The 144,179-nt window shown below is 44.3% G+C and overlaps 1 long non-coding RNA gene across 1 annotated transcript; it reads right to left on the minus strand.

Annotated features, from left to right (window-relative positions):
- Window positions 1-13,888: 13,888 nt before the first annotated feature.
- On the minus strand, window positions 13,889-90,177 carry LOC146866704 (uncharacterized). The gene is made up of 3 exons (XR_014960482.1): window positions 90,050-90,177; window positions 49,240-49,301; window positions 13,889-14,051 (listed from the first exon to the last, which is right to left on the minus strand). It is a non-coding gene; the product is annotated as an uncharacterized LOC146866704 (long non-coding RNA).
- Between the last annotated feature and the right edge of the window lie 54,002 nt (window positions 90,178-144,179).

A 144,179-nucleotide genomic window follows, 5' to 3' on the forward strand; every position in this document is an offset into this window, starting at 1 on the left:
TAATAGAGATATCTCTATCTCTATTCGCGATATCTCTATCTCTATCTCTATTAGAGATATCTCTATCTATATCTCTATTAGAGATGTCTCTATCTCTAATAGAGATAGAGATAGAGATATCTCTAATAGAGATAGACATCTCTAATAGAGATAGAGATAGACATCTCTAATAGAGATAGCTCCAATGGAGATATCTCTAATAGAGATATCTCTAATAGAGATATCTCTAATAGAGATAGACATCTCTATTAGAGATAGACATCTCTAATAGAGACAGAGACATCTCTAATAGAGATAGAGACAGAGACATCTCTAATAGAGATAGAGACATCTCATAGAGATAGAGACATCTCTAATAGAGATAGAGACATCTCTAATAGAGATAGACATCTCTAATAGAGATAGAGAGACATCTCTAATAAAGATAGAGAGACATCTCTAATAGAGATAGAGAGACATCTCTAATAGAGATAGAGAGACACCTCTAATAGAGATAGAGAGACACCTCTAATAGAGATAGAGACACCTCTAATAGAGATAGAGACACCTCTAATAGAGATAGAGACACCTCTAATAGAGATAGAGACATCTCTAATAGAGAGAGATAGAGATAGATCTATCTATATTTAATCGAGATAGAGATAGATCTATCTATATTTATCGAGATGGAGATAGAGATAGATCTATCTATATTTATCGAGATAGAGATAGAGATATCTCTAATAGAGATAGAGATATCTCTAATAGAGATAGAGATATCTCTAATAGAGATATCTCTAATAGAGATAGATCTATCTATATTTATCGAGATAGAGATAGAGATCTCTAATAGAGATAGAGATATCCCCTATAGAGATATCTCTAATAGAGATAGAGATAGAGATATCTCTAATAGAGATAGAGATATCTCTAATAGAGATAGATCTATCTATATTTATCGAGATAGAGATAGAGATATCTCTAATAGAGATAGAGATATCTCTAATAGAGATAGAGATATCTCTAATAGAGATAGAGATATCTCTAATGGAGATAGAGATATCTCTAATAGAGATAGAGACAGAGGTATCTCTAATAGAGATAGAGATATCTCTAATAGAGATAGAGACAGAGGTATCTCTAATAGAGATAGAGATATCTCTAATAGAGATAGAGATAGAGATATCTCTAATAGAGATAGAGACATCTCTAATAGAGATAGAGATAGATAGAGATAGACATCACTAATAGAGATAGAGATAGAGATCTCTAATAGAGATAGAGATATCTCTAATAGAGATAGAGATATCTCTAATAGAGATAGAGATATCTCTAATAGAGATAGAGACATCTCTAATAGAGATATAGATAGAGATATCTCTAATAGAGATAGAGATCTCTAATAGAGATAGAGATCTCTAATAGAGATAGAGATCTCTAATAGAGATAGAGATCTCTAATAGAGATAGAGATCTCTAATAGAGATAGAGACATCTCTAATAGAGATAGAGATAGATAGAGATAGACATCACTAATAGAGATAGAGATATCTCCCATAGAGATAGAGATATCTCTAATAGAGATAGAGCTAGAGACATCTCTAATAGAGATAGAGACATCTCTAATAGAGATAGAGACATCCCTAATAGAGATAGAGATCGAGATATCTCTAATAGAGATAGAGATCTCTAATAGAGATAGATAGAGATAGACATCACTAATAGAGATAGAGATATCTCCAATAGAGATAGAGATATCTCTAATAGAGATTGAGATAGAGAGACATCACTAATAGAGATAGAGATATCTCCAATAGAGATAGAGATATCTCTAATAGAGATAGAGACATCTCTAATAGAGATTGAGATAGAGAGACATCACTAATAGAGATAGAGATATCTCCAATAGAGAGAGATATCTCTAATAGAGATAGAGACATCTCTAATAGAGATTGAGATAGAGATATCTCTAATAGAGAGAGAGATCTCTAATAGAGATAGAGATATCTCTAATAGAGATAGAGATATCTCTAATAGAGATGGAGATAGAGACATCTCTAATAGAGATAGAGACATCTCTAATAGAGATAGAGATAGAGATCTCTAATAGAGATAGAGATAGAGATCTCTAATAGAGATAGAGATATCTCTAATGGAGATATCTCTAATAGAGATAGAGACATCTCTAATAGAGAGAGATATCTCTAATAGAGATAGAGACAGAGATCTCTAATAGAGATAGAGACATCTCTAATAGAGATAGATAGAGATAGACATCACTAATAGAGATAGAGATATCTCTAATAGAGATAGAGATATCTCTAATAGAGATAGAGATATCTCTAATAGAGATAGAGATAGATAGAGATAGACATCACTAATAGAGATAGAGATATCTCCCATAGAGATAGAGATATCTCTAATAGAGATAGAGATATTTCTAATAGAGATAGAGATAGAGCTAGAGACATCTCTAATAGAGATAGAGATCTCTAATATAGATAGAGACATCTCTAATAGAGATATTTCTAATAGAGATAGAGATCTCTAATAGAGATATCTCTAACAGAGATCTCTAATAGAGATAGAGATATCTCTAATAGAGATAGAGACATCTCTAATAGAGATAGAGATAGATAGAGATAGACATCACTAATAAAGATAGAGACATCTCTAATAGAGATAGATATATCTCTAATAGAGATAGATATATCTCTAATAGAGATAGATATATCTCTAATAGAGATAGATATATCTCTAATAGAGATAGATATATCTCTAATAGAGATAGATATATCTCTAATAGAGATAGATATATCTCTAATAAAGATGGAGATATCTCTAATAGAGATAGAGATATCTCTAATAGAGATAGAGATATCTCTAATAGAGATAGAGATATTTCTAATAGAGATAGAGATAGAGCTAGAGACATCTCTAATAGAGATAGAGATCTCTAATAGCGCTAGAGACATCTCTAATAGAGATAGAGATATCTCTAATAGAGATAGAGATCTCTAATAGAGATAGAGATCTCTCTAATAGAGATAGAGATATCTCTAATAGAGACAGAGATATCTCTAATAGAGACAGAGATATCTCTAATAGAGATAGAGATCGAGATCTCTAATAGAGATAGAGACATCTCTAATAGAGATAGAGATATCTCTGATAGAGATATCTCTAATAGAGATATCTCTAATAGAGATAGAGATATCTCTAATAGAGATAGAGATCTCTCTAATAGAGATAGAGATCTCTAATAGAGCTAGAGCTCTCTAATAGAGAGAGTTAACTCTAATGGAGATAGAGACATCTCTAATAGAGATAGAGATAGAGACATCTCTAATAGAGATAGAGAGATCTCTAATAGAGATAGAGATCTCTAATAGAGAGAGATATCTCTAATAGAGATAGAGATATCTACAATAGAGATATAGATAGAGATAGAGATCTCTAATAGAGATAGAGATAGAGATATCTCTAATAGAGATAGATATCTCTAATAGAGATAGAGATAGAGATCTCTCTAATAGAGATAGAGAGATATCTTTAATAGAGATAGAGATAGAGACATCTCTAATAGAGATACAGACATCTCTAATAGAGATAGAGATCTCTAATAGAGATAGAGATCTCTAATAGAGATAGAGATATCTCTAATAGAGATAGATCTATCTATATTTATCGAGATAGAGATAGAGATAGATCTATCTATATTTATCGAGATAGAGATAGAGATCTCTAATAGAGATAGAGATAACTAATGGAGATAGAGATAGAGATAGCTCTAATAGAGATAGAGACATCTCTAATAGAGATAGAGATCTCTAATAGAGATAGAGATAACTCTAATGGAGATAGAGATAGACATCTCTAATAGAGATAGAGACATCTCTAATAGAGATAGAGACATCTCTAATAGAGATAGAGACATCTCTAATAGAGATAGACATCTCTAATAGAGATAGAGATAGAGACATCTCTAATAGAGATAGACATCTCTAATAGAGATAGAGATAGAGACATCTCTAATAGAGATAGACATCTCTAATAGAGAGAGATAGAGACATCTCTAATAGAGATAGAGACATCTCTAATAGAGATAGAGACATCTCTAATAGAGATATCTCTAATGGAGATAGAGATAGAGACATCTCTAATAGAGATATAGATAGAGATAGAGATATCTCTAATAGAGATAGAGAGATATCTTTAATGGAGATAGAGACATCTCTAATAGAGATAGACATCTAATAGAGATAGAGATCTCTAATAGAGATAGAGATATCTCTAATAGAGATAGAGATCTCTAATAGAGATAGATAGAGATAGACATCACTAATAGAGATAGAGATATCTCCAATAGAGATATAGACATCTCTAATAGAGATAGATCTATCTATATTTATCGAGCTAGAGATAGAGATAGATCTATCTATATTTATCGAGATAAAGATAGAGATCTCTAATAGAGATAGAGATATCTCTAATAGAGATAGAGATAGAGATATCTCTAATAGAGATGAAGATAGAGACATCTCTAATAGAGATAGAGACATCTCTAATAGAGATAGAGACATCTCTAATAGAGACATCTCTAATAGAGATAGAGACATCTCTAATAGAGATAGAGACATCTCTAATAGAGAGATATCTCTAATAGAGATAGAGACAGAGATATCTCTAATAGAGATAGAGATAGAGATATCTCTAATAGAGATAGAGATAGAGATATCTCTAATAGAGATAGAGACATCTCTAATCGAGATAGAGATCTCTAATCGAGAGAGATCTCTAATAGAGATAGAGATAGAGATCTCTAACAGAGATAGAGATATCTCCAATAGAGATAGAGATATCTCTAATAGAGATTGAGATAGAGAGACATCACTAATAGAGATAGAGATATCTCCAATAGAGATAGAGATATCTCTAATAGAGATAGAGACATCTCTAATAGAGATTGAGATAGAGAGACATCACTAATAGAGATAGAGATATCTCCAATAGAGAGAGATATCTCTAATAGAGATAGAGACATCTCTAATAGAGATTGAGATAGAGATATCTCTAATAGAGATAGAGAGATCTCTAATAGAGATAGAGATATCTCTAATAGAGATAGAGATAGAGATATCTCTAATAGAGATAGAGATATCTCTAATAGAGATGGAGATAGAGACAACTCTAATAGAGATAGAGACATCTCTAATAGAGATAGAGATAGAGATCTCTAATAGAGATAGAGATATCTCTAATGGAGATAGAGATATCTCTAATAGAGATAGAGACAGAGATATCTCTAATAGAGATAGAGACATCTCTAATAGAGATAGATATATCTCTAATAAAGATGGAGATATCTCTAATAGAGATAGAGATATCTCTAATAGAGATAGATATATCTCTAATAGAGATAGAGATATTTCTAATAGAGATAGAGATAGAGCTAGAGACATCTCTAATAGAGATAGAGATCTCTAATAGCGATAGAGACATCTCTAATAGAGATAGAGATCTCTAATAGAGATAGAGATCTCTCTAATAGAGATATCTCTAATAGAGACAGAGATATCTCTAATAGAGATAGAGATCGAGATCTCTAATAGAGATAGAGACATCTCTAATAGAGATAGAGATATCTCTGATAGAGATATCTCTAATAGAGATATCTCTAATAGAGATATCTCTAATAGAGATAGAGATATCTCTAATAGAGATAGAGATCTCTCTAATAGAGATAGAGATCTCTAATAGAGCTAGAGCTCTCTAATAGAGATAGAGTTAACTCTAATGGAGATAGAGACATCTCTAATAGAGATAGAGATAGAGACATCTCTAATAGAGATAGAGAGATCTCTAATAGAGATAGAGAGATCTCTAATAGAGATAGAGATCTCTAATAGAGAGAGATATCTCTAATAGAGATAGAGATATCTACAATAGAGATATAGATAGAGATAGAGATCTCTAATAGAGATAGAGATAGAGATATCTCTAATAGAGATAGATATCTCTAATAGAGATAGAGATAGAGATCTCTCTAATAGAGATAGAGAGATATCTTTAATAGAGATAGAGATAGAGACATCTCTAATAGAGATACAGACATCTCTAATAGAGATAGAGATCTCTAATAGAGATAGAGATCTCTAATAGAGATAGAGATATCTCTAATAGAGATAGACATCTCTAATAGAGATAGAGATAGAGACATCTCTAATAGAGATAGACATCTCTAATAGAGATAGAGATAACTCTAATGGAGATAGAGATAGAGACATCTCTAATAGAGATAGAGACATCTCTAATAGAGATAGAGACATATCTAATAGAGATAGAGACATCTCTAATAGAGATAGAGACATCTCTAATAGAGATAGAGACATCTCTAATAGAGATAGAGACATCTCTAATAGAGATAGAGATAGAGACATCTCTAATAGAGATAGACATCTCTAATAGAGATAGAGATAGAGACATCTCTAATAGAGATAGACATCTCTAATAGAGATAGAGATAGAGACATCTCTAATAGAGATAGAGACATCTCTAATAGAGATAGACATTTCTAATAGAGATAGAGACATCTCTAATAGAGATAGAGACATCTCTAATAGAGATAGAGACATCTCTAATAGAGATATCTCTAATGGAGATAGAGATAGAGACATCTCTAATAGAGATAGAGAGATCTCTAATAGAGATAGAGACATCTCTAATAGAGATAGAGACATCTCTAATAGAAATAGAGACATCTCTAATAGAGAGAGATATCTCTAATAGAGATAGAGATCTCTAATGGAGATAGAGATAGAGACATCTCTAATAGAGATAGACATCTCTAATAGAGAGAGATATCTCTAATAGAGATAGAGACAGAGATATCTCTAATAGAGATAGAGATAGAGATATCTCTAATAGAGATAGAGATCGAGATCTCTAACAGAGATAGAGATATCTTTAATAGAGATAGAGATATCTCTAATAGAGATAGAGATATCTCTAATAGAGATAGAGATCTCTCTAATAGAGATAGAGATCTCTAATAGAGCTAGAGCTCTCTAATAGAGATAGAGATAACTCTAATGGAGATAGAGACCTCTCTAATAGAGATAGAGATAGAGACATCTCTAATAGAGATAGATAGATCTCTAATAGAGATAGATAGATAGAGATAGACATCACTAATAGAGATAGAGATATCTCCAATAGTGATAGAGATATCTCTAATAGAGATAGAGACATCTCTAATAGAGATAGACATCTCTAATAGAGATAGAGATATCTCTAATAGAGATAGAGAGACATCTCTAATAGAGATAGAGAGACATCTCTAATAGAGATAGAGAGACATTTCTAATAGAGATAGAGATAGAGATATCTCAAATAGAGATAGAGATATCTCTAATAGAGATAGAGATCGAGATATCTCTAATAGAGATAGACATCTCTAATAGAGATAGAGACATCTCTAATAGAGATAGAGATATCTCTGATAGAAATAGAGATAGACACATCTCTAATAGATAGAGATATCTCTAATAGAGATAGAGACATCTCTAATAGAGATAGAGACATCTCTAATAGAGATAGAGACAGCTCTAATAGAGATAGAGACATCTCTAATAGAGATAGAGATATCTCTAATAGAGATGGAGATAGAGACAATAGAGATAGAGATAGAGACAATAGAGATAGAGATATCTCTAATGGAGATAGGGATAGAGATATCTCTAATGGAGATAGGGATAGAGATATCTCTAATAGAGATAGAGACATCTCTAATAGAGATAGAGACATCTCTAATAGAGATAGAGACATCTCTAATAGAGATAGAGACATCTCTAATAGAGATAGAGACATCTCTAATAGAGATAGAGAAATCTCTAATAGAGATAGACATCTCTAATAGAGATCTCCAATGGAGATATCTCTAATAGAGATAGAGACATCTCTAATAGAGATAAAGATATCTCTGATAGAGATAGACATCTCTAATAGAGATAGAGATAGATAGAGATAGACATCTCTAATAGAGATAGCTCCAATGGAGATATCTCTAATAGAGATATCTCTAATAGAGATATCTCTAATAGAGATAGACATCTCTATTAGAGATAGAGATATCTCTAATAGAGACAGACATCTCTAATAGAGATAGAGACAGAGACATCTCTAATAGAGATAGAGACATCTCATAGAGATAGAGACATCTCTAATAGAGATAGAGACATCTCTAATAGAGATAGAGAGACATCTCTAATAGAGATAGAGAGACATCTCTAATAGAGATAGAGAGACACCTCTAATAGAGATAGAGACACCTCTAATAGAGATAGAGACACCTCTAATAGAGATAGAGACATCTCTAATAGAGAGAGATAGAGATAGATCTATCTATATTTAATCGAGATAGAGATAGATCTATCTATATTTATCGAGATGGAGATAGAGATAGATCTATCTATATTTATCGAGATAGAGATAGATCTATCTATATTTATCGAGATAGAGATAGAGATATCTCTAATAGAGATAGAGATATCTCTAATAGAGATAGAGATATCTCTAATAGAGATAGATCTATCTATATTTATCGAGATAGAGATAGAGATCTCTAATAGAGATAGAGATATCCCCTATAGAGATAGAGATATCTCTAATAGAGATAGAGATATCTCTAATAGAGATAGATCTATCTATATTTATCGAGATAGAGATAGAGATATCTCTAATAGAGATAGAGATATCTCTAATAGAGATAGAGATCTCTAATAGAGATAGAGATCTCTAACAGAGATATCTCTAACAGAGATCTCTAATAGAGATAGAGATATCTCTAATGGAGATAGAGATATCTCTAATGGAGATAGAGACAGAGGTATCTCTAATAGAGATAGAGATATCTCTAATAGAGATAGAGACAGAGGTATCTCTAATAGAGATAGAGATATCTCTAATAGAGATAGAGATAGAGATATCTCTGATAGAGATAGAGACATCTCTAATAGAGATAGAGATAGATAGAGATAGACATCACTAATAGAGATAGAGATAGAGATCTCTAATAGAGATAGAGATATCTCTAATAGAGATAGAGATAGATATATCTCTAATAGAGATGGATATATCTCTAATAGAGATGGATATATCTCTAATAGAGATGGATATATCTCTAATAGAGATAGAGATATCTCTAATAGAGATAGAGATATCTCTAATAGAGATAGAGATATCTCTAATAGAGATAGAGATATCTCTAATAGAGATAGAGATCTCTAATAGAGATAGAGATAGATAGAGATAGACATCACTAATAGAGATAGAGATATCTCCCATAGAGATAGAGATATCTCTAATAGAGATAGAGATAGAGCTAGAGACATCTCTAATAGAGATAGAGATCTCTAATAGAGATAGAGATATCTCTAATAGAGATAGAGATCTCTAATAGAGATAGATCTATCTATATTTATCGAGCTAGAGATAGAGATAGATCTATCTATATTTATCGAGATAGAGATAGAGATCTCTAATAGAGATAGAGACATCTCTAATAGAGATAGATAGAGATAGACATCACTAATAGAGATAGAGATATCTCTAATAGAGATAGAGATATCTCTAATAGAGATAGAGATAGATAGAGATAGACATCACTAATAGAGATAGAGATATCTCCAATAGAGAGAGGTATCTCTAATAGAGATAGAGACATCTCTAATAGATTGAGATAGAGATATCTCTAATAGAGATAGAGAGATCTCTAATAGAGATAGAGATATCTCTAATAGAGATAGAGATAGAGATATCTCTAATAGAGATAGAGATATCTCTAATAGAGATGGAGATAGAGACATCTCTAATAGAGATAGAGACATCTCTAATAGAGATAGAGATAGAGATCTCTAATAGAGATAGAGATATCTCTAATGGAGATAGAGATATCTCTAATAGAGATAGAGATATCTCTAATAGAGATAGAGACATCTCTAATAGAGAGAGATATCTCTAATAGAGATAGAGACAGAGATATCTCTAATAGAGATAGAGACATCTCTAATAGAGATAGATAGAGATAGACATCACTAATAGAGATAGAGATATCTCTAATAGAGATAGAGATATCTCTAATAGAGATAGAGATAGATAGAGATAGACATCACTAATAGAGATAGAGATATCTCTAATAGAGATAGAGATATCTCTAATAGAGATAGAGATATCTCTAATAGAGATAGAGACATCTCTAATAGAGATAGAGATCTCTAATAGAGATAGAGATATTTCTAATAGAGATAGAGATAGAGCTAGAGACATCTCTAATAGAGATAGAGATCTCTAATATAGATAGAGACATCTCTAATAGAGATATCTCTAATAGAGATAGAGATCTCTAATAGAGATATCTCTAACAGAGATCTCTAATAGAGATAGAGATATCTCTAATAGAGATAGATAGAGATCTCTAATAGAGATAGAGATATCTCTAATAGAGATAGAGACATCTCTAATAGAGATAGAGATAGATAGAGATAGACATCACTAATAGAGATAGAGATATCTCCAATAGAGATAGAGACATCTCTAATAGAGATAGAGACATCTCTAATAGAGATATAGACATCTCTAATAGAGATAGAGATATCTCTAATAGAGATAGAGACATCTCTAATAGAGATAGAGATATCTCTAATAGAGATAGAGATCTCTAATAGAGATAGAGATCTCTAATAGAGATAGAGATATCTCTAATAGAGATAGAGATATCTCTAATAGAGATAGAGACATCTCTAATAGAGATAGAGATCTCTAATAGAGATAGAGATAACTCTAATAGAGATAGAGATAACTCTAATGGAGATAGAGATAGAGACATCTCTAATAGAGATAGAGACATCTCTAATAGAGATAGAGACATCTCTAATAGAGATAGAGACATCTCTAATAGAGATAGAGACATCTCTAATAGAGATAGAGACATCTCTAATAGAGATAGAGACATCTCTAATAGAGATAGACATCTCTAATAGAGATAGAGATAGAGACATCTCTAATAGAGATAGACATCTCGAATAGAGATAGAGATAGAGACATCTCTAATAGAGATAGAGATCTAATAGAGATAGAGATATCTCTAATAGAGATAGAGATATCTCTAATAGAGATAGAGATCTCTAATAGCGATAGAGACATCTCTAATAGAGATAGAGATATCTCTAATAGAGATAGAGATATCTCTAATAGAGATAGAGATCTCTCTAATAGAGATAGAGATCTCTCTAATAGAGACAGAGATATCTCTAATAGAGATAGAGATCGAGATCTCTAATAGAGATAGAGACATCTCTAATAGAGATAGAGATATCTCTGATAGAGATATCTCTAATAGAGATATCTCTAATAGAGATAGAGATATCTCTAATAGAGATAGAGATCTCTCTAATAGAGATAGAGATCTCTAATAGAGCTAGAGCTCTCTAATAGAGATAGAGATAACTCTAATGGAGATAGAGACATCTCTAATAGAGATAGAGATAGAGACATCTCTAATAGAGATAGAGATCTCTATCTCTATTAGAGATCTCTCTAATAGAGAGAGATATCTCTAATAGAGATAGAGATATCTACAATAGAGATATAGATAGAGATATCTCTAATAGAGATAGAGATAGAGATATCTCTAATAGAGATAGAGATAGAGATCTCTCTAATAGAGATAGAGAGATATCTTTAATAGAGATAGAGATAGAGACATCTCTAATAGAGATAGAGATCTCTAATAGAGATAGAGATATCTATATTTATCGAGATAGAGATAGAGATCTCTAATAGAGATAGAGATAACTAATGGAGATAGAGATAGAGATAGCTCTAATAGAGATAGAGACATCTCTAATAGAGATAGAGATCTCTAATAGAGATAGAGATAACTCTAATGGAGATAGAGATAGAGACATCTCTAATAGAGATAGAGACATCTCTAATAGAGATAGAGACATCTCTAATAGAGATAGACATCTCTAATAGAGATAGAGACATCTCTAATAGAGATAGACATCTCTAATAGAGATAGAGATAGAGACATCTCTAATAGAGATAGACATCTCTAATAGAGATAGAGATAGAGACATCTCTAATAGAGATAGAGACATCTCTAATAGAGATAGACATTTCTAATAGAGATAGAGACATCTCTAATAGAGATAGAGACATCTCTAATAGAGATAGAGATATCTCTAATGGAGATAGAGATAGAGACATCTCTAATAGAGATAGAGAGATCTCTAATAGAGATAGAGACATCTCTAATAGAGATAGAGACATCTCTAATAGAAATAGAGACATCTCTAATAGAGAGAGATATCTCTAATAGAGATAGAGATCTCTAATGGAGATAGAGATAGAGACATCTCTAATAGAGATAGACATCTCTAATAGAGAGAGATATCTCTAATAGAGATAGAGACAGAGATATCTCTAATAGAGATAGAGATAGAGATATCTCTAATAGAGATAGAGATCGAGATCTCTAACAGAGATAGAGATATCTTTAATAGAGATAGAGATAGAGATATCTCTAATAGAGATAGAGATATCTCTAATAGAGCTAGAGCTCTCTAATAGAGATAGAGATAACTCTAATGGAGATAGAGACCTCTCTAATAGAGATAGAGATAGAGACATCTCTAATAGAGATAGATAGATCTCTAATAGAGATAGATAGATAGAGATAGACATCACTAATAGAGATAGAGATATCTCCAATAGTGATAGAGATATCTCTAATAGAGATAGAGATAGAGATATTTCTAATAGAGATAGAGATATCTCTAATAGAGATAGAGATAGAGAGACATCACTAATAGAGATAGAGATAGATATATCTCTAATAGAGATAGAGATAGATAGAGATAGACATCACTAACAGAGATAGAGATATCTCTAATAGAGATAGACATCTCTAATAGAGATAGAGATATCTCTAATAGAGATAGACATCTCTAATAGAGATAGAGATATCTCTAATAGAGATATCTCTAATAGAGATAGAGATATCTCTAATAGAGATAGAGATATCTCTAATAGAGATAGAGATATATCTAATAGAGATAGAGACATCTCTAATAGAGATAGAGAGACATCTCTAATAGAGATAGAGAGACATCTCTAATAGAGATAGAGAGACATCTCTAATAGAGATAGAGAGACATCTCTAATAGAGATAGAGAGACATCTCTAATAGAGATAGAGAGACATTTCTAATAGAGATAGAGATAGAGATATCTCAAATAGAGATAGAGATATCTCTAATAGAGATAGAGATATCTCTAATAGAGATAGAGATCGAGATATCTCTAATAGAGATAGACATCTCTAATAGAGATAGAGACATCTTTAATAGAGATAGAGATATCTCTAATAGAGATAGAGATAGAGACATCTCTAATAGAGATATCTCTAATAGAGAGAGATATCTCTAATAGAGATAGAGATATATCTAATAGAGATAGAGATATCTCTAATAGAGATAGAGACATCTCTAATAGAGATAGAGAGACATCTCTAATAGAGATAGAGAGACATCTCTAATAGAGATAGAGAGACATCTCTAATAGAGATAGAGAGACATCTCTAATAGAGATAGAGAGACATCTCTAATAGAGATAGAGAGACATTTCTAATAGAGATAGAGATAGAGATAGAGATATCTCAAATAGAGATAGAGATATCTCTAATAGAGATAGAGAGAGTTTTTGCCAGTAAGTGCTTGCTTCCATCTACTGTGCCAGGGCTACAATATATGGCTGGCTCAATAAGGCCACCCCCCCCCCTCCGTTCATCCATTGCTTTATAGAAGCCTGTACAGCTAGGTCTTAGGCACTCATGGGACTCACCAGTCAAAACCCTCATGGCTCCATGCACTGCATTCAGATCTCCACTGACGAGCAAGTTGAAAAGCTGAGGCCAGGCCTCAGGCCAGTCCCAGTGCAAGGTGCTGGAGCGCACCTTGCTGATTGACTCCCTCAGCCCGTTGGGAAGCAGCTGCCTGATGACCATTTTCGCCTGCAAAATCAAAAGCAGTACAGTTTGAGGCATACCTAAAAAAATAGGATGAACTAGGGCACATGGAATAAAGTAATCGCTGCAGGAAAAACTAATTTAAAAAAGCTACAAGAGACCTTTTCCTGCAGACACCGACCTGACCAGTGGCAAGCCGACCAGGACTGGGCCCTCCTGTTGGCCTACTCTGTGAATTTTTAAGTGCCTCCCCTGAGGTCCTGTGGGCCTTTAGAAGTGTACTTCTGTGGTGGACTGGGACTTAAAGGATTAGAGTAAGAGGGTAAAATGTTTGACCAGCATGACCTAATCACTTCAACGCGGTCAGTGTCAAACTGCGCCCATGTCCTGTTCTACTGCAACCATTGATTACTACTACCACTGTGTGGTATCTGGGTTACCCTAATAGGATTTTTGACAATTTGGTGCCATTCTGTTGATGACATTTTACTCTGTTTTTCCAATTCATATTGGGATTTTCATTGATTTGCATTTCCACTGCAAATTATTACTTTAGTACTGAATAAATACACATTTTCTCAAACTGCTCTGCATCATAGCTACCTGGGGGTTGAGCTCAGGTAAATGTAGGGACTTTAAGGGATCACCCTTCCAAACATTGTGATTATTGATCCCAAGTGGTGCCAACCCAGTCCTGGGCCCTTGGAAGTAGGTATAAACTGCTGCTCCAGCAAAACAGCATGCATCGAAGATGTGTGCGGTTCGGAACCGGTGCATCTCCCTCGACGATGACGCATCCCCACTACTGCAAGGATTGACCGCAACGCATCACCACCACTGTGAGGTCCCACTGCAACGCAGCCCCAACTGCGCAGTGCATCGACCCTAGTTCTGACGCATCACCCGCCTTTATCTTAAGTATCACACTGCGTACTCTGGTCCTCATGGTGGACGCAAACATGGTACATTACAGCGGGCCAAGGCTGGTCCCTGTATCTGACCAGCACTCCATCGTGGTTGGCCTGAACTTTTGGATTTGACTCAGTGTAGCGCAACCAGATAGCCCTTTTTCATGATTTATGTTGTTAATCACTGCAATTCAGTTTATTCTTTAAAAATTCATAACTGCGGTTATACTTACTGGACCTTTGTCCTTTTGGTCTTGTTTTGTTCTTTAGATTAAGCTATAGTTTTCTAACCAGGTGTGGTATCTTTTTGTGATGTGTTTCCACTGTTTGAATGGTTTCTCAAATACTTTACACTCTGCCTCTGAAGAGAAGCCTGACAGCTCTGTGCCAAGCTACCAGAGGGTGAGCACAGGTTAATTTAGGGTGTGTATCTGACTTAACCTGTTTAGGATTGTGGTACCTGCTTGCACAGGATGCATACCTCTGCCAAACAAAAACCCAATTTTTAACAGTAAACATAACTGAGAATCTGTACACCTCATACCTTTATTAAGACCTACATAGTTCGTTACTGTGTCACTTAAATTTAGATCATCCCCTGAGACACTCTTCGACTACAACACTTAAGGTCATACTCTACTCGCACAAACTTACAAATATGCTTGCAAACCCCGGGCTGTGATCATTCTCAGACAAGGCAGTAATTCCCTGCATGCAAGTAATTAAAAACAGCATGCTCACTGCAACTAATTATTTTTGGATGCTTTGTTGGTGGCAGAGAGTTTGGTTCAAGAAGCAGGATGCAGGGCACACAAGCAGTTTCACAATATACCATTTTGTCCACCCAGAGTTAGGAAAATAGGAGAACCAGAAATATACAATTACCTTTATCATAGGTCAGTCATGGCACACAGGTTAGATACTCATTATCAGAAAACCCTAACATTTAAGCTAGTGGGAAACCTTAAGGTCTAACCTAGTACACCAAGAAGTGTGTAATGGTTAATGGCAATCCAAATACATATCCTTTCAGTGGTCTCCGGTGATCTAAATTTTTCCGACTGGGAGCACCAGTGAGTTTCCACATACTGTTTCAGAACAACCGATGCAAGCTAGAAAGACAATCATCAGATTTAAGCTTCAAACATGCAGCATTTCGTTTTTCTTTAATTTGGTAATGTAAAAGTTTGTTACATAGAGCCCTGAAAATTTACCACAGTCCTTAACGAGAAGGCAATGATACAAGCAGCTGAGAAATCCAACCAGCAATGGGCCCTCAAACGGATAAGTTCAGTTTACATTCATGACGATATGTAGTACCCACACCAGATATCTGGCAGAGGGAAAAGTGCATTGTTTTAATAAAGACAGGAAAATAAACCATGTGTGTAAAGTCTAATAACCTCAACGTTACAGGAATGGTTACTAACATCACACACATTTGTAGAAGCAGATTGCACATAAGCCCTCCTGCCCCCACACATCCTTCTCTCTGCCCCCCACCCCCCTTAACGGAGTTCCACAGATCCTATTGATTTCAGTAGTATGAACCACTTTAGGGTTCCCCAAAATTTGCAATGGAAGACTTGCTTTAAAGCGCATGCCAGAATGCCACCTCAAAAACAGTGCATGCTACAAATGTGGAACTGGCAATACCCGGTCACTAGCAAACTCTCATATCCTTGGGCAAGGTTGGTCCTATGCAAAACTATCAAAAATAAAATGTGGATTCCGCAGATCACGCACACTCTACTCAAATCCTCCAAGAATTAAGGATAAAGCATTAATCTCTGATCCCAGAAAAAGATTGTCTATCTAGACAGAATTGCACAGTGTGAAACTGGAGAATTTGGAATGAATCCCAGTTTCCCTGCTTGACCAAACTGCGTGATCATAGACAATTTATTTCACTAAGCCTCCATTTTGTTTCTTATCACATATGAGAGAACCTTCAAATACAAGAACTCACAACGTATGATGGAGAAAAACCTCTTTTGCTTGCATTAATAGACTAGAATATTGCTCCATGTACAAAAAGAATTCAGCCCACGTATAGGGTACACATCCCCTCTAACTTGCACCTTAGTTCACTAAAAGCACCGTCATCCAAAAGGATCAGGAATGTTTGTTAATCCATGTTTAAAAACTCTTGCTTGGCTTCAAATACAAAACTTTATACAAAAATATTTGACTTAAACTTCACTATTGATGTCACTACAGTAATACTAGGCATCTTTGCTGCGGAGACTATTCTGCCCCTTATACAAACCAGATCTTCTCTTGATCAGCCTTCTACTGATCTGTGAACTAAACTCATTCTATCAGTATGAAAATGCTTGACAAATAAAAGTGGAGTGCTCTTTAAAATAGCAGCAGCAAGACGGCGTCTGAGTAGAAGCCACCTTACCTCTCTCCCCCTTGGCGGTGTAAATATCCCGGCTGGTGGCTACGAGTATGCGCTGGAGCTGCAGTGAAGTCCACGACTGTCACGGTGTTCTTCGGTGGATTTCTTCGACATTCCATCAAGTCTGACAGCGAGGACATGCCTGCGAGGCTCAAGGGAACTTCTGCGGGGGGCACTGGGAGGCCCTAACGCGGCTTCTGCTAACAGCGTTAGCAGGTTCCGGGCACGCCTACGGTGGCTGCCAGGAAACTAACACGCTATCGGCTGGAGCACTGCTAGAAACAGGGCACGAGCCCAACACCAAGACCGTTGCAATGGCTGCTCAAGGAAGGGTAAAAGCAGCGAACGACCACTACTGCCGTACAGTTGCGGCGTGAGGGCTCTGATTTGAAAATAGATCTCAAAAAGGGGGAGCTACGGCTAAATAAACGCGACAAACAGGGAAAAATCGAACATCACAAAATTGAACTTCCAGGAAAAAGAAATCTACGGCGAGCTAAACCACCTACGGATGTAGGGAACTCGCAACCATCCGTCTTAAACATCTTCTCACCCAAAGCTTTGGGTGGGGAATGGGTCACCCAAATTGAGATGCAAAAGGATTCCAGCATTAACAATGGCAATGAGGATATGGACAGGGCTTTAAGCGACCATATATCAGAAACTGACCAAGCAATAACATCTGCAGTGCAAACAGCCACTGGACAAAGTAAAAGGTCAGACGTCCCGGACGGGGGAAACATGACTCCCTGGCAGGAAAATTGTGAGAACACCATCATAGAGGCACATGTACATGCCGTACATATTAGTCCGAGGGAAGACGTCTTTGTGGAGGGCACTCGACCCCGGATGATGGATGCGGGTATGTCTGGCATAACTAATAGCGAACAGGAAAGCAGAGTAACAGCTGTGGCTAGCAAGACTGGGCTACACTCTCTTGGAGGAAGTGAGGGCCAAATATGGAAGTTGGCTGTTTGACCCCAGATGTACCGGGGAAAAATTAATCTCACTGACAGAAGAGTCAGAGGTTTCAGACATTAGCCTATCTATCAGTAGTGAGGAGGATGGTGTGGGGCTCCTCCTCAGATAATACCAGCCCTTCAGAGATAGCCACAACCACAAAGAAAAAAAAACAAACGGAAGATCCCAGGGGAGCACAAGATGGTGGAGGAAGTAGGGTGGGACTATTTAGCAACACAAATGCTCCCCCCACCCCCCGAGGGGATAGATGAAGGTGAGATGCAAACGGCGGTGAATTCCAATGGGATCTCAGATCATATGAAGCGAATAAACCCCGCCGAGTCCTCACTGGCTCTGATCTTGCAGTCCCTGCGAGCCTTTCAGGATGCTGTTAAAACCGACAATCGACAGGCACGGTGTGGTAAATAAAAATTCCTTTACCGGGACTGAATTTGATACAGGAACATAGTAAAATAGCTCAATAAAATGAGAGGCAGAATCCGTGGTATTAGAGGTTCGGGCTTTATTCCAATAGTCGATTATAATCGGTTGCTCCCAATGTTCCGTCACCACGAAGGTTCAGGAAGTGAAGCACACCCTTTATTGACAAGAAGTAACTTTTATAGTACATACATTATAATGAAGTGAATACAGTAGGCGTAACAATTGATAAGGAAATTGACGTTTGGTCTGCGTAACCGAAAATGGGTGTAATAATGGGTAAAAAGGAACATGATTGGTTACGATGTCATACATAGGTGGATCTATAAGATAATACTTGGCCTACATGCGCGCGCAGCAGTATGACGTGTAATTGACGTGTAACTAGGGGGTGAAGGGGACTTGACATTTAGCTCTACATGTGGAGACAAGAAGTCTGGGGGGTCAAGTCAACCTAATCCCAAATCATATCTAGCATCCTATGTTTAAAGAACTATGTTATCCATAAAAGAGGGACTCTCGGACAGAATCTATTCTATACTGACTGTGTGTGCGTGTACAAGCGTCTAGGTGTCTACACTAAACACGAGGGGGTAGGAACATTCCATGGTAACAGGGCTATGAATCACTTGCATGAAGACAGAGAAGTTGGGCCTTTTTGCTTGGTGACTGGAAGAATGTTTACCTAAACTACTAGGCAGGAATGCATCGGCTGAGGAGGAAGCAGATAATTCGAAGGTGAAATACAGTTCTTGGCAGAGAATAGGCTGATGTCAGGCTTCGTGAGCTGCGCAGAGAATGAGACAAAGTTCATGGTCACAGATGCAGGCTCAGACTGGAGCTTTCAGAGGCAGAAGGCAAGAAGAGTTTGATGACAGAATCAGGGCCTACTTGCCTGGACTGTAAAATGGCATAAGTGAACCATATAAGGCCGGTGGCTTTTCATACTTAGGAATGGAATATCCGGCCTATTCATGGCGGATCTGACAAAAGACATGTTGACGGTGGACGCACATGTATTTGCGTCTTCATAACTGGAACTGGAGGGAACATACATGTACTTGTAACATGCACATAGAACCGTTGGGGTCCAAGATAGGGGACATAACTGACCAGAAAAATCCATATTTCCACATTCCCTCCTTGTCCCCTACTTGCCCTTCAAGAGATATCAATCTTCATCAATCCATTGATCTGTTCATATAGCATCATTTGTTCTTCCTTCTTCTTCCGGGATCTTGAATGAAAATCTTGATGTGGAATGCACGATGTGGCACACAGACCACAAATCGCTGGTCCACATTGTAGACATAGACAGCAACTGAATAGTATGAGAAGGCCAATACCTAGGAAGGATAAAACTCTCCATCCCCAGGCTGATACCGCATTCCAAAACCAACTGGACCAAGTCCAAGTGCCTGGTTTCTGGTGTATCTGGCTTACAATCTTATGAAGGCGAGTGATGGCTTTATATACAGATGGCGAATTTTCTGGTATGAATACGCAGCAGCTTGATCCGATGACCCTACAGGCTCCGCCCCTATCAGCCAGGATGACGTCAAGGACAAGACGATTTTGAAGCACAACAATCCGCATAGCAGACTGCTCTTCTGTTAAATTGCCTAAGGCGGAAATGGTTTCATTCACTACTGCTTCAAGGGTTCTAGTTAATCTACGTATCAGCTTACTATTGGTAACTGTACCTATATAGGGAAAGATGCCTTTATTGAAATCTACATACTTGTCCCATGCCGTCTCAGTATAATCGACAATTGGGAGATCTCTCCGCTCTCTATTGTGTACTAAATGAATATTCCTATAATAATCAGGAGGAGCTAGGAAAACAGGTGGCAAAAGGAATGCAATGTAGCAGGTACCATCCCAATCTAGGGGTAGACGCATATATGTCGTCTGACCACATATAAAGTAGGAGTGGCGGGAAGCTCTAAATGAAGATTTTCCTTGATCACTGAATTCTACTATAGTAGTGCATTTACTATGGCCCATATGTATGGAACCAACCTTTCTTACACATAATTCACCCTTCGCTGGGAATACTGACATGGTGGGTAAGACTAGCTCAACTTCGGATACGACATTTAGAATCATGAGATTAGGTGTAAAATTACCTAATCCATACACTTCATTTTCTAGATCAGTTCCTGTTCTTTTGGGGCGACCCTCTTTGTCAGGGTAGCAGACTTTGAGTAAAACTAGGTTCAGGTTTCCCCATATCCAATGATCTTGGTAAACTGCTGTGTCTGAGTCTATTGAATTTATTAAACTGAACCATGCTCCACAGGAGCCATTGTGTGTAAATGGGTGTGGAAAGAATGGCAGGACTCCTTCATAATTCTGATAGGGAGGGAGTCGGCCACACACCCAACAATTAGTAGCATTACTAGTCTGATGGGAATGATGTAACATACTGATGAAAGTGTTATTGCGCAGCGCAAGTCTATAGGACAATTCATGCGGGGGTAAGTCACTAAAAGAGTGTTCTGCAATAACATTGTGAACATTTCTGGCAATAGGGTAATATATGTGCAACAACATACTGGTAATAATTATTAAAAGACTTAAGGAAAACAAAATTAATAATGTCACTATGCAGTGGCTACGCAGTGATTTACAATACGCCTGTCGTTTCAACATTTTTCGGGTATTTTCTCTACTCAGGTCCAAGGGATACATGTCAGAGACAATTCAACCGCTTCACCTTGGAGAGGACTTAAACAATCAAATTGCTCGACTTGTTGGGCCTAAGCTTTAGTTTGTAAAGTTCAGTTTCAGTTTTTTCAACCAAAGGAAGTTTTGTATCAGTCTGTGAGGGAGTGCAGGGCACAATGTCTATATCCGAGGATAGTCCATGAAATTTCTTGATGTGGCTTGAATGAATCCAGCCCTTGCGGCCCTCGATCTTCACGGCTGTTCTTGTGGTCAGCAGAACCAACTTGGGTGTCTTCCACCTGGGCTCCAGCTGAGTCTTTCGGTCGAAATTCCTCACAAAGACAAGATTACCCGGAACAACGTCATGGGGTTTCACCTCAGTGTTGTCGGGAAAGGCTGCAGCTACCTGTGAACGAGAAGATTGTAGTGCAGACATCAAGGAAGCCAAGTAATCTGTCAGCATATTACAGTCAATATCCGTTATTTCGCGTGGTATAGGCGTCCCCCACATATTCGGTGGTCTACCGAAGATCACCTCATATGGGGATAGCCCTGTTCGAGAGTGTGCTACCATTCTCATGTAAAAAAGTGCAACTGGTAATGCTACTATCCAGTCGACACCTTTCTCTCTGCATATTTTGGACAGTCTGATTTTCAGTATCTGGTTATGTCTTTCTACGAGACCTGCTGCTTCGGGGTGTCGGACACAGTGGAATTTCCACTGATAACCTAACAGAAGTGAAACGTGTTTCATTAATTCGGATGAGAACGGCTGGCCGTTATCTGAGTAAACAGCACGTGGTAAACCGTATCGTGGGAAGAATTCTCGAACCAACTGTTTGGCAGTAGTCGGGGCAGTGTAATCTGAAACCGGGTATGCCTCCGTCCAACGGGACAGAGCACAAACGACTACGAGAACATATTTGAATCCTCGACATCGTTCCATCTGGATATAATCCATCTGGAGTACTTCAAAAGGATGATTAGGGGTATGAAATCCACCCTGTTCTACGGGAATGCTTTTACCTGGGTTAAACTGACAACAGATCATACAGGTACGGACCTTTTGTTTTGCTGCTGCTCGTAAATGTTTATTGAACCAAATGTGTTGAATGCTGTCCAGCATAGCTTTTTCTCCTAGATGTGCTGGACTATGTATAGTGTTAATTATAACTTGGACCATTGAATCAGGAAGGAACCATACAGACTTTTCCTTCATCATCCATCCTTGGTCCGTTTGGATCCCTCCTAATTCAGTCCATTTCTTTATTTCGTCTGGTGTAGCATGTGTCTGTATGTCAATTACGTCAAGAGTAGGATCTTTAACTGTCATACAATGTGTCGGCATCGGAACTATTGTCTTTGTCATGTCGGGAGTTTGAGTTTGAGCAGTCTGTTTAGCCGTTCTGTCGGCTAGATCATTGCCTTGGGAAATGATATCAGTAACCTTCGTATGAGCTTTACATTTCATAATCGATATTGCAGTAGGTAGATGTATTGCATCTAATAAGGCATGAATGAGGGGTCCGTGCTGAATGTGGGCACCGTGGGAAGTTAAATAACCTCTCTCTCGCCACAGCACGCCGAAGTCATGTACAACTCCGAATGCATAACGTGAATCAGTGTATATGTTGACTTTTTTATTCGTGGCTTGAATACAGGCTTGTGTCAGAGCGATGAGCTCTGCGGCTTGAGCTGACAAAGTATTTATACGATTAGTTTCAATGACTTCAGTATCTGTTGTGACTGCATAAGCGGCCACTAATTCTCCTGTACTTGTTCTCATACATGAACCATCGACATAAAATGTCAAGTCTGGATCTGACAATGGAACATCGGTCAAGTCTTGTCTGGGTTTTGTCGTTACAGTAATAACTTCAATACAGTCATGGGCTAGTGGGTCTGTTCCGGTTACTGGCAAAAGTGTGGCAGGATTCAATGTGTTACAGCGTCTGATTTCTATATGTGGCTGAAACAATGTAAGTTCGTACCCTGTAAGTCGTGCTATGGTCAAGTGTTGTGTTTGCGTTCTATTTACAAGAACCTCTACTGCGTGCGGTACTTGAACTGTCAATTGATGTCCTAACACTATGGCATCGCTTTGTCTGATTGCTAAAGCTGTCGCTGCCACTGATTTCAGGCATGCAGGCAAAGCCTGAGCTACGGGATCTAATGTACTAGAGAAATAGGCACATGGTTTGTGTGCTCCTGCTTGATCCTGTGTGAGTACTGACAAAGCAGTACCTTCGCGTTCTGTAACAAAGAGTGTAAACTGTTTTCTGTAACATGGCGTTGCTAAAACAGGTGCTTGACATAAAGCTTTCTTTAGGCTTTCAAAAGCTTGTGTATGTCCTTGAGTCCAAGGGAGAACAGTCGGTGTGGCTGCCTCCTGTGTTGTCAATTGAATGAGTGGTTTTGCTAGAAATGCATACTGAGGGATCCACTGTCTACAATATGAAGTGAGGCCTATGAAAGCCCGCACCTCCTTCTGTGTCTTGGGTATTGACATGTTAGCTATCAACTGAATGCGGTCGGGTGTAAGCTGCCTTCCCTCCTTGTCCAGCGAGTGTCCAAGATAAACAACTCGCTGGACACAGAATTGCAGCTTAGAAGGGGACACCTTGTGCCCTTTTTCGGCTAGAAATTTTAAAACTGTCAGTGATGCTTTTTCACATTCAGGTTCGCTTCGGGCGGTGATCAGCAGGTCATCGACGTATTGAAGCAGAGCAGTGTTAACTGGCATGTGGATACTGTCTAGTTCTCGTTTCAGTGCTTGGCTATAGATGCTGGGGCTTTCTGTAAATCCTTGAGGTGCGCGTGAGAATTTAAAGCTACGTCCATTTAAACTAAATCCGAACAAATATTGACTTTCCGGATCTATCGGGACGCTGAAAAAGGCATTTTTGAGATCAATTACAGTAAAGAATGTTGCTTCGGAATCAATAGCTGTCAGTAATGACGAGATATCTGGGACCACAGGGAATTGTGGCACAATGCATTTGTTTAACTCGCGCAGATCAATAACCAATCGATATACTGGCGGCGCTGTAGGATCTGTTCGTTTAAGAATCGGTATTATCGGTGAATTACATATATTGGAGTCTGTTTCCACAACTACTCCTTGGGCAATGAGCTCGTCAATGATTTGTAGTAAAGCCACTACAGCATCTGGTGGTAACTTGTATTGTCGCATTCGTGGTAGCACCACTCCTGCCTTTAATGTGACTCGATATGGTGAAATATTCATGCATCCAACATCAGTAGGGCCTTGTGCCCATAGATGTGTAGGTAAAGTCTGCAGCCGGGGATCCATGTCTCTAGATACATAGTGACCTTTAAAATCACGTAAAAACAACCTTACTCCTTCCGGAGAACAACATATTATGGCTCCTAGGGCTTTCAACGTTTTTATTCCTAACAAGTTTTCTGGACATGATTTAGTAAGCAATAGATCTGTAGTTCGGGTCAGAGGTCCTATCGTAAGTGGAAGAGGCTGTGATACTTCATTAACAATAGGTTTTCCTGAAAAACCAAGGGAAATATTCTGAGAGCCTGAGAGGGGTGCCCCTGGAACTTCACTACGTTTTATAGTTGTTCGACTTGCCCCTGTATCGAGTAAAAATTTTCTATCTTGACCTAATAATTCACTATGTACATAAGGTCCTTCTTGATCTACAGGAATCTCGATAAGGGGTAAGTCGACTTCCCTCTCTAGGCTAGTTCATGCGTAACGCTGATACTCGGGATATTCATACTGTGCGGTCTGATACATTTGTCGTGTTGTTGTCTGTGTGGCAGCAACAGGCAACGGCGGTGCAGCTGGCACAAACTGTATTGGCTGTTGTGCGGCTGGCATGGCCTGGGCATGCTGCGTAGCTCCTTGTTCGTTCTGATCTTGTCTTAGTGGCCGTGATCTTTCCTGTGTTTTACCTATGGCGATATTATGTTTTAGCACTGGACAATCGTGTACGTAATGACCTGGCTTTTTACAATAGTTGCATGTCCCTTTTACAGGTCCTGCTGAATCGGAATGTGTCATACCCTTTTTATGTCCTTCAGCTGGAACTGTCTGGGAGACTAGCATTTTCATTTTTGTGTCTTTCATGCGTCTGTGTTCATGTTCTTGTTCCTCTCTAATTCTATTGTGGTGGTACTGTAACATTTGTAACATTTGTGTTGGAGTGTTACCTTGCCAGGTACTCTCGAATTTTAATACTCTATTCTTTACTGGGGGCAGGGCATTTTCCACTAATTTTGTTACAAACAGATGTGGGTATGATTCGCTACTTGCTTTTATGCCACTATTTATACCAAAACATTTCTCGAATCGGGCATAGTAATCGCTAGTGTCTTCATCTTGCTTCTGTTTACAGGCTGAAATTGTACCCCAATCTTCCTTTTTCGTAGTTAATAAACGTGGCAGTACCTGTACTAGTAGACCGGGTAGTGCTTTAGTTTTGTCCCCAAGCCCCGAACCTGGACCTCGGGCCCTTTCTTCTGCTTCTAATGCTGACCATTCTATCTTTTGGTCACCTACCTCCCACTCCTTTTCCTTGAGTTTCTCATAAATGCCAGCAGGCATCAACACCTTTAATATTGTCATAATGTCGGGGTAGGTATATTCTCCCATGAGTAACATGTCCTTAATTTCTCGGTGAAAACCCGCTGGGTCTTTGTCATGACTGGGTACCACTTTCTTCATTTCTAACAATTCTATTTTCGATATGGGCGTATATACAAATACGCGTTTAAACTGATTGTCCTCACCTTTTATTGGGTGCACTTCTCGTAAGGGATTCTGTCTATCCAGGTGATACGTAGTTCTTTCCTTGACAGGCAATGAGACATGCTCTGAGCATACAAAAAGAATATACTGCTTTCTTGATACTAGAATTTCTTTAATTAATTTAGTACCTGGACCTCTCCATTTATTCATAAGCAATTCAGTCAGTATGTCAGGTAAGGGACCAGGGTCCGAATGCTGACTCCGATATAGTACAATGAGTTGTTGAATCATATAAATCCCAGCTAACCTTTGTTCATCTGGGGTAAGATTCAAAAATGTGCGTACTACTGTCTCATCACTATATTTTCCGGGACTGTCCACCCAATGGACAGCTGCCCTTGCTAAATCTTGTTCATCCATAGAATCGAGAAAATGATAACCCCTTCGTTCTCGGAGTAGTTTGTCGGCGGTTTGGAACGAATGCTCGTTAGACCTTATGTTAATTATAGGTATTTGGAAATTCCTGTCATTATCTGGACATATTGGACGTATTGCGTCAGTATGACATCTAGTCTGATCCCTATTACAAGATCTTCCTCTACCTACATAGGCTATGGTGTCCGACTGTCCTGCAGGCAGTCCTGACCCTTCTTCCTCGCTTTGTTCGAACTCGTCTGTCTCTAGTCTCTCCTCGTGTAGGCGTTCTATTTCTTTACGGATCTTTCGGCACATAGCTATTATACAATTTTGCTTATCGTGTCTCCCTTCTGATATATTCTGGCTCCATTTTGTAAGGATTTTTATTGCTTCCGGATCTACCCCCGGTCGGTCTTGATTTCTGATCACACAGTTTATGAGGAAACGTAACAGTTCCCCCTGTATCTCTACTTTCTGGTATTCCATAGCTCTGTTAATACATTCTGGATCTCGCCCTGTTTGAACAAAATGATATATTTTATCTAGATGCGCAGTCATTCCTGGTAGCTTCGCTAAATACCCTGCGGCTCGTCTGATACGTAATGATGCCAGGATCATTTCGTCCTCCTTACCGAGCACCGGGTCATATCTACAATCTATAAGAAGTTCCTTAAGCGTACGATCACTTACGAATTTGGGTGTACGTGAATGCGCTGACTCTTGAAAAATAAGTTTATTTATTCTAGGTGGCGTAGAAAAAATATTGGTAGCACCTCCCGTGGCCCCGTCTGGGGCGTCGGGTGTGAAAGGATTCGTCGAACGTGACACAGCAACTATAGGTGTGGATTCAGCTATAGAAGTACCTGTAGGAACAGATGCAGAAACAGATGTGCTTGCCGGAACTTGTGACTCGATTTGTTGCTGTAGGGATACGGGCACTGGATCTTGGCGTTGACCCTCCCTGGTATGCGGTCTATGTGGGGCGGAATTAGCATACTCGGGAGCTGCGTCATCTAAATATGAGGAAAGAAAAACATCTTCTGCGGTTCTAGGATGCCCCTTAGAATGTATCTTTATTGGGAACAATGGGGTTGGCAAGTCTTTTGGTGTTTCTGGAGTAGCCTTAGGTAATCCTTCGGCCAGAAGGGGATACATACCATTCATAAGGGCATTTCTTTGTCTGTCAACTTGTTCTGATTTCGCTCGGATACCTTCCTCAATTAATAGATTCTCCCGAACTTTATTGGAATTTTCTTTACTCTTCTCTTCCTGTCTACGTGCCTTTTCTGTTCGTCTATGTGATTCTTTACGCCATAATTCAACGGCGTCTTTCTGTGACTGTCTGATTTTCCTTTTCCATAACTCTTCCTCGACTTTCATGATGCACTCTGCATCCCAGGTCCCCGCTGTGGGCCACCTCTGACTTTCTGGTAATCCCTTGGTATAGTCTACCCATAAGTCAAGAAATAATATAGCGTCTAAGCCATGTTTGTGATACATAAAGTGCCCTGGAGTGTCCCTAGGAGGAATAGGGACGGCTTCTTCGAGAACCCCTTTTCTGGTAGTGATCTGTCTTAATTTCGAAAAGAGCGGCATCTTGAGAACTGACCTTATACTTGATTTTGACCTGATACTTGAATTTGAACAGACTTAATACAATAAACACGATAATTACAGTCATTCATACCACGATATTCAGAACATACTTAAACACTTTAAACATTAAACATTAAACCCTTAACTGAAAACAACAATGATGATCGTCTGCATAACTAATCACCAAGCTTAAATCTCGACAATAACTAGACAAGAACTAGACACTTCGGAATACTTCGGAATACTTGATATACTGCTAAACAGTACAGATACACTGCTAAAACAGTGCAGACCGGATTTGTGTACCCAAACCCGTCTTGACCGGCACAACCTATGTGCACGTCAGAAATGCCTCCCCAGCAATGGTACTCACCGGGTAGCTTCGGAAACGGAAGGCCTCAGTAACTTGAATTTGGACCGGACTGGACTCGACTCGACTCGACTCGTCGGACACTGGGCTTGACTTCGGACTGGTGGGTCTCTGTATACCTCGGATCTTGCTCTCTCAGCTAGGCTCTGGTCGGGATACTTCGCACTTCTCACCGCCTCGTCTGGGTGTTGATCGCAGTCTCAGTCGCCCCCGCTTGACCGGAGGGAGATACAGGAAATCCTGCTGGTACGCGTTATTGTCCGTCCAGCTGTGGCAGGAGACCGGGCCTGCAACACACCGCCGGCGCGTGAGATGAGAAAGTGTCCCTGTTCGGGCGCCATCATGTGGTAAATAAAAATTCCTTTACCGGGACTGAATTTGATACAGGAACATAGTAAAATAGCTCAATAAAATGAGAGGCAGAATCCGTGGTATTAGAGGTTCGGGCTTTATTCCAATAGTCGATTATAATCGGTTGCTCCCAATGTTCCGTCACCACGAAGGTTCAGGAAGTGAAGCACACCCTTTATTGACAAGAAGTAACTTTTATAGTACATACATTATAATGAAGTGAATACAGTAGGCGTAACAATTGATAAGGAAATTGACGTTTGGTCTGCGTAACCGAAAATGGGTGTAATAATGGGTAAAAAGGAACATGATTGGTTACGATGTCATACATAGGTGGATCTATAAGATAATACTTGGCCTACATGCGCGCGCAGCAGTATGACGTGTAATTGACGTGTAACTAGGGGGTGAAGGGGACTTGACATTTAGCTCTACATGTGGAGACAAGAAGTCTGGGGGGTCAAGTCAACCTAATCCCAAATCATATCTAGCATCCTATGTTTAAAGAACTATGTTATCCATAAAAGAGGGACTCTCGGACAGAATCTATTCTATACTGACTGTGTGTGCGTGTACAAGCGTCTAGGTGTCTACACTAAACACGAGGGGGTAGGAACATTCCATGGTAACAGGGCTATGAATCACTTGCATGAAGACAGAGAAGTTGGGCCTTTTTGCTTGGTGACTGGAAGAATGTTTACCTAAACTACTAGGCAGGAATGCATCGGCTGAGGGGGAAGCAGATAATTCGAAGGTGAAATACAGTTCTTGGCAGAGAATAGGCTGATGTCAGGCTTCGTGAGCTGCGCAGAGAATGAGACAAAGTTCATGGTCACAGATGCAGGCTCAGACTGGAGCTTTCAGAGGCAGAAGGCAAGAAGAGTTTGATGACAGAATCAGGGCCTACTTGCCTGGACTGTAAAATGGCATAAGTGAACCATATAAGGCCGGTGGCTTTTCATACTTAGGAATGGAATATCCGGCCTATTCATGGCGGATCTGACAAAAGACATGTTGACGGTGGACGCACATGTATTTGCGTCTTCATAACTGGAACTGGAGGGAACATACATGTACTTGTAACATGCACATAGAACCGTTGGGGTCCAAGATAGGGGACATAACTGACCAGAAAAATCCATATTTCCACAACGGCTAGCCACTAAAACTCCAAGGCTCCGTACAGAAAGTTTGAAAGATCTGCTCGGACATTGCTGAGCGACTGAATATGGTGGAGTCACGTATTGGAAATGCTGGAAAGCACAGTGGTAATGTTGAAGGCGCCGGCCTCATTGCAGGACAGTACTATAAAAGGATGTGATGTGGAAGCTCGAGGACTATGAGAACCAGCAGCGGCGCAATACTCTGAGGCTTTTAGGGGGCCCGGAGAACTGTGAGGGCAACAATGTAAGAAAGTTCGTAGTAAATATGCTGAGAGGCCCCCTACCAGAGCTTTCTACAGGAGATTGGGACAAGGAAGTTCAATGTGCTCACAGATTCCCTATTTCACCATCAGGGCATTCCTCCGGAGAAAATCTCTACCAAGTGCCAAATTGATTTATTTTGCCGACTTTTTGCTTCGTCAAGCCGTGTATGATCTAGCTGGACCCAATGTCAAAAGGAGGTTTGAAGGTTTTTCCTTTTTACTAAGCCTGACTTTGCACATGCTACAGTCGAAAGGAGATTACGGCTCAGGCAATTAATGACCCCATTTCAATCTGCAGGGGCCTTGGTTTTCTTACAAAATCCAGCCAGGTTGAAGGAGATATACAAATGCCAGAATTTCAGTTCCACTTCTGAAGTTCAATGACAGAAACTTTTGGACGATATTGCAACAGGGACTATTGGGGGTAAATAGTAAAAATATCTATTGTAAGCAAGGATTTCAGGCTTATGAACAGTGGTTCCTCGGGATACGGGTATCTGGCAAGCCACATTCAAAGGGGGAGGAGGTAAAGGGAGAGGATGGGTGGCACAGACGTGCTCACACGGGCTCATGTTTAAGCCTGGTTGCCTGATTTTTGGTGTGGGGGGGTAGAGGGGGCGATACTTAGGGGACGAGAGGAACATAGTTAAGTTTGCATTGTTTCTTAGATGTCAGACATTTGTGCAGTACTTTGTAGTAAAAGGATAGAGATTTTTGGAAGTGTGGCAAGGTTTAATGGGGATAGGGTATCAGTCATAGGCCAGCACCATAAAAGTGTATGGGGGTATTGAGAGTGGCATCCATCAATATATGTGGCCTAAATGATGTGAAGAAAAGACATAATGTTGCGGTTGGGTTACAGTCGCTGGGTGCTAATATCATTTGCATCCAGGAAACACATATAGATGGGTCACAACTACAGATTTTAAATACACTGAGACTTAGGGTGGTAAGTGAGATGACACAGGGGGCCAAGGTACGGGGTGTGGTGATCCTGGCCTAAGGAGGCGGGCTGCAGTTTAAGCGATCATGTTCAGATAAATGTTGTCATTGCGCAATCACTGAATGCCAATATGGGGCGGGGAAGAAACTAACGAGTTAAATATTTGGATGCAATGGTGATGATCCTACAGTATTGAATACTATCTCGAGCGAACTTGCTCACTAGCCACTCGCACTTATTGTATGTAGAGACTACAATATTAATCTACCAAGCGATTGTTCTCTTGAGGGAGGAGATATGTGGGACAGACGCAAAAGTTTTTTTTTTTTAACCAAACCTTCTGAGTGCCTACCTCCCCTCGCCTTCGCATATTGAAGTTGGTTTTAGTCGGAAGGAAAATATAGAGTCAATCGGATGTTTAAAAGCTGTGGGGAGACTGGAGATTGGAACAAACAAAGGATTGTTGTGGACACTACCGGAGCGATGAGCGGGGCGTTGAGTCCGGAGGAGAGGGGCACCCGTAGGAGAGGGGCACCTGACCCAGCGGAGCACCCCAGAGCGGTCTACGGAGCTTTTTCTTGCTACAAAGAGGTCTGCCCTGCGGGGACTTTGCCACTTATTTACTTACTTTTGTGGCCAGTGTCAGAGGCCTCTCTTCGCTCTGCTTTGCCGCATTGGGGGATTGACCGGCGGGAGCTTGCTTTTGGGGGGTGCTGTCGCTTGGTTGCCAGGTCCCTCCCGCCACCGCGTTTCGAGCCGCAGCCGCAGTGCGGGGGGACTACAGCCCCCACAATCCTCCGCAAGTCCCGCCCACCGTCGACATCACCGGAGACACAGAAAGGCACCGGCGTTTCTCCTGCGACGCGTGCGGGACCAGCCTGGCTAAGCTCGGGCACCCCTCTAAGCTGCTGTTAAGGTGAGCCCAAAAAAGCATTATGGGGAAACGAAACACCAGTGCCATCACACAGGCCTCTGAGGGCCCTTCTGTCCTCCCACCCTCCTTTGAGAGTATGCTGGAAAATGCTTTCAATTTCGTTAGCACTGAAATTGCCAATACCGAGAGGAGGATGTCATTGGGTCTTATGACTTCACATTTAGAGCTCCAGCAAGACTGCCCAAATAATGCTGTGCCGCTTTACCCTGCGGTCACAGTCACGAAATCTACCTTGTCGGTTAACCCACCGGCTAACCCCATGGTAGCTCAATTTGGGGGTAGCAGTTCAACTATTATCATTGAATCACAACAAGATCCTGTCATTCTAACCGTTAACCCTCCCCCGACCTCGAGTAATAAGACTGTCGGAGATAAGAGGAAAAGGAGTCCCTCGAAACAAACAATAAATAAAAGGAAACAACCCCTACGCAACAAGAATCAACCCACACCCCAGAGTATGTGGACCAGAGGGAAACAATTATCAGGGGCGGCATGGATGGAATGGATAGTAATGAGTCTTTGCAACTGGTTGAGGGGGATACAGTTATAATCCCCCATAAAGAAGGACATAACTCTGCCTGTACACAGACTGAGCCCATAATTGAAAGCGTTACTCAAAAAAAGTTAAACGGAAATTTTATTGAGACTATAGTCGACACAATTTTTAAACAAATGGAAAGTCAAATGATCAAACAGTTTAATACAATTTTTAAAAGACTTGATAGATTGGAAAACCTGGTAAAAAAGGAAGATGTAAAAAGGAAAGGGGTGATTAGCCTAGATCTGCTGAGGGGAGAACGACTACTGAAAGATATGGAGGCCGCTAGTAAGGTCATCTTGGGAGACGGGCCAATCATTAACAGTAGTACACTGGTAAATAACACTGCACCTAGGGATGCCTTAGCAGGAAAAAGCCGACCTGCAACACCATCGCAGCATACTCCAGCTGTAGAAGCTGGACCGCCGTGCCCAGCTAGTGCGGCTGCCGGTACATCAAAGGGGGGACCTAGTTCAGCCACCATAAAGTCGGGGAAACAAACTAATATGGGTTCAGACAAGGGTAAATCCGTTGATACTAGGTCTACAAAACAACCAGGACCAGCCCTTCACTTGCCCCCTGATGCCTGCCCTTATGTCTTGATCTTAGCAGGTGTACCATTGCTTAAGGGGGGACAAGGTGAGTCCTGGGTCCAGTTGAACAACAAGTGTATCGACTGGTTGACTAAACAAAGGGGTTGGGACAAATATTTCGAGGGAAATCTTGTCAGTCCGTCGAGTGAGTTGGGTTGGTCCCTTATTTAAGAATATTAATGGAGACTGCATTGTAATTAATTTCAGGCACCCCTCAACAGCAAATGTTATACTCAATAGCAATAATATCTACCCCAGTCCCTCTACTGTTGTAACTCTACTACCGTTGAGTTACTTCTATAGGCCCCCTCAGAGATTATTTAGCCCAGCTCTACCATCTTTCCACTGTATAATAGATACAGTGTATTATCTGAGCTTGAGACCCAGGACTGACCATCAGCTATCCCTCCAGCTACAGCAGACAGTGATTACTTGAATGTAACTGACTCCGTGGAAGAATTGATAACTGGCCTCCCTATAGAGGTGTCTAACGGTGAAATTGAGGTAATTCTGTCACTTGATCCTAAAATAACTGCTCATGCCACCGCCACCCCTATATCGTCTGACAAATTAACAATTTTGAGTTGGAACATTGCCGGTTTAAATGCGAAAATGAAATTTAGGGACTGGATAGATTGGGTTACTAACTTTGATATTTTAATGTTCCAAGGAACTTGGTGTACTAGTTCTATGCTTCATGAGGGGTATAGCTGTTACAATCAAATTGTACCCGTTCTGGCTATGGGACGACCTAGTGGGGGTTTATCTATCTGGGTTAAGATTACTGCAGGAGCTAAAATTGAACCCTTGAAGACCAATGATATGAATTTTCAGGCCTTAATTTACACTAACGGGTTTAAATTATGCTTGATTAATTTTTATAATAATGACTTCACAACACATCCAAACACAAATTTTATAAGATTGTTTGATTTTATTGATGGAATTGTCGATGGACAAAAGCATGATAAACTTGATGGCATCTGTGTAGGAGGTGGTTTTAACGCACACATTTATCCCCGAACCCCTCCCTGTAAAAGAGGGGAAGAATTGCTTAATCATTTAGCCACACAAGACTTCGTTAATATCATGTAGAAGGTAAATATTACCGCAAATAAAGGACCTGTGGCCACTTATGTTGGGCGTGGGAGTTCAACTACAATAGATTTTGTATTTATATCTTCCCTGCTTGGGGATTGTCTATTAGAGGCTGAGGTTGTTAGCACTATATATAGTGACCACAACCCTATTCTGTGCAGTTTTAAATCCATCAAAGACCGGGGAAACAGAGAAATTGGGGCAAAAAACTTGGTGGCGTCAACGGACAAACTTAGGGTAGTTTGGAAGGGGATAGACAACAAGGGGGTCTTAGCCCGCACAATTAAAATTCACCCTTCGTTAGTGTCTGTCTGTTTATCTAGTGATAATTCTGGACATGACATTATCGAGGCTTTTACAGAGTTGTGTATGGCCATCAAAAAGGAGATTTCCAAACCTTCTGCCAATAATAATAATAAAAACCCCAGGTGGTTCGACACTTTGTGCTCTAAAGCAAACCGTGAATTACGGGCGGCCCTTAAAGCTGAACCACGGGACCAGTTCTTGGTGAGGAGACTGAGGTCAAGCTATAAGCACACTGTAAAAATAAGAACAGAAGTGATATTAAAGGATCATTGGTAATCTCTTGTACGCACGGCGGCACTGATGTTGCCGGTTTCTGGGGCGAGGTTAAGAATTTAAGTTCAATTGGATCCAACATTACCCCCATAAACTGCAATATATCAGGGGATTTGTGGGTGAAGCATTTTTCAAGCATTTATGCTGCACCGCACCTATTAACGGAAACCTCCTACCCCTCTATGGCCTTTAATATCTCAATAACGGAGGTGGAAGATACTATCTCTCACAGCGCGAGCAATAAAGCACCTGGTCCCGATGGATTATCCATCGACCAAATTAAATCAGAGCCTGACTTTTGGTCACCTTTATTGTGCAATATTTTTAATAACTTATCTAACACCCCAGCCCCAGCAACCTGGTCAAATAGCATTATCGTGCCAATTTTTAAGAAAGGCGACAGACTAGATCCTGGCTGTTATAGGCCCATATCTTTAATAGATAATACCTTGAAGATCTTAGGAAGGGTCATTTTCAATAAGATCAGGACCTGGGCAGAGGAAAATATGATTTTACACCCGTGCCAGCTAGGCTTTAGAAGCAACGTGGGGACTATTGAGCAATGTTTAAACCTGAATTTAATATTGGCTAAATACACCACTGCCAAAAAATCCCCATTGTATTTGGGGTTTATGGACTTAAGTTCCGCTTTTGGTTTTGTTAACCGCTCCCGCTTATGGTCAGTTTTGTTAAATTATGGGTTAGATGAGTCACTTGTTTATTTTTTGGCCCACCTACATAGTGACTTGAAAGCCCGTGTTCGAATAAATAATGATGGTGAAGTCTCAGGGGACATTATAATTGGCAGAGGGGTCAGACAAGGCTGTGTCTTGGCCCCCCTGTCTGTCTTTCTGGCAAGGCCTCCCTTGTCTGAATTAATTTCGCGTGTAACTTATCTCGGGAACAATCGAGGTTCCGCGCGGCGGGACGGATCCGGAGGAGGTATTTCTTGTTTTGATTTTATGACCCGAGTGGAAACGCGAACTACGGTTTGGCTGCGGCTGGGTGTGCCAGCGGGGGCCTCAATGTGCCGCGGACCCGGAGGACGCCCTTGCTGCGCCCTGTGAAGAGCTCCGACGGCGGGATGGATCAGACACAAGTGCCCCCCCCAGGAGGGAACATCCTCAGAGGTGCGGAGACACGGCCGCGATTCCCCGGGCCTCGTGGGGGTCTCTCGTCCCCCGATGCCGTGCACTGGTGGTTGACATGAAGCGGACTGACAGGTCTTACGGCTGCCAGAGGTGCGTCACTTTTGAAGCAGTTCTCCGGAAAGCTAACTAGGGAAACTCTCTCAAACTTTGCCAAGCCTGGCTCCGAAATGTTTATGGGCTGTTTTAGAATAATAACGAAAAAAACAGTGGGACTGGTAATGATAAAGGCAAAGTTCCGACATTGCGATCCAAGATTTTTTCTATGTTAAAGTTGATGGGAGGGCACAGCATTCCTAAACAGAAAACTGAAAGAGTGCAAGTACCAGAGCGCACTGTGACCTCAGTAGAACCAACATTTCACAGACAAGCACACCACTGCCTTTCTCCGAGGCGAAGCAGAAATGCCTCGGAGAAACGCAGTGGCGGTTTCGAATTCGGGGGCGTGTTTTCCTTTTCTCTCCTCTTGCCATTGGCTGGAGGAGATAATTAGAAAAGTTGGAAAAAACACGCCCCCGAATCCGAAAAGGACGGGGCCTGTTCGGAGTGACGGACCTCTTCTCCAATGGCTGGCCAGCATTCAAGAGGCCAGCCAATGGAGAACAGGGGAGAAGAGGGGCGGGTTCAAGCCCCTCTTCTCCAAGTCATTAAATCTCGGACCGAGACTGCGCAAGCGCAGCCTTCGAGCCGAGACCTAAAAAGGGCTTTGTATGATCTTTACCGAAAAGAGAGGGAAAGGACCGAGCTTGTAAAATCTGCTATTAAAAGGTACATTCCCGTTTTGGAAACAAGTGACAGGTCTAATAATTTGCCCCAGGGTTACTTGCGAAAGAAACTAGGCAGATGGAATAGGAGTTTGCTGTTTCGTTTCAGGGACGGGAGCATTAAAAACCTACTTTGCTTCCCATTAGTCTTCCACAAAAATTCTGAAAATTTAAGCTGTCCCTGTAATTTAGGTGGAAAACAAAGCCTTTTACATTTTATGTTTTTCTGTGGTTTTTATGTAAAATATACTAAACATTACCTAATCCCGTATTTTAGAGAGAATGTACTGATGGATTTTAACCTGGCATTTAGAGATTTAGTGATGCTAGGCTCGGACGAAGTAATCTTCAGAGTTAGTTGTTTTCTTCAATCTGCTATACGTTCTCGAGCATCAATGATCATGGTCTGATTACTCAGTTTGCATATTGCATATTTGTATTAGTGGTAGCTCTTTTGCACATGTTATAGCTAATCAGTTGTGGATTGTCTCAACTGTAGCATATGCCAGGCTGAAATATAATGCACGTAGTACTGTAAAATAATGTTATTGTTAAGATACCTGTATTTGAAAGGAAGTTTACTTTATAAAATTAACTGTGATAGTTTCTTACATTTTTTTTAAATGATTGTTTTAATTTGGATGAATTGCTGTGATGTACATGTACTTTTATGGATGTTTTTAATATCCGAATAAAGATCTTTGATGATGATGAAAAGTATTTCACGCCTTAAGGAATATGTGTCAGACTCATGGCTTAGTTGACAGCTGGCAGTTGTTAAAATCAAACGATCCAGGGTACACTTATTTTTCTAATCCACAAATGCCCCATGCTAGATTAGATTACATGTTTATTTCTAACTCATGTAATTCAATTTGCCATATAGAGAAACTACCACAAGTACTATTGGACCATAATCCGTTAGTACTAGAGCTGGAAATAGAGGTAGCCAATTTTAACTCTAGGTCCTGGACATTTGACAGAGCTTAACTCCCGGATACTGAATATTGCACCCATATAAAAAGCTGGATCCCAATATTTTTGGAAGAGAATATAGGGAGTACCACAACTGAGGTGGTATGGGATGCCATGAAAGCAGGAATTTGGGGGGAAACATTGCGATATTCCCTGAAACTTAACAAGCAGTCGCTAAAGACATTACAGGATAACCTGGTGGTAGCAGAAGAGAATTTGTTCAGGGCGGTTAAGGAAGGTCAGGATCTTGGGTCAACACAACGGCGGATAGCAATTGCAAAGGCAGCCATTATCAATGTATTTACGGACAAAGCTGTAAGCAAAGTTGTAGCACGGAAGGAAATCGTTTATGAACTAAATGAACAGGTTGGCTACCAACTAGCAGTTTGCACCAGGCAGCAAACGAAACCCAATATAATTCGAGGAATTATCGATCCGGAGATAGGGCAGACCACCATTCCAGATTCCATAGGGATGCATTTGGGAGGTTTTATTGCTCTCTTTATACGGCTGATGACAAGAGGGATCAGGGGGATATTAAAGGGTACCTAAATCCCGTACCATATGAGAAATATGAAAAAGAAGAACAGGAAAGCTTAGATAGCCCACCATGCTGATCAGAATTATGGGTGACCTTGAATAGCTTAGCAAAGGGGAAGTGGCTGGGACCGAAAGCATACCAACCAAGTTTTACGTCATCTTCGCGAGCCAGTTAAAAAAAAAAAATCCTTAATGAACTATTCGTATATATTTAACGGAGGGCAACCCCCGGATCATGGTCACGAGCAAAAATTGTGGAGTCCTTAAAATAATTTTTTTTTTAAAACCCTGGCACAATTGGGTTCATACCGCCCCATTACATTAATAAACTGCAAATCAAAAATGTACTCAAAATTACTAGCGAGCAGATTAAAACGCATAATATACAAGGTTATTTCAGAGCGTCTGACAAAGGTTTGTCCCTGGGAGGTCCACAATAAACCACACCTTGAGAGTTATCACACTGTTTGATATCACTACTGTTGCAGGAGACCCTATGGCATTGGTTTTATTAGATGCAGAAAAAGCCTTCCATAGGGTCTCCTGGCAATATCTGTGGATTGCCGTGTCTAGGATCGGGATAGGGGAGGGATTTATTCAAGCAATTAAACAACTATATGTCGAATCATCAGCCGCAGTGATGGTGAACGGTATACTCTCGAAAGAGTTTCCAATCTCTCGGGGTACCAGGCAGGGCTGCCAATGCTCCCCTCTTTTGTTTGCGATCTATATTGATACATTTATTCGTAGATTAGAGAACAATGGCCAAATACCAGCAATATGGTCTCAGAATTGGGCTGCCAAGACCCTCGCCTACGCAGACTATATTGCTTTCGTGATGGCAGACTTGCACTCTGCATTAACGGTAATTGAAGAGGCAGAATGCTTCAGACCCAGGTTGTCCTCAATGATGAGATCAAGATGACGGGCTAACGGGTGGTAGAAAAGGCTATATACCTAGGCATCAGTGTTACCTCCAGGTTAGACAATATGGTTAAGGAGAAATCTGGAACCCGTGGTGCGCAGTATGAAAAAGGACCTCCAAAAGCTTAACAACCTTTATTTATCCATGGGAGGAAGATGCAACGTCATAAAAGTGCTCTTCCTTCCTTCCATAAATCTTATATCGTTTTAGAGCAATATGTTTGGAATTCACACCACAGTGCTTCAAGTTAATAGAGCATACATTCTCTCGATTTATCTGAGCATATGCACAGCAGGCATTTAGGTTTCCCACTCTGCCTAGGGATAGAGGGGGGCTGGCTCTCCCGAATTAGAAATATTATTGGGCCACTACACTAATACATAGCCAAGAGTTATTACAGACCCAATCGGACAATGGACAGATAAAATCCCCTCCGCCTTTGAACGTATATTAGGGAAAGAAACCAGTGGGTGTCTGTGGCACCAGCTGCAGGACAGCTACTAAAAAAAAGTCTGGTTCAAGACCCTCTTTAGTGTTTTTAAAGTATGGAGTGCCATACGGAGAGTATGTGGAATTGGTAGATTACCATTCTATACACCCTTAGATAATAATTTTGCACTCGCTGAAGTTTTTAGAGATGCTTGCGTGGGAAAATGGAAGAGGGCGGAAATTAATTGGATTGTTAGTGCTTTTTCCCCCACTGGTCTTTGATCCTTCAAAGAACCGAAAGAAGATTTTACTTTGGATTGGCGCCATTTTTTAAAATGTATCCATATTAGATATTTTCTTGTACAGAAAGGAGGGGGCAGGCAAAATTTGAGAAAGTTGAAATTATTGAAAGAATAAACAAAGATAAAGTAAGATCTATTGGGGGGATACACACACTTATAAACGCAGCCCTCCCAAATGTCTGGACAAGTACTCCAGAAAATGGCAGGTGAAAGTAGGAGTGTCAGACGAGACATTTTTGTATGCCCACAAGTTATCGAAGTGGGTTTTAATGTCTACCAGGCTACAGGCACAGTTTTATAAAACTTGCTTTTTGTGTTATACACCTGACAAAATCGCAAAATGGGGTGGAGGGAAGGGAACATGTCCTCACTGTGAATTTTATAATACAGATAGTGTTCATATTTTTGCATCATGTCATGTTCTGCAAAAATGTATTAAAGACATTATGAATTTTCTATCGGAAGTTTTAAAAACGGAAATAACTGTCTGAGAATGTAATCCTGCTAGGGACTTTTGAGACTAATCGGCTAAGGGCAGGGCATGAATTGATTTTTATTTCTATGGCGGTTTTACAAATGTTTATTTGAGGCTCCCTGGTTGGATTCCAATGCCCCAGCTTTTCAACAATGGCTTGCCAGGTTGCTAACAATGTATAGTCTAGAAATAGCCATATAGGCGAAATGGGAGTAATCAGCGTAGAAAAGGTATGAAAATGTTTAACCCTCTACGTGTCTGGATCTAAACTCAAAGCAAGGAATGAAGATGAAGTAAGAATATGTACTTTATCGTATTTGCACTAGTCACTTTAGGACAATATCTTTTCTGGGGTTATTTTTGTTATTTGTAATTAATGAAGTAAATTGTATTGTAATTAGAAATAGGAGATGGAAGTAGTTTACCACGTTACATGAAATAATGTAATGAATTTTGGAATGTATATGGCGTATTAAACTTTTCTCCTGTCTGAGCAGGGGGTGGCGGAGTGGGTGGGATATGTGTGGGGTGAAAAATGCAAAATGAATAAAGATGGTTACAAAATAAAAAAATAAAAAATGCTTGACAAATTTAACATTCCATACTTGGTGGACATGGCTTTGCATCATTCAAAGTGTAGATTACACAACCTACCACAAAACACACTCTGCATTCTTCTAGGAAACTACACCCTTGATGTCTACCTACAGAAAAATAAACTGCCAAAATTGATCCATGTCAAACACTTAAAGAATTTTACAGATATCACAAGGATCTCCCATGTCACTTTTAAGAGGGGTACTATTCAAACAATAACCAGATCTAGAAGAGACCGCCCCCTTTAACTCTTAACTTCCATTCTCTGTGTATCCCCTTTATATGCCACTTCCCAGTAAGAATGATTGCCTCCCTCTAGGTACGCCGATCCACATTCCATATTATACCAAAAAGTAAATTCATTTACCAAGCCAAAGGTGTTTCACTATATTAGACTTTGACAGGCCAATTGGGTCCAACATTTTGTGTATTCAAATGCTTCTAATTTCATTAAAAAAAAATTGTAGCTTCTACACCACCTGTGTCTTATCAGACGCTGGGATCCTCATTCAACTCTTCTATTCACAATGGTGTATTTAATGTAATGCTTATCTGACCGCTCTCTGAGATTTATAACGTACCAATGTTATTTTTCAAAAAATGTAATAAAAAAATACTCCATTTTAATAATTACTTCTCTATGCAGTCGTATAACCTGATGTACTTGGGTGAAACGCTTCCATGTGAAATACTTTTTCTCCCAACTGTCGCAGGTACCCACCAGGGAAGCCAACTTTCCCCACTTCTCTTTCTGCTGGTTACTGAGCCATTGCTAGCGACACTTGGGTATAATCCCGATATTAACAGTATTAACTTCAGCTCTTGCAGGCAATTGGTAGCTGCATAGGCTGAGGGCGTTCTGTTATTTACCGAGGAGGCTGATTGGGTCATTCCCCGCATTATGCAGGAGCTAGAGAGGCACTCCGTGTCAGGCTGCTCCCTTAACAGGGACAAAACCGAGGTCTTACCACTAAATATCCACTGTACTTCCTCAGTGATAGACTATTTGAGTTTGAAATGGCAGCCAGAAGCCCTTAACTATGTAGGTATTTGGTTTGGTAGAGACTTGAAAAACTCAATCACCATTTATGACAATAAAACACTGACCAAAATAAAAAAATAAAGTTGAACGCTTGGTCTCCCAAACTTGTTACCTGGTGGGGTTGGGCCGAAACTGTCAAAATGACAACAGCTCCACTGGTTAATTTATTTTCCAGTATGCTCCCAGACGTTCCTTCCCCCCTCCTTTTTTAAAACCGTGGACAAACACATCTCTGAATTCCTACGCAATGACAAGAAAGCGAGGATCTCCATGAATACTTCGAAAATGAATAAGACCAAAGAGAGCCTTAACCTTCCCGACTGTCCAAGATATCAACAGGCTTTCAAGGCCTCTGATGGTTTAGGACGCAGGATGACCACTTCATCATATTCTGGAAAGCTTTGTTACATGCCAAATAGTTTTAAGGCTGATCTCATGCACAGGCTCATAGAGCCAGAAGTTACCCTTTGCTCGGCTCTGGTGGGCTCTCTCCGAGTATTTGTTGGCTTGCGCAGCCTTCAGAATGACAGGTTAACTCTCATAGGATCGGGGGGGCGCTAGGTGGCGCGCGACCAAGATGGCCGCACACCAGTGAGGCTCCTGCCCTGCCGAGCGGAACAATATCCTTAAGCCCCATCCTTGGCTAAAACTAAGCTCTGTTTTCTACACCACAGAAGACTGGAATCGCCACTGATCACGGCGGTGCTGTTTTTGGACGAAGGAGACCGATCGCGACGAAATGGCAGATTGATGACGGTCCCTACGGACGGCTGCCCCTCCGGCCTCGTGTGGGAAGACGGCTGTGACGGCTAGGCGAGCCCAGGGTCGCGTGGGCCCTGCGGGCGGGTGTGGCTTGCCGGCCTGTCATACTACTGTATGCCGTAATAGCACTGTGCTCCTCCGAGGCGGGTGCCTCTGCCGGATCCCCTGCCTAAGGACACTGCGCAGTATAGCGCCTGGCCCGGGAGACCTTCACCGTCCCCTGATCAGGTGTAGCTGCCATAGCCCGGGGGGAAGGTGGTGAGGCAGCCGCCATTTTGACTGACGGGCGCCACGGGAACCAGCACAAGATACTGCAATAGTAGACACTGGCGGGTGACCTACCCAAGCATAACTGTGTGCGGCGGGGACCCAGCGGAGCCTCTCCCTTCTGTGATCGTGTGCAGCATCGCCACCAGAGTTGTCATCCTGCAAATACCCATAAAGAATACGCTGCGTGACGGCCATTTTGAGTGAGGTGCGGAGTCCCTCTGGCACCGTTGGCGGCTGACTGCGGGGGGCGGTGCGGCACTCCTGACAGCCACGGATTAAGGCTGCGAGTCCCGACTATCTCCAGCGCATCTAGTGGTGGCTCCCTGCATTGCCAACGATTCGCACTGTGACATACCGCCTCATAGCACCACCAGCACACGCGAGGAGCGGGCACAAAGAGAAGGTTGGGCCGATGCCCGGAATAGTAAGGGGGACGGACAGCTCAGCAATACAGTTGTGGGGGTTGGAGGGAACAGTGGGCCCAACACGCCGAACACCTGTGCCGCTCTGACAGGCTTACGCCCTGGGCGCTCTTGGGAAGGACTTACTGGGGCAGCCTCCAGATACATCTCGACGTCTAGGGAGTGACGGTATATACCGACACTACGCCCGAGGGCGCCCCGTTAGGTCTCAGCATGGGGCGTACCAATACCAAGCAGACAAAATTGCCATTTGAAACACGCAAAACACCCAGGTCCAGCTCGGCGGATCACGCAGACTCGGATAGCATGGACACTCAGGAGGAAGATTGGAAGGCGCTCCTACTTGGTATGAAACAAAGCCTCACAACCATCGCTGAGAAAATAGATACCATGAATACACGTATGGACTCAGTTGTTAATAAACTAGACCACCATGAACAACGTCTCAAAGAAGCAGATAGAGTGTCTGACCTGGAGGATGGCGCCACGGCAAACAAAGAACATGTTTCGCAGATGGATAAATTGCTCAAAATAATTGCAGATAAGAACGAGGATTTAGAAGCCCGATCCAGAAGAAACAATGTGCGCATCCTGGGCTTGGCGGAATCGACCAATACGGGTCGCATGGAAGACTTCATTGTAAAATTGAGCTGTTCGGTCGAGACTCCTTCTCTGCCCACCTCACGGTGGAGAGAGCGCACAGATCCCTGGCTGTCCGCCCACCCCCTGGAGTACCACCTCACCCAGTGATAGCACGTTTTTTAAACTACAGTGACAGACACGGTGTTTCGCCTTGCTCAAGAGAAGAAACAAGTCCACTATGAAAACACCATACTATCGTTCTTTCCAGACTTCACGCAAACCGTGCAAGATGCAAGGCGCAAATTCACTGCTGTGAAGAATAAACTACAGGCGCAATTGATTCCCTACGCTGTGATGTACCCAGCGAAACTAAAGATAACACTCCAGGGGAGGCAACATTTCTTCCAAAACCCACAACAAGCAGAGGACTACCTCAAACGGAATCGTCGAGCTGCATCTGCCGGAACGGGCAGGCAAGAACACTCCAGATCCCAGTCCCCCCTATCAAATCCAGACTAAGACTAGCAACTGCTACCGAAACACGCGTGATCAGCATTGGTGATCTGAATCCGAGAAACTGGCCTACATTGGTGATGTATTGAAGTTTATATATCATTATTATCTGTTCCGCCCGGACTCTCACCTCCCTCGTGCCATGGCTGCCCGCTGATGCAGCGGTGTAGCGGGTAGGTGCAACAGTGGAGGAGAGTGGGTATGGCGTGAGCCCCTAGTGACTCTCCCACGAGGGGGTTCCCCCAAATCTCCTACAAGGAGGGACAGTATTGGTTGGACTGAAGGTTCTTAACAGTAGGGGGGGTACGTATGCCCGGCGAGTTGGGGATGCCGGAGTGGGTGGGGGGAGGGTGTTTTATGTTTGATGCAATGTTGTTATCTACCCAGTTGGTTAGCAGGGGCAATATAGTATTCAGTAGCAGTCACGATAGACGAAGGCATGACAGACATCACACGGGATCTGAACAATCTAAATGTATTATCATGGAATATACGGGGTCTGAATAACCCTAGGAAAAAGAGGCAGGTACGAGGCTACTTAGACATTGCATCGCAGTCGCACTGCTGCAAGAAGCACACTTGAATGCGGAACTCGTACCTCAATTCGCTGCGAAATGGGCCTCATATCGTTATTTTGCATTGTACTCTGGTTACTCTCGGGGAGTGGCCATTTTCAAACGAGGAGTGAGGTTCATGCCCAGTGGGTCAGAAGCTGATACTAACGGGAGGTACTGCCTGGTATGGGGGAGGCTCAACTCATATGACGTGACAATCGCGAATTATTACGGACCCAATACGGACGATCCACATACTTTGCTTTTACTATGGAGCAAAATCCAAACGATAGGTACCACTTATGTTATCAGTCAGGATGGCGCATTGGCTAGTACACGTAACCCATGTGGCTCACACATTCAGATAATTCCCCCGTGGTGATGGAGCTGCAGCCCCCGATAAGCCACACCCCGTATAACAGTTAGCATCTCAATCCCCTGCATCTCCAAGACACAGTTTTTAGGACGGAAATTGAGCGGGAAATTAAGGAATTTTTTTAACGGAATGTGCAGTCTGTTTCCAGCCTCACTGCTGTCTGGGAGGCATTTAAGGTCACGGCCAGGGGATGGTGTATCTCAAAGGGTGGGGGCATACTCAAAACTCTACGCAGGGACCTGCATAGCCTGGAAGGGGAACTTAAAGCGCTAGAAACAGAGCTTCAGGCACACCCGAATGATGGGGCACATAGAGCTAAAATACGGGAAACACTCACAGAATACGAGGAAACCACGAGTAGGGAAAGTAACTTCTGAGGGAAACCATACCTGGCCAGGGTTTATGGTGAAGGTGATCGTCCAGGGAAGGTTTTAGCACGCATGATTAGACCCCCGACTCCCCCCCCACCCCAAGTTCTCAAACTCTGTCGCGGAGATACAAGATGCACAGGGGACCATATATAGAAACCTCTCTGATCAACTCAATACGTTCAGGGAGTACTATAAAACACTGGCACCCCGCTCGATTTGCCACAATACTTAGAGGACACAGCATTGGCATGGTTAGGACCTAATCAACAAAAATTTCTGAATTTGGAATTGGAGGTGGACGAGATTACTGAGGCAATAATGCATATGAAATCAGGGCGAGCCCCGGGCTCAGACGGCCTGCCAATAGAATTTTATAAAGCCTACGCACCAATTTTAGCACCCATCTTGAAAGAAGTGTTCTATGCGGCGTTAGAGGAGGGCAGCCTACCGAGAACCATGCGGGAGGCTCAAATAACCGCGCTACTAAAACACGGCAAATCCCCGCTACACTGTGAATCATACCGACCCCTATCTTTACTGAATTGTGATACTAAAATCCTAGCAAAGGTTTTAGCGATCCGCCTCAGTTTTTCGATGGAAAGATTGGTGTTGCCGGATCAGGCGGGATTCATCCCAAATCATGCCACATCCCACAACCTTAGAACACTTTTAGCAGTACTGCAAGACATAGATCCCAATTGCTCAGCGGTGGCGGTTTTTGACGCCACCAAGCCGTTTCATTCAGTGGAGTGGGATTACCTGATGGGAAATCTGAGTTACATGGGGATGCCCTTTACCCTCTTGAACTCGGTTAAACTGCTGTACACGCGGCCGATAGCCACAGTCCTGCTGAATGGTGCACGTTCTTCTCACTTTACCGTTTCCAGAGGCACGAAGCAGGGATGTCCGCTATCCCCAATTTTATTTGCTTTGGCCATCGAGCCCTTGGCAGCAAAGCTACGACAGCATCACAATGAGAGATCCCTGATTTATCCTGCTAGACAATTGCTTATCTCCCTCTATGCGGACGATATGACCCTGTATATCAAAAAGCCTCAAGAGAATCTTAATCCTGTGTTGAGGGAGATAACCAAATTCAGCGCCATTTCTGGAATACAAATAAATTGGACTAAATCTGCAGTATTCCCCCTCACGCACAAAACCCTACCACACAATTGAACTATCCCCTGGTTTGGGAGAGTGACAAGTTAAAATACCTAGGGGTACATAAAACCAGGGATGCGTGCGAATTATGGCGTAGATATTGACAAGACAACATCACCAAATGGATACGACTACCACTGTCAATGGCAGGGAGGATATCCCTTATTAAGATTATTCTACCACCAAAATGCCTAAATGCCTGCATCTCTTAATCAACATCCCATACCATCCCAGGAGGTCCTTCTTTAACACACTTAAGACACAACTTATAAGACTTATATGGGCGGGAAACAGGCGCGGCTCAGCCTAACCACATTGATGTTGCCGTACCAACAGGGGGGATACGATGTTCCCAATTTTGAGTACTATTACTATTGTGCGCAGGCACATTTCGTAGTTTACTGGGTTCACCCGCCTCCCTTCATGCCTCATCTGGTGGTGGAAGACGGCTATATGTCGCCGATGCCTCCAGAGGGCTACCTCTTTACTAGGGCGAAGGAGCGAGAGCGAGACCCCTCCACGGTGGACTGTACTCTCGCTGCGTGGAGACAGATTGCGCGCAGGTTAGGAGCCCCCATGATGTATTCCCCTAGGATGCTCCTGCTACGTAATCCCTTATTGCAAGTCACAAATGAGGGGATATGCCGCAAACTGCTTGATGGGCTGCATTACACCACCTGGGGGGGGGATCTATATATCGGGGGACAATTTCGCTCTAGGGCACAATTCTTTGGCACACGTGCCCACAACCATGGACACCTTTATGTATATTCGACTTAGGCAAAGCGTAAAAGCGGTGACCCCTGCATTTCCCTAAGAGCCAGATATATTTGCACCCCTACATGACTTATTACAGGCGGAAGCCCCACGACAGGTCACATCACTCTTGTATAAACACATACAGAAAGCGCCACCTCCCCAAACTCCACGGGCCAGACGGGAATGGGACAACGACCTAGATATACCACTCACAGACGAGCTATGGGAATTTAGTTGCAAGCAGACGGAGGAGGTCACAGGCAATAGTAGGCTACGCCTCATACACTTAAAATTTCTGCATAGATTATACCACACTCCGGTCAAACTGCACAAACTGCTACTGCGGGAACATGACAACTGTGCAAGATGTGGAAGGGAAGGAGCAGATTTAATAAATTTAGTGTGGAGCTGCCCTCAGGTGGCTGCCTACTGGACACAGGTTTTTGACGGGATGTCCAAAATGATAGGTGCTCAAATATCCCCGAACCCGCTCATGGCTCTTCTAGGGCTCACTCAGGACATAAAAACAGTGCATAGGAAATATTTGGCAATGGGTTTGCTCCTAGCGAAACGTAAGGTAGCATGCAAATGGGGACGGGGGAGCGCTCCTAAGTTCAAGGAATGGATAAATACGATGTCCACGTGGCAAGATCATATGTATTATTATGCCGAAATATTACCCATAAAATCGCGGCCGAAAGACATCTGGGGACCCCGGACTGTCTTTCTCCTGGGGAACGAGACAGTTCAGGGAGAGGGCCAGGGAGGGGGTGGGGAACCAGGAAGGAGGACAGTCCTAGAGCCCGCTCGTGGTCCTCACAGGCAGAATCTGAGGCATTGTCGAATTGCAGTGAACTTGTGGCAAATGAGTAGTGATGCTGGATAGTGGGATGGGAGAGTTTTTGGGTACCTGCCATAGTGGTAGGAGGCTAAACTACCCTCCTAGTTTAAGCAGTAATTGTGATGTCTGCATATCGCATACCCTAATGACCCCGTATACTACGAAATGTAATGCTATTTGTATACTATAATCATGTGCTGCCCTATGATCGCTGGATGGGGGTTTTGCAAATGTTAGATAAGGGGGCGGGGGGGTAGTTGATGCTATGCAACAAATTTGTACGGGAAGGTGTAAGATTAGCGCATCATTAATGCACCTGAATTGTTGATTGACATTACACTGATGTACTGTAAAAGCTTGGGTCGTGAGCACATTAGCTCTCCACGAGTAATTTGTATTTAGAGATGTGATGAACACACACAGATGGAGGTGAAGTAAATATATACATGTAATAATACTCGGACTCACTTTTCGAATGGCAAGTGCTCCCTGTGGGTCGACAGTCAACTCCGCCAAATGAACTCCGAACTCTGCAAACAGGAGTAGAAAGAAAAGCCAAAGTGAATAGAGTTTTGTACAAATGGTGAAAGTGATTTGCGAATCAGACATTCCCTACTGTATGCAGCGCGCACAGACTTCAAAGCTGCTACTGGTTATGTGCAAAATGAAGTTCACAATGTAGTTTTCTAGGATTGTCAGATTACTAAAGTACTGCTCCCTTCTGAGAATTCATGATCTCATGATCAATACTGTAATTTTCCATTCTAACTGCTTTTTTTTAAAACCCACCCGAAAACAAAATTAAATATTCTTTAAAAAAAAAAAAAAAAAAGACGATGGAGGCAACAAAAGCAACAGTGTGAAGATTTCAAAACCAAAGTGTCTCTATACACATTGTGTTGTGCTTAACATGACAAAGTTTCATAAAACTAAAACAATGGCTGTGAATGGGTCTACCGAATCCTGTTCAGAACGGGAGAAATATATATATTTTTTGAAGTCTGGACGTGTGAGTTGGAGAAAACTATATGTGAACAGTGGAGACAGACAAAGAAAGCTGAGGCAACGTGGCTTGCTCTGAGGTACAGGGTTCATGCCGATTGGCGATGCATTATTGTTTGCCTCACAGATTTGAAACATGATGGAAAACAGCTAGTCGGAACTTGCACCTAAGAAGAACAAGGCCTTTGCAAGACCTAATGAAGAGCTGAGGCCAAGGAAGTCATGCAAATATGGCGAGCCGAATCATGAGAGGGGGGCCTGCCTCAGTGCTTTGAAAGCCAGCTGTCCCTGACCTCGTACTAGCGAATGATCTACCCTATGTGCTGTGAATGGATGAAAGTGTGGACAGAAATGCTCAAGTTCTCATTGGTGTGTAATGCCAATAATCCATGCATTCATTACTTCAGCAAGGTTTGTCTGACTTGTATTACCATCTGTGTTATTGCATGTAGGACTGCCCCTTCCTATTCCGCATCTGAAGATGGGGCTGCAGAGCACCTATCAGACAAATTTGATAGGTGGTGCCATGTGAAGTGTACTAACCGCAACCAGTCCTTTAGCCAAATTCGCATTTTGAGACTTGGGTGTATACTTTTTCAATTGAAAAAATACAAGCTGCAGAAGGTACGGCGTTGCTAGCTAAAAATACCAGACTGACAATGTCTCCTGACAATTGGCAAACACTGCAGTCACAGGTAAGTATCACTTAAGAGAGAGAGGTACAGTGGGAGCAGGGGTGGCAGGCAGGGTTGAGGAAACATTGGTCACATGTTGGCATCGCCTGTAAAAGACCGGTAGTATTAGGTAAGGCTCAGTCACATGCCTCTGAAAGGCGGCTAGGACTCGTTCAGATTCTGTCACAAGTCAAAGGAGTGACAAAGACTGTAGGGCTTGGCAGTCAGTCACTTGGCAGGATCACATCGCAAGGTTGTGTGGGCTGGGAATAAATCAGTTGTATGACAGTTTTGCATGTGAAAGAGTAGAGTGGGGACAGCGTTACTCCACTCACAAGGACCCCTCTACACATTCAAGGCCTCGTCCACCCCATCACTGCTGCATCACAGGACGGAAAAGAAGAATGCAATAATTTTGACCTGGTAGCAGGTCTTCTAAATTCAAACATCCCTCTGGACGGCCTTCCAGTGCATCTGCGAATGCAGTCCAATCACCTGAGGTTTTGGCGTATCATCAAGATCGACTATACCCACACTAAAAGTGGGTGCCCTTCACTACCCACACATTTGGCGCATTCCATTTACCCTTATCAAATGTTTCCATGAAGCTTGAAAATAAACTTTCAATAAATTGGTATTGGCTACATGAGCCATGTGTCGAAGATGCACCTCAATGGTCATATAGAGCAACACATTGAGTACAGGGATAAAATCTTAAAATGCACAAAATGCTGGCTTCCCTCGCCTCCTTTGATTTTTCCATTGCCACAACAACTGACCAAACTGTTCTGAAAGAGTCACGGTTTAGAGTAAAACTCTTCTGCTCCCTTGAAAGACTGGAAAATATATGGAAATGAAGATTGTAAGCTGTGCATGTGAGTGGCTAGCCTGGTATATGATACACTTATGTAAGTTAACAGACTGCATATGTCCAGAAAACCCTTATGGTGAATTAGGAGGTCTAAGACAACCTTAAAAAGCTCTCTAAGTGGTAGCTGTGGAGAGCAGCCTTCAGGCTTAGTCCAGAAGAAGTGTAAAGCAGCTTGTTTTACCAGAATGCAATCTTCTAGCTATCGATTAAATGAAAAAGAACCACACAAGGTATTTATAAAAATATATATTTATTATACAATACTCACTAACATGTTTAGATATCTCCTACACGGAGATATGCACAATGCACACAATACTTTGCATAAAAATCACATAAATAGCACAGAATACACAGTGAACCCCAGGGAGAGACCAAACCATATATTAAGAAAGTGGTGTAAGAACCACGACTTGTGTCAAGACAATGTCTAGAGGATGTAGAAGTGCCAGGCCCCCAAGGAACCACCAAAAGGTGAGTGACTAGGAACCCCACAGAGATAGTGTGCAGTGTGGGAACAGGACTGCATTCTCTGTACAAATCAACGTGCAAGTTGTGGTTGCAATTTTAAAGAAAAAGGACCTTTCCCAGTTGTCCCTGAAGAAATCCAGTGGAAGACAGAAGGTTGGAGCGACACCCCACCTGTGGATACCCTAGCACCCACGTTACCCACACCAGGGAAGCTGGGTGCACAGGTGTTAAGTAGTGTCAGAAACCACCGTCGAAACCAATGGAGAACATCAGGAAAATGTCACTGCTGGAGAAGGAGAAAGTGTCCTGTGGAATCCGAAGGTGAATTCTAGCTGTTAGGTACCTGCAAGCAGAGGGGACGGTGTCTATGTCACACAAGATTGATCTGGAGACCTGAAGACGAATGCCCACCAATGTTGAGTGTTGCAGGAGAGTCGACAGTGACCTTGATTCTGCAGCTGTGAGGACCAGGCGACACAGATGAAGACTAGGAGCTGTGCACGAGCTGTCCCACGTCGGATGTCGAGAGCTGATGGGTCGGTGTCCATCTGAAGCACCAACAAGCCTTGGCAACTGCAAACAACATGGATGTCGAAGAAGGTGCAATGTCAGGATCAGCAAGGCTCAGTGGACTCACCACAAGCATGGGAGTCAGGGCAGGCCCCAAGCAATCATGAGCCCAAAAGAAACAAAGATGACCCTCAAATGGACCCACAGGACGGAGGCACTGGTGTCCAGAGAGGACCTTAAGCGTCCCACCAAAAGATGCAGGCCACGATACAAACAATGCAGACGAAGATTCTCGTCACTGGAGATGCTCGAGGCTGGGGCTACTTGGAGCCCGAAGATCTTGGTGGAAGGTAGCCAACGAGTCTTTGCAACGGCAAGTCGACGCAGTGCACAGGGGTTCGGTTACTGCAGCTCCTATGGGGGATACTGGCCTCAAACTTGGTGGTGAGAGGGCCAAGCAGGCCTCGAGAGATGTGGAGAACCCCCACCTGTGTTGCCGAGCCTTTCTGAGTCCCTGGGAGTTCAGGATCAGCAGACCGGTCAGCTTCGTTGCGTTACAAGCAGATGCAGGGAAGTGACTCCTCCTCTCCAAGGGAGATTTCTTCAGGTGTCTTTGGTGCCCACAGGCCTTGGAAAGTTCCTGTATGGTACACAGGCGATGCAGCAGACTGAAAGGGGGACAAAGTCGAGCCCAAACGTAGTCCAGCGAAGTCCAGAGTGCCCAGATGGTAGAAGTTGAAGTGGTGTCTGAATTGAATCGTGTTCCATGACGAATCTCGTGACCTACCCAAAGTTATGCCCTTAAGTACACTAGGGAAAGGGTTTGGACGATTTAAGGTTCCCTCCCAAGGGAGGAAGTGTACAGGGGGGAGGATACTCCCATATCCTTTGTCCGATTTCGCGCCAGAGCAAGAGCCAGCGGCTCCCAGAGCTGGTTTTAACTGGACTATGCAAGGAGGCACCAAATGTGCCCGTCATGCAGACTGAGTGGCGCTGGCAAGGACACCCACCGGGCCCCAATACACTAAATCCTGTCTGGGAAGTGGTCACAACTCCCTGTGACAGGATACCTATTGTTCTGCCTTTCGCCTGCTCGAGCCTGGCTCAGCAGCAGGAGGGCAGAATCGTGTCTCTGGTCGGAAGCAACCATGTTGTGCTGTCCGGGTTTAGAAGACTGGTGCCGGGAGCACTGAGAGCCTAACAGAGGTGTTCTGGTGCTTGGAATCATACCTCACACCGTTTACGGTGTGGGTGTATGATTCCAACATGTTTGATACCAAACATGATAGGAATCGTTGCAGCCAGTTTCAAGAGGGTTGTTGCGTAATTACGCGGTGCCCCCTTGTATGGTATATGGCTGTTTCACTTACAACCCAGGAGAATGGACTCCGTAGGCTGTAGGGGTATCCTGCTCATGCAGGGGCACCCTCACACTTCGAACCAAGCACCCTGCCTTTAGGATTGCAAAGGCCTGCTATAGGAGTGACTTATAGGTTTTAAGCGCAGTGACCCTAGATATAGGAAACCTATATCTTTCGTAAGTGGTGCTAGCATCAGCTTACACAGGCTGCAATGGCAGGCCTATAGTTACAGTTTGAATGGTCTCCCATGGGTGGCATAATACATGCTTCAGCCCATGGGGGACCTCTGGGGTACCTATGCCATGGGTACCTTGGTACCATATACTAGGGACTAATAAGAGTACCTCAGTAACCAAACTGGGATGTACCCAAGTACTGAACAGAACAATTTAAGGGAGAAAGCAGAGAGACTGGGGTCCTGATTAGCAGGATCCCAGTCAGACTAGCCAAAACAGCTTAGCACCAGGCAAAACGTGGGGGTATCCATAAAAGCAGCTCCTACTTTCCTACAGTACAGCTTTAAGAGGAGTGAATTTGATGCACATTAATCCAAAAAGCATATTAAATGTGTTAGCGCACTCAGACCCACAGGTGGTGGGGGTGGTATAAAGGGATGTACAGAGAAGCACCACTAAGAAAACGCATGTGAATGCTTAAAGGCTCGATATTAAAATCCGGCAACCAAAGGCATTAATGATGAAACATAACATGGTAAGGGTTCTTTATCTGTTTTCCAACTAGTTGGGTTACTCTTTCTCTTCCTGAGGCAGCCGCGGCCCTCCCTACAAAGCTTCATTCTTATGTGCACGACTTAAGGGTGTGACGTTATTTGCAAAGGCAATGACAAACATGGGAACCTCCTTTTACATGCAACAAAAAATACATTATAAGTGCAGGACCAGTTTATCAGTACTCAACTCTTTGGGATGCCAGACAGGATGCATGGCCAGGGCTACAAGTGACGATTGGGTGGCTGCCAACGTCGAAGAGGAATTTAGTCCACGTGCCCATCTCCCCAACACCTCGACATTGCGGAAAGGTACTGTAAGAAATTGTATTTGGGGTAGTTGACTGTCCACCTCAAGGAATAATCACTAAATTAACCCTAGCTCAATTACTCGGTAGCTATTTCACAGAGCAGACCAGCCTAACTTAGGGCAATGTGAAAAGTATTCCTGCAGCAGCAAATAGTAACAAAGTCAAAATGCCGAATAAAAATCCCTAACCGAATTAGAAATAGAGTAAAGTGTAATAAACAAAATGACACCAAAATAACAAAAACCCAATAAAGAGAACCGGAGATATGAATTTTTAAAGATTTCAAGGACAATAACACCAAAAAGCACAGAGCGATAATATTATAGGCCGGTAGACAGTTACCTAGGCACAATTTCAGGCTGGCTGTGATGGAAAGTGGGTCAGATACATCAACCAAGTTGGTCCCGGTTGCTGACGAGAAGTTACTTATTTGTAAAATGCTTTATTAAAATATAATGTGCAGAGTTTTATCTTTAAAAATGAAGTGTTAAGTGCAAAAATTGTAGTAGTCATTAATACTTCAAAACTATTGGCATGTTGCATAGAAATGAAGTATAGTTTCTTAATTTGACGTAACCACAGACCCTGTGAATGAAATAAGACATGAAGACCGAAAAGCTTGTTTTTTCAGACTTCACAACCGTTGTGCAAGATGTTTTTCTTCTCTTTGCTGCAGACGCTGTAATTTTGAAAGCTACTGTTTATAAACTAATTATCAGACATTTGTTGTAGTAGACGACTGATAGTACAGTTCTCTTTACAAATGATGTAGACGACAGGGAGGATGATTCACATACACATGCTTAAAAGACAATTGAACTCTGGTGAGAATATGAGGGTAAGCCTGTTTCCAGGAGTGTGCTGAAATCCAATTAGTCAACAAGAAGAAGAAAGAAAATATTTGTTGCAACAAAGTAAATGTGCATTTAATTAGTGTGTGATTTTAGACTAGAGAGAAGTTAGGTGTGTCCCCTGTCCCAGACTCTTCAAGAGGATACTCTTTACTGGGTTGTCTTGGACATCTCCTTACGAGAAGTCTCACTTCCTGATTTGCTATTAGAGCTGAGGATACTATCCAGCGTATTATGCTAAAGCTTTATGCTTGATTCTCCATCGGGAACATCATGGGTATCTGAGCTGACACCTTTAATCCTTCTTGCATTAATACCGATTTATTTAGAATACGGAAGTTAATTTATGGAACACACTTGTTGCATTTTTATTGTATCAATTCCTTATTGATTTGCTATATTGATTTACGTTATTACCAAATAATTGATTGATATTAATCTTTGATAATGAGATTTAGAAAATAAAATCTTAAAGAATGAGAAACTAAAATATTTGAAAATGAAACCCTTTAGCTCAACGTAACTCTTTTGACTGAACTAAAAGAAATAACTGATATTGTTTTATACTGACTTCCCCTCCTCACATTTCTGTCGACATCAAAGATCCATCAACCTGTACGCAGGGTTCATGACTGGTAAGTGACAGTGAAACCATGTGCTCCAACAGTGGTAGCAGAGTATAGTTTATGTTACGAGAGAGGATCTGAAATAATTAGTCCTAGTTGAGAAATGCCCCCTGTCCTTAAGACCAAAGCCGAAGCTTTAAGATTGACGGCGTTGCGGTTTCGAAGGTGGTTGCAGTAGTGGGAGTATCAATAAGCTTATGTGTCGCTATGGTCTTTGTTGAGATTTGGTCGTGTTGTTTTGTTGTGCTTGGGAATAGTAGTGTGTAAGCGTAAATTGTTCAGCAGTTGAAGTAGTTAGTTATCGGACTCGAAGTAGTACAAGATCCCAGAATAGATAATCAGTTCAAACTGTGGTGTTATTTGTGGTGCACAATTGTAAGATATCTTCGAATTGCACAATTGATATAGGGACTATAACAATGATGTGATTGTACTAATATTGATTGGGGTTAGTGGAGCCTATTGCCAAAAGGAGAAGCTACATAGTTGGAGTAATTTCCCGCTGGTCAAGATTTCATTCGCGTATGTGTAAGATTAGGGAAGTCGGAGGGTGTTAAAACCTTACTTCCGATAATTTTTGTATAAATGAATGATTTGGAATTTCTTAAGTGGAGCAGACAAAAGTTAGTTGTTTATTATGCTTAGAGTTGTAGAATTTGTGTACGAGAAAGTTGAAAAGGAAGGTGAACCGATGAAAGGAGTCAGGAGTACGTCATAGGGTGCCATGCTGAGATTGGTCAGCTGGCATTAGAGTCAAGCTGTTATTGGTTAATGACGACAGAGTGCCATGCTGGGATAAAACAGCTGTTGTGAAGTGCCTTGGTGAGACTGGTTGATGAGAACTCAAGTATTAAGCTGTGACATGATTGGAGAAAGATTGAAGTATACAGAATTAGAACCAGAATCAAAACCCCGAAATTTGAACTTAATCATTGCACATCATTTGTTGAATTATTGCAAAAATGAAATGTTTCATAACCCTTGGAGATTGGATTAGAGGTGATATAGTTCAAGAAAGTGAATATTCGTCACCAGAAGGTAGGCCAGTTTGTTACATGACGACAAATGTACGGTTTCATGCAGGTTTGTGGCTTTGTCAATGGTGCAAGATTACTGAAAATTAGAGTTCATTTATATTTCCACAAAATGGTACATTTGATTTAGAGGTTATTGAACATTTAAAGGAGAAATTATACAATATGAAACCACCTCCTAGACCCTCACATTAAGAAGCATGTAATGCTTGGGAGACAGCAGCACGTGATAAAGAGAAATATCAGAACAGGACAAAGACGTAAGCGAAATTATGCAGATGCTCAATAGGACACAGAATAGCAAAGGTGGAGAAAATGTATAATCGAGGAAGCTAGAATGTACCCTGTCGTGACCACAGAAAAGACTAAAAGAAATTGGAAACAAATGATGAAGAACTGCAAAGAAAACGGACACTGACAGCGATTCATGGATGATGTTCTGGATGCTTTATTGGCTTCAGTTCCACCACATGTGGCACCTACAACAAATACTGATAGTGATATAGCTTCTAGTGCTACAGGGGCTTCAGGCCCTGTTGACCCGAATGTAATTCAGAACAAGTGATCATTTCCAGCACTTCAAATTGCAAATATACCTGCTGAAGTGGCTCATGCTGTAATAATTCCAGGTTTTACTTTCTCAATTTTGACTTTTCCTGCGCCAGTGTCACAAGTGGTGTCAACATGGACATTGGTAGTGGCAGTTGCGACGGCACCGATCCATATTGTCCCAAATAACGTAGCTCAAGGTGCTGTAGGAGGCGAAGCTGCGACAGGGTTCATGCAGACATCGCAGAATTCACATACTGTTGCGTAGACACCACTGCAAAACGTTCAAACATTGAGAGAAGGAAGGAAGGATTGTTTTTACGACACCAGTTGCCAAAAGTGAGACCTCACCATTTGAGGGTGGAATTTTTCCATCAGGGTTTGAAGAAACCACAGACAATAAAAAGACTGAGGTGCCGAGAGATCCTATACTAGCAAAGAAAAGAGCAAGACCATTAGGTGTTTCAAAATTAAAGGTGGAATTAGAAGAAAGGATTAGGAGATGTTTAGATATTCCCCATGTGGAAAATTATTAGGAAAATGAACTGATATATTTGAGTAAAGAAATAATGAGACGTGCAGCTATTTCACATGATAAATTAACGGAATTAGCATGAAAATATGAAGTGGAGTGTTCCATTACAAAGATGAAGCTAATGTGACAATGTGATCTTCAAGAATGAAGTTATGTATTGGGGAATTGGTAAAATGCATCCGCAAATAGAATGATTTTGACAGATTAGAAAGCAAGTGTACAAAGAAACAAGAAATGAAACCATCAGATGCAGCAGAAGCAAATATTAAACCACCACCAGCACCCCCAGATGAAGAGAAAGCATTTACTTTTCCTGTTAGGGAGATGCCAGGTGGAGAATATGTGCATGTACCACGGATTGCAGGTGATATTGCAACACTTAAGAACAATTTTCAGAAATTGAGAGAGAATCATGCACAGTGGCCTGTACAAGCTGGCAGGTTCTGAGAACAGATCTGAATATTTTGACATTGTAGTACAGAGTGATTTGTGGGCCAAGTACAAAATAGCTGTACAGTGGCCATATTCTGAACCTCCAAGATATGCGCAAACTCCTGCACTTTTACCAGTGATAAGTATGATGAGGCGATTACGTTTTTGAAAGGAAAAGTTCCCATGTTGGAAAACGAGATTTTTGACTGACAATTCACATTTAAGGTGGCTGAAAGGGTGGGGGGGGGGGGGGAAGGTTGCCAACTTTGCGCTGTTCTAGAGGTAGATCAAAGTGGCCCATCTGTAGAAGGAAACGATAATGGCCACCAAGAGTAATTTCTTATTGACACCGGAGCGATCCAATCCACTGTTTGAACAGCGGAAGTCCTAGACCTACCCCTCTCGGGAATGACGATCCAAGTTGTAGGTGTTACGAACAAACAAATAACCAATCCTGATTCAGAGAATGTGCATTTAAAAATAGGTTCATTTGAAGAGAATCATCAATTTGCACTCATTCAAATTGTGTAAATCTGTTAGGGAGGGATCTTTTGTACAAGTTAAATTGCATTAGTTACTGCACACCGGACTGTGATGAAAATGTTGAATTTGAAACGGCTCGACAAAGAACAGCTGTAGGATTATATCCAGTGAGGACAGTGGAGGATTTACATCCCGATGTGCAAGATACCTCTGGATTTACTGTATGGGACTTTTCAGGAAAAGACATTGGACTAATCAAAGGTGCAGAACCGGTCAAAATTACAGTAAAGCCGAATGCAATTTTCCCCAAGAACCCCACCTTATAATATAATGCCAGAGACAGTAGCAGTAATAACACCAGCGATTGAGAACATGCTAAAACAGGGAATTTTAAAAGCGACTCTGAAAGGATGCAACTGGTAAAGTTGTTTGGGCAAAATTGGTTCAATCGCCGATTCAGAGTCCTAGCAGAGGAGTTGTGCCACACATGTGTAAAATGTCAACAGATGCATCCAGGAAGAACACCAGTAGCTATGAGTCACAAAGGAAGGTCATGTGGACCCTTAAATAGAATGCAGTTGGACTTTATCAAGATGCCTGTATGTACCGTGCTGAGCTATGTCCTGGTTATAGTGTGCATTTTCTCTCGATAGGTGGAAGCCTACCCAACACGGAAAAATGACAGCTAAACTGCTGTTGCGTGAACTTATACAAAGGTATGGATTTCTGGTTTCTTTGGAGACAGACAGAGGCACTCATTTTAATACTGAATTCCTTAGAATGCTGTGTGTGCCTTTCCAAGTGGAACACTGTAGTGATCATCCCAAGGCTTCAGAAACAGTGGAGCAATTAAATGGAGCCCTGAAGTCATAATTGGTCATACTTTGTGCCTCTACTTCTACTAGTCATTACCATTGGTTCTGATGAGTCTTTGAAGTATTCCTGACAGGAGAACAGGATGATCACCTAATAAAATCCTCATGGGACGTGCAATAAGAGTGCCTGCTGTACCTGCAAATGCACTTGTGAAGATCACAGATGACATGATACTCGATTACTGGAAAGGACTGGCTGATGTGGTACGTTCTGTTTCTCACCAGGTTGGAGTGGTCACTGCCTATTCACATCAGGAGCAGTACCATGACCTTAGTCCTGGTGATTGGGCTTTGGTGAAGAGGCATTTGTGGAAGTCCTATTTGGAACCAAGGTGGAAAGGCCCCTACCAAGTCATCTTAAATCACAAACACTGCTGTCAAATGTGCTGGGATACCTAACTGGGTGCATGCACCACAAACTCAGAGTAAAGCGACCGCATGAAGATACAGTGTTCTTTGAGCAAAGTCAAAGAGCTCCTCTGACAGTACATCGGGAAGAACAAGAGAGGGGAGAAAAACAGCAAGAACTCACCAGTACAAGTTTGTGAAATATCGCAAAGTTGTGTGGAAATACCCACTGAAGAAACCATTAGAGTATCACAAGAGCAACTGAATAACCCAAATGAAGGAACAAGTGAGAAAAAGATAAATATGAGGATTTGAATGGCCAAATGGTAAGAGGCGATTAAGATCAAGTGCGTCTATCGAACGTATACCGCCAACAATAATCGAAAAAACAGTATCCAGTGATACAAGTGACACAGAGGAGGATCTGCACACACTAAGGAGATCCAAGAGAGCAAGAGTACCTTGTTGAAGATACTCATTACCTAAATTGACTTACAATGCCAGAAATGTGGGATGTGGTTAAAAGTCAAGATAAATTGAGCTCAGAGTTGTTTGAACCTCCATGATATGCTACACTGTCAAACAGGGTGGATTAAAACAAAATATTTTAAATAAATATGCAATTGAGAACTTAAACATTATTCAAATTTAAGACTGAAAGCATCTTCAACGACAAGTGAATAACGGTGTTAAACTGAAGAAGTAAAAGAGACTGAAGTAAGAAAAGAGTTAATAAAATAAAAATAATTAAGAAAAATTCCCTAAGGCAAAGGCTGCAGTAGAACAGTAGGCATAACACACTTAGAAGTAGACAGAGTAGGACTAGGAATGCCTAGTATTGGAGTTTGTACAAACAAAATGGGAAAGCTATCAAAGCATTAAAAACAAACCTAATGATGTTTTGCCATCACAAAGGGCTTCAAAAACTACTTTACACTTGAAACACCCCTCACAGAGCAGGTGAGAGAATGTACCTTCCCGGGAATTGACATAACAGAAAACAAAATGGCACAAAGGACATACACAGAAGTAGCACTCTCCGAATACAACTTGCGGGACAAATCTTGCGCTTTGTAAGGGGGATGAACAGGCACTTGATTTCTCCCACTACTGAGGCGTATAAGCTATTGCCCAGAATGCTGTTCTGTAAGGAGCAGAGATCTGGGGCTATTCAGAGCAAGCTTTTGATGAAGCTTTTTGATCTCGATCATCTATTAAATCTACCCTCCAGCACCTTAATAGTCCTGTTACATCTAGACATTGAGATGCTGGATACTTTCAGGTTAGTCCAGTTGCAACCTGTATTTTACTGGGCCGGGGAAATGGGGCACACCCAAGCTAGAGCAATATAAGAAGGTGCTGCAGGAAATATTGTCCCTTACTGGAAGTGGCTCATTGGCCTGGTTCAAACATGAACGAACCGTGTAATGACAGATTGCTAATTATGATCTTTGGACCAACCCAGAGTCTATAACCCAGGATGTTGAAAGCAAGATCAGACTTGCATACAAAAATAAGTGCATGGTAATGCTATAAACCGACAGGATCATAGGCACATAAACTAAAGCCTCTCTTGATAGGAAGTGCTCCCCTAGTTTTGAGATATACTTGGATAAAGTTGAACCATCAGTGGCTAAAACTTTGTATATTTTGCTAAGAGTTGGCACCTTGACCCTGAACCATTTTATTTAAATAGAGGCATGGTCATAGTAAAACAACCCATGGTTATAAAAATCGGGAGTGCATTGCACATGAAATCCACTCTTTAGCCTTCCGTCTAATACACCGATTCCAAAGAGCAAAATGGCTAAAAGCACAAGTTCAAGAATATGGGTATTTGTAACATGGGAGCCACTGTACAACTGATAACGTGAGACACCTTGAGCACTATGGTATTTTCCATTCCACATTTAACTAAAATGCTGGAAAGTTAGGAAAAGTCAAACATCTGAAATATCCTAACGGTCTCTCCTTTCAGCATGTTTTATAGCTATATTCAGTAGTTTTTAATTACCCTTTTATGTTTTATGGGCATTGTCCCCAAATAAATTACTTACAAATGTTTCTTTTATGTTTAAATGGCTATCTACAAAATATACTGGATATCAACTAAATTATAATGAAGAACTTATATAGTGTTCGGTGGTAACAGAAAAATCCTGCAATTGATGGAGGAAAGGCTACATACACCAGCAGAATCTTCTCCACCATACTATGCTTAGGACACAAAATTCCACCAGCGGACTTAATAGCGGATTTCGAATTTCGTTGACTTATTGAAGGAATTTCTTTTACTACCCATCTTTAGATCAAACTGACCAAAAAAGCCAACTCAGGGGATTGGTAGGGACTGTGTGGCAAACCAGAACACTGCTCCACACCCTAGTGGGCCACCAGGGTGGGGGCTGGTTTTGGCACCTGGGTGGCACTTTTTGTTACCGGGGGCCAGCAAAATTGTCCCATTGTAACAAAATCGCCCAAAACCGGCCCCAGCAAACAGATCGGCGGCACACCCCCCCTACCCCTTCGCAGTTTGCCAGGGCCAGTTTCGGTTCCCAGTCTGGCCAGTAGGCCACAATCAGCGCGAGGAGGGCAATATAGACTATCCGTTCATGATAAGGTGGCTGTGGAAGGCCAAAATACTGCCACTCCCCACCCCCTGCAGGAGCCCCAGTTGCCTTGAGGAGCCAGAACTGTGCTGAGCAACTCATGCCGCTTCCTTGAGAGGGCCTAGCGGGCCAAGTGCCACAGTATAAGCATTGTTATTTAACACCAGTGGTGGGGAGTCTCTGGCGGGCCCGCGCAGACAAATATCTGGAAATGGCAAAGTATAAACCATCTTCAAAGCAAAACAAGCTGGATAAATACATCAAGCCATTGCCGCACATCGTAGACTACACAGACCCCGTAGGACCATATATACCTACAGAGGCTACAAAATCGGCATCAGTCGTTAATAAAGCCCTTTACACATCTTTAAAAAAAATCAAGAGACTAACCCTTGAGGCCAAAATTGGTGAGGTCAGCAAGGATGTCTCACTCCTCCAACAGGACCCGCAAAACACGTGGGGCCAAGTGACAAATGCTGAGAGATATATCTCCGCCTTAGAAGACCCAGAAATTACACTACAACAGATGGTCAGCTAACTACAAGTAACATGCTCCGAAATGGCAGGAGGGATAGAAGATGCTGAGGCCCCCGCCCTGCCAAACAACCAGAGATTTGTTGACTTCATAGAGGGTGTTGAAAGCACCAACATGCAGAAATTCCTGGAAATACCACTCTTTAGTTTCCTGCCGGCAGACCAGATCTCCACCTACTTCATCACTGAACACGCTTACAAAACGCGCTCTCCCGACAGCCAACCACAGGGGGCCTGCTGCAGGCCATCATCAGCCAGCTCCACAATTGCCAGGACAGAGACGTGGCCCTGCGCAATGGAAAATTTTAAGGCAACACCCCCTAGGAGTCCTCAAAAATCCTCATCTTTATGGATCACACAAGGTCAGTCAGGGCTCAACAGAAATCGTTCGATCAGGCAAAGCAGAAAAGCGAGCCATGGGCCTGATGCATATGCTACTTTTTCCGGCCAAACTGAAAGCGGTTTTCAGGGAAAAGCAATATTCTTTGACCACTTGGACAGGGCTTCGGATTGGATGGAGGAGCACCCCCTCGCAATAACTCTGGCAAGCCATGCCTGATAAGCGATGGTCCCCTGGGGAAAGACCTGGATGGGCGCCTAGCGGGTGCAAGCCCACGCAGACACCAGGGCACCTGTGGCAGGGCCCAAAGGTCTTGCTCAGGACCAATAACACTAAGTCCAGAGAACACAACTCTAAAGAGACTCTGAAGAGAGCAGAGGATCCTCTCAGATGAGAATTGATGCATCCCAACAAGCAACGAATCAGGGCAATAATGGTTGACTAACTAGGCGCAACTCCATGTTTACATGTTTTGTTTCAGTGGGTGTTTTGCAATATTGAATGGGGGAAGACATGATTCTTCTGGGTGGGAAGTGTAGGGAGGACAGGGTAAATTATGTTTTTTTTGGTTTTATTATATTTTTATTTTTTGCTAAAAACTGAGTAATTGCTGCGTTAATTACATGTACATATAATCCAAACATAAAACCGTAATTTCATTTGAAAAGCGAAGATCAGGTAATACACTGTGCATAATAATCAATAAATCATAAACAAGAGACTAACCTAATGTAACAGAATTTTCAGAATGGACTAAGATAAAAAATTTCAATTTATAAAAAAAGACGCAATCAAGGAGGAGAGGGAGCCCCAGATCCTATTTCCTTTGATCCTGCCTTATCTGCCTCTCCTTTCATAAAAGTGACTTTTCAAAATTATATATTTGTAAAAATCGTCCCTTCCACTGCTGGAAGGTTGGAGGTTGTGAATCAAGCCAGGCAGAGGGGACAGAGCCTGAGAACTGCCATTGCTATGAAAGCGAGTTCTACCCCCTTTGTTGCCGACTAAATCATTTACCCCTAATAACATCTGCTGAGGTGTCAGAGGAACATCTTCATTAAGGACCTGTTGTAAAAAGCCTGAAATTTCACGACCTAAAGATTCTATACAAGGACAAGTGGCAAAAATATGCACTAAATCCACACCAAAGGTTGCACATCTAAAGCAAGAAGTCCCCTCAGTTCCACCCCATTTAACAATCTTCGCAGGTGTAATATATAGATCAAGTAAGGTCTTAATGAGCTCATAAAACAAGAATCCTCAACCCCCAGCCTATCCTGCCATCTCAGCTTATGTTTATCTAGATCATCTGTTACTCCTTCCAGCAGGCATCTATATATTTGTGTTATTGAGGATCCTGCACTTCTAGTTAACAATTCCATCAAAGGTACTTGTCCAAAACCAGCCGCACCACCAGCCTTTTTTAGCAGGAAATCTCTCAGCTGTAGAAATTTAAAAAAATCCCGGGGGCCCACACCAAACATTTCCCTAACCACTATGAATGAAGTTATGTGATCCCCAACTAACAGGTCCCCTATCCTGTATAAACCACCCTTTCCCCACCCTGCCAGGCATGCATCTTGTAATGCCCTTGTCAGTTGGTCATTCCCAATCATGGGAGAATAACAGTTGAACCTACCTACCCCAAGTTTCTTCCTTATGCCTGCCCAATTGCGAAAAGCAGTGATTAGTACCTTGAATTGAGTTCTCTTGAAATAGCTTGCTTCATAGAATTTCAAGAAACAACCGTTAGCCCGGGCGCCTATCAGTAGCTCATATACTGTCGGCACATGACCGGGACCCTCCCTATCCTTTTCCTTAACTTCAAAGAGAGGCCGGTAATATTGGAATGAAGCTGCTAAATAATATAGCTTAAAATGCGGGAGCCCCATCCTCCTCTATCCCTTGGAAGGGATAGGAATACATTAGCTCTCCTGGTTCTTTGGTAGCACCAGATAAACCTAGCCACCTCCTTCTCTATTTGTTTAAACCAAAAATTATGAATTTCCAAAGGAATTGCACGGAAAATATACAAAAGTTTTGGCAGGATCATTTTAATGAGAATACATCTCCCTACTATTGACAATTTAAGATTATCCCATCGCTGGAGATCGTTCTTAATTTTCCCCATTATAGGGATGATATTTAAATCCACTATATCTTCCACCTTTGCCGTAATGGTAATGCCTAGGTAAACCGTTTTTTCTACAATTCTGTTATCCGTACCTGTAACAAATGTATTTGTCATAATCTGTGTTTTAGCTTTATTCAATAAAAAATCTGATTGAGTCTCAAAGTTCTTAGTAATACTTTCAACCGCATACATTGCACGATCAGGGTCAGATGAAATATTAGCCACGTCATCGGCGTTAGCGCATCTTCCCCTTATTTTGATATTTTGGATTGCGGGACACGTGGCAAAAGAGCACCTTCCCAAACCTGTATATATACTGGGGGAATGTCCATTCTCCCAACATTTGTGTCTGTAGTAGCCCAGACACATGGGGGAACGGAATCGAGGTCCGAGCATGGGGAAATATTACATTGTTTGGGTGAGGTCTTTCTTCCAAAGATAACACTCACCTCAGATGGGGAGCAATGTATGGTAGCATGAAAATGTTTCAATAGGTCAAGTCCCAGCAAATTATGAGGAGCATGCGGGGGAAGCAAAAAGGGTGCAGAAGTACTAAAATTGTTAACCTGTAAGGGTATTTTTCAGGACACAGGGTTGGGGTTAGGGTTCCATCGAACCCCACTGATGTTATTATCTGGCCAGACAAGGGTGTCCCAGGGACCAGTTGTTGAGAAATCGCGCTACGTGTCGCCCCTGTATCTACTGATCCTGCCCAAGTAGGGGAGCTGTTAAATAGGGTCCTGACTGATCTACAGGTATCTCAACTGGTCCTCCTTGTCCTACGCTGTCCTAGCCGGTCCTGGCATCATCCGGTTTGTAATCATCCAAAGAATATTGATTATTCCTTTGATCAAATAAATATCTGACGAATCTCTGCCTGAATTTTGTTGTGGCTGTCTGGGGGCTTGATCTCCCAGATTATTACTTGCTTGTCCCCTGCCCTTCCCACTAGAAGATAAGACGGGGCATTCAGAAAGCCAGTGCCCTACCTCTTTACAATAGGCACATTGATCCAGTCCCAGTGGTGTCTGTCTACAAGGTGGGCCTGGTGGGGGCATTTGTCTGTGATTTTGACCACGGCCTCGACTCTGGGGTCCATAAGCCTGAACCATCATAACCTTAGTCTTTAAATCCTTTATTTTACCTTCTTTCCTGTCATGCTCATCTGTCACCTGGTTCTGGTAATACTGAGCTATATCCAATATGGCCTTAGGTGAGACTGAGGCCCATGTACTTTCAGACCCCTTTAAACGAACAGATATTTCGGAAAGTTAGTTTCCAACAAATCAGTCTACAAATAAATGGGAGCCCGTGGGTGTAGATGTGTCTTGGCCACTAAAATTGTGAAAAACGTCCTCAAAGCGAGTAAAGAAATCAGGGACAGTATCGTCCTTCCTTTGTTTACAAGCAGTAAGGAGCGTCCAATCTATCTTCCGTGGGGGAATTATCATCTTTATTTAAGTGAGTATGTTGCCAGGGAGTTCCAGTATGAGCTGAGCTGGTTTTTTACCAGGCTTCCTATCAGCTTCGGCCGCTATTACTGCAGCCCAATCTCCTCCTAACTCGGCAACATGATCCTGTTTCCGGGCGAGTCACCACATATCCAGCGGTAAGATCACACCGAAAAACATATCAATATCAGCTAGCGTCATAACGCAAAAGTCAATAGCTGCCTGTACTTCATCATAATAACCTCTGGGGTTCTTCCGAATATCAGGTAAAGAGGCTTTCAGAGTGAGAATATGCATCCGATTTCAGGGCATGTAAATCCAATTATACAAGAAATGGGCTCTAGCATCGGGGCTGTTAGGATCATCACTGTTTGTGTTTCTTCTCCCGGGCATAAACTGGGGTGCAGCTTACCTCATAGGTCTTATTTGGGGAGAGGCAAAAAGTTTGTTGCGATGCTGCATTATTGTGGCTATGGCAATATTAACCCTTCCTACAGGGAAGGCCCCTACCCGTCACTGCCGAATAATGCCTCCAACATCGTCTGGACCGTTTTCCCCTGTAATCATCTCCCATTGGGCCAAAAACTAGTAAGAAAGTTTGTTTATGAGACAAAGGAGCTCGCCTTCAGAGAAATCTTGTATCTGGTGTATCATTTCTCCTGCCTCCATTTCCAGATCATTTAGCCAACTCAATACTATCTGTTTTATTACATCTTGGCGTGGTTGAGGTATGGCAGAGCAGAGAATTCGGGGAGCTGGGATAGGTATGGGAGCAGCTGCTGGTCCAGGTGCGTCAACTTGGGATGGGGGGGGGGGATAAGGGACAAATCTGGACAGGTGGAAAAGTAAGGGGTTGGTGGTCCTGGAGGAGGGTGTGCCAAAGGTGCGTATGGGGGAGGGGGTCGTTCAATTAATAATCTGTCAGTTTCTGAGTCAACATCATCATGGTGGGCCTGGGCCGTCGCCGTTGGCCTAACGACATTCTTTAGATGTTGTCAATCTATGTTCTCGACCTAAACATTCTATTTTTTTCTGACCTTCATTATCCTTTAATTCCTTAAACTTTTGATAAACTGTCTTCCTTTCCTGTTTCTTTCTCACTTTCTCTTCCTTGAGCTGCCGCTTCTTCACTTCCTTCCTCCACATACGCAAACTGTCAAACATAGCTGGTCCAACTTTCCTAGCAAACAATACTTTTTCTAAGTACTCAAGTTTATGAGGGTCCATCGTCCCCTCTAATGGCCACTGAAATTGGGGTTCCCCTTTTGTATATTTGTTCCACAATGCACTATACATGATGGGACAAATACCATTTTTAACATACATTTCAAAATTCGGCCTACCTTCTGGGGCGCTGGCTGACTCTTCCAAAATGCGCTGCTTATCGCAGCAGCAATAACAAAACTTCCATAATTTACTAAAAACAGGCGTGTTGTATAAGGTATAAACAATAGCTTACAAACAGAGAAAATTCTCACATTACCTGTATAATCTTAACATTTGCAAATGTTAATCAAACAAATACCAAACAAACAAAAACTGGTTCAATACAATCCGACCTATTCGTAGTCCTCAACTCCCACTTGTCGAACCTCCGTGATCAAATGATCAATTCCAAATAGCCGTTCGGAAGCCCAAGTCAAGGTCAGCAGCCCCCGGGAAGACCAGAGTCGGGAAGCCAAAAAAGTTACTTTGGCCAAGAGAACTAGTCTCCTCAGGTGGTGCGCTCCTGAGTGAAGTTTCTTCTCACCGACACGATCTCCTTCCCCGGTCCAACTGCAGGCCTTTGATGGGGCCCCACATTTGGGTGCCAACTTGTGGAAGTGTGCCTTCTGCCAGACAAACTGGTGCAGGATCACCCTTCGTCCACGGGTTCAAACAAGTAAGGAGAATCAACACTGGAGTGAAGTAAGAATCAGGCAATTTATTAACACTCGTGAGTGGGGGCTCTGTCCGACGAGCACCAAGAGGCACTCAAGGAGGAAGCACACCGAGCAATGATTACATGGGTTTTTATAGGAAAAGGTCACAAACAGGGGACGCCCAATGGTGTAAATAGAGCTTGAGAAATACACACACAATGAGGTAATACAAACACCAACAGCCTTGGTGTTCAAGCAACTTCGAGCTACATAACAAGATACGCTATCTATGTACACTCTATTCATGGTTTAACTATAGATAGGAAACTCCGAGCAGACGCCAGCTGTTCTTTTGTGCTGCTTCTGTGTGTACACATTTCACAATACCCCAATCTGGTTTCTTTACACACAATTGTGCAGGGGGAGTGGGGCAGGGGCTGGAAAAGAGGACAGAGAAAATGGATGACGCATAGGTCAACACGATGCGAGAAGTTGGGGTTTTTACATTTTAACAATGTGGGTGGGTGCGAATCATATGTGAAAGTACTAATTGACATGTACTCCGGGGGGGGGGGGGGGGGGGGGAGATAAAAGCCTCTAGTGGAACTGCAACTAAACAGGTCATACATTTCCTGAAAGAGTTGTTTGGAAGGGAAGGTATACCCAATGTTACGCTTACAGATAATGGCGTACAATTGGTGTCACATGAAATGGAGGAATTTTGGGGAAAGTATGGGATAAGACACAAGAAGTGTTTATTATACCACCCAGAAACAAATGGCATGATGGAACGGTTTAACCGGGCATTAAAAGAGACTAGTGCTATGGATAAGTAGAGTAGATTGGATCGGAAAGAGGAGATTGCTAAAAAGGCTTAACCATACAGTCTCTCTCCTCATGCAGTCACATGAAGTCTCCTTTTGAATTGTTCAAGGGAAGGCATCCCTACACTTTGGTGGCACCCTATGGGTGAATTATATGGAATCAAGTCAGATTTGCTCAAAAGTGATAGGAGTTGGGAATCCAGGAAAATAAGGATAAAAGAGGCTCGTGAGAAAATTTTTGATGCAAGGAAATGTGTAAAAACAACAAAAGTCAAGGTTGGAGATTGGGTCATGGTTAGAAAACCATGCTGGAGAGTGGATTCGGCTGGGTACCATATGTCCCTGAGAGTTTTCAAAGTTTTGACCAATGCTATTATGACGGAAGACTCCCGCATATGAAATCTCAATAGAATTGTCGTTGTCAGTGGGAATGTTGTTAGAGAAGGTGCTGCGATGATACCCACTTCAAACTTTCACTTAAGAAAATCTACCACAGAAGATAAAGTCCCTTTGTACTTGAAGGACTAATGAGTGGGATAAAATATGTTCCTGGTGCATCTTTGTCTATTAGGATTTCTGTATCTATCCAATATTTTATAATGTGGCTGATCCATTTTCGTTTTGTATTACAAGTTCTGAATCTTTCCAATATTTTATGTAACATTGTATATAGGTAATACATTGTTTGTTGTTATTTAAGGGAGGAAGGTGTAAGGTATCTCAAATGCTGGTGTATGTACAAACTAACATTTGATGGTAACCATGGTGATGGAACCAGGTGAAGACATAAAAGTAGGAGAGAGAGAGAGAGGGGAAAGGAGTTAATGAAGAGCAGTTACTGAAGATGGATGGGACTATTTGTGTAAGGAATAAACTTCACGTTTAACTACCCTGTGACTCAAGTATCTTATGTTGCAGCCACCTTGTTACAGTCCAAGCCACTCTCTCTTGTACTGTCTAAACTTGATTACACCAATGGCTTCTTCCATGGATCATCTTTATCAAATTTGAAAAGACTACAACGGATTCAGAATTCTGTTGCCAAACGACTCCTACATGTAAAGCCACAAGCCCATGTCTCCCCTGCCTTGAGGGCCCCACATTGGTTGTGGGCTGCCAAAAGATCCACATTCAAGCTGCTTTGCATCACCCACAAACCTATACATGAAACGGAACCGCTTTTTAATCAGGAATAAAATCACCAAATAAATTCAACATAGGAACCTCGACTCCAGATTGGCCCTCGCCTCAAGATCCCACCATACAAGAAACAAAAACCATGGGTGGCACAAATATTTCTGTTCAAGCAGGGAAACTATGGAATTCATTAACCCCCCAAACATAAGATCCACAGTTAACTATCTTTCCTTCAGAAGGTTACTCAAGAGTTGGCTCTTTCCTATATAACCATCATGCTCAAACACAAATGGAAGGCATATCCCAGTGTATATAAACATTTAATTTGATTATATGTATCTAGATATGTGCATTTCTGTATATATTTATGTATGATAATGTGTAGGTATGTATCTAGATATTACTTTAACCCTGATAAAAGAAATTGACTCTCTACAATGCGCTACCCTATATTTCACCCTATACCTCTAAATATATACTCTACCCCCACTCTCTGACTCAACCCAAACGTCATTCTACTACTATGATCTCCAAAATAACCCTTTCTAGACTATCCCCTCCGCTATCCCTCCTTGAATCACCTCAAACCTTATTTTAATACTATCATCTCCCAAACAACCCTTCTCAAGTCTTCCTTCACCTATCCATCTTTTGACTCATCCGAAAAGTAGAAAACCAAAGTACCGGGCACACGTAAGCTAGGTAAATTACTTACTGTCACAAAATGTCACATATTTTCTCAATGTCTGATAATAAATGTCCACGCATTAGTTTCTTCAAGTATTTGATCTTTATGAACGAACCAGCCAACACCTGTTTCGTCACATTTGGGAAGTATCCCGTGAATTCTTCAGCGCTATATTAGGAGCCTCGTTAATCGGGTGGTGTCGCTTCGCCGGTGATAATTCCAACCCGGCTCAGCTGGCAGCGGAAGATAATTGAAAAAGAATACTCAGGGTAGCGAGTTGTCAGGAAAGGCCAATCCGGAATGCCGGAGACATCCGCTTCTAGGGCCAGATCGCCAGGGTGCTGATCCCAATCAGAGCGCCAGTCAAACGGAGTACGGTGAGTTCGCAGTGTGTATTCCTGCCGCGGGTGCGCTTCAAGACGGTGACATGCACTGGTTCACCTCTGTACTGGTACAGACGCTCCTAACACAGCCCTGAAGAAGTCACAGGATACTTCCCGAATGTGACGAAACAGATCAAAGATCAAATACTTGTAGAAACGAATGCGTGGACATTTATTATCAGACATTGAGAAAATATATGTGACCTTTTGTGACAATAACTAATTTACCTAGCTTACGTGGTTTTCTGTTAAGTGTGTGGGTCCTCACCCACACGCAATTAGGGGTTTAGGGTGTTCCTCCATCCTGGCTGCACCATGCCATACGGCAGTACGAATACCTTTCACGCAAACATAGCAGGGCGCCAAACTTCCTGACATATCCCAAACCCTTTCTATTAAAAAAGTCATACGAAAAGTAATTTTACTACTATGATCTCCCTGATCCATTTCTAGAGATTCTTCCCTCCTCCATCTCTCCTTATACTCATTCCAAACCTCATCTTACTACTATGATCTCCCAATAAACACTTTCTAGAGACATCCCTCTTCTAACTCCCCCCCAAATTATCCTTTTCAATCAAACTAACAAACTCACATGTCCACCGCTCAAATTTCACTAAACTAATCCACCACTAATCCTTTTTGGGTTTCTGGGTAGCATGCTACTTGCTGAAAAGCGTGTCAACGCCTCGTCAGGGGTAGTAAGTGCTATGGAGATTCAATTACAAAAAAATTAACGCTTCTTTAAGTCATGAGGCTCAAAGTCAGAGCACTTGAATATTCTGTTTTTTTCTTTCCAGGTGAAATAACTAGCAGCAGAGCCAGCAGGACAAAGTGCCTTTACCAACTTGCACCAACTTTATGAAAACTAAAATAAAATGTTCTCTCATATGATCTTTAGAAAGCGGCGGAGCTTGTGGAAAGGACTTCTATAATTCGCTCCACTCCATTGTATGCATTTGAATGCGTTTATGATTATCCCCTACAGCGATTAGCAGCAATTTGCATCAAGATGTAGACCGGTTCCATGAAACCTATCAAGAAAGTAGGAAATCATGGTGTAATAGACACACATGGAAAACAATAAGTTAAAATGCCAAATTGGGTACTTTAAGCACGGCTTGCATGGCTCGAAAAATCTACTCACTATAGTGAGCAAGATTTATTCAGGACGGGCTATTTTTAGCTCCTACTCGCCCATTCTGGCCAGCCAACAATAGGTGTTCTGCTTGCTCACAAAGTGAAAGAGCAATAAAGAAGCCTTTAAATCTTATCTTGTCACATTTCTCCCCTTTCAGAAACAGAGGTCAAAAGACAACTTGTCTTCCTACATTTACTTTTTTTCTGTGACTGGAGTCAGAGGATTTTGTAAAGTGAACTGTGTGACAATGGAGATGAAACCAGTGCATGAGTCAAGTACATTACAGTTAGGTTGAGTAGTTTATTTAAGTTACTACGCCTGCTGGCCTAGTAAAAAAATTATAATTTTTCGAGCCCTGGTGTACTATGGGAAGCCTAGTGGTCTATCACATGTAACACTGCAATCTGTCACTGCACCCACAAACTCAGGGAGGGTTGTCCAGCAACCATTCAGTGGATACACAAGAAATGTTTTGCCATCCTCGTTTCCCTTCCATTCAAGTGCGCCCCCACTGTTACATGTACACCCCAGCAGAACTGTCAAGCAGGATTTAACACTCCAATTACAAAAAGAGACCCACTGTAATTGAAGCCTTCCTGGCTGTGGGGGACAAAGGAAGGGCCCTGCCCATGTGTCAGCAACATTTGTTGTGACGGGAGGCCTCTGAAGTTAATGCCTAGAGAAGCAGGTTTTCCCCCTCCGAAATTCCAGCAGTCTCCATGAAATATAACGATCAAATATGCAACTCATTGGGGGCGTGGCTTGCGACCACCGAAGATGGCCGCGCACTAGCAGAGCTGCGCTAGCAGCCAGCCTGTAAACACCTGCAATCCGACATTATCCTGACCGCAAGCGGGTCCCAGTGGCATCGGATGCCGTCGGGAGGCGGCGGGACCCGCTGCGGCTTCCAAGCGGCACCTGGGGGCTCCTCGGCGCTAGTCTGTCGCGGCCCGGTCGGCCGCGCGCCGCATCAAGATGGCGCCCGCCAGTTAAGGCTCCGGTAATAGCGGGCAGTGCAGCAGGCGTCCCCCGGGCTTCCCGCAGGGCGCATAGCGGCGGCGGAGGACAGCGGGGGACACGTGGTCCTGGCGGAGGGCTGTTTGGTGGCGCCCGGCCGGCCTCAGAGTTGCTGAGGGGCAGACTCCAACTTTGGCGAGAAAATTCAACAATGTCAGGAAAACATATCAGAAAACAACGGTAGGGACAACAAGAACTGGTGACATCTGCATCCAGCTCAGATACTTTCTCTAGCAGACAGGAACCACAACGGCAAGTGGAATTTAGCCAGAAACCTAAAGACGAGTTCAGAGCATTCAGACAAAGCAAGTTCACCGATAAAAAACGAGGCGCATAGCGGCGGCGGAGGACAGCGGGGGACACGTGGTCCTGGCGGAGGGCTGTTTGGTGGCCGGCCTTGGAGTTGCGGGACAGCCCCCCCCCCCCCTGGTTAATGTGCATCTTCCAGGCAAGACGGCGGTAGACGGAGCCTGCATACCGGACACCAGTGACTCCCCCAGTGGGGGCGCCTAACTCTGAAGGCTACTTAGGGGCGAGATCCCTGGGGAATCTGCACTCGAGGGCGGTGAAAGCAGGTCGGACGGCGAGCGGTGGCTGCAGTGTTGGACCTGGCGGCTTCCCCGAGTCCCCTGGCTCCGGGGTATGGACTGAGGGCAGTGGCCCGGGCGAGATCGGGCGCGACGGGTCGGACACAGCAGTGAGAGGGCCGCGGAGCCCCCCAGCCGGGCACTTCCCAGGACAGGAGCACAAGACAACATGTGCGAGGCGGCCTGAGTGGCGGCGGGGGCCCCCTGCGGCCTTGGGTGGGTCCGAGTGGGCCTGCGGTGATTGAATTTTCCGGAACGCACAGCCACTGAAGGATTCGGGCCCCATTCTCAGGCGTTTGAGAGGGGCTTGTGTGACACTCACGACCGCGCACCGTTGCGGCGGACCGTTCCAGTATGGGTCGCACAAGGCCGCCGGGGCAAGGCCAGTCTAATCACATCGATAAATACACGGTGGCCATGGTAAAGGCGCATGGAACCCCCGGTTGCAGTCCTCAAAGGGAACCAGAAGACGGCGACCCAGACCCGTCGCTCAGGGACATCATGGGCGCGATCAGAGACCTGAGGGGCACCTTGGAACCCAAACTGGACTCCGTGACAGAGGAGGTCAACCTCCTGCGGGCCGACTTTCGCAAGATGTCCGAAAAGGTCACAGCGGCGGAAACCGGGATAGGCAGTCTTCAATCTAAAACGAAGAGACTGGAAGACCAAGTGGCCGCTTTAACGAGAAATCAGTCTGCCATTCAGGCCCGGCTGGAGGACCAGGAAGGTCGAGCGCGGCGGAACAACATCCGCATAGTTGGGGTTCCGAAAGGAATGGAGGGGCAATCCACGGACTGGTTCGTTGAGGACTTAATCCTTAATCACCTGAAACCGAAACGACTCTCCAACTTTTTCTCCGTTGAACGGGCCCATCGAGCACTTGGAGGTAAACCTAAACCAGGGGCCCCGCCGCGCACGATCATCGCCCGGATCCTGAACTATAGGGACCGAGATGCTGTTCTGCAGGCGTCGATGGTGGCTGGGGATCTTCAGCTGGACAACGCCACCATCCGTTTCTTCCCTGACTTTACGCTCCACGTTCAGCGCCTCCGCCGGTCCTTTGAAGGTGTGAAGAGAGCTCTCCGGGAGCAAGGTGTAAAGTATATGATGCTCTATCCTGCTCGTCTCAAGATCCTAGATGGTAGTAAGTCCTATTTTTTCCGAGTCGCCTGAGGAGGCCAGTGACTGGCTGGAGGGATGGCGGTCGGTGGGCAGGAGTGGGAGCCGGCGCGGACCTGGACAGACCTCGCCGAGACGGGAGGCGATGCCAAAGGACATCCACGGTATAGAGAACAGCGAGAGTGCCCCTAGGCCTAGATAATGGGGACATGGCATTATATCAAGGTCCTGGGGCCTGCGAGGTGGTAGGGCAGCGTTGATGCCCAACGGGGACATGCACTGGACAAGCTGACATGCACTTACCTCGGCCGGCTGGGGCGGGGGGAGGACCTGGGGGGTTGACCGGGGGCTGCTAGTTAATGTTTATCATGCAGGCTGTAACGTCCATCACTTATGTATAGCCTTCTTTGCTGGCTGCAAGCCCATGTTTCCTTTTCAGGTTTGAAATGGGGCAGAAGGGACGACAGGCGCTCTGCATGTTTGTAGGGTGGGAGGTTGGGTACCCACCACGCAGAGAGGCAGTGAGGGGGGAGTTATTAGGGGGGGGGGGGGGGGAGTTATTGTTTCAGGGGTGAGTTATGCTCGAGACCAATGCAGTTCTTTCATAGGCCGAATTAGCCCAGAGGGGTCACTGGGGGACATAGGTGATCAAACCAGTGGTAGACCAGATGTCGACGATGGGTAATCAGACACGCATTACAGTTTGGACGTGGAACGTCAATGGGCTGGGAAACAAAATAAAGCGGACATTAGTGCTCCAATATTTGAAATGACACGCGCCGGATGTCGTCCTGCTTCAGGAGACGCACCTGCGAGGCAACAGATGCAGGGCCCTCGACAGGTTTGGGTATAAAATGGTGGCCCACTCGGGGTTCACGTCGGGGTCCAGAGGTGTGGGCATCTTAATCCGTAACGCACTGCCCCTAATAATATCGGGCACCTGGGTAGACGACACGGGGTGTCTGGTCGCAGTGGCAGGCAGGCGGGAGAGACGAACCATAGTACTGGGATCCTGTTATGTACCGCCTGGACTTCACTCAACATACACACGACTGGGTTCTTTCCTGACTGGCCTCCCATGGGGTACCCTCCTGCTGGGCGGGGACACCAACGCCGTAATGGACGCTAACATGGACCGATCGAGTGAGGGGCGGAGTCCCGGGGGGGGGGGGGGGGGGGGGGGGGGGAGTATGGGTTGAGGGACTTCATCTCTTCGTTGGGGCTCAGTGACATATGGCGCACGCATCACCCCACACAGCGACAATACACATTCTTTTCGGCTAGACATGGGTCCTTCTCCCGGTTGGACCTCTTTTTCACGAATATTGCCCAGCTGGGCGACTTTGAGGAGCCCCGCATCCTAGCCCGGGGAATTTCCGACCATTCACCGGTGGGGGTGACGATTAAAAGGCCACTGATTAACAGGGCCTCCTTCCAGAGGGTGGACCCGTGGCGCCTCCGAGATGATACTATTAGTGCTCGGCTCCGCGAGGGCTCCCAGCGGTATTTTGAGGAAAATAAGGGGTCGGTGGAGTCTTGCATCACGCTCTGGGAGGCCTTCAAAACCGTTCTAAGGGGACAGGCCCAGGCCCTGATAGGGGCAAAAAAGAAAGAAGAGTCCCTGCAGGCCAACCGGCTGGAGGGGGAGATTGAGGATATGGAGAGGGAGGCCGGTGTATTGCCGGCGCCGGATGCCAGTCACCAGTTGGCTCTCAAACAGAAGGAGCTTCGTGCCCTAGAGGAGGGTGAGGCGCGAGCCTACTCTATCGCAACCCAGCACAGACTTTACGATGTGGGGGATAAGGCTCTCAAGCTGCTGGCGTGGCTCGAGCGAAGAGATAGGGAGCGCTCATGGGTAGCTGAGGTGCGTAACCCTGCGGGCTCACTGGTCTCCAAGAGTGCAGAGATAGCAGAGGCCTTTGCATCCTATTACGAAGGGGTATATACCTCGGTTTGCACCCGCACTGAACAGGAGTGCACGGAATTCTTGAAGGACTTTGCGCTCCCCACTTTGTCGGCTGAACAAACAGACCGCCTGGAGGCAGACTTCACGGTGGAAGAAATGGGAAAGGCCCTCAATTCCCTCCAGTCTGGGAAGGCGCAGGGACCCAATGGCCTCCCGGTGTAGCTTTTCAAGCGACAGTCCAGTATTATCACGGACCCGCTCCTCCGGATGTACCGAGAAGCGCGGGAGGCGGGCAGGTATTCCACCTGACCAAAGAGAGGCCACGATTGTGGTGATCCACAAGGCGGGCAAACCAGCCGATCTCTGCTCGTCCTACCGCCCGATCTCACTCATAAATGTCAAACCCAAAGTATTGGCTAAGGCCTTGGCAGATAGCAGCCTATCGGTTCTGCCGGATTTGGTGCACGTGGACCAGTCCGGGTTCATGCCCCGTAGGAGCACCCGACACAATCTACGCCGCCTCTTCGGAGTGATCTATATGACAGAGGAGGTGGGGGCCGCCCAGACAGCACTGATGGCGCTGGACGCCTCAATGGCTTTTGATAGTATCGAATGGCCCTATCTGTTTATGGTGCTCCGCAGACTGGGATTCGGTCCCGTATTCTGTAGTTGGGTTCGGCTCTTGTACGAACAACCAATAGCGAGGGCGAGAGTGAACGGGGCGGTGTCTAGATCCTTTCCGTTACGAAGGGGCACCAGGCAGGGGTGTCCTCTATCCCCCCTCCTTTTCGCATTAGCCCTGGAACCGCTGGCACACTGGATTAGGAGGGATAGGTCGTTCTGGGGCCTGGCATTGAGTGATGAGTGGGAGGAGCGTATTTCTCTATACGCAGATGACATTGTGTTATACATGGCCAGGCCCTACCACTCGATGGCACAGGCGCTACACCTCTTGGATTTGTTCGGTAGCTATTCGGGCAACACAATCAATTTGGGAAAGTCGGTGATTTTCCCGCTCTCAGGCCCTCCACCGAGAGTCCCGACTCGGTGTCCCGCTTCCATTGCTGTGGACAGATTCAAATATCTGGGACTCTACATTATACGGGACAGGGCGGAGTTCTTCGCCAGGAACCTGGAACCCCAACTATCGCGTCTTAAAACTGACGTGCACCACTGGAGGTCGCTGCCTCTCTCCCTGATGGGTCGGGCGGCGCTGTTTAGAATGCTCGCATTGCCGCGCCTGCTTTACATCCTGCAGAACACGCCATACCCGATACCAGCGGGGGTGTTCAAGAAGATAGCGCAGGAACTACGTGTCCTGCTCTGGGATGGTGGCAGTCCCAGAATATCGTTGCCCAAGCTGACGAGGGGGGTCTTTGATGGGGGGCTGGCCCTTCCGGACGTCAGGCTCTATTACTGGGCCTCCCAGTTACAGGTGGTAAATGACTGGGTCTACGCGGATCGGTCGGAACCGGCCTACAGAGTGGACCGATGGGTAATGCCGCACGGTAATTGCGAGCCCCTGTTGTATGCCCGTAAACAGGGTAGGGATTGGCCGTCACATACCAGAGTGGTGATTCAATGTTGGAGGGAGGCCAATAAATACTTGGGGTGGTCGGACCCCCTGACGGGATGAGCCCCTTAATGGCATGGGGACCTGCTGTCGGACGTGACTAGATTGACAGGGTTTCGGGGCTGGAAGCTCATAGGAATCGAATACCTGGGGGACGTCTGGAAGGGAGACGCTCCGTTGTCTTTTTCCTACCTTAAAAAAAGAGTATGACCTACAGGACTCCCAACACTACCACTACCTACGCCTCACCCACGCCCTGCGGACGCACATAAGGTGCGGCACGTCCATCCCAAAGTACTCCCCTCTGGAGGATAGGCTACTCCTGGACCCAATAGCAGGAAAACTCACTTCCACAATATACCGCAAACTCATCAATAACATGACGGACCCCCTGGTCACATTGCGGGAGAGATGGGTGGGGGACATAGGGGAACTGGAGAACAAAGACTGGCAGGACGCCCTGCAGAGCCCAAGGGAGATTGCAATCCGGTGTAGGTTCCAGTTAGTACAGCTTAAGATCCTGCACCGAGTATATTACCCCCGCACCCATCTGTACGCTTGGGGGAGGAGCAGATCGGCCCTTTGTGTACGGGGATGTGGGGAGGAGGGCACCTTCTATCACATCCTATGGGAGTGCCCCCAGATAATCCCGTTTTGGACCAAGGTAGTTGACATAATGACGGCAGTGGTGGGCTCAGTGGTCCCGCTGGAGCCCCGATGGCTGCTATTAATGATTAGGAGCGACTCGGACTGGACTAGACACAAGGAGATTTGGCTGGCCCTAGCGGCGGGGGTGGTGAAGAGGAATATCGCAAGGGACTGGGGCTCGCGGACCCTGCCCAAATGGGACCAATGGGTACGGGATATGGACTGGTGCCAAAGGGCCGAAGAAACTATCTACAATAGCAGAGGTTGCACCAAAAAATGGCGTAAGATATGGGGGCCATGGCGGAAATACAGGCAGCCGGGGGGAGGACTGGGACCCTAACAGCTATTGTTATTTGTCTCATCTGTGTCCTTGAAGGTCGGTCATTGTTCAGAGGATGGGTAATTCACTGCATGTATCGTGCTAAATGTCCTGTATTGTTCGATGGTCTGAGCAAAGTTAATAAAAAGATATATAAAAAAAAAAATAAAAAAAAATAATATGCAACTCATGTTTTCTAATGCTGTTGGACAAAGTATGCCGAATGTTTGAATCAAGGAAACTGACTTTTCTGTGCATCCTGTCACGAGAACACCACCACCTCCACACCCAGGCCTTGGTTCTCTTCTCTGGGACCTCTTCAAATGCTAATAGGCTGGCAGAAGTGGGTGAGCAAGAGCAAATGGGCCTCTAGATGCTTTAGGCAGGGAAAAGGTTACTTTTTTAAAGTACTGTTTCCTTAATATTTATCGAAAATTCAACTTCACCACTGAATTGTATTTTTAGCAACTATCAAAAATAGTTGTTTTATTGTGTTTCCCAACTGACAGTGAAAATAGCTTATCGGGAGTTTTCACTCCAAGAACAACTTTAACATTAAATTCCTACATGTCCTACCATGTACCCTGCCTTACAGGCCTTAGGGTGACATCGATATTTTAAAGTAAGGTTTTGACCTGTCAAAGGGGCTCTTTTGACAATTCAAATTTACAATTTAAACCTGCAACAGCCAGGATAGAAATGGCAGGCCTGCAGCCATGTTTGCGCTGTCACTGCAGTGGATGACACAATGGATGCTGCAGTGCAATACTGATATTTAACTTACAGGCCCTGCATATCCTCTGTACCATATACCAGGGATATACAGTTAAGTTAAATATGCCGCTTTCGTTACATTGAAAGGGGGAACATGCACTTAATGGTTAGCATGGGTAAACACCACCTAGTCCTACAGCCAGCAAAAATATTAGATGTTCAAAGGGCAAAGAAATCATGGGAAACCTTGCAGAAAGGGCACATTTTCTACAGGGTCACCTATAATGAAGCATACCACAGGATTGCGGGTGAAATTTCCCGGTCTCTAAAAAAAAAAAGTCGCTCAGTACAAAAGGATTAGGTTACTGGTATCCCTTTCATTACACTATACCCCCTTGTGTTATATGCGTCTTTATTATCGAATTAGTTCGTTGTGAACTCCACATCAACCCCGATTCATAAATAAGTAGTCAGGATAACACTAAGACCTAGGCCCAAAGTCACTGATCAATCGGTCACAGGTGGGGTGGCTGGTAGCCAGCAGACAAACACATGAACAGAAAACCTTAGATCAATCCCACAGATAGGCGCAGGAGTGTTGTCCAAATAAAGCAGAAATGGCCAGAGGTATGCGTGCTCCCAAAACACCATAAAGTTAGATGCCACATGAGTTAGAAACATATAGTCACTAAGGACACAGCATATGCAGTGATCACGCGCTCCCATTGCCGGACATCTGGACATGTTACTCACTGGCCACATTGTGTCAATGCAAGGTCGAGGCCCACCTATAAGTTCTATTAGACAACTAATTTACGACTCCAAAGGCAGCAACATACGTTCCTCACCATACACGGATCCCCGGAAATTCTTTATTACCTACAATGAACTGAAAAAAAGGAGGACACACACCAATTATAACTTGAGACAGCCCTCAGACCCTGTGCTTGCAACTGTTCTCCCGGCAACTCTGTTTAATTAAACAAACTGTTCCTGTTTTGCCAAATGCCTCTTGTTTTTTCAAAATATTTTATGTTACAGCAACAGTGGTACAATGACGAAAAGCACAAACAGTAGAAATTGGCATTTACGATTACAATGCAAATGTGACTGCAAAATGCAATAACTAGAGAACCGGGTAATGGCTGGAACAGCTCTGCAATCAGGACAAACAGTTGCAGCTAATAGAACACACAGCCACAATAAACGGCAGCCCCTCTGGCACCAGAGTGAAGTATGCACACGTTTGGAAAGCTCCTTACTCCGTTATATTGATCTCCCAAGACCTCATTGTCAGAAGACCGCAAGAATTGTGGTCTATTTTATGGACATGCTTTCTAGCCAATGTCGTCTCAACATCAAGATGCTAATCTGGGGTCTGTACTGCGCTCAAATAAGAAATAATAATAGTAATTCAAACTAGGGGACCACCAGTCTGCAATTTAAAAGGACTGCCCGTAAATTCACTCCAATGTCCATCACTGATGTTTTAATGGACAGCATTTACCCTTTATTTTAGACATTCTGGTAAAAAAAGAGGTTAATTCTGACTGTTAAGATGCTGCAGATTAAAAGTCCAATGCAGGATGTTGAACTCAGTCACAGTATAGGCTGTCACCCTGCACAACAATTATGGAAAAACTGCATCGGCTGAAGAAGCCATTACGAACAGCAGTCCGAAATTAAGGATTATCCATGTAAATAAAGGTGAGGAGGTCACCCTACCGGAGACAGAAATCACTTTGAATGTGAGACTCATTATTTTAAACTTGCATTTAGAAACAATATAACATAGGCTGCCACAAAATATGCAAAGAATTAGGTTCAAGATAAAATAGTACTTCCAAAGTACAGATTATAGTAATACGTAAACTGTACTTAGTGCAAGCATTTCTTTTAACAACTATCCATTAAATGTTTATTTCCTAACTTAGGCTGTTAGTGTGTGGGGAAGAGTGGCGGGATTCCTCAAAGTACTCTTACTGCATTTTTCTAGACAACAACATGCAAAAAAAAAAAAAATACAGAAGATTTCCAAAGTGCTTTTGTTTTATGCACTATTAAAGAGCAAAGGCTGAGTTCATACGGAGTTCATATTTTTATCTGGCAATGTGGATTTCTGTGTTTGCTAAATTGATGTCCTACTGTTCTACACAGTGCATCCGGGATACATTTATAATCTAATGTTGCATTTCCTTTGGGGGGAAAATCCGAGCTTAGGAGACTTAAACTGCATTTTTATATTAGACACCCTTGACTGTTGTGGGTCTCATCAGCACATCATGTATGTCACAAAAAGTTAAACGGAGGTTTGCATTGGGTTATTGAATTAAAGTTACCTTAATATTAGGAAATGCTTGGGGGTTTAGATGACTGAAAGATGCCAATTAGGTTGTTCACTCTCATACGCTGCTCAAATGAGGTGCAACTTATCTTTCTGAAACTGCTAGATGTGTTCTTTTGGTTTGGGGATTAATATTTGATTTGTTACTAGCTCTAGTGCTTAGCCTAAGAGAGTAAGTGTATTGCACATTTATACCAAACATCTTATTATGGTGGATTCTCTCCCGAGAACCACTTCAAAGATGCCTTCTGTAGGAATTTGGCTCTGTATATACTATACCAAAATGAGGTATAGTGTGCACAGAGTCCAGTGGAACCCCAAAGGAAGGCAGAGGTAAAAGTAGATGGCACCTCACTCTCTATTTGTGGTAGTGCGGGCAAGCAGTAAGGCTTTATCAGAGGGTAGTGTTAAGCATTTGTTGTACACACTCAGGCAGCAAATGATATCACAACTCAAAGACTGAACTCAGACCAATTTGTTTCTTTCAAAAATATTATGTAGTTAATTTAATTTTTTAGAGCCAAGCAAGCCTGGTACAGGTAAGTGTAAATGGTACTTTTCAAGGTAGGTTGAACAATACAAGCAAGCTGAATGAAAATGCCTTTGTTACAGGTTTGTAAATCTTTTCGATACAGTGGAAATTGATGATTGGATTACTTTTCAGATTACTTTATGAATTACTTTTTATACTCAGTGTGAAATGGCTAGATATCACACTGGGATATTTCCTAGAGAAAAGGTAAGTTAAGCCGTTTTTGGTTATTGGCAGTTTTCAAGTTCTCATACAAAACCAACTACACACCACTTAGAACAATTTGCAAGAAAAAACAGTCAATGTATTCCTATGGAGAAGACGTGGTTATCGTTAACAGGTAAGTACTTGGTTGTGGGAGTTGGATTTCTGGGGTTAGACCAGGGTTCCCCCAGGGTCCCCCCAGGGTCAAGGATGCACTCTCAAACCAACCTCAGCAGCACTAGGGAGGCCGGGTGCAGAGTGCTGAGGCCCAATGTGATCCAATGGAGGATAGGGTGCCACCGGTTGGTGGCAGCTCATGAGCAGGCCACAAGGTTGTGGGAGCAAAGTTCTGGTGTTAGGCTCAGGGGATAGGGGGGGATCAGAGTTAGCACACAAAGTGCACCCGCAGCAGCACAGGGGCAGCTGGATACAGGGTGCTCTTTTGAAACTGGGTGCCCTGTTTTCAATGGGAGTTGCCGATTTGGATTTTTGCTGCAGGCTCGGTCCAGGAAGACTTCCAGGAGAAACCAACGGCTGGGCAGGTAAGTTGGAGGGCTCGGGGACGTAGGTGCACCTCTGGTTCTCTTCTCCAGGAAACAGGGTTGCTGAATGCTAGGTGTCTTTTGAGGTCGGATATCACCTTACAGGGCCACTCGCAGTTGGGGGGTCTCCGTGCAGAGGCTGCAGGTGAAGTTGGGGAGTCCTGGAAGAGTCAACTCACAGTGGACTCGGACTCTGGAGTGCTGGGGACCTCACTGGGACGGGTGGGCCACTTGAACTGGGGCTGTAAGCAACACGTACAGTGGTGGTTCCAGGCGTCGGGTTTTGTTGTCCTCAGCAGGCTCAGAGTCCATCTTGGGAGTTTCTTTTGAACAGAGCTGCTGTTCACAGGAGATCCGGTCTTTGTTGAAGGCACTCAGTCAGGTCACTGGCTGAAGGACAAGGCGACTTTTGGCGCAGAATCTGTGGATACTGCAGAGCTTCACCTAGCCTCCCCCACCTGAGGGGAGGGGTTTGCAGAGGTGGGCACACCTCCTGGGTTGTGCTGATTTTTCCCACCTGTCTTCCCGCCGAAAAGGAGGGGAGACAGGAAGGGGGCCAGCTCCTGCTAGCAGGAGAGGCTGGGGGGTCGCATTACAAAGGTGGCAAGGCCCTCGAAGCTCCCCTGTCACAGATGGCCCTTCCTGGCCTGGCGGAGGTGTGACCACCCCTGCCCAAGAAAGTCCCGAAACATATCTCGTGGAGGCAGGCTGGTGTGTACCAGTCAGGGAACCCACCGGAGGATGGTCGTTTTTCAGGGAGCATCTCTAAGATGCCCTCTGAGTGCACTCTTCATTAAATCCCACACTGGCATCATTGTGGGTTTAATGTCCTGAGAAGTTTGATACGAAACCTCTCAGTTTTCAATAAAGCCATTATGGTGCTGTGGAGTTCGTAATGACAAACAGTCAGCACCATATACCCTTAATGGCATTACTGCACTTACAATGTCTAAGAATTGGTTTAGACACTGTAGTGGTACAGGCTCATGCACCTGTACCCTCACCACTGGTATAGTGCACCCAGCTAGAGCGGTGGCTGACCTATGCCAGGGCAGTGTGTTGAAAGCACGGCACACAGGTATGTGTGCCATGTCGACTCTACACTTTGTTCTGCACCACAACACGCAGCCTGCAATGGCAGTGTGTGTTTGTGTAAAGGTACAGGGCGTCGAAGGGTGACACAATAAGTGCTGCAGCCCTTAGAGACCTTCCCTGGCCACAGTGCTCTTTTTACCCATGGTATCTTCTACAAGAGACAGACATGTGGCCGGAGAGGTGTCAATTGGGGGTAGCGCGTACAGTTTTGGGAAAGAACACAGGCCCTGAAAACCTGATTGGCAGGGTCACAGGGCACATCAAGTCAAAGTGCATCAGTCGTCTGGCAAAAAAGGGGGGGGGGGGTTACTGCAACAGAAACCCAGCTTCCTACACCTTCCTTCTATTATCATACATTTAGTGAATAGGTCTAGCTCATCTTGAATGTTGACCTATGATCTCCTGCGCACCTTAGCCCTCACAGTTTGCAAAGGCCTATATTTTTTCACTAAGTCAGGCTGATAAAGTTAAACGTTGTAGCTCAAATAGTGACAGGAAAATAAATGAACTTGTTGTATATTTTAAGACAGCTAAGATTGAAAGTAACTACTTCCTTGGAATTGTACCTTCTTTCTTTGAATACATTTTGTTCTTAAACACAATGCCAGTTACACTTCTGACACTGTATCACAAAATATACTGATAGCAAAACCAAGGATATAATTCTTACTGCTGACCTTCAATGACCACATAAAAATTGGCTATATTTATCCCCCATTGTCCTCCATTCTGTGATAATTCAAACCAGAGGCATTCAAATAGATCCCGCTCTGCTTTGTAATGTATACAGTGAGAAAAACTTGAGGATGAACAACAGAAGACATCGGCTCCAGCATTCGCAGAATCCTATTTTCCAATGTGTACATTCCTTTCCCATGTATTTTCTCACAGTGCAGGCCTCGAAAAATCAAAAAATTTTACTAGACCTGCAGGTCAAGTAACTTAAATAAACTACTCAACCTAACTGTAATGAACTTGACCAGTAAACTGGTCTCAAATTGTGTGATCATTGACAAATATTTTATTTTAAAGAGTTGCCTTTTTCTTCATTCTCATATGAGTGCACCTTTAAATATGAGAGTTCAGCCTTTCTTCTTTACAAAACAAAACTCTTTTTTTGGGTTAAGTAGACTAAATGTTTGCTCCATGTGCAATAAGAATCTAGCCCACATATAGGGTACACATGATCCCCGACTTGCCTCTCAATTTACTAAAAGCATTGCTATCAGTGCAGAGGCAGGAATGTTTCTCAGTTCATGTTTAAACACTCATTTTTAATAAATATAGTACCTAAGCATGATGTGGTAGCGCACAGTCATTTACAGACCGGAAATGACGAAGAAATTGTCAAAAACCTTCCCACTACCTTGCAGCTTTACTGATAAAACTATATAATGTATTAACAATAATCTGTGAAAATTGGTTTTCAGAAAACATTTATCATTTGCACATCATCAATTAATGTGCTCTGATTTATTTTCATCCTATTAAAATATTTTTCTCATCATCGCACAGAAGTGCAAAAATGGGCTTTCACAACTACTGAAATATATTTTGAAATGTTTGTACAGTTGATTTATTAGCTATTTAAATGTGTGTTAGGAAAAACTTGATACCCTAAATACTTTCCTTTCAGATTTCGTACAGTAGGTCAGACAGTTCACTTTACAAAATCCTGGAACTCTGTAGTCGGAGAACAAAAAGTAATTGTAAACTGACTTCGGACCTCTGTCTCTGAACACAGAGCAAATGTGACACGATCAAGATTTAAAGGCATCTTTATAACTCCTTTACTTTCTGAATGAACAGAACACGTTCTTTGTCAACTCGCCAGAACGGGCGAGTAAGTCCTAAATATAGCTCTATCAGATAAAATCTGACTTGCCACAGCGAGAGGGTGAGTGGATTTTTCGAGGTCTGCAGTGCTATGAACTCAAGGTTATTGCTGCCTTTTAGTGCTAAGGCTCTTGATATTTTGTACCATGTGTGTCCAGACATTACTTTTCGCATCCAAACCTTGAGCCGATCCCCTGACCTGGCTGGAGTGGTGAAGAAGCATTAGCCTAGTAACAGAAAGGCTGTTTACCTGACTAATATTTATAGAAATACCTAGCATTACACAATCTGCACCTGCAGATAAGGTTTCTTGCTACAGTCTTGCATCCTCAAACTGCATGCCACCTCACAAACATCTGGCTGCATCCCCAAAATCCAACATGAAAAACTGACTTTTAATTAAAACTTCACTATTTTCCCTCTCCATTTTTCTTTAAAATGGCCCTCTCATTCTCTGCATGCCTCTTCTCTCTAAGCACAAGCTTCTGTCACATAGATGTGTGCCTTAATCTCTACTATTGTATTTCAGCAAATTGCCCACAACTCATTTTCAAAAACACAACCTCTCTTTCCTCTGAAAGTCAGACTGCTCCAACCTAAAAATACCTAATTAACCACTAACCTTGGGTTCCGAAGCAGCGTGCTTCCCAGAAAAAATCACTGCAAAACCTCGAAATGGGTATTAAGCGCGATTTAAAAACAATTACAATATGTAAATTCAGAAAATTTGCTGCCCAAAAACATTGTGTTTGATATAACAGACTATCATGTTGCTCCACCTGTGAGATGCTAGTCTACTCATAGGATATCCATAACTGACTAATTAATTAGTGCCGTTTTTGTTATGGTATCGGAACAGGAATGTTTCTAAGTTCATGTTTAAAATCTATCACTTTTAATACACGTCCATCTATGCAGTGTGGCAAGACCGTAAGCTCCTTATTATACTGTTGCTGCCAAGATCGATCTGAGGAAAGGGGAAGAATGCTATATAGGATGTACATAATGCTTAAACAAGCCTTTCAGTCAGCACCTGTCAGTCATTGGTCTGTTATTCACATTTTACTTCCACCCTAGAGCAGTGTTTATTAAACTGTGGTCGGGAGACGTGGGTCCGCAACTGCTTTGAAAATTAAATATAATAAATAGATATAGATAGATAGATATATCTCTAACACACAAAATTGAAAATTTTAAAACGTTCTTTAAATGTGTGAAGGAGTTTGAAATTGGAGGCTATAAATTAAGTTAGTGGCCTCAGATTCAATTGTGAGAGCAGTGCAAGTGCATCAAACAGACTATAGTATGGATGATGAGCGGCCTCAACTTGCATTTAGAAAAGCTCCAACCTTCCCAATAGCATAAAAATTGATTTACTTTCAATTATAATAGTTGGTGTATATTTGATGAACGTTTGTTTCTGTATTTTCTGTGTATTATTTTCCAGGTCAAGTAATCAAAAAAATGCTTAGGCAGAGGTCCCAAGCTACCAGTAATAACTCAGTGAGGGTCCCCAAAATTCAATAAAGATTCAGTGGGGGTCCACAGACGTCAAAAGGTTAACGACCACTTCATATAATTACGCACTGTCTAGGAGTCTATGTTAATCAAAAGAAAGTGCTGTGTCTGGTACCAACATTCATGTTAAAGAAGGAGAATCCCCAAAAAATGCTCCTTATACCAGTGGTCAAATTTTAACAAGTGTGCATGTGTGTTAGTTTCGAATCTTCAAATTTGTCCAGTTGCATACTGTTAATGTACTATACAGACCAATACCATAAACCTATTTTGAATTGTACTCGTGTTAGACATATGTCACCCACTGTCCAGAATTTGCTCCCATTGCATGTGGTCAACCTACTTCAAACATACCATTGCTTTCAAGCAATCCTCCTTTAGTGGGTAACCTCTCGTTTTTTACCCACATATTAAGATAGTAAAGTGCAGTTCTAGGGAAAGTAATACAAGTCAGACCTACAATACAGCTATAAAAGACGGTTAACGCAACTATGACAGGTTTGACAGACTTGTGCACTCATCACATGTGCCGCCCATGCCCTATGGTACCCCAGCACTCACCTCCAGAACCTTCAGTTGCTCCTCCGCTGCCGCGCGCACCTCGTGGGTAGCGGACAGGATGCCACTCAGGGTTTCTAGCAAATCCTCCTTCAGGCCCTGCTGCAGGGGAGAGCCAAGCCCCATGCCCCATGCCGCCCGGTGAAAAGCTTACCTGCCAGAAAGGAGGAGCTGCCGAGCCCTCCAAAGAGCCAGCAGCCCCACCCCGGACCTCTCCTAGAGGTAGAGCGGCAGCCATCTTGAAGAGGAGCTGATTCCGTGTGCAGTCATAGAGGAGAACTAGGCGGCAGGAAAACGCAACGCGGTTTTCAGTGAAACCTTGCATTACTGTGTATGTGTACCACAGCCTTGAAAGAAACGAAACAGACGCTTAAAGTAATGGGCAAATATTTTACACGATTTGAAAAAATAAAATCTTACCAAGAGAATAGCTTGTAATTAGAAAATAATACGAAATGTAAGAGCTTTTTTGCAATAATGTATTGTTTCCCTTTGACATTCCAGCTTTGGAAAAACAAATTCCAGTTCCTCTGTGACCAATCTGTTTACGACAATTTTTGGAAGGGGTACGCCCTGTGACCAGGTCATCTAGATTGCTCTTCGAGTGTCTTTGGGAGTGGGGCTGACACATCTATTTCTGAAGGGGCGCTTTTCGAATGTGTGGTTTAATGCGTGATTTCATAAAATATTCAAACACTAACCTCCTATTTCAGAAATTTACAAAACTCTAATTATTTTCAATATTATCAAAACTATTATTTAATTTGCAAAACTTAAAATGCTTAATGCCAAGAAATGCTTGCAACTTTTTGACTGAAATAAAATATTGGTAATTACTTCTGACTTGACAACGTACAAGTTGCTATACATTTGCTGCCAAACGTTCAACTTTGATCAAAGGGAGAAACGTGCCCTACTGCAAAGGCCTGAATAACGGTAAACGGGGTGGAGGGCCAACTAAAAGTTTTTTTTTTTCCATCTTCAAAAAATAAATTGTGTTTCATGCAAATACATTCTAACCACACCAAGTAAACGTATAATATTCTCGTCCAGAATGTCAGCAATTGTAGTGTCCTGCTGGACACTTTCTAGTGTCTCAACAGGCACTAGGTTACCAGCCGCTCCCTCGAGGCTGAACATACACCCATCCAACACAGCCGTCACCTGTCAGGTGACCCTGTAAATAAAAGAGACGAGTGCACGTGCTCGAGGACAATTTAGTACCCTCAATAACGTGTGTCTGTGTCTTCCTTTACTAAGTATGTGGGTCTTGAGCCCACAACTTTACAATGGCGACGAGGGGTCTGACCTCACCTTCTGTGCCGCCTAAACTGCCCTGAAGAAGGAGGGTGTATGGCTCCATAGATGCTGCACCATAGCCTGTCAGGGGAAGTAAGCCCCTCACCCCCACGATGAGAGTGAACCCTTTCGCTACCAAAAGAAGGCGAGAAAGGAGACTGGTTGTTTCCAACACCACACCGCAGCTGCTGCCATAGGCCTGCCCCCAACTGCGCTGTCACACGCTGCCTGCAGTGGCAGGATTAGCGAGGCAGACGGACTCGTACGAGTCTGTGGAGAAACTGAGCAACAGCCCGATGAGGAGTGGAATACTCCCTGTTGTGCCCACCCGATGTGTCCTAACACATACAAATAAAGGTATGATCTGGTTTGGGCAGGATGCCTAGTGCAGTACCGCCAGCCCCCACCAATGGGAGTGGGGCATGACCCTCTGCCTAGTTGGCTGGGTCCCCTCATCTTCAAGATGGAGGGGACTGACATGTGTGCTTTTCTCGCCTCCCCCACCTGAGTGGTGGGGTTAGCAAAGGTGGGGACACCTCTCCTCCTAGCTTGATTTTCCCACTGATTCTCACACCCAAAGTGGGGGGCAGAACTGATGGGGCCAGTTGCTGGGGGCAGCAAAACGCAAGGACAGCTTACAAAGGCAGAAGGCCTTTAAAGCTTCCCCTTCGTGGACCCTGGCCATCGTGGGAGAGGAGGCATGACTCCTCTGCCCAGGATGGGCTTTGTTTCTGGACCCAGAGAGCAGAGGCTCTCTACCCAGGGATCCAGAAACCTGTCTGGTGGTGGCAAATGGCAGGTAGCCATTCAGGAACCACACCAGGGCTGGTCATTGTTCAGTGGCATCTCTAAGATGCCCTCCAAGTACATTTTATATTAAATTCCACACTAGTATCAGTGTATCAGTGTGGATTTAATGTGCTAACGTTTGCTACCAAACTTTCCAGATTTTAGTAAAGCCATTATGGATCAGGGAGTTCATAATGACCAACTCACAGCCCATATACTATTTATGGCTTTCCTACACTTTCCTTGTCTAAGAATGGACTTATACACTGTATAGGTACAGGGCTCATGCCACTGTACCCTCACCTAAGGGCTAGTGCACCCTGCTAGAGGGGTGACTTACCTAAGGCCACAGGTAATGGGTTGCAGGCATGGCACACATGGATGTGTGCTGAGTCAACTCTTCACTTTTCTCTGCACCAAAGCACGCAGCTTGCAATGGCAGGGTATGGGTGCTAAGGGTAGCACAATAGTTGCTGCAGCCCATAGAGGCCTTGCCTGTTCACAGTGCCCTTGGTATCCATGGTACCTTTTACAAGGGGTTTATCTGTGGCCAGAGATGTGACAATTGTGGGTATAAAGGTACAGTCTCAGGAAAGAACACAGGCCTTGGGAACCTGATTGGCAAGGACTCAGGGCACATCAAGTCAGGTTGCATCAGATGTCAGGCCACAGGTGGGGAGTAACCATGCAAAAAGGGGCACTTTCCTACACACAGCCTCTACACAAAACGTTTGAGGTGGCAGTCAAGCGACTGTACTTATATGATTTGGGTGATATTAAGTCAAATCTCAAGTGCATTAGTTAAGGCTTTACTGTAAAGTTTATAGGAAGTGATAAGTACACAGGACGGGTCACTGGGTGATATATAACAATATTTAGGTCAGCGTGCTTCTTGGTATTATTGGAACATAGGTCCTCATGGGCTAACAAGAGCCTTGCTAGCTTCATCAGTAATTTTGAGAGACTTTTTGGGGGCAGAGCAGTCTTCAAGAGGTCTCTAGCAACCAGATGGTCTGTGACAACCTGGATAAACATATAGATGTTAGAGTTCGGATTCTGAGTAATGTCTCATACAAATTTATTTTAGAGATCCCCGCTCAGCTATTGCAAGCTTGGAGCACATAGATAAAAAGCTGGCATATCATGCATAGTTATGACGAACTAGATTAACTCCAAACAGATCTGTGCTTGTGTAGAACCTGCCAGTAATTTGAAAAAGAGCCTATAACATTGGCATTGAGCCCAGTCAAGCCAGCATGTGATGCGATTAAAAATAAACAAATGCTCCATATGCCAGTGTAGGCATCAATTTGCTTTCAATAACTTAGCGTATTGCTGTGAGATCCGGGCCAGAGAGATTTTGAAGGCGGCCCCGGAAAGCAAAAATAAGGGCCTTGGCTGATGTTGCCAAAACCTCGAGATGAGGGGTTGGAAAGCCATTTTTATTATTTCAAACTTCTAGGTTCTTGATACCAGGTGCTCTTTTAATCTTCTGGGTATTTCTATACCAAGCTCCTTTTTTTTTGCTTGTTAACGAAGATTAAGATCTTAGTTTTCGATGTGTTGATACTGAGTTTATCTCACAGTAGTGAGCCAGAAGTTAAGGCTCTTTGAAGACCAATTGTGGTTTGGTGAAGAAGCATCGTGACATCGGCGTATTGTTGCACTAGCACCCTCTTCCCTTGGAGTTTCAGTGGAAAGTAGTTCGCTCTGCTGAGATGGTCATTCAGATATGCAAGAAAAAAAGTTGGTATAAATCTTGTGTGAGTAGGCCCATTTGCTGGATATTCGTACTTTGACCCATGTGTTTGTATGGAGACTCCTTGTTGTGTCCAATAAACGTGGTGGAATCCCCCATGCAGCCAGTTTGGCCTACAGCAGCTGTCTATCTACTTTGTCGGATGCTGTTGCAAAATCAATAATTACACTATCGAGCTGCTGAGCCTCCCTTTTAGTCACATTATTGATTAGGATAGACAAACATAGTAGATTGATCTCCGTACCCTGACCCTTTTGAATGCCAGTCTGTGTGGTGGGAATTATTTTATTATGTTGTGCCCAAGCCTCCAATCCCTTGTGGAGGATTTTCCCCGCCACGAACAAAGGAGCAATCAGTCTAACGTTTTCAGGCTTGTCCCTTGCACCTTTCTAATATATTGGGACTACACCAGTGCATTCTGAAAGCAGTAGTTAAACAAAGGAGTCGAATAGGTGGTCCATTTACTGATTGTGACCTTAGAAATGCTTGTAGGAAGGCCGCTGGGACCAGGAGCACCTGCAGTGTGGATTGATGCTAAAGCTTCCCTGGCTTTTCGTCCGTGATTTGAGTTGAAAGACGACCTGCAGGGCTAAACATTCCATTCAAGTGCAACGGTTAAATAGCCCCTTGGACAGCAGATTGGTCAATGAATAACATAGATGTATGCTGTCCAGTTAGCCGTGGGGATGTTAAACAACTCCTCTTGTTTTTGCTTCCCACTCGCCTTATAGACCATGAGCCAGAATTCTTTACAATCTCTTGCATTTATTGCTGCAAGACTGCTAACCACTGGGAATCCAAGTCACACTGTCTATTCACGTAAGGGCAGTGCCTCTAGTTCTTGAACACTGACTTGATCTTTTCTCTCTGTGCCATCTTTATTGGATCCGTGCACGCAGCCATTATGCATCTTTTAAGGTCTCTTTTCAGTTATGTTAGTTGGTAGCTATTCGTCAGGCAGAGGCATGTTTTGAGCAGCGGACCTTGATGAGGTTGCACTTATTTCAAAGAATTTAGTAAACTGTTGGTGAACTCTGGCCAGGTTTCTATTAGAGTGGAGGCCATATTTGAAGTGTGTGACAGAAATGAATCAAGGAATTTTATGGTTGGTGATTCTTGATGTACGTGCAACCTTATTCATTTGACTGGTTCCAACCCTGCTTGCTCTCCCAACCGAGTTTCCTTATGTAAGATAGCAGTCATCAAATGAAAAGAACATGACAGTGTTGCATGATCCCTTATTAGGTTATGATAGATTTTAAAGTCTGAGATCGGATGCAAGTCTTGGATCGTGACCCATAGGTAGTCAAGTGTTTCCAGCCTTTCACGAGAGGCGTACGTGTTAGCAGCATCACAATCTGTGCTACTCTTGCCGTTCAGGGAGTGCAGGCCCATCGTATGGAGACTTGAGGACAGCTCGATGTCAAGTTTTGAACTTCTCTTGGAGGAGGAGGGATTTAGAGATGAAATGTTCCAAAGTTTGTCCTCAACATCTAGCCACTCATGGGCATTCATCTGTTTTAGCAGATCGACATTGAAATCGCCAGTTAATAGCCAGGTACAATTTAGGTGATCCTGTCGTAAGTCTTGCAATGTTTCGATGAGATATTGTATTGTAGTACTTTTTTTCCTCATGATTCGGATTAAGATAGATATTTGCCAGTACTAATGAGTTTGATTGGCTCCACTATGCTGGAGAGGATAAGAATTTGATGATGATGATCGCTCCATTTAGTTTAGCCAGGATGGAGATGATAAAACCCAACTGATTGCATACGTGGATTGAGACACCCCAGATGTTAGGCCCCACTTGAAGGAACTGAGTACAGGAGAGTGGTATTCAGCATAACCCCACGAGGAGTTTGCTGATAATTGCCATGTTTCTTGCAAGCAGATTAGATTAAATGTACATAGAGAATCCAAATGTGCTTGAGAAGACGTTAAGGTGTTATATCCCCTAATGTCCCAAGGAATGATCGTTAGGGAGGTTGACACTTTACCCGGAGGTGTTTATGGCAAATATGAGGTCACATTGATTAGCTTAGCTTCAACGGAGTTCAACATGTTCGTCAGGCAACAAAATCAACTCCCTGACTCTAGATTTTTATACATGATTACATCATTATTAAGGGAGGAGGGGGCTGTCGATTTTGAGTGCCTTTCAAGAATGTGAGCGTAAGATTAAAGGAATTTGAGGCAATATTGCTCCTGTGAGGCTGAAGCTGCTTGAGGGCAAAAATTGGGGGATATTTTGCTATAGCCTATTTGACTATCCTTATGCCAGATTCAGCCAGTCTCTTCTTTTAAGCGTGTACCAGGCGAACTTCGCTGTTATCAAAGAAGCAGACTTCTGTTCTTAAATTACTTTCATCACTCAGCCCTTTTGTGAAGGCGATGTAGTCTGTAAACTAGGGATAGCGGCAAATAACTTTATTAGGTTGCTCCTGTTAGAGTATCTTCATTGCCCTGTGATGCATTTTCAGGGTATAACAGGATATTTTGCAAGAAAGACCCATTGCGCACTTAGGGTTGGACCCCGAGGGGACTAATGGAGACTCCCCAATGTCCCTTTGACACCTTGTCCGAGAGTGCCATGTACCCGACTTGCGCTGGCCACTTCATTCTAAATGACAATTTCAATTGAGTATGTAGAACCCATTTTGCATACATGCCAATCCTCCCGATTCAGGCAGGAGACTACTGATTTCAAGGCTAGTCTTCCGCCTCCCGAGTCCTGCATGCAGAAATCCAATTCGGATTGCCGAATCACGATCTGCTGGAAACATGGCAAAAGTGAAATACTGATGCCTGTCACGTGCAATCCCATCTCCCTCCTCCAAGAATTACCTGTGACATCAAAGATTAATGCTTTCTATGTAATACTTGGAGGGGGAGAGTAGTGCATGGGACAGGCCTCAACATTCTATTTTTATGGCACTTTACATAGCGCATACATAAACAGAGTTTAGATATCTGTTTTTTGTTTTCACTATGTTATTAAACTGCCAAAAATGAAATGCTGATTGTCTGTCACCATTCATGCCAATAGACTCGATTTAGGCAGATTGCCTCTTCTTCAATCTAAGTATATGGGGTAAATACATTCTCCCAACTTTTTTGGGAAATCTCTCACTTGCCTGCTGTAAAAAGTTGGCTTGGATGCATTTTGACCTAGAAAAATGAGAGAGTACATTTAAGCCTTAAAGGTTTATTTTCTGATTCTAAGTCTTATAGAAATTGATCAATATACAGAATCAATGAATCAGTGTAGCGCTCAGTTAAAACGTGTAGAACTTACTTAAAATACAGAGTCAGTCAAAGAACTCCGTAAAGTTCGGGTCTGCAAAATACAAACTGTACAATTGGAGAGAAATCCGGCATGGATTCTCTTACAAGGGTCAGTAAGGAACGGCCTCTCTCACATCCAAAAACAGCACAACACTTTTATAAAGCTCTAAACGAAAGATTTCATATATTCGCTACAGTTTTATATGGTTCTCACACATTAGACCAATCAGTTAAACAGGGTGCAACATTTGCAAGAAATTACATTTGGAAAATCTTTCATCATTCTCCAACATGGAGCATCTCACGGACACCACCTATATCAGAAAAAATATTGTTACATCGTGTGGAACTTTGCTAAGAAACACAGGTGCAACCTTGAACAGGAGCAGTTGTACTAAAGCAACAGTTTAATATTCTAGTGAAGGTTGTTGTCTTGCCTGTGAGTAGAACATTCAAGCATTATTCTATTGAAAGATTAAAATACGAGTTTATCCATGTGATACAGGTCACTTGGCATTAAAGTCTGAAACAAGGTAGAGTATGAGATCTAAAGTTTCTATATTAGCAAGAGTTTGAGTTTAATTTCAGAAAAACAAAGTTATCCATTATTAGTATTAGTGTCTTAAATGTATGATCAGTGAGTCTAGTGGGCCGTCTCTCTCTGCCCACTTTTTCATTTTCCCCGCAGCCTCTTTTCAGAGATCAGTTATCATCTAACAACGTTTTTTTCTTCAGGAGTATCACCTTTTGCAGCTTCAACAGAAATGAAAGGATGATGGGCCATCCTTGGCAGTTTGTGCAGTCCAGAGTATACATTTGAAATCTAGTACTCATAGTCCATTGTATAAAATTCAGTATTGTAAGTATTAGGATACAAATAATACATCTTGACTGAATGAGTGACTGTTTTATGGGATCAGAGGCTCAAAGTATCTAGAGCATGTTTAATGAGAGCCTTTGTTTTTTGGGGCAATAGACACAGAAACTTTACCTGACCTGCCCAGAGTGCTGTCGCCGTTGCTGTCTCCCCTCCCGCTGCCGCAACTGGATTCACAGCGGCCGCCGAGTGGAGGGTGGGAGACTACATCCCCCAGCCTGCCCTGCTCCTCGTGACGCCAATCCTGCGCCCGGAGCGCACATAAAACACCGCAGAGCCCGGCGGAGCGGGCGCTTTGTTTTTTGGGGCAATAGACACAGAAACTTTACCTGACCTGCCCAGAGTGCTGTCGCCGTTGCTGTCTCCTCTCCCGCTGCCGCAACTGGACTCACAGCGGCCGCCGAGTGGAGGGTGGGAGACTACATCCCCCAGCCTGCCCTGCTCCTCGTGACGCCAATCCCGCGCCCGGAGCGCACATAAAACACCGCAGAGCCCCGCGTCGCGGGATCGCACGCGGGTCACGCCGGGCAAAGCCCGGGCAAAGGGCGGGCCGTCTGTGGCCGTCAGGGGCAGACAGAGGCTGGGCTGGGCCACCCCCCTTATTGCCCGAGGTTTGACATTCTGATCGGTGCCATTGACTTTTTGCTGACCAGTGAGGACTGTGCTGCCCAGGACTTTTTGAATTAGGATTTTGTTGGTGTAGCACGTTAGGCGCCTGGTGGGTGCTTATCGCCACACCCATATCTGCACGTGGCTGAAGAGGTTGGCCTTGTCCCGGTATTTCAACGTTAAGCTTATTTAGGCTGTGTGCGATTTGGGGGTGTTTTGTACCTTGAGAGTTCCCATCTTCTTGCCAGTTGTTAAAACTGTAAGTTTTGAGTATTGTTTTTTTTTATTTCTTTCCAAGGCTAAAAGTAACAGTAAGTGTTCTGCAATGGGGGGTACGGGGACATTAGACGCTTTTTTGAAAAAAGCTGAAACTGATGTTTCTAGGGAAATTGAAATGGTGGAAAGGAGGCTATCTTTGGAGCCATTATCCCAGCCTAATTTTGTGAAACGATCTGGTGATCCTATTTTAGGTTCAGGTGTCATACAGGCTGGATGTCATTTTTCCGTTGAGTCTGTGTCAGAGTGCAGCTCTGTTATTCCTCCAGTCTCTGTGAATACCTCTAGTCCTCTTTTCTCACCGCCAGCCACACGTACTAGGCAGTCACATGCCCTTCCTGTTGTTGCTACTAAAATAGTTAAGGGCAAAAGAAAAGCGAATAAAGCCCCTAAAGGAAGTCGTCAACAAGCTAAACAACCCAGGAACATAGATTCCGCTCATGGGTTGGTTTCTCAGGAAAGTACTGTGGCCATCCAGGCCACGGTCGACAAGAGTCATGGGCGTAACGAGAATACCGAGCAGGGGGAAATAATTCCTACGGGAGTTAAGACGGACGATTTATTACAGCTTATGGATGAGCGATTGAGAGCGATTATACTGCCAGTTATGGACAGACTTAATAAAATTGATGACAGACTCGCTCTCATCGAACGTCACATAGCGGGCCAGGAAGTATCAATGCCAAGGCTAAATCCACCCGAGATGCACCCTTTAAGTGGAGTAGCAACCAGAGTTTCTGATCTAGTTGAGTCTATGACGATCACTGCTGTAGGTCCCATTAATCCTCTTCCAGCTGCCTTAGGAACCAATGGTGGTGTTAGCTCGAGTCTTAGGGACATGATAGGGAGATTAAGCCCTCTTCCTGCACATCCATCAAGGGAACGACCTTTGCATTTGCGGCCGGAGGCCTGCCCGTATACTGTAATTTTGGCAAATGTTCCGAAACCTAGCGATGGGAGGGAAGACCATTGGTCTTCCTTAAAAAATAAAGCCCTCCACTTTTTGGCAGGTAAGACAGTTCTTGGGAGCCACCTTTTCGAAAGTTTTAAGATGGTTAGAAGGGTTCCTTGGGTGGGGAAGACCAATAAGACGTTGAAGGGTGACTGTGTTGTAGTGAGCTTCAGCTTTCCCGATTTAGTAGTCAACATCTTAAGACAGGCAGGGTCGATCAGATTACACCAGGACTATGTTAATGTTCTCCCGTTGTTTTTTTTTTATCCACCTCATATTTTGGGGTCCACTGGAAACAGTGGACATATCCCTCATTTCGTCCCTGCGAGTAGGACATTGGCTCTTAGTAACAGATATGAGGTCCTTAGCACTTTAGATGTCAATGATTGACACAGTGTGGTTAATATTCAGGCCCACCACAATGATCCTAGATTGTTTTTTTCTGAAGAATCTGGGTCGGTGCTGACCACGGAAGACAATATCGACCTTAATGGCTCTGGTGATAGAATTTTACCCCTAAAGGCAGTTTATGGTGAAGGAACTAGTCAGATAACCTCCGAGGTGGTCCAAGTAGACGAGAGTGAAATAGTTCCTCCTGGTATAACTGGTAACGTGACTGTCACGGTTCCTGTAAATAGTGAGGTTGGTGATTTTCAACTCCGTTCATTGAATCCGGTGAATTTTGTTCCACAAGAGAGGGGGCAGGGTGGGGGGGGGGGGGTAACCTCATCAACAAATAAAATTATGACTTTGTCATGGAATATTGCCGGCCTGCGAACTAAAAGAGGCGATACAAACTGTAAGGATTTCCTTTCTACCCACCATATAATTGCCCTTCAAGAGACGTGGGAGGCTAAAGATCCCTATTATTTGGATGGGTATCAATCCTTTAATAAAAACGCTGTGCCCTCCTCTATGGGGAGATCTCGGTGGGGTCTCTCGTTATTATTTAGCCTCAAGTTACTGTATAGTATAGAACTATTAGCGACTAGTTCTCCAAATATACTGGCGGTTAAACTTAAAGGTGCCAATCTCCCGTCATTATTAGTGGTGAATTTTTATAACTCATTTACTAGGTCTGATGAACTGGAGCACCTAAAAGCACTGTTTACATTCTTGGACGAGTTTGATGCAAGTAATGTTATACCTTATTCTTTTTTACTTTTTGGTGATTTTAATATTCATGTATGTCATCTCAATTGTTTTGAAAATATTAATTATGATCATTGCCCTCAAGAGGTAACTCACTTTGAACACTCTAAGGGTGGGATGTACCTAGAGGGTATTGTATCTGCCCTTCATTTATTTGCTCCTGTACAAGATTCCTTATCTCCTGTCCCTACATTCACTGGACAGGGCCATTATTGTTAGGGCTCGGGTACCTTGTGTGGTATTTAGACTACCCATCCCATCATGCACCTTAAGGGAGGAGGGTTGTGTACTGCCCCATACTGCCCCTGGACAGGTCACGTGATTGGGAGGGTTCTTAAGCCAACTTTGCACTGGCCACAGTGCTTGGCTTTCTGGTGAAACTCCCTGACGTATTGGAAAATACTGTGGTAAATAAAATATCACGCTCTCATAATTTCATAATATCAATAAGATCATGCATAAAGCAAGAGGCTGAGTCTGTGGTATCAGGTTCTAAAAGGGCTTTATTCCAATAACTCGAGTCAAAGGGAGAATATTTCCATCACCAAAATTGGATCTGGAAAGGGGCTCAAAAGTATTCTCAATATTCTCAAAACATTATTCACAGAGTACAGTATATATACATTTCTCAATTGTACGTAAGCAAAAGAGCAAGAGAGAATGAGATAAGAGCATGTGGGCGTGTAAGTAGGCGTGAAGGTGGGCGTCCATGTGGGCGTCCACTTGATGATAATGGGTAATTTGTCATGTGTGGGTGGATACCTGGAGGGGGTTGCGTGATCTGCTGGAATTGTACTGGAACTTTGCCTTACTTGTGCTCAACTCGAGCATGACGTGTAACTGACGTGGGGCTAGAGGGAGAAAGGGACTTGACATTTAGCTCTACATGTGGAGACAAAAGTCTGGGGTTATGTCAACCTAATCCCAAATCATATCTAACATCCTATGTTTAAAGAACTATGTTATCCAAAAAGAAAGGTCTCTCGGAGTAGAACCTTATTCTATACTGACTATATTGACTGTGAGTGCGTGTACAAGCGTCTAAGTGTCTACACAATATGCGGGGGCAGAAATCGTCCATAGTAACAGGGCTATGAATTACTTGCATAAAGACAGAGAAGCCGGGCCTTTGCTCGGTAGCTGGCAGGATGTTTACTTAAACTACTAGACAGGAATGCATTGGGCAGGGAGCGGAGCAGATAATTTCGAAGGTGAAATACAGTTTTTGGCAGGCAACAAGCTGATGTCAGGTACCGTTAGCTGCGCAAAGAATGAGGACAAAGTTCATGGATACAGATGCAGGCTCAGACTGGAGCTCTCAGAGGCAGAAGGCAGGAAAAGCTTGATGGCAGAATCAGGGCCTACTCGCCTGGACTGAAAAATAGCATAAGTGAACCGTATAAAGCCGGTGGCCTTTCGTACTTAGGAATGGAATATCCGGCCCATTCATGGCGGATCTGAAAGAGGACATGTTAACGGTGGACGCACATGTATTTGCGTCTTCATAACTGGAACTGGAGGGAACATACATGTACTTGTGATTTATACATGAAACCGTTGGGGTCCAAGATAGGGGACATAACTGATCATAAAAATCCATATTTCCACATTCCCTCCTTGTCCCCTACTTGCCCGTCAAGAGATATCAATCTTCATCAATCCATTGATCTGTTCATATAGCATCATTTGTTCTTCTTTTTTCTTCTGGGACGAACGAAATCTTGGTGGTGGAATACACGATGTGGCACACAGACCACAAATCGCTGGTCCACATTGTAGGCATAAGCAGCAACTGAATAGTATGAGAAAGCCAATACCTAGGAAGGATAGGACCCTCCATCCAAAGGTAGATAATACACTCCAAAACCAACCGGACCAAGTCCAGGTGCCTGGATTCTGGTGTATCTGGCTTACAATCTTATGAAGGCGAGTTATGGCTTTATATACAGATGGCGAATTTTCTGGTATGAAAAATGCAACAGCTTTATTTGATGACCCTACAAGCTCCGCCCCTATCGGCCAGGATAACGTCAAGGACAAGACTATTTTGAAGCACAACAATCCGCATAGCAGACTGCTCTTCTGTTAAATTGCCTAAGGCGGAAATAGTTTCGTTCACTACTGCTTCAAGGGTTCTGGTTAATCTACGTATCAGCTTACTATTGGTAACTGTACCTATATAGGGAAAGAAACCTTTATTGAAATCTGTGTATTTTTCCCATGCTGTTTCAGTGTAATCGACAATTGGGAGATCTCTCTGCTGTCTATTGTGTACTAAATGAGTATTTCTATGATAATCAGGAGGAGCTAGGAAAACAGGTGGTAGGAGGAATGCTATGTAACAGGTACCATCCCAATCTAGAGGTAGGCGTATATATGCGGTCTGGCCACATATAAAGTAGGAATGACGAGAAGCTCTAAATGTAGACTTGCCTTGATCACTGAATTTTATTACAGTGGTGCATTTACTATGGCCCATGTGTATGGAGCCATTCTTTCTTATACATAATTCCCCTTTTACTGGGAATACGGACATGGCGGGCAAGATTGGTGTAGCTTCAGATTCAACGTTCAGGATCATGAGGTTAAGTGTAAAATTACCTAATCCATATACTTCATTTCTTAGATCAGTTCCTGTTCTTTTGGGAAGTCCCTCCTTGTTAGGGTAGCAGACTTTAAGCAAAACTAAGTTCAGGTTTCCCCATACCCAGTTGTCTTGATAAACTGCGGAATTCGAATCTAGGAATTAATCAAACTAAACCATGCTCCACAGGAGCCATTGTGTGTGAACGGATAGAGAAAGAGGGGCAAAACTCCCTTATAGTTCTGATAGGGGGGGAGTCGGCCACAGACCCAGCAGTCTGTAGCATTGCTAGTCTGATGTGAATGGTGCAGCATCTGAATAAAGGTATTGTTGCGTAAGGCAAGTCGATATGATAGCTCATAGGATGGCAGATCACTAAATGTGTGCTTTATGGTATCATTAGTGGAGGAGTATAAGAGTGAGGCAATAGGAGGAAAAATAGCATGTAGTATTAAGCTGATACATATTATCGTGATGCACAGAAGAGATTGAAAAATTACAGTCACTATACATCTATTTGCTTCTTATCTTGCTCTCTTATTTTTGCTTTATGTTATTGTCCAAGATCTTATGCGAGCCAGAATACATGTTCAACCGCTTCACCACCTAGTGGACTTAATTGATCAAACGGGTTCTGACTTCTTAGATCAAAGTTTAGCTTTGTGGAAACTTCTGGGGAGTCTCCTCTAGAAAATGGTGTTCAAAATCCAAAATCCAAGTTCAAAGTCTTTTTCCTTTGTAAAAGAGTGGTGAAGGTGCACTTTGACTTTAACGGCCGTCCCCGTGGTCCAGAGCACTGACTTTGGCGCCTTTCATCCAGGAGCGATGGAGTATTCTTTGACCTGGGTGTTGTCAGGGAAGGCGGCAGCAACCTGCGAACAACAAGAGAGTAGTGCAGACATCAAGGAAGCCAGGTAATCTGTCAGCATGTTACTATTAACATCAGTAATCTTTTAGGCATTGTAGTGCCCCACATATTTGGTGGTCTACCAAAGACCACTTCATAGGGAGATAAGCCTGTTCTAGAATGAGCTACCATTCGCATGTAAAAGAGGGCAACCGGCAGGGCTACCATCCAATCTACACCTTTGTCTGCGCAAATTTTAATATCCGATTATGTCTTTCTACAAGGCCTGCTGCTTCAGGATGTCGCACACAATGGAATTTCCAGGTATACCCTAACAGAAGGGACACCTGCTTCATTAGTACCAGGACATATTTGTAACCTCTACATCTGTTCATTTGGATATAATCCATTTGGAGCACTTCAAAAGGGTGGTCAGGTGGATGGAATCCACCTTGTTCCATCGGAATGCCTTTACCTGGATTGAATTGGCAACAGATCATACATGTTCTGACCTTTTGTTTCGCTGCTGCACGCAGGTGCTTGTTGAACCATATATTCTGTAAGCTATCTATCATTGCTTTCTCTCCTAAGTGTGCAGGACTATGTGCGGTATTTATAATCACTTGTACCATCGAATCAGGAAGAAGCCATGTGGATTTGCCCTTGTCATCCAACCCTGATCAGTCAGTACCCCTCCTTGTTCCGACCATTTCTTTAATTCGTCCATCGTAGCATGTGTCTGTATGTCTTGTACATCCTTGGAAGGATCCCTAACTGTCATGGCTTTGGACACTTATTGAACCTGTAACTTTGTCATGTCTAGTGGGGTCTGAGCTGTCTGTTTAGCTGTTCGGTCTGCCAGATCATTGCCTTGGGAAATGGTATCTGTGGCTCTAGTATGTGCTTTACATTTTAGGATAGCTATGGCTGTTGGTAAATGTATTGCTTCCAGTAGGGCTTGAATATGGGGGCCATGCTGTATCTTGGTCCCATGAGAGGTCAAGAAACCTCTTTCTCGCCAGAGAATCGGTGTAAATGTTTACTCTCAGGTGCTTAGCTCTTAGGCACGCTTGTGTCAGGGCGATGAGCTCTGCTGCTTGTGCTGACAATATGTCTATTCTTTTAGTCTCTATTATTACAGTATCAGTAGTCACTGCATATGCTGCCACTAATTCTCCCACCCCTGTCCTCATGCATGAGCCGTCAACTTATAGTGTTAGGTCGGGGTCTGGGAGTGCAACGTCTGTCAAGTCTTGTCTTGGTTTAGTCACGGTATGTATTACTTCAACACAGTCGTGTGGTGAAACGCTTTCTGTACTTGAGGGCAAAAGGGTAGCAGGATTCAGTATGTTGCATCGTCTGATCTCTATGTGTGGTTGAAATAACGTTGGCTCATAGCCTGTCAGTCTAGCTACAGTCAGGTGTTGTGTTTGTGTCCGGTTCAAGAGAACCTCTACTGCGTGTGGTACTTGTACTGTCAGAGGGTGGCCCAGCACTATCAAGTCACTTTGTCTTATGGCTAAGGCCGTTGCTGCAACTGATTTTAGGCACGCAGGCAAAGCCTGTGCTACTGGGTCTAATGTACTAGAAAAATAAGCACAGGGCTCGTGTTTTCCTGCATGATCTTGTGTTAGGACAGATAGTGCTGTTCCATCCCGCTCTGTCACAAAAAACATAAACGATTTGTTGTAATCAGGGTTTGCTAAAACTGGTGCTTGACATAAAGCTTTCTTTAATTGCCCTTCAAGAGACGTGGGAGGCTAAAGATCCCTATTATTTGGATGGGTATCAATCCTTTAATAAAAACGCTGTGCCCTCCTCTATGGGGAGATCTCGGTGGGGTCTCTCGTTATTATTTAGCCTCAAGTTACTGTATAGTATAGAACTATTAGCGACTAGTTCTCCAAATATACTGGCGGTTAAACTTAAAGGTGCCAATCTCCCGTCATTATTAGTGGTGAATTTTTATAACTCATTTACTAGGTCTGATGAACTGGAGCACCTAAAAGCACTGTTTACATTCTTGGACGAGTTTGATGCAAGTAATGTTATACCTTATTCTTTTTTACTTTTTGGTGATTTTAATATTCATGTATGTCATCTCAATTGTTTTGAAAATATTAATTATGATCATTGCCCTCAAGAGGTAACTCACTTTGAACACTCTAAGGGTGGGATGTACCTAGAGGGTATTGTATCTGCCCTTCATTTATTTGCTCCTGTACAAGATTCCTTATCTCCTGTCCCTACATTCACTGGACAGGGCCATTATTGTTAGGGCTCGGGTACCTTGTGTGGTATTTAGACTACCCATCCCATCATGCACCTTAAGGGAGGAGGGTTGTGTACTGCCCCATACTGCCCCTGGACAGGTCACGTGATTGGGAGGGTTCTTAAGCCAACTTTGCACTGGCCACAGTGCTTGGCTTTCTGGTGAAACTCCCTGACGTATTGGAAAATACGATACTCATCTTGGCAGAAGCTAGCCTTGTGACCTTGGATCCCCGCTGCTGTGCTGTGCTGTTTTCCTGTATTCCGGAGCCCTTTTTGGAATTGCCCTCCATACTCCTGACACACACCTGTGTGTTTCCCTCCCGTGAAGATTCAAGCGCTTCTTGCGCGTTATCGGCATTCCTGGTATTTCTTCACTGAGCGATCATTGCTCCTCCTTGGTTCGCGTGCACTTGTGGAGTTCTGTGAAGTGTGTCCCTCGTCGGTGCCCGTACAGTCCCGCCTTCATTACCGCCTCCTATTGCAAACGCGAGGACGCGTTTGTTTTGTGAGAACTCTTCCCGTGCAGTCCCGCCTTCATAACCGCCTCCTATGCAAACGCGAGGACGCGTTTGCTTCGTGAGAACTTTTCCGCATTAGCGGGTGCCTGATTTCTTTTGAAAAACGCGAGATAGCGTTCCTCGTGCGATCCTCGTTTGGCTCTGTTACCTTTTCAGCACTGGCCCCCAAACTTTCCCATTGCCCAAGATTAAGACAACGCACGTTTTGGAATTTCTTTGCTGAGACCGGCAGACTGTCCATATTATCGTTCCCTGTCCCTCAACCTGTTTATTTGTTCCACCCTTGCTGTCAAGCTAACAGCTAGGGCATTTCCTTTTGGAAGAGACTCGTGCCTTCACATCACTCTACTACCTGTATGGTTTACAAGTAAGTTTGGGACAGTACACAACCTCGAGGGAACCAACAGTTGTTTAATTGGGGAATGTTCTCCCTTACTAAGTATGTTTGATATGTTTCTTTCTTATGTCATTTTGTCTTGCATATAGATTTTCCAGTCCACAATCCTGGCCCTATTTCTGTTGGCAGTTGAGAGACTATGCTGGTGGTCTCATGAGTCTCTCCTTTTTTTAAGGACACGGTTCCTACCCTAGTGTGTGTTTAGTGCAACACTGGGTGGAGGATGTTGTTGAGAAAGGGTGAGGCATTGGCATCGCTCCTGGGGAAAAGGTTTCTGCTTGGGAAGCCCGGCTGCGCCCGACAATTATAGTACTATTGATTATATTTTTGTTTCTTGTCTTTTGAAGGACCTTATAGGTTCTTTTTGTGTCACTCAAAATGCCTTAAGTGATCACAATCCTCTCACTATGGAAATTAATATTAAGGCTGTGACTAGGAGAAACCCTCTGCCTACCATTGCTAACTTAAACTTAGTCTCTATAAATCAGGGAAGACGTTTGAGATGGGACGTCATCACCCCGGCCGATTTCCTCGAGAATTTGTACAATAGTAATATCGTGGATTTAAGTATATGTTTGTCAACAGAGTCACAACCAGTGGAAATCCTTGGTGCTTTCGAGAGAATAACAAAATAGGTAGTGGGCAACCTAACCCACCACGGGAGACCAAGGCCTAAGAAATTTAAAAACTGGTTTGATCATGCATGCTCTAGTGCGCATCCTGCACTCTTGTCGGCATTAAAAGAAGGTGGGAAAGATGCAAGTAAGATTGTGGAGGCAAGAAGGCCTTACAAGGGGGGCGTGGCTAGGCGCCGAGGTGAATGGCCGCCTGATCCCGGAGCTCCGCCGGGACCGTTGGTGTTCCATCAAAATCCGGACTTAATCCGCGCTGCAGGGAGTGCCCTTGGAGCTCCCCCGGCTCCCCCTGACCCGGTGCACACGGAGGCTGCTCGGCGACCCCAGGCGACACTCGCACGGCCCAGGAGGGTGGCCGCGGCGGATGACGGCGGCTGGACGCCTCGGCTCCGGAGCTCTTTTGCGGCTCCCGGCGCTACCTGAGGCCCCGGCGAGGGCCTGCCCACCGACGCGCTCAGAGTGACGCCGTCGTAGGAGAACGCGGCTGATATCGCGGATCGGGGCCGGAGACCAGCAGATGTCTACGGAGCGGGTGCGAGATCGCGACTGGGGCTGCGGCCGACTGATTCCCTGGCCGAGAAGAGGGCGCCATTTTGCGGCCACGAGAGACCAGAGGGAGGCCTGTTGCTGAGGGACGCCCTGCCCTACCCTCCGGTGAGACTCCAGAGCGCGACTGGGACTGCGAACCACCTGGCTGCCCGGGGGTGAGACGGAGTGCTCTGCTTGATATCGGGCCTGGCTGTTGGCGGCGGAGACCTCCTTCCCCCTATCGATCCCTGACAGAGAACTGTGGGCTCAAGGCTACGTCCGTCGAACCCAGCCGGATCAAGGGGCGCCTGGGTGCTGCGGAGGGGACCACCAGTCGTCCTAGGGAAGGTGCACGATCGCGACTGGGGCTGCGGCGGACTGATCCCCTGGCCTAGAAGGGGACGCCATTTTGTGGCCACAGAAGAGCCGAGGGTGGCCTGTTGCGTTGGAGCGCCCGGCCCACTCATCCGGTGAGGCCCACAAGCGCGACTAGGGACTGCGCACCGCCTGGCTGACTGGGAGTGGGACGGTGTACTGGAACTGATTTTGGGCCTCTCGTGTGGCGGCGGAGGTCTTCCTCCCTCTATCGATCCCTGAGCAACAGCGGTGGGCCCAGGGCTACGTCCGCGAACGCCGGTCGGACCACAGGACACCTCGGTGTTGCGGCGGGCGGTGTCGCATACGACCCGCGGGGTGCCCGGACCGCCATGCGACCCAAGAGTGGAGCCGCAACGCAGGCCAACAAGCTTGACCAGTACACAGTAGCCAAGGCGCCGCCTCCGGCGGAAAAGGCTCCGAAGGATGACGCGGACCCAGCGGACCCTTCATTGAAGTCCATCATGGCTGCGATTCAAACCCTGGGCACGAACTTGGAAACCAAAATGGATAAGATCACCATTGAAGTGGCCCTGCTCCGAGCTGACCTGGGGAAAACCACTGACCGCTCCAAGGCTAATGAAGTTGATATTAAGGCCCTACAGGACTCGGAGAAGCGGCTTGAGGGTAGGGTGAATGAGCTAGTACACCAGCACCGCCTGATGGCCCTGCGGCTCGATGATCAAGAAGGGAGGGCTCGGAGAAGTAATATCCGCGTTGTGGGTGTGGCGGAAGGACTTGAAGGAGACAGTGTGGAGCTCTTCCTGGAGGACCTGATCCTACGACACCTTAAACCCAAGCGTCTCTCGAAGCTCTTCACCATTGAGCGGGCGCACAGGGCCCCTATCCCACGACCCAAGCCTGGGGCCATGCCACGGACGATCATAGCCAAAATTCTGAATTTCCGGGACCGGGACGCAATTCTTCAGGCGGCACGACAGCACGGTGACCTACAGTACGAAGGGGCCACGATCCGGTTCTTTCCCGACTTCACGCTCCAGGTCCAACGGGAAAGGCGCTCCTTCCAAGGGGTCAAGGCGGCGCTCCGCGAGCGTGGGATCAGATATATGATGTTTTTCCCAGCCAAATTGAAAATCATCGCCGGTGGGCGATCCCTCTTCTTCACCACGCCGGAAGCGGTGCAGGAGTGGCTGGATGCGGGAGAGGCGACGCAGGATTCCAGGCGTGAAGAAGTACAGCGGCGAGACGCGGGCCTGCCCGCCACGGAGTCGGCGCCGGGACACCCTGCGGGTGGTGCGCCGAGTCAGCGGTCCTGGCGTTCCAGGTCCAACAGTCCCCGCTGGGGCTCGTCCAGAGAAGGGACGCCGCGCTGAGACCACGAGAGATAGCGCTGAGAAGACATCAGACAGTAACGTATACCACATGTGCCTTTCTTTTGAGACTAGTTGACTCTGGGGTACCCTGGCCGCCTCACTGCCTCTACGGGTGGCTTCCCTCTATGGGTGACTCCGGGGCAGAGGGGCTGAACGAACTGGGACACCACGGACGGGCGACCAAAGGGGACTAGCCCACGAACTTCCCAAGTTGAGTTCCTCGGTGGGTTCACCGGGGTGGGGTGGGGCGACAGGCGCTCTGCTAATTGGGGTGGTGGGCAGTTCAAGACCCACGGAGCAGGGGGCAGGGTGGGGGGTGTTGTTTTGGGATGGGGGGGCAGGGAGGTCAGGGCCAGCTCCGGGAGGGAGGGAGTTGATTGTCCGGCTTGTTGGGTTTGTTGCATTTTGTATGGTTTGTTATTGTGGGGTGGGGCTCAGGGAGGGGTGGGAGTTGGGGATCCTTTACGGTCACACACACTATGTTCACACAATTGATGCCCGGGTGGTGGGACAAGAAACCCTCTTACGACACAGCCATGGCTAGAAGGTGGGAAAAAAGCCTGAAGATTCTCAGCTGGAACGTCAACGGTATGGGGGACAGACTCAAGCGTACTATAGTTTTGCAGTTCCTCAAACGGCACCAGCCAGATGTGGTGCTTCTGCAAGAAACACACTTATTGGGGAATGTCTGTCACGCCCTGAACAGATATGGGTACACTCTAGCAGCACACTCAGGTTTCACCACTGGATCGAGAGGAGTGGGTATACTCCTGCGACGCTCGCTGCCCCTTCATGTAGATATCACCAAGACCGACCCGCAGGGCCGCTTCACGGCTGTGTCGGGGCGTTGGGAAGGCCGGGCGCTTAATCTTCTTTCAGTCTATGTCCCCCAGGCCTACAGGCCCGGGCCTTCGCAGACCTGGGCTCATTCTTCCTATCGCTACCCGAGGGTCGGCTCGTTCTGGGAGGGGACTTGAACGCAGTGGCATCGGGAGCCCAAGACAGACTGCCACCTAGAGACCTGCCCCAGGGGCAACGGTGGCTGCCGGACTTCCTCGAGTCCTTCGGGCTGACGGACGTTTGGCGCCTACTCCACCCCACTGAAAGTAGCTTTAGCTTCTTCTCCGGGGCGCACCACTCCTTCTCACGGCTGGACTACATCCTCACCCTGCTCCAACACGACATGGCGGTACTGGAGGCCGAATTCCTCCCCAGGGGCATCTCCGACCATTCACCGGTCCTTGCACAGATTATATTCGGAAGTAGACGGGAGGGCTGCACTGCGCCAATTAATCCCTGGCACTTGAAACACGAGGTCACTAGGAAACACATATCCACTTCCATCTCGCGCTACTTCACAGAAAACGATGGGTCGGTCGCCTCCCCTGCCACCCTCTGGGAGGCGTTTAAAACTGTGGTGCGGGGCGAGGCGCTTTCGGCTATCGCGGCTCGGCGACGGGAACGCAGCCAACAGACCGTAGCGCTAGAGGAGCAACTTTGGGAACTAGAAAGGGAGGCAACGACCAGCGGCGACCGGGAGCTCAGGCACGCGATGCAGCTAAAGGCGGCGGAGTATAGAGCGCTGGTATCCCAGGAGGCCCAGACGGTGGCTCGGCATAGAATTGGTAGAATATATGATCAAGGTGACAAAGCCGGGAAACTTATTGCCTGGCTTGAGCGGAAACAACAGGCCAGCAGGGTGGTGCCGGAGTTGCACACTGAATTGGGGAGAGTGCTCACGGAACCCCGGGAAATAGTACAACAGTTCGCCGACTATTACCAGCAGGTTTACAAGCGAGAGTCGGACCGGCCGGAGGAGGACTCCATGGACCTCCTCGCGGACATACGCTTGCCCACTCTCTCGGACACAGATCGGGAGGCTCTTGACAGCCCGCTCACCGAGGCTGAGCTCCAGCAGGCGATAAGAGACCTCCGTCCTGGTAAGGCGCTCGGTCCGAACGGCATACCCATAGAGATCTACAAACTCCAGCCAGACGTCACTAGTAAGCACCTCAAACTCATGTTCGACTGCAGTAAAGCAGTAGGGCTGCTGCCCCGGGACCAGCGGTTGGCGACCATAGTGGCAATTCCGAAAGAAGGCAAACCCAAAGACTCTTGTGCATCGTACAGACCCATTTCGCTTCTAAACGCGGAACCTAAAATACTTGCCAAGACGCTGGCCAATCGGCTTAAACCGGTGCTCTCGTCGCTAATCCACCCTGACCAATCGGGATTCATGCCCCACCGAAATACGGCCCTCAATATTAGGAGATTGCATGGGGTGCTAGGGCAGTGCCACAGTCTTCAAGAGGACGCGGTGGTGGTCTCGTTGGATGCCACCATGGCCTTCGACACCCTAGAGTGGCCCTACATGTTCGCAGTCCTGCGTAAGCTGGGCTTTGGACCCCAGTTTATCGCTTGGGTGCGATTACTGTATGCGGAACCCCTGGCGCAGGTGCTGGTAAATAATAAGGTGTCTGAAGTCTTCACGCTGGCCAGAGGAACTCGACAGGGCTGTCCCCTGTCCCCCCTTCTATTCGCCCTCTCCCTCGAACCGCTTGCGGCCTGGATAAGACAGGTTGCCACCGTGCAGGGCATAACATGGGCGGAGGGGTGGGAGGATAAGATATCTCTCTATGCCGATGACATACTTCTCTACCTCTCGAAGCCGCGTGGGTCACTGATCGCGGCGCTGAATATACTGGACAGTTTCGGTCGCAACTCTGGCTTCCGAGTCAACTGGGCCAAATCGCATCTATACGTCCTCCGTGGGGACCCTCCCAGACTCCCTGAGTCTTGCCCTATTCGGGTGGCAGAGGACGGGTTTAAGTATCTCGGAGTGTATATTACTGTTAACAAGGCTCTGCTGTACGAGCACAATCTCAAGCCGCCGCTGCTTCGGCTTCAACGGGAGGCGAAATCCTGGCAGCATCTGCCCCTGTCATTGCTGGGCAGGGCAGCCTTATTTAAGATGCTCTCGCTCCCGCGGTTTCTATACGCACTCCAAAATTACCCGCACCTGGTCCCGAACAGTTACTTCCTAGCGATCGAAGCTGCGCTGCGCGACCTCCTCTGGGCCGGGCAGCCCCGAATCTCACTGGCCAAACTCACACTGGGGTGGTACGATGGTGGAATCGCTCTCCCCGATATTCGTAAGTACTACTGGGCGGCCCACCTATCCGCGATCAACCAAGGGACATACGGGGACGGGAATGACCCGGCTTACGGAATGGATAGATGGCTGCTTCCCGGAGGGAACTACGAAATAGCACTCTACTCTAGACGGGGTGTGAGCAGACTCACCGGCCCGACACTTCATTCGGTGAAGCTGTGGCACATCGCACAGAAGAAGCTCGGGTGGTCCGGAGTCCTCACGATGGCCACGCCACTATGGGCCTCAGAAGCGTTGGGAAATCTGCGACGCACCAAAGGATTCCGCAAATGGGATCTTATCGGCATCTCTCAAATCAAAGACATTTGGGGACCTGCCGGGGTCCGCTCATTCGCCCAAATGCAGGACGCATACGAACTGGCAGATGCCGAATATTTCAGATACTTGCAGGTGCGCCACTCCTTGCAGGCGAACATCCCACCGGAGGTCAAGCTGCCGCCAGCCTCCCCGCTCGAAGATAGATTGCTCGATGGACTCCTCGCGGAACACGCCATATCCCTTACCTACAAAAAACTTATTAATAACCCCCCAGATTTGCTTCTTCCCCTTAAAGAAAAGTGGGTCGCTGAAGGGCTGGAAATAGATGACGAGGAGTGGCTGCACGCTTTGGCTTCTCCACGTGAGGTCGCGATATCGGCCCGATTGCGGCTCATCCAATTGAAGATCCTACACAGAGTTTATATCTCTTGCACAAGACTACATATGATGGGTAGGGCGGACACAACGCTATGTAGAAGGGGGTGTGGAGGCGATGGAACCTTTTTTCACGTGCTGTGGGACTGCCCGAAGATTCAGAGGTACTGGAGAAGGGTGGTGCGGGATATGGAGGAGGTGTGGGAGGTGGAGATTCGCCCGGAAGCCAAGAGATGCCTCCTCAACATATGGGAACCAACTGACCTGCCGCCAAAGGGGAGGCTCTGGGTGACACTCGGGCAAATGATAGCAAAAAGGAACATTGCCAGGCTCTGGGGCAGCGCTGTTCCACCGAAACCTTCAGACTGGGCCAGCGACATGGACTGGTGCATGCTGCAGGAAAAGACAGTATATGTGGCGAGAGGGTGCCCGCGCAAGTGGGTTGAGGTGTGGTCCAAGTGGAATGATTTTAGGGGGGGACTCTGCGAGCCCCCTTCCATTGTGCAGGAAGAACCCGGAGATGTTTAGACACTTGCTATCGCGGCTCGGGGAGCTGGGAAAGGGGGGGGGGGGGTGCTGGCTAGCCAAGGGCGCACATGAAAGCGCAGTGTTGACCGATGTTTCGGGAGGGAGGGGGGGGAGTTGGAAGTTTCGGCACCTTATGCCTCCTAGGGCAGCCTGCCCCTAATTTGTGATTGTTTACTTAATTCTGAGACATGTAATATTCTTCTCTACCTCTCGGTACGTTTGCACTCCTCAACGCCGCCGTACCTCCGGGTTGACGGCACAGGGCTGTGTGATCCGACATACATCCAAATGGGTTTTTCGCGGCCGGCCCGCAGGGTTTTAGGCTCTCTGCTGTGTACCGAAATGTTTAAATAAAGGTTTTCAAAATCAAAAAAAAAAAAAAAAAAGAAGGCCTTACAAAAAAGTAATAAAGGCAAGGAAGGAAAATTCAGTTAAAGAATATGGCATGGGAGGAATTGTCAGAAGCAAGTGTTTTAAAAAATAGCACCCAATTTTGGAAAGTGATTAATAGCCCACTTTTTAACGAGCTGGAGAACACAAATAAAGACTGTCTTATTCCACCAGATAAATGGGTGGCTCACTTTAGTGGTCTCTATTCTGAAATTCTTCAACTTAACCCAGTAAACTATAGGGATATTAACCAGGCTTCGAAAATTCATTTTAAGGAAGACGAAGTCCAGGAGGCCATTGAGTCAATGGCAAAAGGCAAAGCACCAGGTCCGGATGGTGTCCCCGCGGACCTTTATAGGGCAGATTCAAGGTATTGGGCGAAGCTTTTAACTTCTGTTTTTAATGCAGTATCTAAGGCGGGTGCTCCTAGTTCATGGGGCAAAGCAGTCATAGTACCATTATTCAAAAAAGGCTCAAGAGAGGATCCGGCATGTTATCGGCCTATTTCTCTCTTGGATTCTGCCATGAAGATAATGGGTAAAGTAGTTCTCGCTAGATTAACATATTGGCTGGAGGATAAATCTATAATTTCTGATCTACAATATGGGTTTAGACAAGGAAAGGGCACTGTGGGTCAATGCCTCAATTTACATCTTATCATTGGGAAGTACACGGTCGCTTAGCAGGGGGACTTACATCTAGCTTTCATGGATCTGTCCACTGCTTTCGACCTTGTAAATCGCCAAAAACTATGGGCCTCCCAAGTGGTATTGGGGCTTGACCCGGTGTTGATATCCCTCCTGGCGCTTATTCACGAGGACACCACCGCAGTCGTCCGCTACAGTGATAACGGGAGTCTGTCAGAAGCTTGGCAGGTGAAGCGAGGGGTAAGACAGGGGTGCATTCTTGCTCCCCTGCTTTTCTCGCTTTACATTAATAATCTGGGTGATGCTTTAATTTCGACCAGCAAGGATATCCCCAGAGCCGGCATAAAATTGATCCCCGCATTATTGTATGCAGACGACACGGTTCTGCTGGCATGAACCGCGAGAGGCCTACAAGCCCTTTTAAACGGATTTAATGATTTTATGGTCTCTTTAGATTTACTAATAAATTTTAAAAAATCACATTCCATGTCAATTGGTTGTGGGGGGCGAAAAAGGCTAAATTCTACTGCAATGGGCAGGAGCTCACAAAAGTGCAGACCTTCCCATATTTGGGGATTGTCTTTGATGACAGGAGAACTTGGGTCATGCAATGCGCCCAGAAAAAGAATATTCTTGCTAGGGCATCAGGAGCCCTGTTGGGCTTTGCAAAACGTGTGGGCTGTAAACCCCTGCCCGCACTTATGAAGATATATAGCGCCAAGTGTGTTCCTATGGCCCTATATGGTAGCGAGGTATGGGGTTATAAGGCTTCAACAGAGATCCAATCAGTAGAAAATGCTTTTTTCCGGAAATTGCTGTCACTCCCCACATCTGCTCCTATTTTTTTCATGAAGACTTGGGGGTAGGTTACCTTACTGATCAAATTTCTGTGGCTCCATTATTAGGTTGGTTGAGAGTTTGGGCACAGCATCCTCCGAACCTAAATCAACTTGTTATTCAAGACTGTTTGTCTCTTGATAAAGTCATGTGTATTCCTTGGTTGCGATATATCAAAACTAACTTGGTGTCACTCGGCTACCGCGAACTATTTGATAAACCAAGCGCGCTGAGTAAAACAGAAATAAAAGCCTTCAAGACTCAGTTCTTGAGTAGAGCAATGTTGCTGAGGGAAGGAGGGGAACTGGGTAAGCCGACAGTCAGGAGATTTGTCACGCTAAGTATAGGCAGAGAGATTCAGCCATACCTGACCTATATAAGCAAACCATTCCATCTGTTTTTGTTAATAAGGTTCAAGCATGGCATGCTTCCCTGGCTTTTAGCTTGCCCTAAGGGTTTTTTCAAAGAGGGAACCCCGGGGCCCTGTCCTTGTGATAACACCTCAGAACAAAACACGCTGCATATGGTTTTCTTTTGCAAATTTTACACTTTGCAGCGCAAGAAATTTATCTTTCCTATTTTTAAGGACCGTAATTTTGAGCAAGTGAGGCCCGCATTGGTTTATCTGCAAATGCTAGGGTCACCACTGGTATGTTTCGGGGTAGCCAGCTACATCACAGGGGCCATCAGGTGTAGAAATAGGGTGCAGTCCTCTGGTAACCTCCCTCATTTTTAGTTTCGTTTGATAGTTGGAGAACGTGGATTAATGAATTAGTTTTGGTTTTATGGGATATATAAAAATTGTAGAATCATTTGGATGACATACTTTTTATTGCGATTATGTGCCAATTATATTGTATTATTTACTATTTATGAAACATTGTTAATTGTGTTTATTTGGTATTGTATTAATGGACTTTTCAGATTACTGTAATTGTAACTATTTGCAACATGAAATATCGTCGTATGCTTTGATGGTTTTAAAATTTTTAACTGAATAAAGCTATTCTTGACTTGACTTGATTTGAGAGCCTCACTGCCACAGAATGCAAATGTTAAAGCTCTCTCCCATATTGCACAAACAAAAATGTTGTTTACATGTGAAGGACACCCTTTAGCTCTCCTCAACCTCCTTGTAAGTTTGCCTCTATTTCCAGGATATGTGGTTGAGACAGCGAAACCCTTTAAGGAAATGCAATAAATCTGCAAAAGTTTCACAATTTTATTCTTAGAGTCTGTTCTGTTTTATGCTCTTTTCGTGCCTGAGATATTGATAATGGCCGCAAGGAGCATGTGTACCAGCCGACTTTGTGTTATTATATTTATAGCCAGAAGTTCAGGAGGATGAGTATATGTACAACATAACTGTTTTTCGACCAGACATAGCTGACTATTGACTTGGTGGCCTTTCTAGTATCTGGGAAACCAAGAATACGTTGTGTTCACCTAGCGCTGGACAGAGGTACATCATGTGAATTTACTGTGACAGCACTTGACACTCAGAATAGACATACAAACTACAGTGGAAATGGCAAACATCACATATTGCCTTTACAGACTCTGGAGTTTTCCATCAAAAAAAGGCAGTAGGTCTGACATATTTAGGTGAAAAGCAAATGTTAAAGTCAATAGGCATTTAAGGGTGGATTGTCATTCTCTGTCTTGAAGCCTACACATAGGTATTTTGTTGCATCAGATCTCGCAGTGTATCATTGTAGGCAAGAGGTTTTGTGTTGGATATCCCCTGTAAGACACTGTGGATATAAAGGATTTGCGCTTTCAGAATCATTGTCAAGCATTTTTAGAAGAAATTGTATTTTGCTTAACCAACTGTAATTTTGTATGCCATTCGAATTGTACGACTGTGTGGCTGATGGTTGCCTTGTGGAAATGTTTACACTCAAACCTGTAGGCTTGAGTTGGTTATGGTGACAAGCTCTAGACACGATTGGTGCATTGGGAAGCATTATGTCTAATGCTATAAGTGTGATCTGCTCATTATGAAAAGTTACGACAAAGGTAGTAGGCTTAGTTTATTTATTGTAAAAAGCATTTGTGAAGGCTAGTAGGCATTTAACAGTTGGTTGTCATCACATTGTTATAGACTTTCGACAGGCATTTTGCTGCGTGCAATGTCACAGGTTACCATAGTAGGAAAGAGTTTTGGCGTTGGCCACCCGCTCTGACAAACCCTCAGGGTTTTCACTATGCTGATTTTGGTAGACGCTATTGAGAGGGGCTGTACATTGTTTTGAAAACTGTATCTTACTGTGCATTTGTAATTTTATAACTATGCATGATGGAAATTTGTTACATGGAATCTCATAGATCACCATAGTAGGCAAGGGTTTTGGTGATGGTGAGCCATCTGCACAAACTATGGGGATAAAAGATATCCACCATGATAATCCTTATTAGGCTCTCTTAGGAGAGATCGCATTTTTTTTGCCAACTGTAATTGTGTACACATTTGTAATTTAATGAGTCATGCCTGATGGTTGCCTTGTGGGAAATCTCACGCTCATTGCAGTTGGCCTGAGTTGGTTATAGTGACAAGTCAATTATAACAGCTAAAAGCCTGATTGGTGGACAGAGAAAAGATATGCAAAAAGTCATAGGTCTCATCTGTTTACTATGAAACGTGATGACAAAGACAGTACGCCTTTTTTGTGTGAACAGCAGTTGTGAAAGCCAATAAGACTCTAACGGTGAATTGTTATCACACTCTGTTACAGGCTGCAGTATTTTGCTCCATCTAACCTCACAGATTACCAAAGTAGGCAAGGACAAACCACAGAAGTAGATTTTCACTGTGAGGAGGTTCTTGTTAGGCCCTATTTATAGAGGCTGTGTATTGCTATGCCAACTGTAATTCTGTACATATTTGTAATTTTATAACTGTATGCATGATGGCTGCCTGTTCATGCACACTTCAGTATGCCTGTGTTGCATGTAGTATCAAGCAAATGGTAAAGGCTGTAGGACTTAACACTTCACTGGGAAAATGTAGGAAAGTGCCCCTCTTTGACATGATCACCCCCACGTTTTGCCTGTTAGTCTATGCTATTTTGACTGGAAGTGCGGTGGGCTCCTGCTATCCAGATCCCCAGTGCCAGATCTCTTTCTCAAAACTGTACAATTATTCCCCCAATTGGCAATGCCTTTGGCACTTCTGTAAGTCCCCAGAAACGGTACCTCAAGTACCCAGGGCATGGTTACCAAAGAGGGTCCCTAAGGGCTGCTGCTTGTATTGTGCCACCCTAAGAGATCCCTCACCTAACTCATGCAGACTGCCACTGCAGGCTGCATGTCTTGGTGCAAACAAAAGTGAAAACACGAATATGGCACACAACCCTGTATGCTATGTCTGCATATACTGCATGCAGTTTATGTAATTCATCCTTACAGCCCTAGAGCAGGGTGCACTATACTGCATGTGTGGACATATCTGCATGAGCAGATATTCCCCTCTGCTGGCCAGTTCAATTACTGCCAGTACGAGTGTCATGATCCTGTGCACTTGCCGAGGCGCATTGGTGAGGCCCATGTGCTATAGCAAGGTTACAGGAGAACAAATGAGGAATGCGTGTTGGGTTATGCACTAACCTGGGATAGGAAACTCCAGATCTCAAAGTTCTTTGACCTAGCAGGTAAGTCCCTCAGCTGTACCCTTGCAGCCATGTTGATTAATGGGGTTATAAATGCTGTCTAGTTCAGATCCTCGTTGCTTGATAATTGTTCCTCAACACGAAGACTGGTTCATTGTTATCCCCATTAATGAATCAATCCTCGTTTGGCTTTCATTGGTGTCAGCCTTACGTCTTAGAGTGGGTGTGTCTACTTCCATGCTTGGTGGCTTGGAATTGATTCTCTGATCGGTGACAGGCTTCCCCGAAGGTTGGCCGAGTTGACGTCAAACTCTCCTTTCGGCCAATGACATCCCACTTTGGCTACAGAGCAGTCAACAAGCCTTTCCTGCCAGCTGTGGACTTCCCCGCTTGGCTACAGTGATTGTCAGCTCCTCGGCCTCGCTGGCCATCTAAGTCCCACAGAGGGGAGCGCTGGTTAAAGTGTTGGCAGCCAGCTTCTGGGGAGGCTCTTACAATGGCCCATCCTGCACTCCAGCAACACTGGGTAAGTGCAGGGCACTCCTGAAATGGAGCATTTATCCTTGTCACTACAACTTTCTGCTCTGCTACGGTACGTGACATCAGGGCCGGTCGTAGAACTTTTGGGGTCCCGGGCAGAAAAGGAATGTGTGAGGCCCCCCTAATTTGCACACATAGGAAGTGCCATTAATTAAATATTGTTTAGCGACTTTGCAAGAAGCAACTTTCCTGGTGCGGATATCAGTAAAGCAAAAACATAAATAATAACACTAATAAATTAAGCACATATATGTTATATTTCAATTAACTGGAAATACATTATATTAGTCACAGAGGATAGAAAGGTTTGGCCTAAGTCTCTCCAAAACGTACAAGTTCAATCAAATGTTAACCATTTGTTTCCAGATTAGTGCATTAGATACATATATATGCATATATGTGCATGCAGTATTTATGTAGCACAGACAAAGCCGAAAGGCTGCTAAGAACTGTACAGATTCAAAGACACAGTCAACATGTGATAGGAGGAGTAGATGGTTTGTGGATCGTGATTGCATCATGCTTTAGTTTTTGTTTTTAAGTTAAGTATTCGCTATTCCCTAAATTGGAGCTGACTTCGGGCTGTCCGGGTTTGGATATGGGAATAATATTCCAGATCCTTGGTGCATAGATCGGAACGGCCTTTTTCTTGTTTGCTTTTTTCATCTATTTTTAGAACATCTTCTGGTGTCCTTGCTGCGGGTGTGTGGAGAGCCACTGGAGATGACAAGTTTGTCATCCAAGAAGGCAGGGGTGTCAGTCGTGGCAAGCATAAAGTCAAGGGGTGGTGGGAAAGGTTGCTGGATTGTGGACTGTTATTGCATTATGATAGCTTTGCAGATAATGCAGCTGAGCTTGAAGATGATGCGGGCCAGTATGGAGGACTTGTGGAGTCGCATCACTGTATTATGATGTGGTCATATTTCTTCATGCCTTAGTGAGTTGTGCTGCAGCACGTGGAATACTCTTGGGGGGAGGCAGTGTGGATTAAAATTCCGAGATGGTTTCCCAGATAACCAGTGCAATTTAGGCTTATCTGCAATAAAGATCTGAAAGCAAATAAAACAGTTGAAAATAGCTTGACTTCTAATGAAGGCATCATCTAGTCACTGAAAAACACCAGAAACTACCAGAATACAATCATATGCAGCCTAATAGGATTCAATGCCATGTGCCATGAACCATGGCTAAAACTCCTGTATAAACGTCCTCTGAAGCCTTTAAATGTTCTGATACAAATCATTATTAAAAACGTACATGGTTTCATTTTTTTAAATTGCATAATGCAGATTCAGTTAACATCTCCTCTCATTTTCTCCAAATTTTGAACAAAACCTGGAAAGCACACGTTTAAATGCTCTTAAATAATGCTACGAGCCAGGTCTACTAACTGGACCATATCCTTGGGCCTGACAGTGCTGGACTATGCCTGCAAGGCCCATGGGAGAGGGTACAGGACTCTAGGGTTGTGTCTGGTCAGTATTTTACTGACATGGATAGTATTTTTTGTCTAAAACAGAGCAAAAAAGCTGAAGATCTCAATAGAACCGATAGGGATATAACAATATAGAACAACATATTCGTGCCTCATCAGCTAAGTAAAATCTTTCAAATTGAAAGTGCACAAAATATAAAGATAAATGGTGTGAGCAGAGGTCTTCAAATTGGGATACGGCTCCCCTGGTGGACCTCAATTTATCACAGGGGGCATCAGCCTCAGCAGTGGCTGAGATTAATTCAAGCATTCCATCCTTCATTTTTTTGTATACTTTAGTGAGTCGCCCTAAGTGGGACGGTAATGCCCAGGCGTGAGTCCCATGCACACTGTCACTGGAACCAACATATACCTGGCTGATGACCCCTAACTAGGAAGACACCTGTTCACTTTCTGTATACTGTTTTGTGGACAGTAAAATACAGCCATAATTTGGGTGCATTGGACCCATAACCCCACCAGGCCACGGTCAGACTGCACTTTCAGCACTATTGATAGCTATACCCTTCAGAGGGCGTCTTGCAGCCGTGTGACAGTGCTGCAAGATCCAGAACAGCTGGCTTCCTCCCTTGGGCCTTCTTAGAACTGGCCTATGGTTGGTAGGCCTAGGGTGGAATGGACCTTTCCTGACATTAGCAGCTCTGGATCATGGTTGTGTGGTGCATGAGAGAAGGGGTCAGTGGCAAAGTAATGTAGCAATGGGCCCTGATGCAAGACAATGATGCCAGACAGTAAACCACAGCTTTAATCTGGGCGCATTGGATCCAAAACAACCATGAGTCCTTGTGCCTCTACACCTGCTGCACTGCAGATAGCTACACTAAAGTCCTCTTCCGCTCCCGATAGTATCATATCTTCCAGTCTGCAATGTGAAGTACGGCTAAATGTTTAATCGAGAAGGTTGAGCGTATCTATAGCAGGTTCTACCCTGGTGATACCCCCTGCGGCATGTGTTTGAACACGTCCTTAAGTTCTGTGACCCACACTCTCTCCTCGTTCCCACCCATCTCCCCTAAAGCTATGGAAGCACTGTTTGCTAAGGTAAAACAGGGTCTCAAGATGATGCCTGAAACCTGACTTGCCTCGAAAATGTCAACAGTGTCTTCTGCCCGAGTGCTCGGAGCTGATTAATCTGTCCCTATCTTTGATGTTGGTCCCCAAGTCTTGGAAACATGCCAAGGTGGTCCCTTTGCTGAAAAAGCCAACACTAGATGTGTCCAAGCCTGAAAATGTTCTACCTATTTCACTCCTCCCGTTCTTATCCAAAATCATGGACTCATATGTCAACACGCTTCTAACTCAATATCTGGGAGTGATTTAAATACTGAACACATCTCAAATGGGTTCAGGCCATGGCCTAGCACCGAGTCTGCTCTGCTGGCGGTCATAGGATAGCTACGGTCCTCTCTGGATGCGGGCAGAACTACGGCATTAGTTCTGCTAGATATGAGCGCGGCCATCGACATGGTCTCCCACGAGATTCTGCTACATCGCCTGGCAGAGATCGATCTCGATGACAAAGCCCTCTCTTGGTTCTCGTCCTTTCTTGCTGATCGGACCTTCCAAGCAATTGTCCCTCCTTTTTCTCCCACTACGCTGTGGTGTTCCCCAGGGGTCAGCATTGAGCCCGACGTTATTGAACATCTACATCAGACCACTGGCTCTGATGGCTAAAACCTGGGGCATCTCTCTGGTGTCATACGCTGATGACACCCAGTTTGTGATTACCTTTTCCAACAATCCTAGCCAGGATTCTGCAAAATTTAAAGCTGATCTAAAGGCCATTTCGGAGTGGATGGCAGTCAACTACCTGCAGCTAAATTCGGCTAAATCCGAGTTCCTTCTGGTAGGGAAGGGCTCTCATCTGTGGGGCAAACAGTGGTGGCCTCTTGCTGTTAGAGTACCCATAGGCCAATCCTGTGGTTAGAAACTTGGGATTTCTGGTGGGCAAGGACCTCACCTTTGAAGCCCAGGCCAAATCAGTGGCAGGTAAATGTTTTGGACTACTACGTGGCCTAGAATCAATACTAGGTCTCTTTGATTCTCAAACTTGGCAGTTGATCATCTAATCTTCCATTATGGCTAGACTGGATTACAGCAATGTGCTACTCCTGGAAGCCAACAAGTCTGTGACCAATAGGCTTCAACGCATCTAGGACCCTGCTGCCTGCGCTCTGTTTGCTCTCCCTAAGCACTGCCATGTTTCTAGCCTCCTCCATCGGTTACACTGGTTACCTTTGGAACAGAGAATACACTCCAAAGCCCTGTGTATCATTCACAAGATCCCTTTGGACATTGGCCTAGAATCATGAGCGAAATATGCTCCCATTATGTACCCACACGTGCTCTGCAGAGCTGCGACTGGCCAGAGTCCCTCGTATATGGAAGGCCAGAGCGGGTGGCTGCTCTTTCCATGCACGGGCTCCCGCTCTGTGGGACTCCTTACCCCTTCCTAACTGTAGCACCCCTGACCACTGGACCTATTGAAGGATAGTGAACTCCTAGCTTTTCTGCAATTATTAACTCCCTTATGACTCCTCATTCTATGTTCAACTGTATTGCTGGGACACCCCGTTGTTGAGGCAGCCATGCTCTCTACAAATAATTTAACATAATATAACTACTGAGGGAGGCCTCCAATGAGCCTCACAGCCATACCTCTGGTCTGCTAAGCTCATGGACTGGCACCTCCTCCCTTCAGTGTTCAACCACGGCCGGTTGCAATGCCCAGAGGAGGGATGGCCTCTCCTAGGCCTCACAGCTTTGGAACATGGCTGCAATGCCCAGGGAAGAGAGGCAAGTAGCACAGCAATAGTGCAATGGGCACTGGTTCAAAGTAAAAGCATCCCCTCACTCTTGTCTACTAGCTGCACAGTAAAATAAATCCATAATTTGGGAACATTGGGCCCTTAATACCCTATGGCCTAGTGCCACTGCACCTGCTGCACTACTGATGACTATGCCCCTGACTAATGGCTATGCTCAGGCACAACGGGAATGCATTTGGCCCCTTTCATTTGCATGCAAGGTGAAATCATAGGAAATGACATCACAGGACATATACCTTGACATTGACCTATGCACAGTACCATGGTACAGACCTGTGAGATAGTGTCAATTGGGCCCAGGGGAGGGGTCCACATGAGCCTTCGCCCCCACATCCTGGGCTTCTTAGACATGGTGTAGCACTGGGAAGATTAGGGGAGGGACCCACTAACCCATGGGCTTTCCAGCACATAAGTACGGCTGCAAAGCTCAGGAGAGAGGGGCTCTCCCCATGGCCTGGCAATGCTCCACTATGGCTACGAGGCATACGGTAGGGACCTCCATTTGACTTGGCCTCGCTAACGCAGTTTAGTGCTATGAGGCCCAGGAGAGGAGACCCAGGACAGGGGAGTCCCCAAGCATTGGCCTCACAACAATAATGTAGCACTGCAAGCTCAGGGGAAAGGTGTTCCCTTCCAGGGACCACCCCACCATGATCCACAGCTGTGATGCCCATGGGAGTTTTGTCCCACCCTCTGGCCTCACACCTATGTGGTAGTGCTACAAGGTGCATTGAATGTGGCCCTGCTGCTCTAGGCGTCACGTTCATAGTCCGGTGCTCCAAGACCCAGGGAAGGAGAGTCCTCTTCCCTGGGCTTTACAGCCATGAGCCCTAGTCATCTCTGCAAGAGCCAAGTAGAGTTGAAAATTTTCCATTATCGCTTCCCAGAACAATTTATGCCTTTGGAGAAACACTGCACGTGTGGAGACACATTTTGGGTAACTAAGAGTCACATAGCAGATTTTTGGGGCTTCATTCTAAATCCCCCCCCTAAAATGGATCATTTTAAAAGACAACTTAGCTGGAGATTGAGTTTATCAAGTGTGATTACTCTTCATACTATATGTGTGTTCTAATCCCTTTACCATTTCCTGGAGCAAGCCTTGACTACTCGAAATTGCAATTTTTAAGTGACAAGTGTAGAAAATTAACTCTGGTATTCAAACAGAATGAAATAGTCTTAAGCTGTTCAACACCAGTGTTATGAGTATTTACCATGCATACTGTCCAATAAGTGGCCACTACCACAGGACCTGGTCCAACTGGTATGTTTTAACCATAGAACCAGGATATTTGACATCTAATCTCAGTTTTATGATTGAAAGAATCACCATGTTCTAAAGATGAGCAGGGTCGATAACAGAGTGACGATTCCCTGGGAGGGACAGCCCCTTCACCTTGCCATCAGAATCACTGACACCCCAGTTGCGTTCTAGTGGACAAGTTGGAGATATGGAACCAGGAGACGTGTTTCTTAAACCTGGCTCCCATTTAGCCAAATTGCGTGCTCTTGGGCAATGATTTTTCTGAATTTATTGCCATGGCCACTAAAATTATGCGATTGCTCGGCTGCTATATTTTCGCATCATTATAGATTTGCCAAATTTGCCATATAATTTATCATCTGCTGCATAATCTGCAGGTTTTAACAAATTTTGTTTATATCTTCAAATGGTTCAAACGTTCCTAATATCATGACACGTGTTGCTGCGCAAAGAAAGATCCTTTGCACAGCTAGACTGGTTACCTTTCTGTTGCTTATTGGTAAATTTGGATGTTAAACTGGTTCTAATTAAGTGCAACAAATGCCCAGGCAGTGTTAATAAGTGCAAAAATGACAATATAGTGAAGTAGTACTATCATGAAATGCGCCGAAGTATGCTTCATAATATGCCTTATCTTGGTACACAATTTACTCATCCCTGCCGCATAATTTGACCCTCCACTGCCACATAATTCCAGTGGCTCTGCTTATTGCTGTGCTGCTCCCTGTTTTTGGCTTGTTTGGAAGTATTTTGATTCAATGTAAAAACTGCTAATCACTGAGATTTAAAAAAATTTACTGAATATTTCCTGAGAGAAGGGAGGTTCCCAGTCATAAGTAATAGTCACCTAAATGCAGGACCATGGTAAATATATAGCCTTTATGCAATTAGCAGTGCACTACAATCCTGGGTATACTAATTTAACAAACTGTATGATCCTGGGCAAGTAACACTCTCCCTGTGCCTCGTCCACTGATCTGACAATATGGCAGCACTTTGAAACAGGCGTAATGTGAGAAATGGCCACTAAAGGCATACTCTCTGGCTCTGGCTAAGCTCATGGTCCAGTTTGAACCACAAGTCTATAAAGAACTGAGAATTCAAATGCCTTCTGCCTGCCACCCTCTGTCTAACCAGGATGTGGCATTACTTCTAGAAATGCCAACTTTGTAACTGGGGAACCAGGTTCAGGTCTTGGCGTCAGCTCAAGATCCTGTGATTCTGGGTAAATCATTTAGATATGTACACAGCTTTGGGTTTGTGATTACCTAATATTGATTTTTTGCAATTTGCTATCAGGTAATCGCAAACAGCTATGTACAAAAGTGTATTTCACACATTTAGCGATTCCCAGTGGGTCGCAAACAGACCTACCTCATTAATATTCATGAGGTAGGTCTTGGTTTGCTACCCATTGAGAATCACAAAAATTACTGGGATGGTGGCCTGTGGGGGTCAGCAGACCACCATGCCTGTGATGGCTTTTAAAGGAAGCAACGCTCTTGTTTTTTTAATGCAGTCTGCTTTCCTAAAGGAAAACAGGATGCATTAAACAAGCATTGGCATAGCCAACAGGTCTCGTCTTTGGGACCGTATAAGTGGTTAGCCAGAGGTTTTGGCTTTGCCATTGTTTCTAAGCTATGTCGTAGAGAAGTGTGGCTGATGTGTATCATGTTGAAAATTATAATAAAGAAGACTGACCACATTATTGTGCAAGCACGTGCATACATTACCATGTGAAATGTATTTTTATTCTTTTATAGATTTATATAGCGCAAACGCAACCCGAAGGTATTGGAGCGCTTTACATGAGCACCAGTTACGTTACACAAGGACACATTCATTTTTTTTGGTAGGTACGGGGAGATTAAGTGATTTGCCTAGAATCACAGGATGTGGAGTCGACCCCGAGGCTCGAACCTTGGTTTATCGTCTCCAAAGTCAGCAGTCTAGCCGTGAGACCACATCCTCTCCCCAGAGACGCATGACGCATGCGCCTTTTGTTTACTTGTATGATCCAAAAAAGAATGCAATAGCTTTCACATTTGCTTGAGTTAGAACTATTGATGTTGTAAATGATGATGTCTTTTACCTATGTGTTATGGAGTGTATGTATGTGGTGTGTAGTGGAATTCTGTGAGTTGGATTGGAATTGTTAGTTAAGAATTATGTGGAATTATGTGGAGAGGGGTTGGGTGTGATGGAGTGTAATTATGTGCAATGGTATTTTGTGGTGTGGAGTGGTATGTAGTGGAGTTTAATTATGTGGTGTGCTGTTGAATTTTGTAGCATGATGTGGAATTATGTGGTTTGGATTGGATGTATGTGGTGTTATGTAATTGTGTTGAGTTGAATTATGGGGTTTGTTGGTGAATTATGTGGTGTGGAATGGAAATGTGTGGAGTTGAATTGTGTGGCATGGAACTGTGTGAGTGTGAAGAGTGAAGGAGCAATGTGATAGAGAGATAAGGGAAGGATGGGAAGAAAGGGGGAAGGGATTAAGAGAAGGGAGGAAAAATGGTGAGGATTTAAGGAAGGGAGAGAGGGACGGAGTGAGGGAGAGACAGAGGAAAAAAGGATAGGAGAGAAAGCAAGAAGAACAACGAAAGGACTTAGTGAAAGGCGGAAAGGCAGGATATGAGTGACTGGAGTAAGTGAAGTTGAAATTAGGGTTTAGGAAATAAGGTGAGGGTATAGTATTAAGGAGTGAAGAGAGGGATTAAGAAGGGCAAGAAGGAGGAAAGGAGGTAATGAAGAAAGATAGGGCGGTAGAGAGGAAGATAGGCAGATGGGACACTGGAAGTACATAGGAAGGAAGAGTTTGGGGGAAGGAGGAATCGAGGAAGGGCCAAGAGATGGTTGGAGTAATGAAGAGTGGGAAAAGGAAGTAGGGTTAGGAACGCAGGAGGGTAAACAAGGAAGGAAGGAAAGAAGTAAGAGGGATTAAGGAGGCCAATAAGGAAGAAAGGAACAAGGGAATAAGGAAGAGAGAGATAAAGGAAGGAGGGGTGGGTCTGAACGAATTATATAGGGAGGATGGGTGGAAGAAATGTTGAAAGCGAGTAAAAGATAGGAGATTAGGGTGGGTTTGAGGGAAGGAGATCAACAAACGTACATGATTGGTACTTGTTTAATCGAGTTAAGCTGTCAACTGTAAAAGAAGAATGTTATACTATATGATATAAATGAGAAAATTGTTCAGGAGTACTGACTATACCTATAGTTTATAGATGATGGTGAGAATTTTTGTTGTCTGCATGCTGTTTGTAGAGGTGGTGGAGTTGCTTGGTAGATAGGGGACAGTTGTTGGGGATTCCAAGGACATTGTATTTGGTATTATGGTGAAAGTTTTGGTTGTGTGTTTGGTTCAGCCTGCACGAGAGAAAGCATGTTTACATATGTATAAAGCGGGAAGTTAACCAGAGGGTTTTGGAGCGCTATGTATGAGCAGCAGTTACATATTTACACAAGGACACAGTGATGGTTTTACTTACAGCGTCCGCGACCCCACTAAATGTGCCCCACCACTCAGGCAAATTCCTTCTCACTGTCGGGTTCGGAGGTAACAGAGAGTGCCACTAACCTGGAAGCCGGGTACAGCGGGAACGATGCTAGGTTAGCCCTACCTCCTAGGAGGTAACCCCTGTGCGTGGAGATATAACACGCCACAGGAGGCACCTCTACCGGGGAAAGGGTAAAAAAGGACAAAGGAAACAAAAACAGGATTGCCTCCAGGCAACGGAAAGGACTGGCGTGAGTGGTGAAGACTCGCCTCTCCTACTCTCAACACTCCCAGACCCTGTAAAAGGAGAGACAACAAACATACATCAATATAGTAGTGAACGTACCTCTCAACCCCCTCACTAGTCTGGCTGTCTAGATACACTTACATGTAAAGGAGCATTTCAAGCATGTAGTAATAGAGGCAGTCCGTACACTGTGAAATGAGGTGTGAGAATTCAGCAGGATTATGCAGTCTTGAATATATGCAGTAAATGTAGTTATCGTTTTGTTGTAACTTCTGTGTGTTCCCCTGGCTCTGGAGGCGTGCAAAAGAATACGTTCAGGAAACTCGCTCCTGGCTTCAGAGGCTCTGAATCATGAGGAGCAGTGCAGGTTACGGCGGACCAAGTGCTAGGGAACGTGCCTAGCACGGAAAAAGCGCCCTTCGTTTTCAGCCCGTACTTCACGGACTGTTCTCAGGCATCAGTGCTCCGAACAAGCTTCCCGCTCGCTCGAAGAGAACGCGTTGGACTCCCAATTCCGGGTTACAAGACGTCACCGCTGGTGTGCCGGGTCCTCTGACATCGTAGGACTGAGCTCACCGGAAGGAGGGTTTTGGTGCTGTGGGATTCCCCCGAGCCACCTCATATGACGAGACGCGCTCGGTAACCTCTAGGATATGTCTGTCTTCCTCGGCGTGGGAAGTCTCTTCCAAAGGTAGCGACGCAAGGGCAATCCGCGCGCTGTGCGTGAAGTGAAGAAACGCCGGGAACGAGCAGCAGAATAGATGAAGGTCACGTCGGATGCAGTCTCTCGGTAGTTTAGCAGAAGTTTGCACTGCATGGACGATTCCAGGAAGGCTCGCATCAAGGGGTTTAACGTGAAGTAAACTCGAGTGACAAGCCCCGTTTAGAACAAGAGGCGGGGCTTTTATACCTCGTGTTCCTGCCCACTGCCTTATGGGCAATGTAGTGTATCAGCCAGCAGAAGCCCTATACCACTATAGTCTTGCTCTTTGGCGCCCTCTAAGGTGGGACATGACAATGTCCGCCGTCTCGGCGGACCTCTGGGTTTAGAAGGGTGGAGTGAATGGAAGTGTCTCAATAGGTCTGGACAATGCAGGTTTCCTTTTGGTTCCCATGACCTATCTTCCGGCCCGTACCCTTTCCAATCTACTAGATAGTAAATGCTGCCTCTGCTTATTTTGGAATCTAGGATAGCATGTACCTCATATTCTTCCTCCCCTTCGACGTCTATTGCTGGGGGCCGGTTAGGGAGGCGTGTGCTGGGTCGACAGAGATTGAGAAGTGATACATGAAATACCGGGTGGATATGCCAGTTAGCTTGCAGCAAGAGTTTCATGGCCACAGGGTTGATAATCTTGTTTATTGGATAAGGCCCTATGTATTTAGGCTGTAGTCTATTGTTGCCAATGAGTTTTAGGTGTTTTGTACTCAACCATATCATGTCTCCTACACAATACGCTGGCTCGGGGGATCTCTTCTTGTCTGCCTGTTTCTTATCTCTCGTTCTTGCCTCTCCTAGGTGTGTTTTAGCCGTGTCTAAGACAGATTTGAGGTGTGTGTGGTGTTCTTGAATGGAAGGGAGTTTGGAAGTAATTGGATGCTCAAATGGCAGCATGTTTGGATGGAACCCATTAAGACAGAAAAAAGGAGAACACCCCAAGGAGGAATGGTGAGCGTTGTTATACGCAAACTCTGCAGTCCACAATAGCGTACTCCATTCATTGGTGTGCAGGAGCGTGAAACATCTGAGATATTGCTCTAAGGTCTGATTAAGTCTTTCTGTCTTGCCGTCTGTCTGTGGATGATAGCTGGAGGATAACCTCGCATCTACCCTCATGATCTCACAAAGTTCTGTCCAGAATCTGGAGGTGAACTGGGTCCCTCGATCTGTGATAATAACGGCCGGACCTCCATGTAGCCGAATCACCTGTTGCAAGAAGATCAGTGCGACTTCAGAGGACGTAGGTAGTTTAGGGAGCGCAATGAAATGGCCCATCTTGGATAGAAGGTCTATGACGACCAGAATAGTGTTGTTCCCTCGACTAGGCGGCATTTCCACTATAAAGTCCAGCAAAACGGTGTGCCAGGGAGCGGGAGGTGTAGGAATAGGCCTCAATAACCCGCTAGGGCGTTGATGTGTAGCCTTTGCCTGAGTACAGATGGCGCAATCTGCCACATAGACTGCGGCGTCTTGTCGGAGGGTTTCCCACCAGAAATATCGCGATAGGGCAAGTTCGGTTTTCCGACTCCCTAAAAGACCTGCCAAGGGGGTGTCATGAGTCCACTGCAAGGCTTGTTGTTGCAAAAGTTCATTAGGCAAATAGAGTTTGTTAGCATGGAATAACAGTCCGTCTTCTAGTTTTCTCTGTTGGGGTTCTTCCTGGATTAATGTATTTGTGTCTAGGGTAGCTGTCTGTTGTTTCACTTCAGCAAGAAAGAGTTGTGACGATACCAATGCCATCGTTTTCGTAGGAAAGGTCGCCTTCTGTAAAATGATAGGAGGTTCCTCCTCCTTCTCGGAGTCTGAAGGACCCAATGGTACTGGTCTAGAAAGTGCGTCTGCCTTTCCATTTTGTGGTCCTGGACGGTATTTAATAATGAAATCGTAATCCGCGAAGAACAGAGACCATCGCAACTGCCGAGGCGTTAGAGCTCGAGCGCTCTTTAAGAACAGAAGGTTACGATGGTCTGTAAATATCTCCACGGTGTGTCTTGCCCCAAGTAGATGATGTCTCCACTCTTCACAGGCTCGCTTGATGGCCAGCAATTCTTTGTCCGTCGTACTATAGTTTATTTCGCAGTTGGTTAGTTTCTTCGAGAAGAAGGCAACAGGGTGGAGTTGTCCTGTATCTGGGTGTCTCTGCGATAATATTCCTCCCAATGCGTAGTAGGAGGCATCTGTCTCAAGCATAAATGGGAGAGATGCATCGGGGTGTCTGAGGATTGGAGCTGTGGTGAAGCACTTCTTGAGGGTGCAGAAGGCCTCCTCGGAGTCTGTTGTCCATTGGAATTTAGCTCCTTTCTTCAAGAGGTAGGTTAATGGATGAATGAGGGTAGAGAAGTTTTTGATAAATCTTCTATAAAAGTTGGCAAAGCCTAGGAAGCTCTGCAGAGCCTTAATGCTTGACGGCGTTTTCCATTCGTGGATGGCCTGTGTTTTCTTGGTGTCCATACACACCCCTTCTGGACCAATGACGTATCCTAAGAATTCTACCTCGCTCGTGTGAAAAAAGCATTTTTCCAGCTTGGCATAGAGGGCGTAGCGCTGAAGCCGCTCCAAGACTTCAGTCACATGGTGAATGTGTTCTTTCAAGGAGGAAGACTACACCAGGATGTCATCGATGTACACGAAGCAGGAGACGTCCAGCAGGCCCCTTAATACCTCATCCATGAAGTACTGGAAGGCGGCGGGGGCATTACAAAGGCCAAAAGGCATGACTTGGTATTCATATAGGCCAAACTTGGTTCTAAAAGCCGTCTTCCATTCATCCCCCCGCCGCACTCTGACCAGGTGATAGGCACCACGGAGATCCAATTTCGTGAAGACTTTGGCTCCCTTCAATTGGTCTAGTAGAACTGGAATAAGAGGGAGGGGATACCGATTCTTTTTGGTAATGCGGTTCAGGGCTCTGTAGTCAATGCAAGCCCTCAAGCCTCCCTCACGTTTTGGTATGAAAAATAGAGGAGAGGACACAGGAGAGGATGAATGCCGTATAAACCCGTTTGCCAAGAGAGAGCTGAGGTATTGTTGTAAGTATGTCGTCTCTGCTTCGGTGAGGGCATATATGCGACTGCAGGGAACACTCGCTCCGGGTTCTAAGTCAATAACACAATCATATGCCCTATGCGGAGGTAATTTATTTGCTTCCTGCTCATTGAAAACATCACAATATTGCTGATATTCTAGGGGCAACGTGGAAGTACACCCAACGGACGTGAGGCCACCGCCTTTAGCCAGAAATCCTGCCGGAGTATCAGTCTTGGCTCGTGCAGCTGCTCGGTCACGAGTACAGTGTTCTGAACAATACGGAGAATTTAAAGTAACTGTTCTGGCTGCCCACTGTATGTGAGGATCATGTAGTGTCAACCAGGGCATTCCCAATATCAGGGTGAATTGAGGGGCGTCGATTAGATCAAACTGGATGGATTCACAATGGTTGTCCCCCACAGTCATCTGTACAAGTTTTGTGTGGTATGCCACCGGCTCCGACGTTAGTTCAGTGTCGTCCACCGCCTTCACCATCTCTGGAACGTTCTTCTTGACCCACTGAATGCCGATTTCCTTGGCATACTTACGATCCATGAAATTTCCGGTCGCACCGCAATCTAGTAGCGCGTGAACTGACACTATTCCAAGGTTAGCTACCGCTAATCTGACACATACGTTAATATGTGCTACCGCACTTTGTAGTGTATTGATGATGGATGGACAGACCTCTTCCTCCTGAAGCCGCAAACAAGGGGCCTGTTCCTTGTCTGGGCGCTCTAGTTTTCCGACGCCTCAGACAGGTACTCCGTGGCATTCACCTTCTGTGCTTCTTTAGGATCTCGATACGGGGCCTTGGTTCTAGCCTTGCATTCTCTTATGAAATGCCCAGACTTCCCGCAGTACATGCACAATCGTTGTTTTCTTCTCCGTTCCCTTTCTTCTTGATTTAAGGGGCCTCGAATTCCGCTGATTTGCATAGGTTCAACCCCTTCACTTACAGGCGGTGGTACTGTACTCACAGGGCGCACACGTGGAGTTGTGTATCGGTTTTCTATCCTCGTTTTGTCTCCTCTTCTTTCTTGGAGGCGGTGGTCCAATTAGACCGTGAGGTCGATGAGTTCATCACAGGAGGTTGGAAGATGCACCACCTGTGCAAGGATATCCTTCAACTCGCTTCTCAGACCTTGGTAATACAAGGAAGTACGTTTTTCTGCGGGCCAATCCGTTTCTGACACCAACCGATTGAACGTGGTGATGTACGTTAATAACGCTTGATTTCCCTGTTTTAGGGTGATGAGTTCACGATCTAAGGATAGTAAGTGAGCTTTTCTGTCGAGTAATTTGCGCATTTCTTCGCAAAAGGTGTCGAAGTCCCGCAATGCTGGGTCATTTCTTTCAATGAGGGGAAAAGACCAGCTTGCCGCATCACCCCCCAGATAGGACATTACGAAGGCAGTTTTCGTTTGGTCGTCGGGAAACACAGCTGGTTTGCACATGAAGTGTAATTTACACTGCCCAAGGAAGATACCAAACTTCTTCGGATCCCCGAAGAATCTCTCAGGAGGGGCCAAAGGCAAGTTAGCAGGTTGGATGACTTGTATTGTAGATGGACCTATACTGCCTCCTCCCCCCGGTGTAGATTGTCCTGTACTCGTGCTACTAGTGTTTGGTGGAGGAAGTGTCCAGTGCCTAATATATTGCGCTCCTCTTTGCTCACTAGCACTAGGACGGGATAGCCCTGCTACTTCACGCCTCATCGTACTCATGGCGTTACGTAACTCCAAATTATCTCCCCGGACAGCTTCCACTTCCATACGTAAGGCGGTCAGGGTTTCTAACACTGATGTCAGGACGGTGTTTGTATCCATCGTTCAGGCTGTATATAACCATGGGCTTGTCACTCTGTCGGGTTCGGAGGTAACAGAGAGTGCCACTAACCTGGAAGCCGGGTACAGCGGGAACGATGCTAGGTTAGCCCTACCCCCTAGGAGGTAACCCCTGTGCGTGAAGATATAACACGCCACAGGAGGCACCTCTACCGGGGAAAGGGTAAAAAGGGACAAAGGAAACAAAAACAGGATTGCCTCCAGGCAACGGAAAGGACTGGCGTGAGTGGTGAAGACTCGCCTCTCCTACTCTCAACACTCCCAGACCCTGTAAAAGGAGAGACAACAAACATACATCAATATAGTAGTGAACGTACCTCTCAACCCCCTCACTAGTCTGGCTGTCTAGATACACTTACATGTAAAGGAGCATTTCAAGCATGTAGTAATAGAGGCAGTCCGTACACTGTGAAATGAGGTGTGAGAATTCAGCAGGATTATGCAGTCTTGAATATATGCAGTAAATGTACTTATCGTTTTGTTGTAACTTCTGTGTGTTCCCCTGGTTCTGGAGGCGTGCAAAAGAATACGTTCAGGAAACTCGCTCCTGGCTTCAGAGGCTCTGAATCATGAGGAGCAGTGCAGGTTACGGCGGACCAAGTGCTAGGGAACGTGCCTAGCGTGGAAAAGGCGCCCTTCATTTTCAGCCCGTACTTCACGTACTGTTCTCAGGCATCAGTGCTCCGAACAAGCTTCCCGCTCGCTCGTAGAGAACGCGTTGGGGTCTCGACTCCTAATTCCGGGTTACAAGACGTCACCGCTGGTGTGCCGTGTCCTCTGACATCGTAGGACTGAGCTCACCGGAAGGAGGGTCTTGGTGCTGTGGGATTCCCCCGAGCCGCCTCGTATGACGAGACACGCTCGGTAACCTCTAGGATATGTCTGTCTTCCTCGGCGTGGGAAGTCTCTTCCAAAGGTAGCGACGCAAGGGCAATCCCCACGCCGGGAACGAGCAGCAGAATAGATGAAGGTCACGTCGGATGCAGTCTCTCGGTAGTTTAGCAGAAGTTTGCACTGCATGGGCGATTCCAGGAAGGCTCGCATCAAGGGGTTTAACGTGAAGTAAACTCGAGTGACAAGCCCCGTTTAGAACAAGAGGCGGGGCTTATATACCCCGTGTTCCTGCCCACTGCCTTATGGGCAATGTAGTGTATCAGCCAGCAGACGCCCTATACCACTATAGTCTTGCTCTTTGGCGCCCTCTAAGGTGAGACATGACACTCACACATTCAAGAAAATTACAGAAACAGAGCCAGAGGTGTAGCCCTCTTGTACACCACTTGTAAAACATGGGTGGGATGGCCTCACACCACATCAGAGCACTGCATGTATTTATTGTAATTAGCAGAATTGTATTACTAAGTAACATAGGTTTTGTAAATATTTCTTAGCAGAAACCTTATTGAGCATTACTAGGCGAAGTAATAGTTTTCTCGCACCTTTTAACTGAACTCACATAAGAGCAGCTTTTGTTACACACGCTGCTGCCGTGGTGCTGAAAGTTAAACACCAGAAAGACACTCTCCCTTTAACTTACTATCCTTTGAAGTAGCTTGGGGTGGCGCCGCCGAACTCCAGGGCCCGAGGCAAACAAATGTTTGTGAATCAGATAGGGCTGTGTCAGCGACAAACTGCTGACTACTGGGGGGCAGATCTGATTTCCAACAGATGTGGCGCCAGGCGGTAGGATGCCTCCTTTGTTAATTAGGGTGGTCGCAGAAGTTACAGGCAGGTAAAAAGAAGGAAGTAGGGGGGTGAGCCTGAAACAATAAAGGGCAAAAAGGTTTGGTGCGGGGCTTTACAAGTGCTGGCATGCCCAAGCAGTGAGGTATGCATCTGATCAAAATTGGGTCAAAGGAACGATGGGGCAGGTCTTCAGGTTTATGGGGCAGGCCAAAGGTCAATGCAAGAACAGCAACACCCTCATAGGAAGGAATTGCTAGTGTAGCAAAAAATGTATGTTTGCGGTGTTACTGTGGAGAGGCAGACAGTGGAAGAGGGGCGTGGCGAAGCAACCCCAGGCTGCAATATGACTGCGAGGCACAATTCTGTGAATCGGACGTACACTGCGTGGATTGTAGCCCAAAATCTGGCTGTCGGCACAACTTGATTTTACTTGCACAATTAAGTTAGGAAAAATATTGGTGAATTGTGGGAGATGTAGCCGAATTTGTCAACCTTGCTGCAAAATGGGCCCAAGGCGTGGAGGGGGAAGGAGAGATTTTGGGGGGGGGGCGGGGGGGGGCGGGGTCTGGAGGCCTCAGAGTACGAGTTTGCGGGCTGGGGGAGGGGGAGCTCAGGGAGAGGGGAGGAAACATGTTGTGGGAGCCTGAGCTTTCCCATGGTCGGTTGTTTAAAAAGCACAGAAAGCAATGTATATTATTGCTAGCTGGACGGCAGTCAGCATGCTGCAGAGAGGTTCTCCCCTGCTGTTAGGGGTTTCTGTACTGGCACTGCTAAGCGGCGACAGTGTATTGTTGGGGAACTGTCACAAAATTGAGAGGTGGGGCATGCATGTTTCCGAGGACCAGAGCTGCAGAGGACCTCGTGCTCTGCTGCCCGTAGTTCCGCTGAAGGGTGTTTTCCTGCAGGCTTTCCGCTCCGTCTGACACTTGAATGGCGCGGAGATTTTAGAGCGGAATGACGATTAAAGATCAGTATTTTGGGGGATTAAAGCAAAGTGCAGACGGGGTGAGCTGCTACAGATCACGTTAGTGGAGCAAAAGCACTATTCACACAGAGTAACAGCCCGGCTGCAATTAGTGGCTGCAGGGCCCTACAAAAAGAGTAATTTTAATAATAATTTTTTTTTTACATGACTGCAAGTAGTTTGCTAAGGAGCGGGTGGGAGGGGGGCAACATGGGAATGGAGCAGAGGGGAAAAGCATCACACATGCAAGAGAGAATAAGGGAGAGCGAGGGTGAAACAGGCAGTGGAGGAGCAAGCACGCACGGCCGAAGCTAATTGAAAACGCGCCGCTGCACGACAGCTCTTTTCAAGCACTCGTGCTTGTGCTGGCATCCACCTTGCGGGAGTGAGCAGCGGCGCGAGGACCATCTGTTTTCAATTAGCCCGCGCGCTGCTGCTCCCTCCCGCAAGGTGGATGCCAGCACAAGCACAAGTGCTTGAAAAGAGCTGACCAATTTCTAAAGGTCATCTCCTAGGGCAGAACATGCGCGCTGCGTAGGCGAGACCTAAAAATTAAACAATTTCTTTGCATTTTTTAAGAGCAGACAGTGGTTTGTGAGACCGCTGCCTGCTCTTAAAAAAAGTTTTTAGAAACATTCACAAAAGGTAAAGGGACCCTTCCTTTTGCGAATGGGTTACCACCTACTTGAAGTAGGCAGTAAAATGTGAATGCTTTGCGTAGGCATTTCAGGCAGAAAACATTCACACATACCACTGAGAGAATCGCTATTAAGAAGGGATGCCCTTAACAATGCCCTTCCTAATACAGAATCGCAAACCCGTTTTGCAATTTGGGAATAGGTTACCGAATCGCAAAATAGGCCTTTTTGAACATAAAGCGAATGCTTTTTTGCCTATTCACAGAATCTGGATGTTCGCAACTTAAAAGAAGGCTATGTACATCTGGCCCTTAATCTCCTTGTGCCTGAAATAAGAATGTGTCCTTGTGTAAAGTAACTGGTTCTCATGTAAAGCACTAGTGGACAGAAAGTACATAGGCAACCAAAATATTTATCAAAAGTACAGAAAAATAATTTATTTAAATGTTTTTAACAAACAACCACTTAAAAAATCATACTCTCACATTTATATCCATCAATCTCACTCTCATTCAAGCATGAACGATGAAAAAATGTGACAATTTTGTGACGATTGTGACGATATTGTTGGACTTTTATGTGATGACTGAATGTTTTTTTCCCTGGGTCGCTAAAGCTGTGAGTCAGAACCCCATATCCGGAGGTTTTCGTATCTACGAAAAATTCAGTCATCACGTAAAAGACCACCAATATCGTACATTGCCACGACAGCTAGTGAACACAAATATTAACTTCGTCAACAAAGTCTACAATCCAGCGTTTGAACAGGAATACAAAATCTGAAACAGCGATTCTTTTCTTTGCGGCATTCGGATTTATTTGTTATCGCTAATCTAGAAAATTAAGCGTGGACTATATATCAGATATTTCACTGTTTCAAAGTTTTAACTAGATCTCTGGTCATCCCACATAAATCGATTGGAGATTCTACATATGTTCCAGCTGTGGCTCTCTTCCTGACGAAGGCACCCTGCAGTGCCGAAACGCTCGTAGCGACATCACCAGTCATTCGAATTTATGCCACATTGTTTTTAATCTGACCTTTTTTTAAATTATTTTGTCATTCCATTATTACATAAATTGTCACATTTTTCATCGTTAATGCTTGAATGGGAGTGAGATTGATGGATATAAATGTGAGAGTATGATTTTTTAAGTCATTGTTTGTTAAAAAGTGTAAATAAATGATGTTTCTGTACTTTTGATAAATATTTTAGTTGCCTATGTTCTTTCTGTCCACTACTACCTTATTATCATCCACATATTCTAAGTTGGTTGCCTTAAATTTGTACATTGACTGATAATTGTCCCTACCTTAAGGAACCTTTATCTTAATAGTAGGGGGCCTCTTCTTTTGCATTATATCTCATGTAAAGCGCTCCAATACCTTTAGGGTCACATTTGCTCGATTCAAAACTGCAAAAAATGGGTTTTATTCCTCATTGAAGGCTGTTTACATCTTGGGTTGCCACCTGGCTGTTTTTCTGTCCCGTTCTGTTTTGTTTAATGTCCTGGACAGTACAAAAATAAGCAAATCACCTAAAGCTGTTATTGTTAGCCCTTCTCTATAAATAATCAAAACAGCAAATATAAACAGAAAACGCATTTAAACATGTTCTGGAGCTGTGTTCCATCCCTGAATAATAATTAAGGTAAACAAAGACAGAAATGTCTTGTTACAAATGAATACATATGATTTTCTTTGCAGTGCGATTTAGAATTGTGTCCTGATCTTCGCAGACTCCTAAAACAGCAACAAATGGCCTGGATAATTATCTGGGAAATATGGCAACCCTATTTTCATCCCTATAGTTGAAGGTGTCCCTGAACCTGCATTGTGCAGGACCCCTCCTGTGCAGCAGCGCCCCCTCCTAGACATTGACAAGCATCTCTTTCACAGCTCATCAAGAGCTGGACCTACAGAAAGGTGGAGTTTTTAGGCGCGGTGGAAAACGCCACCATCGGCACCTCTCTTGGAAAGCAGCTGCGGGAGTTTGGTACATTAACAAACAAACATGAGAGCATGCCAATGGCATACAGGCCAGGAAACATTCCAAGTATTAATACTCTACACTTTCCTTTTAAGGTCCAAGCACGGTGATCTAAGATGGCTACTTATTGTATTCCATCACCATATCCCACGATGCAGTGCAGCTTTTAACACCCAGATGTTAATGACATTCATTACAGAAATCAATCAGTATTCTCTTCTATGTTTTAATGCTGTGGCTGCTTTGGTCACTTGTATTTCTATCTTGAGGGTGTAGTGTCTCCAGTGTTCTGCAAATATTTTATTTTGTTGCAATTCTTTTTATTTTCAAAAACATTTGTATTAAAGACGAGACTTGCAGTGGTAACCTTGCGATATGAGGGATCCATTCGACAGTATTTCTCCTGTATACAATATTGAAAACATAATTAAACAATATGTTGTATGTACATCTTGTGGCTTGTTAATAAATAGACAGTGTTTCTTTGTTAATCATCATCTTCGGAAACTGGAACTATAGTCGGTGGAGTACAGATACCTCCTCTATATGTATTCCATTTACCCCACACCTGCTCCCATTTTTTAGGGCAACCTCTATGAACATGCGTAGCTTTCTCATCTGCCAGCAATTCTTTTTATTGATCATCGGCAATCACAAAAGCAATACAATTCAGCAGTATGACTGGAAGAGTAGAACAAGCACACAATCTTCCATGCCACTACAGATGGAATAAGAAGGAATAGAACAAAATAGAGAAACAAGAAATTAAAAACAAAGGTGTGTCTTGGCTACAGTACAATTCTAGAGGGGTACACTTATTCATAGTCACAACACTGACTCCATCCCACTGTTTGTACCAGACAGGGTCTTGGGATGCTTCATAAACAATGGGTGGGTGATCTAGCAGACACAAAAATCAACCGAGGGACAGGTAGGTGAGCAACTGGTCTGCCCATTCATACCATATTAGCATAGACAAAAGAGGAGATGAAAAGAAGAGAGATGGCCCTTTGTCGCTATGAACCCTTCAACAGGTCCATACCATATTGTTGGATCCTAGCGGTTAACAGTCATGGGGCCATCGGCTTTAAACAGGGTTGGCCTGCAAATTTCATGTCATATACCAATGGTGACTGAAATTGGCCCAAAAATAAAAATTATTTTGCTGATATATGTAGCTTCAAGAAAGTGTTTAAAGCCTAGAAGTAAAGAAACTCCCATAGGGAGTATAGGGTTTGCTGTGCTGGTTGAAGCAATTGCGTCTGGCTAAGGGTGAGAGCAGACAAGGGCAGTAGGTGACTAGGCGGGAGTTGACAGAGGACCCCCTTCGCGTCTCCATGAAGGCTTCTTCTGGGTGCCTGGTAGACTTTGTTGTCTCCAGCATCATGATTTAGCCAGTCTGACAGAAATATGCAACGTAGGTGATCTGTACATTGGACCACTAAACAAATGTTATGGTTTGTCATACTGAGCTCAAGTCTTATAAGCAAATGTATACCATGTATAAGCTGAAAAAGAAACTGGACATATCTCTTGAAATGACCACGGGTGAATGCGCGTCCCACTCCATTCCCCGTTACGATACAGCGACTTTTGAAGAATTGTACTAAAGTATGAGTCCATAGCAGGATCAGAAGAGACAACCAATTCAGACAATCTGAATCTGACTGAGGAAGAATGGCAGATTCTCTAAAGGGAGATGAAATTTAGAGCGGCTCCCCTGCCCGCTAGGCAGATTCTGCAAAAGCAAGGAGAACATGAAGACTGGTCCTGGCACCGCTGGAGAATGGGCCAAGAGCAGGCAGTTGGTTTATTCCAAAGCACCCAAAGAGTAAACTACAGTCACTCAAATACTTCAACATCAACATGAAAACGAAGCTGAGAAGGTGTTGGCCAAAGCCTTCATCCGCTCGAATTAGTCCCTGGAAGACCTGATGCAACCTGCCCCTGAGACCACTTGTGATTCATTACATCAGATGAATGAGGCTGTTGTTTCTTCTTGAGTGACTGTAGTATCTGAGGAAAGCTGCAAAGTGTCAGCTCTATGTCCCTGCAGAGTTAACTGACAAACTTGGCATGCTGGGAAGTGCCAAACCGTACCACCACACAACATATTAGTCAAAATCAGGATGACGGGACTGGAGAAGCGCCACAAAGGATATTGTTAGCAGCCAGCCCAGTACTGCAGATAATGCCTCCTTCATGCCATAGTTGCTTCCCACCATCATACTGACGAGGTGACACACTGACCCACGAGGTGTATTGGAAAATTGGATGAAACGTGGACTTCCAGAATGTGAGTGAGGCCTGCGACTGCGGAGAAGGTTGTTGTACAATTCAGTCAGTACACCTGAATTCCATCAACATTTCCATGGTTGAGCTGTGCAGATAGTTGACTGGAAAGCCTCTCCCCTTGAAATAATTGTAATTGTCATATCTAGATATATTTCTGCCTGGACTATGGAGTTCATGGCAAAAGGATTGGTTCTGACTAATCTTAGAGCGGCTCAGTTTAACGGCTACTTCTCTCGTCCCAGCCAAAACTGGAGTAGTGGTAGAGAAATCTAAAAACACGAGCTATGTGACATTAGCAAGAAAAGAGTGCTCCAAGAGTTGACTTTTTACCGAAGAGGGAGGGAAGCAAGTTATCTAACATGATAATCAGATCTTCTTGGGATACTGCTATGTTATGTTACTAGCATTTGTAGAACGCACGTACACCAGTCGGCTTCTTGGCGCTATTCTTCCCCAATATGAAATGTTACCCCTTTAATAGTTGGTAATGTTTTATTCTTGTATCTTTTGCAACTCAACTATACTTGTAAACCCCAATGCCAACCGGGTCACTTACTTATTGGTATTAGTTAGGCTTCATGAAGCTCTTGCTCAGAGTCAGGTAATTTTTAATATTTCTCAAGATGTCGTGTTTTAAAGGACATATGCATTTTATATCACGAGATTGAAATACTTTTTGGGCATTTAGGTTGTAAAAAAAAATGCCTTTTTATCTTTCCTGCTGTGATTCGGTAAAAAGAGAAGAAACCCTCCCTGAAGCAGTGATTTCACATATGCTCT

Source organism: Triturus cristatus, chromosome 1_2, assembly GCF_964204655.1.
Source record: "Triturus cristatus chromosome 1_2, aTriCri1.1, whole genome shotgun sequence".
Classification (NCBI taxonomy): domain Eukaryota; kingdom Metazoa; phylum Chordata; class Amphibia; order Caudata; family Salamandridae; genus Triturus; species Triturus cristatus.